The 119,713-nt window shown below is 47.9% G+C and overlaps 10 protein-coding genes and 1 pseudogene across 15 annotated transcripts; 4 read left to right on the forward strand and 7 right to left on the reverse strand.

Moving 5' to 3' along the window:
• Positions 1–18,365: 18,365 nt before the first annotated feature.
• Positions 18,366–34,205, reverse strand: VPS52 (VPS52 subunit of GARP complex). Its single transcript, XM_069487723.1, has 20 exons — positions 33,842–34,205; positions 32,806–32,890; positions 32,606–32,658; positions 32,349–32,424; positions 32,091–32,158; positions 31,480–31,655; positions 30,944–31,094; positions 30,554–30,654; positions 30,307–30,439; positions 30,113–30,170; positions 29,617–29,750; positions 28,986–29,141; positions 28,380–28,498; positions 27,990–28,113; positions 27,662–27,757; positions 27,437–27,544; positions 27,151–27,216; positions 19,789–19,900; positions 19,287–19,405; positions 18,366–19,085 (listed from the first exon to the last, which is right to left on the reverse strand). Exons 1-20 carry the CDS (start codon positions 33,929–33,931, stop codon positions 18,939–18,941), a joined length of 2,172 nt encoding a protein of 723 aa, XP_069343824.1. The 5' UTR covers positions 33,932–34,205; the 3' UTR covers positions 18,366–18,938.
• A 123-nt stretch (positions 34,206–34,328) lies between these two features.
• RPS18 (ribosomal protein S18) lies at positions 34,329–38,341 on the forward strand. The gene is made up of 6 exons (XM_069487884.1): positions 34,329–34,376; positions 34,885–34,983; positions 37,610–37,696; positions 37,778–37,879; positions 37,987–38,078; positions 38,228–38,341. The coding sequence occupies exons 1-6, from the start codon at positions 34,374–34,376 to the stop codon at positions 38,301–38,303; spliced, it is 459 nt and encodes a 152-aa protein (XP_069343985.1). The 5' UTR covers positions 34,329–34,373; the 3' UTR covers positions 38,304–38,341.
• Positions 38,342–38,918: 577 nt separating this feature from the next.
• On the forward strand, positions 38,919–40,585 carry B3GALT4 (beta-1,3-galactosyltransferase 4). Its single transcript, XM_069488051.1, has one exon. It carries the CDS (start codon positions 39,174–39,176, stop codon positions 40,323–40,325), a length of 1,152 nt encoding a protein of 383 aa, XP_069344152.1. The 5' UTR covers positions 38,919–39,173; the 3' UTR covers positions 40,326–40,585.
• A 300-nt stretch (positions 40,586–40,885) lies between these two features.
• Positions 40,886–48,988, reverse strand: WDR46 (WD repeat domain 46). Of its 2 annotated transcripts, none has more exons than XM_069489216.1 (15): positions 48,851–48,988; positions 48,476–48,688; positions 48,286–48,366; positions 48,067–48,179; positions 47,868–47,955; positions 47,679–47,740; positions 47,309–47,413; positions 47,065–47,215; positions 46,789–46,924; positions 46,485–46,584; positions 42,024–42,337; positions 41,781–41,875; positions 41,508–41,603; positions 41,244–41,357; positions 40,886–41,143 (listed from the first exon to the last, which is right to left on the reverse strand). In XM_069489216.1, exons 1-15 carry the CDS (start codon positions 48,917–48,919, stop codon positions 41,045–41,047), a joined length of 1,836 nt encoding a protein of 611 aa, XP_069345317.1. In that variant the 5' UTR covers positions 48,920–48,988; the 3' UTR covers positions 40,886–41,044. The 2 variants fall into 2 exon arrangements, with proteins under 2 accessions (XP_069345317.1, XP_069345318.1); XM_069489217.1 differs by having other exon boundaries at positions 40,890–41,143; positions 48,476–48,523; positions 48,851–48,961.
• Positions 48,989–49,336: 348 nt separating this feature from the next.
• On the forward strand, positions 49,337–50,655 carry PFDN6 (prefoldin subunit 6). The gene is made up of 5 exons (XM_069488178.1): positions 49,337–49,367; positions 49,512–49,662; positions 49,911–49,981; positions 50,063–50,187; positions 50,447–50,655. Exons 2-5 carry the CDS (start codon positions 49,599–49,601, stop codon positions 50,574–50,576), a joined length of 390 nt encoding a protein of 129 aa, XP_069344279.1. The 5' UTR covers positions 49,337–49,367; positions 49,512–49,598; the 3' UTR covers positions 50,577–50,655.
• A 1,234-nt stretch (positions 50,656–51,889) lies between these two features.
• Positions 51,890–58,825, reverse strand: RGL2 (ral guanine nucleotide dissociation stimulator like 2). The gene is made up of 18 exons (XM_069488094.1): positions 58,592–58,825; positions 58,178–58,374; positions 56,780–56,863; positions 56,344–56,522; positions 56,167–56,217; positions 55,782–56,079; positions 55,262–55,513; positions 55,079–55,182; positions 54,886–54,970; positions 54,737–54,805; positions 54,464–54,538; positions 53,845–53,877; positions 53,604–53,725; positions 53,414–53,509; positions 53,221–53,332; positions 52,819–53,112; positions 52,279–52,393; positions 51,890–52,163 (listed from the first exon to the last, which is right to left on the reverse strand). The coding sequence occupies exons 2-18, from the start codon at positions 58,331–58,333 to the stop codon at positions 51,952–51,954; spliced, it is 2,337 nt and encodes a 778-aa protein (XP_069344195.1). The 5' UTR covers positions 58,334–58,374; positions 58,592–58,825; the 3' UTR covers positions 51,890–51,951.
• Positions 58,826–59,443: 618 nt separating this feature from the next.
• On the reverse strand, positions 59,444–69,719 carry TAPBP (TAP binding protein). Of its 3 annotated transcripts, XM_069488044.1 has the most exons (8): positions 69,556–69,716; positions 69,240–69,410; positions 68,752–69,012; positions 62,625–63,023; positions 61,939–62,280; positions 61,769–61,858; positions 61,592–61,629; positions 59,444–60,567 (listed from the first exon to the last, which is right to left on the reverse strand). In XM_069488044.1, exons 1-8 carry the CDS (start codon positions 69,590–69,592, stop codon positions 60,556–60,558), a joined length of 1,350 nt encoding a protein of 449 aa, XP_069344145.1. In that variant the 5' UTR covers positions 69,593–69,716; the 3' UTR covers positions 59,444–60,555. The 3 variants fall into 3 exon arrangements, with proteins under 3 accessions (XP_069344145.1, XP_069344146.1, XP_069344144.1); XM_069488045.1 differs by lacking the exon at positions 61,592–61,629 and having other exon boundaries at positions 59,444–60,563; positions 61,763–61,858; XM_069488043.1 differs by lacking the exon at positions 59,444–60,567 and having other exon boundaries at positions 61,275–61,629; positions 69,556–69,719.
• A 243-nt stretch (positions 69,720–69,962) lies between these two features.
• On the reverse strand, positions 69,963–73,502 carry ZBTB22 (zinc finger and BTB domain containing 22). 2 transcript variants are annotated; one of them, XM_069488092.1, is made up of 2 exons: positions 73,437–73,502; positions 69,963–72,533 (listed from the first exon to the last, which is right to left on the reverse strand). In XM_069488092.1, exon 2 carries the CDS (start codon positions 72,463–72,465, stop codon positions 70,552–70,554), a length of 1,914 nt encoding a protein of 637 aa, XP_069344193.1. In that variant the 5' UTR covers positions 72,466–72,533; positions 73,437–73,502; the 3' UTR covers positions 69,963–70,551. The 2 variants fall into 2 exon arrangements, with proteins under 2 accessions (XP_069344193.1, XP_069344194.1); XM_069488093.1 differs by lacking the exon at positions 73,437–73,502 and adding an exon at positions 73,212–73,254 and having other exon boundaries at positions 70,046–72,533.
• Positions 73,503–73,981: 479 nt separating this feature from the next.
• DAXX (death domain associated protein) lies at positions 73,982–78,581 on the reverse strand. Of its 2 annotated transcripts, none has more exons than XM_069487264.1 (8): positions 78,529–78,581; positions 77,353–77,542; positions 76,384–77,215; positions 76,041–76,255; positions 75,654–75,878; positions 75,046–75,515; positions 74,663–74,885; positions 73,982–74,182 (listed from the first exon to the last, which is right to left on the reverse strand). In XM_069487264.1, exons 1-8 carry the CDS (start codon positions 78,579–78,581, stop codon positions 74,123–74,125), a joined length of 2,268 nt encoding a protein of 755 aa, XP_069343365.1. In that variant the 3' UTR covers positions 73,982–74,122. The 2 variants fall into 2 exon arrangements, with proteins under 2 accessions (XP_069343365.1, XP_069343366.1); XM_069487265.1 differs by having other exon boundaries at positions 75,046–75,520; positions 75,680–75,878; positions 77,353–77,611.
• A 2,498-nt stretch (positions 78,582–81,079) lies between these two features.
• On the reverse strand, positions 81,080–81,322 carry SMIM40 (small integral membrane protein 40). Its single transcript, XM_069488502.1, has one exon. The coding sequence runs from the start codon at positions 81,320–81,322 to the stop codon at positions 81,080–81,082; it is 243 nt and encodes an 80-aa protein (XP_069344603.1).
• A 16,621-nt stretch (positions 81,323–97,943) lies between these two features.
• LOC138396175 (5S ribosomal RNA) lies at positions 97,944–98,063 on the forward strand (annotated as a pseudogene).
• Positions 98,064–119,713: the final 21,650 nt, after the last annotated feature.

Consider the following 119,713-nt stretch of genomic DNA (forward strand, 5'->3'; position numbering starts at 1 on the left):
AATGGGACAAAATATTTGCAAGCCATACATCTGATAAGGGGTTAATAAAGAAAACATATAAGGAACTCCCAATAGCAAGAAAACAAATAGCCCAATCAAAAAATGGGCAAAGGACTTGAAAAGACATTTCTCAAAAGAAGACCTACAAATGGCCAACAAGTGTATGAAAAAAGTACTCAGCATCACTGATCATGAAGGAAATGCAAATTAAAACTACATGAGATGTCACCTCGCACCTGTTAGGGTGGCTATTATAAAAAAGACAAGAGATAACAAACAAGTGTTGGCAAGGATGTGGAGAAAAGGGAATCCTTACACACTGTTGGTAGGAATGTGAATTCGTGCAGCCATTGTGGAAAAGAGAACCACCATATGATCCAGCAATTCCCCTTCTGGGTAGACATCCAAAGGATGTGTTGAAGAGATGTCTGCACCCCTGTGTTCATTGCAGCACGATTCACAACAGCCAAGACGTGGAAGCAAGCTCAGCGGACATCAACACAATGGAATACTGTGCAGCCTTTAAAATGAAGGAAATTCTGTCAGTTTCAGCAACATGGATGAATCTAGACGATATTATGTTAAGTGAAATAAGCCAGGTACAGAAAGATGAATACTGAATGATTTCACTGATACGTGGAATCTAAAAAATCAAACTTACATAGAAGCAGAGAATAGAACGGTGGTTACCAGGGACTGGTGGTGGCAATTAGAGAGACGCTAGTCAAAGGACACAAAATGCCAGTTAGACAGGTGGAATAAACTCAGATCTATTGTACAATGTGGTGACTGGAGTTAATAACAACGTATTGTATACTTGAATACTGCTAAGAGAGTACATTTTAAATGTTGTCACATTTAAAACGATAAGTATGTGAGACAATAGATATATTAATTAGTTTTCTTTAGCCATTATACAATATATGCATATATCAAAACATCATGTTGTACACCATAAATATATACAATGTGTATCTGTTAATTATAAATAAATCAAAGCACAAGCAATAAAGGAAAATAGTAACACACATGACCACATTAAAACATTTTTTAAACTTACAGATTTTTTTTTTTTTTTTTTTTGAGACAGAGTCTCACTCTGTTGCCCGGGCTAGAGTGCCGTGGCGTCAGCCTAGCTCACAGCAACCTCAAACTCCTGGGCTCAAGCGATTCTCCTGCCTCAGCCTCCCGAGTAGCTGGGACTACAGGCATGCGCCACCATGCCCGGCTAATTTTTTCTGTATGTATTTTAGCTGTCCATATAATTTCTTTCTATTTTTAGTAGAGACGGGGTCTCACTCTTGCTCAGGCTGGTCTCGAACTCCTGACCTCGAGCGTTCCTCCCGCCTCGGCCTCCCAGAGTGCTAGGATTACAGGCGTGAGCCACCACGCCCGGCCAAACTTACAGATTTAAAAGACATTATAATAAAGTAAAAAGACAAGCCACAGACTTGGAGAATATTTACAACCTATATAACCAACAAAGGGAGGTATCTGGGATTTATAAAGAACTCCTGCAGATCCACAAGAAAAGAACAAGGCAAGAGAAAATGAGCAAAAGCTATGAACGTGTAAGTCACAAAAAAGGAAACCCAAATGGCCAATAAACATCAGAAAAAATACTCTCCCAAAGGTAGTGTGTGCTGATTTTTTTTTTTTTTTTTTTTTTTTGAGACAGAGTCTCACTCTGTCGCCCAGGTAGAGTGCAGTGGCATCGTCACAGCTCACTGACACCTCAAACTCCTGGGCTCAAGCCATCCTCCTGCTTCAGCCTCTCCAGTAGCTGGGACTACAGGCATACTCCCCGACGCCTGGCTAATTTTTCTATTTTTAGTAGAGAAGGGGTCTTGCTCTTGCTCAGGCTGGTCTCAAACTCCTGAGCTCAAGCAATCCTCCTGCCTCAGCCTCCCAGAATGCTAGGATTACAGGCGTGAGCCACTGTGCCTGGCTTAAAAAAATGTTTTTAATACGAAAAAGAAAAAGAGGCTTGGCATGGTGGCTCACGCCTGTAATCCTAGCACTTTGGGAGGCTGAGGCCGATGGATCATTTGAGCTCAGGAGTCTGAGACCAGCCTGAGCAAGAGTGAGACCCCGTCTCTACTAAAAATAGAAAGAAATGATTTGGACAGCTAAAAATATATATAGAAAAAAATTAACCGGGCATGGTGGCGCATGCCTGTAGTCCCAGCTACTCGGGAGGCTGAGACAGGAGGATCGCTTGAGCCCAGGAGTTTGAGGTTGCTGTGAGCTAGGCTGATGCCATGGCACTCTAGCCCAGGTGACAGAGCGAGACTCTGTCTCAAAAAAAAAAAAAAGAAAGAAAGAAGAAAGAAAGAAAGAAAAAGAGAAAAATCGATGCTCAACTTCACTAGTAATGTATAAACACAAATCAAAACATGAGATACTATTTTATACATAATAAATCAGCAAAATTAAAATCATTTTGGGCCAGGCACGGTGGCTGACACCTGCAATCTCAGCACTCTGGGAGACTGAAGCAGGAGGATCACTTGAGGTCAAGAGTTTGAGACCAGCCTGGGCAACAGTGAGACCCTGTCTCTACAAAAAATTTAAAAAATTAACTGGGTATGATGGAGCATGCCTATAGTTCCAGCTACTTGGGAGGCTGAGGTAGACGGATTGTTTGAGCCCAGGAGTTTGGGGTTGCAGTGAGCTATGACGACGCCACTGCACTCCGGCCTGCGTGACAGAGTGAGACCCTGTCTCAATAAATAAATAAATAAATAACTCTGATAACATTAAGTGTTGACAAAAACGTGGGGCAATAGGAACTCATACATTTTGGGTTGAAGTGGGAACAGATAGAACAAATTTGAAGAGAATTTTGGCAATACTTAGTGCTAAAAATCCATATGCCTTACAACCTGGCCACCTCACTTCTAGATTCATTCCCCAGGAAAACATTTCTACACACACACAAGGAGGCAAAGATAAAAATGGTCATTGCAGTATCATTTGATTGTCAAGAAAAAGTGGAAACAACCTACCTGTCCTTAAAGGAACAGATAAAGTATGTTTTGTTCTTACAGTGGGCTAATATACAGCAGTTAAATGAATTATAGACATATTTGTCAATATAATGAGTAAAAGAAATTTGCAAAAATTGGTGTTGTATGATATTATTTACATTCGTTGAAAATACAAAAAACAGTGGCATTTTTTGTTTACGAAAATAAACATATTTGTTAAAAGTACAAAATATGCATAGGAATATTTCCCAGCAACTTCAGAACAATAATTATTATCACAAAGAAGGACAGAAATGGGATGGGCTTTGGCCAAATCTGTAATGCTTTTTTTTTTTTTCTTTCAATTTTTAAAGAAAAGGATATACAAAGCAAAAGATGTGATGCAAAGGTGGGGATTTGTTTAACTGGGTTGTTGTGATGATGAAATGAGCTAATAAATGGGACAGTGCTAAGTGAAAGTTCGTTGCCAATCTCTTTTTTTTTTTGTACACTTTATTTTTTATTTCAAAAGATTAAAGCAGTACAGATGTTTTTTATATATGGCTTGAGTCAGGGCTATAAATGTGCCCATCACCCAAATAGTGTTCATTGTACCCATTAGGTGGGTTTTTGCTCCTCCCCCCTTGCCAATCTCTTTAGAAGAGTATGACGACGGTGGCTGTGTAGGTGGAGAGATCCGAGTTCCCTGATAATCGTAACCACTATATGCCTCAATTTCCTCATCTATAAAATGTGTACATTAAAAGTGCCTCCTACCTCATGGCATTGTGGTAAGAGTTTAAATAAGTTCATGCAAAGTGCTTTAGGACAGTACCTGCCTTGGGTAACTACTCTAGAAGACTATTGTTGTTTGTTGTTGTTGTTGCTATTGTTACTATTATTGTTGTTTGTTCCTTTAGAAGCAGAGAGGGGAGTGGGGGTGAGGTTCTCACTCTGTCATCCAGGTCATAGCTCACAGCAACCTCGAACTCCTGGGCTCAAGCAATCCTCCCGCCTCAACCTCCCAAGTAGCTGCGACTACAGATGGGAGCCACCAGGCCCAGCTAATTTTCCTATTTTTTGGTAGAGACTTGGGGTTTCACTCTTGCTCAGGCTGGTCTCTAACTCCTGGCCTCAAGCAGTCCTCTCATCTCAGCCTCCCAGAGTGCTAAGATTACAGGTGTGAGCCACCTGCAATATATATTATCTATATGATATAGATATTATAATATCTATAATTAGATATTATCAAACATTGCTATGGCATGAATGTGCCCTTCAAAATCCATAAGCTGATACCCAGTCCTTGATATGGTGGTGTGAAGAGTCTGGGGGCTTTGGGAGGTGATTAGGTCATGAGGGTGGAGCCCTCGTGAATGGGATTAGTGCCCTTATAGAAGAGGCTGTAAGGATGCAGCGAGAAGACACCGTCTATGAAGCAGAAAATGAGCCCTCACTGGGCGCTGAATCTGCTGGCACCTTCATCTTGGACTTTCCAGCCTCCAGAACTGTGAGCATTACATTTCTCTTGCTTATAAATTATCTAGTCTACGGTATTTTGTTATAGCAGCCTGAATGAACTAAGATAATAGTTTTATAAAAATTAAACTGCAGTTGGCCCTCCATATCTGCAGTTCCACATCCATGGATTCAACCAACCACAAATTGAAAATGTTTTTAAAAGATATAACAATAAAAAATAACAATACAATACTTTTTTAAGATACAAATTAAAAATACAGCATAACAACTATTTACATAGCATTTACATTGTATTAGCTATTATAAGAAATCTAGAGAGGATTTAACGAATACAGGAGGATGTGTGTAAATTACATGCAAATACTACAACATTTTATTAATATATAAGGGACTTGAGCATTTGTGGATTTTGGTTTCTGTGGGGTTCCTGGAACCAAGCCCCAGTGGACACCGAGGGAGGACTGCATTCATAATCTAGTATTCAGTGTCCAGTTACTTACCAAGATAGGTAATCAACAGCATACCTCACACAAGTTATGTCTAGACCTACATGTGTGCAAATTTATCAGTAATAAGAATTATTTAATATTGCAAAATGTTCCTCAACTATCATTTGCAACTGCTGTGAATATAGCACACCACAAATTGATACCTCTAGAACACAAAGAGAAGAAAAACAGACACTCAACGCTATTGGGAAATTATACTTTATCATGCTATTTGAGAGGTAATATTTGACAAGTTCATTAGGCTGTATTTTCTCTTACCTAAGTGGTTCCACTGCTTAAATCCTCCATACACTCCAAAGCAGCGTGTGCCTTGGAATCCAGCAGAAACACAACCTCAGACTTACACAGAATTTGGTTGTAGCATCTTTTGTTCTAGGATACAGGGCAAGAGATTGCAGAAGCATTTCCCTGGGGCCTGGACAGAATTAATTACAAAAGCAGACATTTAGGGTTTCAGGTTGTTCTGTGCCAGCACTGGGGGAAGATCCCAAATGACAGCGGTATACAGGTGTCATTTAATAAATGTTGTGTGTGATATGTTGTTTGTGATAGGTAAATCCCCCTAAAGCACGTAGGCCAGGGCAGGGCCCCTGTGGTCCAGATCGGAGGATGATACTACTTGTAGGGGAAGACCATGATTTCTGTTTCGAATATGCTGTTTGCAATGCAGTACCTTTGAGACGTCCAAGTAGGGATGCCAGGTCGGCAGTCAGATATACTGCAAGTCTGGAGATTAGAGGAAAGACATAAATTTGAGAGTAATTAGTGATAGAACCCAAGCCATGGGCCAGGTGTGATCCCCTGGAGAGAGAATATAGCATGAGAAGAGGAGGGTTCAGGACTGGCCACTCTTGGTGGACGCCAACGTGGCCAGTTCAGTTCAGTTAAAGAGCAGAGCGAGCCAACAGAGGCATGAAAGAGCAGCTGCAGGGGTAGGAGGAAACCAGCAGAGGCCCAGTCCTAGAGGCCAAGGGAATACAGTGTGTTAAGAACAACCGGTCAGCCTCTTGTTACGACAGGGGGTCCATTTGTCATCTGTGATGAATGTCTTTAAAAAAAAAAAAAAAGAAAGAAAAGAAAAAAGAAAAAAAAAGAAAGAAAGAACTGGTCAACAATGTTGAACACTAGTGGCAGTTCAAGTAAGAGGAAAACTGAAAAATGGATTTAATGACATGAAGTTCACTGCAAAAATATTTGAGTAGCATGGTAGAGAGAACACCAGCCCGAAAGGGTTGAGCACTGAGTAGTAAAGTGAGGGAACAGAGAGAGAATTTTGCCCAACTTTTTATTATGAAAAATTTCAAACATACAGAAAAATTCAAAACATCATTTATATATCCACCACTTTACTTAGATTTAACAATTGTTACTTATATGCATATACAAATATTTATACACACATATACAACTATATATTTACATATAGTTCTTGAACCACGTGAAAGTGTAGGGAAACATGTGCTTCACACCTAAGTACCTCAGTGTGCATCTCCCCAAAACACGGACTTTCTCCTGCGTAACCACAATACCATGATCACAGCTAAGAAAATAATAATCGGTCCCTAACACTATCCGATATATAGAATATGCCCGAATATTCCCCCAATTAACCCCAAAACGTCTTACAAGTATATAGATTTTTTCAAACCAGGACCCGGTCAAGACACGCGCTGTGGCCCTGTTGCGTGAGAGAGGAGCCTGGCAGTGAAGCTATCGAGAGAACGGAGAGATGTGGGTAGCAGTCAGACAAGGACGTGAGGGAGAGGAGAGATTAGTTTTAGTGTTAGTTTTATTCTGAGAGGCAGGGGTTCAAGATCCAGGAGAAATAAAAGAGGTGATGAAGGAGATGGATGCAGAGAGATCGGCCGCGTGCAAAAGGACAACAGTCCCTCTACTCCAGCGCTTTTCTTTTTTTTTTTTTTTTGAGACAGAGTCTCACTCTGTTGCCCAGGCTAGAGTGCCGTGGCGTCAGCCTAGCTCACAGCAACCTCAAACTCCTGGGCTTAAGCGATCCTACTGCCTCAGCCTCCCGAGTAGCTGGGACTACAGGCATGCGCCACCATGCCCGGCTAATTTTTTGTATATATATATTTTAGTTGTCCATATAATTTCTTTCTATTTTTAGTAGAGACGGGGGTCTCACTCTTGCTCACGCTGGTCTCGAACTCCTGACCTCGAGCGATCCACCCGCCTCGACCTCCCAGAGTGCTAGGATTACAGGCGTGAGCCACCGCGCCCGGCCTCCAGCGCTTTTCAAAGCAGCATTGACCAGAGTGAGTGGTTGGGTCACAAAGCAGTGCTGGGAGCCTCCTTAAGACTGATGACCATGAATGAGGACTAGTAACCATTTCCTGGTTGTGTGAGTTCCCCCAACAATTCTTAGCTCTCAGAGCAAAACCCTGAAGAAAACAAATCATTGGGTTCACCCAGGGTTGGGGTTTCGCCGTTAGGTGCAAAGGATGAAAATACAGAGGGGCACGGGAGCTGGGGATATTGTCCAGAGAGCTGCTGAAATGAAGGGTCGTGGAGTCAGTCTAGATAGGGAGGGCTGACAAGTCGGAAGAAGGGAGGCCTCATTGATCTGGAGGTTCTAGGAGTCTGGAAAATGGTTACGAGGCGGTGGATAGACTGATGGGTGGAAGGTTAGGGGACCGGGCTAAGGGCAGGCTGCGTGGATGACTCCTCACAAGGGTCTGCTCCAGGTGAGAGGGTCTAGGATATGGTGATGACAATGTGCAGCAGAGGTGAAGCAGAGAAGCTTCTTGGGGATAAAGTGGCCAAGTTGTTGAGAGGCCAGATGGGGACTGGGTCCTCCATGCGGACAATGAAGTGGCGCGGTGGGAGGACTCAGTGGAAGATTTAGATGGTCAGCCACGTGCCAGTGTTCCCGAGTGAGGTGGCAGGTGGTGGCAGTGAGAAAGGAAGAGAGCAGTTTACCCCAGTGGCTGAGCCTGGAAGGCAGAGGGTTATTTTAAGCTAGAAACGGGGGTTGGGGGGAGAGTTTCTGGAGGCAGCAATCTGAAGCAGGGAAGGCACTCTCACCTCTAAGAAAATAAACAACTCTCATTTCAAAAGCCTGCAGAGGAGGTGGTGCCCTCAAGGGAGAGTCAAATTTCAGTTAAATCCAGCAAGTGGAGGGAGTGCTCCGGGGAGAAGTTAAGGGTATGAGGGGTTTGCAGTTTATTAGAGGGCGCAAGGCAGGTTAGGGAGGGGGCGGGTGGAGGGCTGGGTCAGAGCCAGGAAGAACAGAGAGAGGGTCGTGGAGACAGCAGTGCAGTAGTGTGGGTGGGCTAGGGAGTTCACACTTTCACTATTAAATGATAAAAACAGGAACAGGAGGCAGGCTGGGCTTCACCCTGTTAGTTTCTTGGAGGCTATAAAACGTGATGGTTAAGGATGTGGCCTCTAAAGTAGGTCTGCCCGGGTCCAAATACCAGCCTTGTCTCGCACTAGCTGTGTCAGCACTTGCTCTGTTGGGCAAAGTCTCTGGGCCTCAGTTTTCTCTTCTCTAAAATGGACATTACAAATATGTGTGTGCGTATATACATGTATATGTATACACATATACATTTATGTGTTTGTGTATATATATATATATATATAATAAATTTAAAAATGAAATAAAATGGGGATAACAATAGTTACCCACCTTGCAGGCTGTCTGTGACAATTCGAAGACTTAGTGTGCTGAATGTTTAAAACAGTACCTGGGCAGTCACCTCAGATACACTTGGTGGGGGCTCCCAGGCCCACAGAGCAGCCTCTCTGATCACCTGGACCCTGCCCCTGCCTAGAAAGGAAACATGAGCAGCAGCAACATGAATGGGAATGACAACTTTGACGAGCAGTTGCAAATGCAAGAATTATATGGAAACACCAAGGACAGCAACATCCAAGAAAATCCCAGTGGAAAATGGATTTTTTTTTTTTGGAGACAGAGTCTCGCTCTGTTGCCCGGGCTAGAGTGCGGTGGCGTCAGCCTAGCTCACAGCAACCTCAAACTCCTGGGCTCAAGCTATCCTCCTGCCTCAGCCTTCCGAGTAGCTGGGACTATATGCATGTGCCACCATGCCCGGCTAATTTTTTCTATATATGTATATATTTTTTTAGCTGTCCAAATCATTTCTTCCTATTTTTAGTAGAGACGGGGTCTCGCTCTTGCTCAGGCTGGTCTCGAACTCCTGAGCTCAAGCCATCCTCCAGCCTCGGCCTCCCAGAGTGCTAGGATTACAGGCGTGAGCCACCACATCTGGCGAGAAAAAATGTGTTCTTTTGGGCAGCAGCTGGATGACTCCCCCATGAGTGAGATCTAGACAAGAATTCTTGGTTCCTCAAAGCCACTGAAGGTTTCATTACTACATATCAGGCCAATTATGGCTTTTCTTTTTTTTTTTTTTTTTTTTTGTTGAGACAGAGTCTCACTTTGTTGCCCAGGCTAGAGTGAGTGCCGTGGCGTCAGCTTAGCTCACAGCAACCTCAGACTCCTCGGCTTAAGCGATCCTATTGCCTCAGCCTCCCGAGTAGCTGGGACTACAGGCATGCGCCACTATGCCCGGCTAATTTTTTCTATATAGATTTTTAGTTGTCCATATAATGTCTTTCTATTTTTAGTAGAGACGGGGTCTCGCTCAGGCTGGTATCGAACTCCTGACCTTGAGCAATCCACCCGCCTCAGCCTCCCAGAGTGCTAGGATTACAGGCGTGAGCCACCGCGCCCGGCCCCAATTATGGCTTTTCTAATGGTAGGACACCTAGTTCTGGCAAATGTACAATATGTAAATGATAAGAATGCAGAGGAACTTCCACAAAGAAAATCTCTCAAACCCACTGATCCAAAAAAGAGGGGAAATAAAAGAAAAATGGAATCAGGATGATTTCATGTTGAAAAAAACAGAAATACAAATTTTTATTTATATATATATATGTTTGGCGTGCCTCCAGACACATCACAGTGGGTGAATTTGTATTGCCTATATTCAAATTTTGCATTATCATAAGAAATCCTCAGAAGACTTTAAGATGAAGCTTTACAAAGATAATTCAAGACATCTTGGAGGAGACGGGTTTTGCTGTTATTTGAAGAGGGAATCTGCAAGTGTTGCAATAAAGCTTTTGGATGAAAGTAAAATTAGAGGCTACAAATTACATGTCAAGGTGACAAGGTTTCAGCCAAAGGGGGACTATGATGTCTAAAAATAGAAGTGCAAAGATACAAGAAGCTGTGTCTGCAACAAAAGCAGTAGGACTGGAGACCCGTGAGGGGAGCTGGGCCATCGGGAAAGCACCACGAGCGAAGTGTCATCATCAAACATATGTTTCATCCTACGGATTTTTAGGGATGACCTATTGGTGCTGAATGAGCTCAGAGAAGACTGAGTAAAGTGCTCAAAGTCACGACAAGTTAGGAAGCTCCTTCTCTTTGCCAGGCTCGCAGATGGTGTGGACTCTGTGTCCTTGAGGAATACAGAGGAAGCTGATTACCATATTCAAATCCTCCATGTCAGGTGCATCATTGGCCCAGGCACGGGGTGGGATTACAGACTATCAGGTTGAGGAGACCTCAGCCAAAAGGGAGTGAAGTCTGAGAGGATGGGGGGCTTTCCTTAGTGCCCCCAAGGCCAACAGAGGCTTTTAGTCTCCAAATTCCATCTGTGCTTCAGAAAGAGCAAGGCATTGGCCATGCTTTCGCCCTCAACCAGCTGCAACCTGGTCTTTCCCTCCCACCCTGCATTCTGACCATTCTTCCCAAGTCACAGACACTCTTCAGATGCCAAATCCAAAAGACATCACTGAATTTATTTGCATTAACTCAAGCAATGAAATTGGGAGGGGGAAACATAACAACCCACATTTTGCAGTTGGGGATGTGGGGCCTAGAGACCCTTGGAATCACTGCCCTGGCCGATCACTAGCTCACCCTCTTTCAGTTATTCAATCACAATTTTAGTCTAGGTGCTGCTGGGAAGGGATTTTGCAAATATAATACTAAAAGTCACAGATTGGTTTGAGTTAATCAAAAAGGAGACTGCACAGGGTAGGCCTGACTCAATCATATCCAAGGCCTTTAATAGTGGTTGGAGAGGAGAAAACACATTCCTACACTTGGAGACCTCCTTACCTCAATTCTATCAGTTCAGACTATGTGACGGCTCTCTGTAGAGCTGGATGAGGCCCTGTGGCTGCAGAGAAAAGAATCACAAAAAACTCAAGAATAGAAATGGAGACAGTGACACTTCTGAGTAATACTGCTAAAGTAAAACTACTGAGTAAAACTACTTTCTCTGAGCTCATTCAGCACCAATGGATCTTCCCTAAAAATCCATAGAAAGTAAGGGAGGAAAAGGAAACTTGGCCAGGCACAGTGGTTCATGCCTCCCTAGCACCTTGGAAGGCTAAGGTGGGAGGATAACTTGAGGCCAGGAGTTCAAGGCCAGCCTGGGCAGCATAGCAAGATCCCATCTCTACAAAAAATTTAAAAGATTAGCTGGGCGTGTTGACCCACACCTGTAGTCCCAGAACTTTGGGAGGCTGAGGCAGGAGGATCGCTTGAGCCCAGGAGTTTGAGGTTGCAGTGAGCTAGGCTGATGCCACGGCACTCTAGCTTGGGTGATAGAGTGAGACTCTGTCTCAAAAAAAAAAGAAAAGAAAAAAGAACTGGGAGGAGGGAATTGAGGAGGAGAAAAGGACGTCTCAAAAGCCTATTTGTGTGTGCGTGCGTATAAACTGGAAATGGTTAAACTCTCCTGTGTGCAGTGGCATACCAAGCAAGGTGGGACGGTAGAAAGAGGCTGTACCATTCTCAGCAAGAGCAAGACCCCATCTCTACTAAAAAACAGAAAAATTAGCCAGGCACAGTGGCACACACCTGTAGTCCCAGCTACTCAGGAGGCTGAGGCAGCAGGATCGCTTGAACCCAGGAGTTTGAGGTTGCAGTGAACTATGATGATGCCACTGCACTCTAGCTGGGGTGACAGAGCAAGACTTTGTCTCAAAAAAAGTGATATTGGAGCAAAGTAAAGCCTTTGCTCTTGTTTCCATATTTTGTTTTGTTTTATTAATTTAGTAAAAAAAAATTTTTTGAAAAGCAAACAATACACCTGTAAGGTTTTTGGATGGTCAGCGCCAGAGAAAGAAAGACGAGCAGAGTAGAAAGGGGTAAGCAACGAGGCTTTATCTGAGCGCTCCCAGGCGAGGATAACGGGTCCCAAGAGAGGGGCCCAGGCGAGGTTCACGGGTCCCAAGAGGGGTCCAAGAAGTCGCACCGCCCAGAAGTCTTGTGTGGGCTTATATATGTTTTAGAGCTGGGGGATGGGGGTCTTTCGGTTCCGTTACAGTTTTAGGGTGAGTATTGAAAACTAGCAGGGACTGGTGGTATGTATGGATTTTAGGAACCGAGACCCTTAGCAGGGTAATCCTTCCAGGTGTGGCTATTCTTTAATTTAGCTGTGCCTTGGAGGCATTGTTCTTGGCAGGTGTCATGGGCTTCTTCTTTTTTTCATTAGGGAGGGGAGGGGTGCCCGCCACCAACCTTACAGCACCTACCTTACAGGAGAACAGTTTATGATAAATAAGAGGTACCAAATATATAGCCCCTGGCACGGAGCAAGTCCTCAGGAAATGTTAGTTCCTCTCTGTTCCTGTGAGATATGAAGGGCATCCCAGGGCCAGCATCACTTCCTGGTGGCTTCCCTGACCTAAGTGCTGTGTATCCCACTAAAGAAGCCTGTCTTCCAGGTTTCTAACACCACATCTCATGTTCTCTGCCTTTGGGGCTCTCTCATCTTAAAAGCATAAAGTGTCATTGTCCATAGGAACTAGAAAAGAACCTTCCGAGCAATTATCTGCCTTGGGAATGACAGCATAGCCCAGCTGAAAGGCCAATTAGTTTTCTTCCCCAGACTGATTCAATCCTGAGGGCTGGGGACTCATTTCATGCTTCCATTCAAATAGTTACAGGGCATTGTCACTAACTACCAGCTCTTTTTCCCATCTTTTCTCCAAATGTCACATCCTTAGGGGCTTTGGTCAGTGGAGGAGCCTTCAGTAGTGGTTCAGATGGAAGCTCAGTGGGAATGAGGACAATCTCCGCTCCCGGAGCCCTGAGACAAGGCTTGGGAGGGAAGAGGCTACTGGGGAGCTTGGCTCTGACTGTAAAGTGGGGAGAGGCACCTCCCACCGCCCCGAGGGCTCGTGGGCAGCGAGTACCATGTTCTCCAGACCTGACTTCCTTCCTGCTCTGAGACATCGCTGGCTCTAACGCAGACCCAGGATCCCAAAGGGCCATGAGTGAGGATGGGGAAAAATTACATTTTATTTTCACTAATCTCTAACTGAAATTTAGCATTTTTCTCCAATGATAAATGTAGGCAATAAATCTACACAGGTATTTGCAGTATATGTAGCTGTTTCCAGTAGAATTTAGACGTTTTAGATCACCTTCCAGTTATTGCAGAAATTTCAAAATGTCATGTATGCTCATGATTAATTGTAGTTAATGGTAGTGGTTAGACTCACCATTAGGTCTTATTATCACACTTTAAAAATTTTTTGATAACCATACTTCAATACAATTGTCTTCCTTTAAAATCCCATGTATTTTATTTTATGCAGTTGAAGACTATTCCAAGGCGCCACAGACTTCACCAGATTGCCAAAGGCATATCCAAGGCATATAAGGGTTAAGAACCCCTAGGTCTCTAACGAGGTGGTACAGCTTCCTACTTTGTATTATTTTACAACCAGAGTCATTAGGAAAGTTTTCTTCATGTTTAAACTAAATGTCTGCTTATGAAATTTCTTCCCTTATTTTTTTGTCTCTTTCATTATCATGCAAGTTCAATTATTCATTCATTTGCCAAATATTTAGGAAACACATTTCATGCAAAATAATTCTCACTCACAGTGCTCCCTGGCCCCGTTCACAATCTGATAGAGCAGCTGAACTGTTTACTCATGTAGGGCACACAGGCTGTCACTTACCAAGCTCAGAGCAGAGGGAAGGTTGCCCTGGGTGCAGGAATAAGAGGGTGCATTGTCTGTGGAGAATTTACAAATAATTCTAAACACAACTTTTTATTGTTACCATGCACCAACAATTATAAAACAATGTTAATGATAAAATTCTTCCCATGGTACAGCCTCTTCCTACCACCCCACCTTGCTTGGTATGCCACTGCACACAGGGGAGTTTAACCATTTCCAGTTTACACCCACATGCACACACAAATAGGCTTTTGAGACGTCCTTTTCTTCTCCTCAATTCCCTCCTCCCAGTTGTTTTTTTTTTTTTTTTTGAGACAGAGTCTCACTCTATTACCCAAGCTAGAGAGCCGTGGCATTAGCCTAGCTCCCTGCAACCTCAAACTCCTGGGCTCAAGCAATCCTCCTGCCTCAGCCTCCCACGTAGCTGAGACTATAAGCGTGTGCCACCATGCCCGGCTAATTTTTTCTATTTTTAGTAGAGATGGGGTCTTGCCCTTGCTGAAGCTGGTCTCAAACACCTGACCTCAAGCGATCCTCCTGCCTCGGCCTCCCAGAGTGCTAGGATTACAGGCGTGAGCCACCTTACCAGGCCCAATATCAGATTTTTTATCTGCATTTTTATAAACTTCTTCCAGAGGAGATGGAGATAAACTTCTGCTGAGAGGGCCGTGGTCATGACGTGGAGTTGGGGTAGGACAAATGTATTTACCTTCACACACGCGCAAGCACACACCCACAGAGTGTTATTTCTTCTAAGTTGCACTTGGTCCTTCTCCAGTGACTCCTCTTTGAGTTGTCCTTAATATTACTAGTTTGCACTTGAATAGACTAAGACAATAAATAATTTTGCTTTTATTTCTTTACAAAAGACTGATTGGTCTTGATAGTCTTATGGGAAAACAAGGAGAGGAGTAAACATAACTACCGCATGTACCATAATGGTGAGAAGAAAAAAGAGACTTGGTATTACTCTAATTGACACTCAGAGAGTTGCATGTCTGTTTGTGATGGAATTGTCATTTGAGCATGTGAGCATCTGTTGGACTCTGTCACTTAGCATCTATTCTCCATTCTTCTGGTAGCAGGATCCCATTTTGCATCAGGACCACTATCTTCCAACATTGGACCGGCTGGTAGTACTATTCGTCAAGGGACCCTCCCCCACCCCTGCCTCAGCTGGATGTGGGCACCTGACCCAACCTAAGCCAATCAGAGTTCTCTCCCTTTCACCCAAGATAGAAGCATGGACCAGTGGTCCTTGCTACCTAGATGCTACAACTGTCCTGGCTTCTGTCCTTTCCAAGGACCATCTGTTCAGTTTTTCCTTCAGTTCTGTAAATATCCTTCCAATAATCTTTTTTTACTTATTAATCTGTTGCTTCTCTACAACCGGCTGCCTCCTCAGCTCCATGACTTCCACCCTGGAGTCATGGAACAAAAGGTGAATGTGGGCACAGAAGGTTAAAGCCACTGAGTGGCTGTATGGTTTTGAGCTCATTATTTGAAATTCAAGCCCATTACTTGAAATAGGAAGAACACCTCCCAGGCTGGTATGTGAATTCAATGAGATGAAACATGTGTTCTCTGAGATCAGGGACTTTGAACCATTGTCTGCCAAATCCACAGTGTCTACCACAGAACGCAGGGAGGGCACCAATAAAGATTTGTTAGTTTAATGAACACTGGATATAAAACACTGTGTCAACACTAGCGTGCAACATGAGTAGCTGCGTCCATTATGCCCAGGGTGAAGAGAGTTGATTTCTATTCTCCTCTCCCCAAAGTTTTGTCTTGGTCTTGCATCTCTCTCTTTCCTTGTATCTTTATGCTAAGTCTGACTACTTTAGTTTGGAATGCAGTCAGTTTGCCTGCTTTCCATAATGCCTGGTATCCTAAAATCAGAAAAGCCACCTTTCTCATGTGGAGGGTAGATGGGTCCATATTTATAGGATGGGAAGAAAGGAGGATGTCCCTTCTTTCTTTTGTCCTCAGGGCACATGTCCATATTCAGTAGGCCTGAAATTGATGCTAAAGTAGGCACCCTTCTATATTATGCACAGACAGTGCTGTTGAACACCAAGTAAACGTTTCCCAGAAAGCCCAGTTAAGAAACAACTTAGAGTAAGGTGAGGGCACAAAGGTGGAGAAAGGGGGAAATTACACTGCTTTAAAGGACACGGATCCATGAATAGCACTGGGGGGGAGGGGGCATTACAGCCCATGAAGACACCTCCAAGTCCTTCCTATATGACTAGGGACCCCTGTACCAGATACAGACACTGGTCTCAGGGATTAGCAGAAGGAAGGAGGATATTGACACAGCTCTGTCCTAGGGAGTGATTCCAGATGCGTCTGAGTCTGTGAGGCCAGTGTGTCCATCCATGATCAGCAAAACAAGTGAGGGAGAAGTTTGAGGGGTGGTGATGTTGCCCAGAAATTATGAGTTTCAGCCTGGGGATCACGAGGCCTCATCTAAGGCACAGAACAGGGAATCTGGGTGCTGAAGGAAAAGCTTCAGCACGAAGAGGGCAAGTGAAAGCCTGAGCGACAGCTGAGGGGGTTGGAGCTGACCGAGAACCGCTCTATCTCCTGGTTCATGCTGCCCCCTGGAGGTCTGTGTGGGTATCGCTGCTCCCTTTCACGCCATTCTGTCTCCTTTTCATCTCAGTTCTGGATCACCCTGTCCCGGGTCAGAGGGCTCCTAAGGACCCCCAGAGGAAGTTAAATGTCCCCGAAAACTGCGTGCTCCAGCATTCACTTGGATGCTCCCCGGGTTCCATTATCGCGAGCCTCCGGAGCTGTCCCTCAGCCCTACCGCTCACATTCCAGCACTGCCCCTCAGTGAAATCTGCAAAAACCCTGTCAAGTCTGAATATTTGGGTTTGGAGATGGACAGGGAAAGGAAAGAAACAAAACTGTGAAGAACCACGGTGCCTCCCTGCACAGCCCTCCTCCATCTGAACTTTAGTTGACTTTAAAGTTGCCTGTCTCTACACAGTCTCCCCCGCGGGGTACCCAGGGACCCTTTCTTTGGGAACTCTCCTTTGTCAAAGCACTGTACGCCTCTCCCGTCCCAAATCCCAAACCTCTGGCCCCTCTCCCGTCCTCCCGCGCGGAGGCTGTAGTCAGATCATATGCCAGAACACCTCGATCCCACAAGATCAACACATGGAAGAGAGTAGGTGGGCGAGGAACTAGAAGGGGAAAGAGAAGAGGATTCCTGTGGCGGGCGTCTGGGGTGAGCTCGCGGCCCCTCGGAGGCCAGCACACCACCGCCTAGCCCCGGGCAGAGCCCAGGGAAAGTGCGGGGCGGAGAGTCAGACGAGGAAAGCCAGCAGCAACGCCAAGACGGGTAAAAGGCGGTGGGCAGGGTGAGGTTAGTCCGGGACACATCCTGGCCCCGCCCCCAAAACGTCTGCACCAATCAGGAGTCGCTCTCGGTCCTCAACCTCTCCCCTCCCCGTCCCACCCCCTCCTCTGAGTTTCGACCTGGGGAGCCCTTTCACAGCCGCAAGGCCTCGGGGCTGAGGAACAGCTTCCAAAGCCAATCAGAGTGCCGCTCTCGGAGATGGGGCGGAACCCTAAAAAGGCGAGAGCGGCTTGCAGCCACCAGTCTGCCTTGCCACGCCCCCTCCCGCAGCAGCCAATTAGGAAAGCCATCAGCCGGCCTGGTCGCAGACCACACCTGCCGCTCCCTCGGCACTCCTCAAGACACCACTCCCCGGCGGGCTAGGCCCGCATCTGGGGCGCCCACGCTGGAAAAGAAACCGCTTTTTTTCACTCACTCTAAATTTGGGGAAGGAATGGTTAGGCCACGAGTGTAGAAAACATCCCAAAATTACCATTTTTCCCTTCACAGCGCCTTTCCCCTTCCTTAGGACTTAAAGGAAGTTCAAATGAGGTATGGGGGTGGTGGTGCGCAGCGGGAAAGCTCCAAGGCAAACATAGAAATGGATGAGATGGATAAATTGCGAACCTGGTCTGCCCCTGCCCCAACGGCGTGGATGTGGGTGAGGGTGTGGGTGCTGTAGCCGTCTGGCCAGTGGCTGAGGCAGCCACAACCAGAGGTGCTAAGGAACTTGAGCTGAGGCCGAAGATGCAATCCCAGAGTCAGCTTGGGCTTTTCTCAAGGTAGCCACCCCCCCCCCCAAAAGGGCCTGAGGCTGCACAGCCTATTCCAAGCCCTTAAGGCATCTGCCATTTTAACCAGAGGCTGCCTCCCTCCAACAGGTTGGTTACTTATGAAATAATCCCTCCCTAAAATGACACAGCCTGAAGTAGCTAGAGCTTGTCCCCCTTTTCTGGGTACCCATCGGAAGGGATGTAAGCCCAGAAAGTAGAGAAGGAAGGTGACTCTGGAGAAGAAGTGGGGCCACTTGAAGCCCTCAGGAGGAAGCAGAAAGGAAATGGGAGAAGAGTGTTATCCTATTAAATATTTATTATTTTCTGCGAACTGACCTTGGAATAATTCTCAAGTCAGAAGTTGATGAGTTAGTGTTCAAGCTGCTGAGATCTTAGGTCAAAAAACTACAGAAAAGAAATCACTTTCAACAACAACAACAAAAAAAAATCAATGACTTGGGGGCAGTCACCCCTTGCCACCATTCTAAGAATTGAGGCTTCATGCCTCAGGACATGGTGATAAGAGTTGAGTGGGCCAGAGATTGAGGCAGTGACGGTTTTTACTGGAGGAAGAAATGAGCCTTGGGTGTGTTGGAGCAGGAAAGGTGACAAAACTGGGAAAATGATAAAGGTCATTTGGAAGCCCAGGGGAAAGTGGTCTTGGGAAACCTGAAGACACTGGGACATTCAGAAGGCCAAGGGGATACAGCTTGTTCTGTTGAGGCAGGGTCCTGGGAATGAAGATAGAGTGAGGCATGTCAAGGGCTTGGGAGGCAGGGGAGAACTGGAAGGGGGACCCCAGGTGAACAAGGGTACAGATGGGGTGCAGAGTCCATGGAGAGGACTGGCAGATCTCAGGGTCGGTCCTGGCACATCAGAAGTTGGGCTTATGCTTCTTGAGCTCCACCATGAGGTGGTGAATGTTGATCAGCTCAGCTCGGGCAGGGAGGGCTCGCAGCTGGGGCTGGGACAGCACCCGGTGGAAGCGATGATAGAGCTGGATCAGCTGTGTCAGTGCTCCCTGGGCAGAGAAAGTCATGGTGGGATCAGATTGAGGTGGTGCTAATGATGATTAGCAATCAGGTGAGGGCTCATCCAGAACTCTGGGCACAGCCAGTAGTTGAAGATCAAGGGTCACTTAAATGATGCTGAGCCCAGGGAAAAGAGGAGGAAAATAGTAAGTGATGGGGGTTGGGAGCTGGGCCTGGGAGTTACAGGTCACCTGGATGATACTGGTTCCATTTCTGAAGTTGGTAAAACTCCGCATTACATCCTGACTTAGCGACTCCACCGATGATTTCCAGGAACTACCAAAGCCACGGATGAGCTGGGTTACCCGGGCTGACAGCAGGAGGAAAGAGAGTGTCAGAGAGGGAGCTGGCTGGGTGATCCGGGATCCCACTAAGTCCTCCCCAAGGCACAGCCATCCTCACCATCAAACCCAGTTTTTCCAGCTCTACCCCCACCCCGTGCAATCTGCATTGTATGTGTATAAAGAGAGAGAGAGAGAGAAAGAGAGAGAGAGAGAGGAGAGAGAGAGAGATACGGGGTCTCACTTTTACTCAGGCTGGTCTCGAACTCCTGAGCTCGAGCGATCCTCCCGCCTCAGCCTCCCAGAGTGCTAGGATTACAGGCGAGAGCCACCGCGCCTGGCCCTGAATTCTATCATTTTCCTTCCCACTCGCCTGACCACTGATCCCACCACTACCATACCATCCTCATACCTTCTTCCCCTCGAAGTCGTTCAGCCTGTCCACGCTCAATCAAAGCCTCAGCCTCCTTTACAAATGCCACCAGACCCCCAAAAGGGGGAGATAACAACTCTTCAATGAATTCCTGGGGAGACACAAGCACATACACATATGGTCAAGTGTTCTGGTGTCAGCAGATTTTTCCCAATTTTGGCATCATGACTGACTAGGTGCTTAGGACACTCCCATAGCAGAACAGCTAACCTCTGGAAAGCTCATAGATTTTAAGATGTTCACTGGTCTCACAAGAGGTAGAGGAAATCTCCAAGGGTCCCCCTCTTCAAAAAACCAAAACTAAACTTGAACTGGGAGCAAAGCAATAAGGAATTGGGGTCAAGGCTGGAGCCCAAGGAGTGGGCAGCTGGGAGAAGAGGCAGAGCTACCAGAAGGCAAATGGCCATGACTACTCTACTATCTGGAAACTGACAGGGTTTCTTGTGAGAGCCTCAAAGAGACATCAATGTAGACTCAAGTGGGTGGCACCTTTCATCTAGTGCAAAAGCAGAGACAAATCCTTTGTGAAGGAGAATATCCTCAATCCTAATTTAGGCCCATACAGCTCCCCCTGATTAAGATGAAGCAATGAGGTAAAAAATCACCAGAGATATAAAAAGGCAAGCTACCGCAAGAGTCAGCAAACACAATAAGCAATGGACTCATACTTCCAAAGACTACTGACATTAGAATTGTGAGACACAGATAGCAGTTGTATGTTCTGTATGAAATGTTTAAACTTTAGGATGCACACATAAAGATGACCAATTAATAAGAACCATTAAGAATGAACAGACTCAGAAAAAAAGTAGAGTTTTTTAGAAATGAAAAGCCAATTTTAGAAAGTCAACAGGTTAAATAACAAATTAGATATAACTGAAGAATGATACAATAAACTGGAATTTATAATTGAGGAAATGACTCAGAATGCTGCCCAGAAAAAGAGATGGAAAATTTTGAGACAGTAAGAGCTATAGAAATCTAATTAATGGATGTAGGCAGTGATTGCTCATGGCTACTGACCTCACAAAGAGAGCCAAGAAGACATGTGCTCCCTGATGGAGCATAGACCACTACCTCTCAAATATCCTCATAAAAAAAATCGAATTGAAATCCGATGAAGCCTTTCCCATCAAATTACACATTTATGGGAAATACACCAGACGAACAGTTTAGCCACACCATGGGATGCAATCGGCAAAACCTACACTGTAGGTCAATCTACATGACAGATGACTCAATGACTCAGTTTCTTCCACAAATAAATTGCAGGGGAGAAGAGCAAAGATGTAAGGAAAAATCTATACATTAAAAAAAGACATATGTATGGCCCGTATATGGATTCTGATTTGAACCATAAAAATCACTTATGAGATAACTGGGGAAATTTGAATACTAGCTATTTTAAAAGATAATTTTTTTAAGTGTGCTAATATATTGTGGTTTTAAAAACACATTCTGATATAGATGAAGTGACAATAATGTATAAGATTTAATTCAAAATAACTGGAGACAGGAGGAGCATAAGCCATAGGTATTGGTAAGATGAGAGACAAAACTGAGTTAGGTTGAATATCAGTGATGGTACCTGGGGGTTCACTTCTCTCTCTCAGCATATATATTTGAAATTTTCCACAATAAAAAGTTAATTTTTTTAATGGAAAAGGGGAATTAAAACAAAAACAAAAAACCCCACAAAGACACAAAAACAAGAAAACTGTACTCAGACAGTAGGATGAAAGTGAAATTATTATTCTATTTAAAAATAAATTACTTGTATCTTTTCTATTTTTACCTCAAAATATCTACTGATATCCACTGAGGGTTATTAAGTATCTTATATGAGACTAGGGAGACATGCTTCAAGAAAGGATCTTTCTTTACTTGTGATGTGATTTTGGACAGAGATTAAATAACCAAATTGAACCTATTACAGTTGCCTAAATGCAATAACACACACACACACACACACACACACACACGCTCTTAACAATACAACAGTGTGGGGTCAGGGAATGGACTGCAAAGAAAAATTGGGCTAACAGAGATGGCTTGTGCTAACATAGTAGCCACGAGTCACATGTAGCCTTTCATCACTTGAAACATGGCTAATCTAAACTGAAATGTGTTGTAAGCATAAAATGCACACAAGACTCCAAATACTTCATACTGGAGACAATTTTAAGTATATCATTACTATTTTTATTAATTATATGTTAAAATGATAATATTTTAATATTATGTGGCTTAAATAAGATGTATTACAAAATTTATTTCACCTGTTTCTTACTTTTTAAATGTAGCAACTACAAAATGTAATATTATTTAAGTGGCTCACATTTGTGACTTACATTATATTTTTATTGGACAGCAGTAGTCTGGGCTTGGTTAACTCTTGTTAAACTCTGTATTTAGCAACAGAGGCCACTTCCATGGCAGAGGAGTGACCAGAGGGAGCAGTATACCGGGCCTGGGCTAACAATCGTTCCCACATAGTATCAAGTAGCAGCCAACGAAAAAGAACAAGAGAGTTGATGGCAGCTGGCTCCCCACCTCTGGCAAATCCCATGGCATCTCAGCTGCCCTCAGCAGAGTCCACTGTTTAAGTGCATCTTTATGGGATCAGGGTGGCTAGAGAACTACACTTCTGAAGGGGAGCTGACATTCCCTCTGGTCATCTACCTGTTCAGGTGAGGACAAGTGTTTCCTTTCTCGTCTGATTACACGCTTATTTTAATAAAAAAAGAGAACAGGCCAAGCGTAGTGGTTCATGCCTGTAATCCTAGCACTTCAGTCTTGAACTCCTGGCCTCAAGTGATCCTCCCGCCTCACCGTCCTAAGTCACTGGGATTACAGGTGTGAACCACCACATCCAGCTAGCACCCATTCTTTATTAAAAATTCAAACCCCATTTGATTACAAAAAAAAACCCTCCTGGCATACTAGAGATTGATAACATTTTTTTAACCTGATAAAGGATATCTAGAAAAACCTACAGTAACATTACTCTTAATGGGAAAATGATGACTTTTCTTTTAATTAGGAAAAAGGTTCTCACTATCACCACTTCTACTCAACTATTCAACATTGTGCTAGAGATACTAGCCAGTACAGTAAGAGATTAAAGACATTAGAAATTAAAGACATAAGGATTAGAAAGGAACAAGTAAAACTGTCCTAGTTCGTAGATGATGACTGTCTACATAGAAATACACACACACACTCCTCCAGAATATCAGAAATGATCATTTAGGAAGGTGGCTGATTATATGATCAATATACAACAATCAATAGCATTTCTATACACCAGTTCAAACAAGAAAACTTCTTTTTAAAAAGATGATATTTAGGCCGGGCGTGGTGGCTCACGCCTGTAATCCTAGCACTCTGGGAGGCCGAGGCGGGTGGATCGCTCGAGGTCAGGAATTCGAGACCAGCCTGAGCAAGAGCGAGACCCCATCTCTACTAAAAAAAATAGAAAGGAATTATCTGGCCAACTAAAATATATATAGAAAAAAAAATTAGCCGGGCATGGTGGCACATGCCTGTAGTCCCAGCTACCCGGGAGGCTGAGGCAGGAGGATCGCTTGAGCTCAGGAGTTTGAGGTTGCTGTGAGCTAGGCTGACGCCATGGCACTCACTCTAGCCCGGGCAACAAAGCGAGACTCTGTCTCAAAAAAAAAAAAAACAAAGATGATATATAAATAACAACAGTTCATTTAAAGGACAAATTCTAAAAGAACAAAGTGGAAAGCCCAAATAATTAAAGAGAAAAAAATGTAATTATTCCTAGTAGTTATTCCTAAGTAAATTATTCCTTAAAAATATAGACTTATTAGTCATGACTAGTAATAAGTAGTCATAACTAATAACTAATAACTCTTAGTACTATAGGGATTGAAAGGAATTTTCTTAATCTGATAAAGGGTATCTTTTATCCACAACATTAAGAGCAACATTACTCTAAACAGAGAAATGATGAAAGCATTCCTTTTAAAATAGGGATGGGAAAAGTGTTCTGACAATCACCTTTTTATTCAACTATTAAACACTATCCTAGAAGTGCCAGCCAATAGAGTAAGAGGTCAAAGACATAAGAAATTAAAGACAAAGGATTTGAAAGGATGTATTTATTCCTAGTAGGACTATGGGTACATATTACACCTACCTAGGAAGAAATCTAACAAAAGACTTGCAGTGTCCTCGTGCTAAGAATTATAAAAGGTTATCAAAAAACATTAAAGACAGTTTTAAAAAATGGAGAGGGAAACCCATGTCCATGGATAGCAAGTTTCATTATCATAAAATATCAATTCTTCCAAATTGATCTATAGACAATGTAATTCTAATCAAAATCCTTAAAGGGTTTTTTTCAAACTCATGAAGTAAAACAGCTCTTAAGGTGTTTTTTTTTTTTTTTTAATGTGAAAACTTACAAGCTGGCCGGGCGTGGTGGCTCACGCCTGTAATCCTAGCCCTCTGGGAGGCCGAGGCGGGAGGATCGCTCGAGGTCAGGAGTTGGAGACCAGCCCGAGCAAGAGTGAGACCCTCATCTCTACTAAAAATAGAAAGAAATTATCTGGCCAACTAAAATATATATAGAAAAAATTAGCCGGGCATGGTGGCACATGCCTGTAGTCCCAGCTACTCGGGAGGCTGAGGTGGTAGGATCGCTTAAGCCCAGGAGTTTGAGGTTGCTGTGAACTAGGCTGGCGCCACGGCACTCACTCTAGCCTGGGCAACAAAGCAAGACTCTGTCTCAAAAACAAACAAACAAACAAAAAAAAAAACTTACAAGCTGACTGTAAAATTTATATGGAAAATCAAAAAGTCAATAATACACTCTGGGAGGCCGAGGTGGGAGGATCGCTTGAGCTCAGGAGTTCGAGACCAGCCTGAGCAAGAGTGAGACCTCGTCTCTAATAAACATAGAAAGAAATTAGCCAAACAACTAAAAATACAAAAAATTAGCCAGGCATGGTGGCACGTGCCTGTAGTCCCAGCTACCTGGGAGGCTGAGGCAGGAGGATCACTTGAGCCTAGGAGTTTGAGGTTGCTATGAGCTAGACTGGCGCCATGGCACTGTAGCCCAGGCAAGAGAGTGAGACTCTGTCTCAAAAGAAAAGTCAATAATAGTCGAGATACTCATAAAAAAAAGGTAGGTGAACTTGCCCTAAAAAGCATAATAACTAAAACTGTACTGCAGGATAGACAAATTGATAAACACAATAGAACAGATGCAAGACACATCTCTGTGGAGTTTTGCTACATGACAGAGACAGTACAGTACATAAAGTGGGGAAAGAAAGGGATCTTCTATCAATGGTTCTAGGCCAATCATTACCCATATAGAAAAATTAAATTATATTCTTACCTCACATCATACAGAAAAGTTAATTCCAGGTAAATTTAGGACTTAAAACTAAAAAGCAAAATTCTACAACATGAAGAAGAAAGTGTAGTATAATGTTTTTCTGACCTTGGGCTAATAAAGAATCTCTTAAACAAGACACAAAAATAAAGACTGGTAAATTCAATCATATTAAAATTAAGAATTTATGTTCATGAAAAACATTAAAAAAAAGTAAAAAGATGCATACTGAAAGACAGCTACAACCTATATAACCAGCAAAAGATTAGTATGTAGACTACATAAAGAGCTCTTATAAATCAACAAGTAAAACACAAGCAACCAATTTTTAAAAGGTCAAATGCTATGACAGACATTTTACAGAAAAAAAAAATTGTATGGCTACTAAACATTTGAAAGGATGCTGAATCTTATTAGTAATCAGGAAAATACAAATAAAGACTCCAGTAAGATATGAAAATACAAAATGCTCCAAAGAGAATTTCCTTTGAGTGTCATGTCAGCACTCAAGTTTTGGATTTTGGAGCATTTCGAATTTCAGATTTTTAGATTAGGGATGTTGAACCAGTAAGTATAATGCAGATATTCCAAATTCTGAAATGCTTCTGGTCCCAAGCATTTCAGATAAGGGATACTCAACCTGTACCTACCAAAATGGCAAAGATAATATCACATGCTGAAGAAAATGTGGCTCAGTAAGAATTCTTACATATTGCTGGTAAGAAGTAAACTGGTACAACCACTTAGGAAAACAATTTGGCATTGTCTCATAAAGTTGAATATTGGCATATCCTATAAGTAGCAAGACTACTGTCCTAGGTTTGTAACCAAGAGACACTTTTAGTAAAGTTTATCGACATCCGGCCAGGCATGGTGGCTCACGCCTGTAATCCTAGCGCTCTGGGAGGTCAAGGTGGGAGGATGGCTCAAGGTCAGGAGTTCGAGATCAACCTGAGCATGAGTGAGACCCCGTCTCTACTAAAAATAGAAAGAAATTAGTTGGACAACTAAAAATATATAGAAAAAATTAGCCAGGCATGATGGTGCATGCCTGCAGTCCCAACTACTTGGCAGGCTGAGGCAGAAGAACTGCTTGAGCCCAGGAGTTTGAGGTTGCTGTGAGTGAGGCTGATGCCATGGCACTCTAGCCCGGGTAACATAGTGAGACTCTGTCTCAAAAAAAAAAAAAAAAAAGTTATTGACATCTATGTACACTAAAAGAATATGATTGTTCATAAACAATGCTCACAGTAGCAGAAAACTGGAAATGATCCACTTGCAGATGAGTATGTATAATTATATAGTGTAACATTATACACCAGTAGGAAAAAAAAAGAAAGTAGAAAGCTACCGGGGAGGCTGAGGCAGGAGGATCACTTGAGCCCAGGAGTTTGAGGTTGCAGTGAGCTATGATGCCACTGCACTGTAACCTGGGTGACGGAAAAATCCTATGATTCTGTTTTTATGACACTCAAAAACAGAATGAATTTCTGTTTTGGCATACTTATTGTTTTATTTTTAAAAGCAAGAGCATAAAAAATACCTAACAAGTCCCTGGTGGTCTGGTGGTTAGGAAAAAGAAAGAAAGAAAAAAATATGAAAGCTCTAAGAAAAAAACCCCAGGGGAAAAAAAACAAGAGCATGTTAAACATAATACTTAGGTCAACATGTGTCTCTGCATAAGAGGTAGGGGGATAGGTGAGGAGAAATTCACAGTTTGATGTTGGTTTTTGCCAAGGTCCTAGTTCCTGGATTGTGTAGTGGGTTCATGGGTGTTTATATTATTCAAAAACAAAACAAAATAGACCAATAATGACAGCATGTTATAAATCAAGAGTTACAAATAATTCCAATTCTACATACCTGAGGTTCATTATGCCACCCTACACACACACACACACACACACACACACACGCACACACACAGCTGGAAACAGCACACAAGACCTCCCTGTTCCCCACACCCATACCTGTGTCCGAGCATTGAGCAGCTGCTGGAAACTCTCAACCTCTTTGCTGTCATCTGCAGCCCGCTCCTAAGGGAAGGCAAAGGGAAATGTCAGGTTTGGGGAAAGCAGTGTTTCACTTCAGGATGTCGCCTTCATTCCACACTTACTGTACTTAGCCAGATACTGTGCCAGACTCCAGGAGAAACACACTGAACAAGACAGACATCATCTCTGCCCTCATGGAGCTAACAGAGCAGGGGGCACCGAATTCTCTGGGTAGGGAGGCGGGGGAAGGAGCGTCCATTACCATCAGCACACCCAGCATCATGTCGTAGTTGTTGATCAGAAATACAAGCTGCTCCTTCCTTGAGGAGAATTCAGCTGCCACTCGAAGGACAAAATTTTCCACCTCCGCCTAAAAAAAAAAGCCGAAAGGAAATGAGAGGAGAAATTAAGGTCACCTCATCCCTCCTCATCCTCCACCCATGGCAGCAGCCCTGATACTGGGAAGTCTTTCCTGCCCTACCCTCACCTGTAGCTGTCCCAGCAGCTGCATCGTCCGTTCATTGGGAATTGTCTGGTTGATGCTGACGAGAGCAGAGGAGAATTCTGCATATCGGCGTGTGATCTAGAAAGACAGTGGAAAGAAAATCACACCAACTCTGTGACCCAACTAACACAACCTCCCAACTCCCTTGGCCATCATTCCTCCAATCCCCCCACCATGAGTTTGGCCACATTCCCAGACCGCCTGCTCACAGAGTGTGGCCCATGACGCAACCATGATGCTGGCCAACCCCCACAGTGAAGCTCAGAGCCCTGGCTTTCAAGAACCCCTTGTTACCCTTGCCCTCCCTCACATAGTGGGGCCGAGTATCCAACCCCCCAAGGCGCTGAGGGTCAGTGCTTCGGACACTCTGGACATTCATCTCCAGGATCAGCTCAAACCGTGGCCACAGCAAGGCAAGCACTTGTTCCCAGTACCTGTGGGCTTAATCAGAACCAGAGGTCAGCTGGCAAGGAATGTTGGAGGTAAGATCAGGAGGGAGTGGGGCATTCTTCAGGTTAAGGGATGATGGTGGGTAGGGGTGGGGGTGTGTGTGAAAGGTGAGTCAAAAAGCAGAGGAATGGGAATGAGGATCAACAGTATCAGGTCAGCAGGAGCTCAAGGTTCAGGGCAGAGTCGTGTAAGACCAAGAGACCATGTAAGACCATGGCCTGCAGGGCTTCAAGGACCAGAATTCAGTGACCTGTCCAGGGCAGGAACATCCCTCTTTGCTGCAATGTTGCGGAACCGAAGAACAATGTGGATACAGAGAAAAACGGCAATGGCATCATAGCAGTCAGCTAGATAGGATTCCAGGTGTTTCTGTGATTTGGGAACAGACAGAGGATTGGAAGAGAATGTTAGTTTGTCATTCCCAGTGGCTATGAACAAATGCGTTTCTTTGGGGATGAGACAGTGGGAGGGAAGGGAGAGACCGCAAGGCGAAGTGCTCCCTGGTTCCCTGTCCGTTGCCACACAGATGGTCCTGGTGCCCTGCTCACCAGGATCCATGATCACAAGCCTTTCACAGCAGAATTCAGGGCTGAGCTTAGGTCAGGGTTTGAGCACCAGGATTTAGGGGGCCCTCAGCTTCCAGGTGCTATTGCCTGATTGTGAATCAGCAGTAGGGGTAGTGTCTGGGACCCCGTGCTCTGAGGATTTCGTGGAGAGTCACACTGTGAGTACAAGGCTTCAGCATTTTAGAGTAAGGGGATCCTGGTTTCAGTACTATCAGAGTTATGACCCTACTAGAGTGCTGACAAGCACTGAGAACAAAGGGGTTTAAGAGCACAGGAAACAGGGACCTCACCAGGGTCATGTTGAGTGTACGGCCCATGACAGCATGGAACAAGTCGTGCGCAGCCGGGCCGGACACAACAAAAAATTCACAGATGAAAAGATATTCACGGCAGGAATTGTCGAGGAGGGCGTAGTGCTGGCTGCGGAAGAGGGCTTCAAATGGATACTAGGAGCAGAGGAGTAAAGAAAAAAGATCAGAGATGGACCCCAACGCTGATTCCCCATGGATATGGCTGGAAAATCAGCAAACCTGGGTAACGAGAGCCCAGCAGAACTTTCCCACCCAACCTACGTCCAGGCTGTGAAAGGGAACCCTGAACAGGCACCAAAACTGTGGGGGAACATCAGGGGCACAGGAGGAAGAGCCCACTTCCACCTGCCACTGCTACTCCTGCATCTACTGTATTACCTGCCTCGGACAGTCATTCCCCTTGGCCAGTCTCTCCCCTCTGCGTGGCCTGGAGTCAATGGTTCCCAACCCTTTTCACATCAAAGCATGCCAGAGTGAGCGGAGGTCCCACTCCTGGGTCCAAGGGGATTGATGCAGGGGCCTGTAGGTTGGGAAGCTTTGCCCTGAGGTCTGGCCTTCCCGCCCCATGCTCAGAGTTCCCTTCATGACTGAAGCTTGTTCCTCCTCATACCCTCTGCTCTCCCCGCTGGGCTGTGTGGGGCACCAGGATGGGGGCCTCAAGTTCAGTGGGAGAGATGACAGAGCCACGGGTCCCCAGGGTGAAGATGGTGTTTCTGCTGCGGAGGGATGGCTTCGAGAAGAATCGTGAGAAGGGTCAGAGTCAGGGAAAACAATGAGACCACAGCTGGGCCAAAGGCTCAGTGCCTCCAGGAACCCCAGGCAGCCAGAAGAGCCCAGATATCCCTTTCTCGGTACTGGGGCTTCCCTTCACCTGACATCTGTGAAAGGCTTGAGGGGGTTTCTACACCCCCTAAAATCATATGCAAAATTGTGTGTCAAAATGATATGTGCATTTTTCTGGGGAGGGAGGGAGGCTATATAGCTTTCATCATATTCTCAAAGGTTTTAGTGCACAGAAAAAGGTAAGAAACAGTGCCTTAGTGGCTGGAGCCAGAAGTCCTCCCACTTTCAAGGCCTGGCAAAAGGGTCCCCTAGCACTAGGATATCTTTCTTTGCTGTATCTTCCACACCCATTAGGTCGTCTTTCTCAGCGACTTCCTCATACTAGAGAAAACAGAAAAGAGAACTGGTAACCATCTCTTCCCTCAACACAATGAAAAATTCCTGTCCCTCCTTGCCCAGGGTTGTCCCCGCCTTCTAGTCCATGTGCCCAGGACTGCCTCTCCCTCCTTGGCCTTACCTGCACCTTCATGAGCCGCCCCAGATAAGAGCGGTAGTAAGACAAGTAGATCTTACTCAGCGTCTCCACGTACTCATCCCTGATCTCCTTTGCTGTTGCTCGTTCGTTGCCCAGCAGGAACTGATAGAAGAACCTAGACAGGCCAGGGAGACAAGTCAGTCTCCCTATCTGCCCAAAAAACCAGATGCCCACATCTCGTTGTTTAAAAGCTCCAAAGCCATCCCGTGTTCTTCCTTCAGGTGGCGACCTGTACTTCAGCAGGGCCGTCTGGGGGATCTGATAGTTGGTCATTGGTTTTCGGAAGGAATAAATCTTCTGGAGAATGAACTCGCGGATTTTCGTCACTGCCTAGACAGGGGAACCAAATACAGGGCATGAAGCTGCAATCCTTTTGCTGTACGAGAGCAATTGGGGGAAGCGACAAATGCTAAACGTAGGAGGAAGTGTGGAGAATACCTCTTTGGTATTTGTCAAGATTTTCAGAAAACCCAGAGAGGCAAGGATCAGCTCTGCCTGGTAAAGGCAGGCTGAAGTTCTTGGGGACAGGGTACAGTGAGCTCTGCCAAGGAAATCCAGAGTGAGGGTCTTAGGGAGGCCGGTTCTAGTAGTCTCCAGGGTGTCCACCCCTACTTCCCACCTTGACCCGGAGCCGGTCGAGCACGCCTCTGACATCTGCGCAGGCTGCTGTGCCCCTAGCCTCCTGCTCTCTGACTGCAGCCGCCTTGGCATCCAGCTCCTGCAGCTGCTCCAGGAACCTGGGCTCTGTCACTGGAGCCTCCAGAATTGCCCTGGGTGGCAGGGAGGGGTGGGATGGGTTAGAAGGCAGACCCAGACATCCCTAAACCAGACCCAAACCATACCCCTTACCTCCAGCCTCTGCCACCTCTACCTTCTTACATTGTACCATATAGTCAAGATGTATGCACAAAGTTTCTATTCCTGGGCATCCCCGCCCCATAAGCCTTGGACCCCTCCACTACATACCCGACCTTGGATCATTCCTAATCTCTGATGCCTAAACATTTATCAAGGTCAGAAATCGTTGTCAACCCACCCACTAATTTCTAAAAGGCACTTGAGGGCCCAGAGCCAGGAGACCTATGTGGTAAATAGGGTAGGTCCCAGGCCATCTACCTGCCATGGACATTAGGACCCTTCAAACCAGTAACTCACGTGACCAGCGCAGAGGGCACCACCAGACCGTCAACAAGCTCTCCAAGTTTCCCCCGAACTGCCTGGCGATTTCGCAGTCGAATGTTCATGGCTCCTGACTGTTCCTGCAGTGTCCGGATCTCAGAGCTGATGGAGCTGAGGTCACTCTGAAAAGCTCCCAACATCTGCTCCATGCGCTGGGGGAAGGGTAGAAGATGTTGCTAGAGTGACACAGGGCTGGTAGGCGACAGATAGGCCACCTAAGTCTCTTAGTGAAATCCCCGGTATCTATTAGTCCATGAGGGTGGCAGATGAGGTACCCCAAAGGTACCAGGAAATAACATTAGTTATGGCAAGCTAACAACAAAAAGGCTCCCGAGATCATCCTGGAAATGAGGCTAACCTGCCCCCTCTAAGGTTGATAACCTAAATAATGGTACCAGAAGCTGGGTATGGCGGCTTATGCCTGTAATCCCAGCACTTTGGAAGGCTGAGAGGAGAGCATCACTTGAGGCCAGGAGTTCAAGATCAGCCTGGGCAACAAGCAAGACCCCGTCTCTACCAAAAAAAATTGGCACCACAGGCCATGATCTGGTTCAGAGTTATTGGAGTTACAGGTTATGGTTACTAACCTCCAGGACAGCATCACAGGCTGTGATCTGGTTGTGCAGAGATGCTATGTTTTCACTCTCTTGGATATCTAACCCACAAAAAGTCAAGGGGCCTCATGGTGAAGATAGAGATCCTCAGAGCTGCAGTACCTCTCCAGTTTCTCCCTGAAGTGACAGAAGCCTCAGAGAGAAGACGCTGGCCTCAGCTGGGCTGTCTGAACCACACTCCACAAAATCCCCATGTCAATAATACCACCCCTCCCTTATGCTGGAGGATACAATCTCGAATGGATTTCTGCTCAATTTGCTGTAACTCCAGCTCAACTTGCTTTGAATAGTGACGGAGATCCACACCCTGGGAGAACATAGAGATGACAGGTCAGGAGGAAGTCCCAGTGAAGGGACACTGGAACAGAACCAGTGAAAGGCTGAAGGGTAAGACACCAGGGAGATGTAACAAAAGAAAGAGACTGTTGTTGTTTTTCCTCTTGGGGGAGGGTAGGTAGAAAGAAGATTAATACAAGGGAAAGCCTCACCGTTTTAAGAGCTTCTTTTACTAACTCATCTTCCAGATTTGCCTGAATGTGAACTGAAAATAGAAGTTTATCATAAGGGTCCAGCTCCACAGCTCCTTCTCCCCACACAGAGCATCTGCACACAATCCCTGCCTTATTCCTTCCAGCCCCCACGCCTCTCAGATACATGTTCTCTGTACCCACCCCATGCCATCACTTACCATCCACTTCATCCAAGATGAATTCATTAGAGGTGATATCCAAATCCCCAAGTTGCAGTGGTTCCTGGAGCCCAGGACCACCCCCCTATAGAGGACAGAGAGAGGGAAGGAGAACAAAATATAATTGGGCACCCCTAATCCTTCCAGTGAGAAGGGAGGTGCTTTTGCTGGGGAGCCACAGATACTGAGTCAAAAAATTCTAAGAGTCTTGCACTGTACCTAATTTACTACTTTGGCTGATGGATAAGGGAATATGACAAGGAATCAGGCAATCCATAAAGACAGTGAAGGTAGCCCAGCACTGTAGCCAGCCCCTGTAGTCAGCTACGCTACTTGGGAGGCTGAGGCGGAAGGATTGTTTGAGCCCAGGGGTTTGAGGCCAGCCTGGGTAAGACCCCCATCTCAAAAAAAAAAAAAAAAAAGTCATTGCATGTGCCCGAATGAGGAAATTTAGGAGTTGCCGAGGACAGAGCAGAACTTGCAGTTAAATTTAGGACCCTCAGACACCTGCTATCCAGCTGTTCTATCACCACACCCTGGGGAACCCCAGACGTTCTAGAAATGTCAGCTAACACACAGCAATTTCCTATGTGCCAGGTGCCATCTTACACATGTTCATCTAATCCTAACGACAACCTATATGGTAGGTCCTATTATCTTCTTCACTTTAGGGCTGTGGAGTGATGGCACAGAGAAGCTGGTTAACTTATCCAAGGACACACAGAGTGTAAGCGGCAGAACTAGAATTATAACCCAGGCAGTCTGGCTCCAGAGGCCATGTACTTAACCTACACTGCTTCTTTATTCTAACCAAAAACGTGGAGGGAAAAGTTGAAATTGTGCCCCAGAACCTGAGTTTCATCCATTCTGGTCCAAGCTCAGGGTAGGGTCCCATCCCAGAGAGGGGTATGGGGAACCAAACAGGTAGCATCACGGGTAGCAGCCAAGCTCCTACGCTTGTGCCTAAACCCAGTCCAGACCTTTCAGACGCGAGGATCACCGGGACTACGGAGGAGAAACAGCCCCGCGCTCTCACCAGCGGGCCCTCTTCCTCGTCCATATCTGAGGTCCCAGCCCGCAACACCAGCTCCCGGGCGGCTGCTGCCATGGTCGCAGCGGCGGCCATTCCCCGCAGCCTCACTTCCGGCAGCTGTGAGTCCGACGAGTCCGTTCCCCAGAGTGGAACTACAAGTCCCAGAGTGTCTTGCACAGCGCGAAGTCGTTCCCAGATATTTGACAAATTGTTTGACTCCAGCCTTCCTCTTTCAGGTCCAACCACTTCAACCAAGTGCAAACGGGAACGTGGAAGTCTCAAGCACAATCTTGTCCCGGAACCTTCGCTGCTCTTTTACCCAGGAACTTTACGAACTGTAAAGAAAAGCCGCACCGGAAGTTGTGGCACCCAAGCCAAACTCTCAGAAGTCCAGTCAGATCGCGCTGAAGCAGTTTCCGGAAGCGCTTCTCCTAGCTAGCTCCGCCTCTTCCGCATGGAAACTATATAAGAATACTGCGTCACTTCCGCTCTCTCTTCCACAGGAGGCTTACACGCCGCCGGTCGTGCTGCCGCCATGGTAAGACTGGAATTTGTGCCGCGATCCAGCGACATCGGAACCAGGGCAGGGAAAGTCTGCTGTCACGGTGCCGAGAACGCCCTGTCCTGGGGGCCTGCAACTTTCCGTGTGGAGTCTTGGATCGCACAGTTGGGAAGGGACACCAAAGACTTCCAGTTGGAGCAGGGCCAGAGGAAGGGTCATTCCCCGGGCTCATGGAAGCTGCTGCTAAAAGCTTGGGCGTCTGTGGAGAACTCCAGCCTCCGCCGTGCAGAGTGTACTTTTGGGAGTGGGCAGACCTACTCCCTCTTACCAAAGATTGTATTTTCCGAAGCTTGAATGCTTCATGTCCCTGCTCTTTGCAGGACTGAGGAGTTTGCTGTGGTGTGAAGAACTAAGGGAGGGGTTTGTCTTTGCACCCTTTATGACAGACTTAACGTTTCTGTTTTGAGGTTGTTCGTTTGCCGTATAGACCTTACAGTTTGTTAGTAGTTCACGATGTCTTTCTCCCCCATACTTTTTCAATCAGTCTCTAGTGATCCCTGAGAAGTTCCAGCACATTTTGCGAGTTCTCAACACCAACATCGATGGGCGGCGGAAAATAGCTTTTGCCATCACTGCCATTAAGGTAAAGTAGGGTAAAGGGTAGAGAATGTAAACGAAAATTGGGATAAGATCTAAGCCATCAGTGAGGCAAGGTTGAGGAGACCTGAGCCCTATCGAGATCTCCTTGGCTACTGGGTTAAGAAAAAAAAAAAATGGTTAAGGGAGCAAGTAATCCCTTAGCACGTTTCTCACAAAACATAAGTAATAAAAGCCCGAGAGTAGTCTAAGGTCAAGTCAAAACATTTCACCTGGGGAGGTGGGGGTAGAAATAGTTGCCTGCGTGAATTCACTAAGATTTTTCTGGACCATCAGCTTGTGAGATCCCTTCTAGGTACCATAATTCTACCTCCTCTTTCCCCACCGCATCTTAACAGTAATCCTTCCTTTGGAATTTTTGTGCCCTTAGAATTGGATAATTGTACATCTTGAGGGGTAAGTAGAAATGCCAGCAGATACCAAGTGTGAAGAAACCCCTAGTTGGGTGTAGGAGAGGTGCCAGCAGGACATGTACTCAGATGCCAGAGTTACTATTGCTTTCCTGTTCGAGTGGGAACCAGTATATGTCTCTTTGGCTTGTTGCAAGAGTCAGTAAATGCAAGCTTGGATATCTCTGTCCATGAACCTAATGAATTCCTGGTCTTCCAGATGGGGACTTTTTTTTTTTCCAGTTAGTATTCGTAATTAGTTTGGAAATGGCTCGATGTCTTTCTTTTCCTACCAGTGTGTGTACACTGCACAGGGGCAGGGCTGGGCCTGTCTTAGTCACAATCTCCAGCTTCTGGTGCATGATGGGTATTCGTGCAGCATCAGGGAATGGATGGTTCCAGGGATACTGACTGTTGCCTGGTTTTGAGGAATTTTAAGGAAGTCGATAAAAATTTTATAGAGGATAAAATTAAAGGAGCCTGTTTATCTTGAGGGAGCATGTATTGGTATTTATCAGAAGGTCAGTTAGTTTAAGCAGTAAGTCTTCTCTTTCATTTATAAAAAGTTTGTCAAATTCCTTTGATTTTTTTTTTTTTATTGTTATTCTGTACTGCAGGGAGCACAGCTTTTATTTCTTCTTAAATGATTTAGAGGGAAATTCCTTCCTTCAGTTAGGCAGTGTAAAATATAGTACCTATTTCGTTTCAGAGACTTGACATGAGGCTTAAGTGAGACAGTGTTTATAAAAGATAAGCAAGGTTAACAGGATGATGTTTCTGCTGGATCTCTCCTGTCTGCCTCTTTGAAATTGACTGGCTTTGTATCTGTTACTTGGGCCAACCTTTGTAGTAAACTTACAACTCAAGGAAAAACAAACTTAACCAATGCATTTTCAGGTACTTAGGAGTCTGTAATAAGAAGTCTAATGGTTTGGAGAGCCAGCAAAAACAGCTAGCTCTTGCCCTGGCGAGAGAAGGAAACTTTGAGGGTGGTCTTTTTTTGAGGATCTGGTATTTGGGGGGGGGGGTTCAAAGATGAAAAAGTGAAACATTCAAAAGTAGAAGAGAATAATTAACCCCATGGATGTATTTAAAAACTAGAAATCTTATTTCCTCTTTATCTCTACCTAGTCTGTAAATTAGAGAGACCCTGATTTCTACTGAATCAACCTGATAATTTGATCCTCCATCACTTTCTTGCATAGAGGCAATGCCATCTGTTTTCATTTCCTAGGGCTAATGTAACAAGTTCCCACAAACTAGGGAGGAAATTATTCTTTCAGCTCTGGAGGCCAAAAGTTCAAAATCAAGGTGTCCACAGGGGCCATACTCCCTCTGAAGGCTCTAAGAATCCTACTTTGCCTCTTCCTGTCATCTGGTGGTTGTCCATAATCCTTGACATTCTTTGGTTTGTAGCATCACTTCAGTCTTTCCTTTGTCCTTTTGTGCCTGTCTCTCCTCTTGTGAGGTTGTCAGTCATTGGATCTGGGGACTACCCTAATCCAGTATAACCTCATTTTACCTGATTATTTCTACAAAGACCTTTCCAAATAGGGTCACATTCTGAGGTTCTAGGTGGACATAAATTGGGGGGCGCTATTCAGCCCAACATGCCATCCTTCACTATCCAGACCGGTTTGTGAGTTCACATGGCAAAGGGGTGCTGGTGTTGATACCATGCCACCAATGTGAGCACTAGTTTCTTTAATACTTAAAATCTATTTTAGTTTTTTTTGTTCTTTAATCAGTTGCCACTATATTAACAAGGATCTTTAGAGATTTTGGGGGGCAGAGTTAGCTCTGGGCACTGACAAAATCAAGTGATCTTGGAAACCTTTGATCATGGGGATACAGTGACTTGCCTGAAGAGTTGTGGTTCCAAGCAACTGAATCCAGTCCCTGATCAGCTTGTTAATTCACAAGACCGGTTTTCTTGCATAAGCTTGGAGAGACAGGCCCCTTGTTTTCCACAATGCAAAAATCTGAAAACACCTGTTGACAGCTACATATGCTGGGCAGTGAGGGAAAAAAACACCCTGCCTTCAAGGGGTTATTATCCATCCCAAGGTTTATATCTAGGAAGGTGGGTGAGGGAAGGGTGATCTGGGGAATTGTAAAACAATTTATTGCAGGTCCTACTTCTGTGGGCTTTTTGAATAATGGTGCTCTAAGGGAATACAAAAAAATCAGATTGAACCCTAATTCCGAAACCTCTCACTTCAGGGTGTGGGTCGAAGATATGCTCATGTGGTGTTGAGGAAAGCAGACATTGACCTCACCAAGAGGGCAGGAGAACTTACGGAGGATGAGGTGAGAGGACAGGGAAGGGGCCGGGGGTTGGGCTTGTCTCGGGAAGGGACCATCTAGATCTGACCATGTCCTGCCTGCCAGGTGGAACGTGTGATCACCATTATGCAGAATCCACGGCAGTACAAGATCCCAGACTGGTTTTTGAACAGACAGAAGGATGTAAAGGATGGAAAATACAGCCAGGTGTGTATTGAGATGGGGGCGGGATTGGCGGAAAGGGGGATCCAAATAGAATTGGGCATAGGAGGTTGGAACAAAACAAACATCTTCACCCTCTCCTCCAAATCCAGGTCCTGGCTAATGGTCTGGACAACAAGCTCCGTGAAGACCTGGAGCGGCTGAAGAAGATTCGGGCCCATAGAGGGCTGCGCCACTTTTGGGGGTGAGTAGGGGTGGAGGTTTCATTTTCTGCCTGCCTCTCTCTAGACTCAGTCCCACCATTATTATTTGTGTTCAGTCTTCCTTTTCCCCCCTAGCCTTTTCTTTGTGCTGTGTATGACCTATGACCCTTCTCTCTTTTTTTACCTGTAGCCTTCGTGTCCGAGGCCAGCACACCAAGACCACTGGCCGCCGAGGCCGTACCGTGGGGGTGTCCAAGAAGAAATAAGTCTGTAGGCCTTGTCTGTTAATAAATAGTTTATATACGTATGGCTTCCTTCTTACTGGTCCTCCATTCTTCTGGTGACACCGATGCTAGTCACCATATGTCTGGCTAGTAGTGATGTCCCACCCTGTGATGTACAGATAACGATAGTGATGGAACAACCAACATATGCAGCCTTGGGGGGTGCCCAGACCCGTATTTACACCAAGGAAGTCTACTGGGGTTGGTGTGCACGGCGGTTGTGGGTAGCTCAGCCTAGCCAGTTCAAGTTGCCGTCAGTTATTTGCAGGTCCTGATGGCCCTGGATTTCTAAAAGATGGGGTCCTATAGTTGGAAAGTTAGGGGCAGGCTGGTACAGAAAAAGTCATTTGGGCTTAACGCAGCAAAGACAAACAGGCACAGATTATTGTGGCCATAAAGGGTGAGGTCCCCCTCCCCGACTTGGAGGCGGAGAGCGCGCGGCGGTTGAGGTGGAAAACGGCAACACGTCAGGCCATGTCCCTGTCCGTCCCGCGCATGCGCCTGCCTGTATTCCGCCCTGTCGCGCTGTTCCGACGCCACTTCCGGCGGGGATGTAAACGCGTAGCTCGTAAGTGGCGGAGAGACCGGCAGCTGGAGGAAGGGGTGCGGCAGCTGGCGGAACAGAGCTTGGGGGCAGCAGGTAACCATCCACACAGGATGCAGCTGCCGTGGTCCCCAGCTGCGCCGCCGCCTCCCCTCTCCCAGGGTGGGCTGGTACTGGCCGCTCGCGCCTCCCGCTGCGTCCGAGGCGTGTCCGGTTAGGCACGAGCCGGTGACCCAGGCCACGGAGAGCTATGCTCTCCAGCCTGTAAGCGTCCTCCTTTCCCTCCAGATCCCCAACTGTGCCACGCCATGCCCCTCAGCCTCTTCCGGCGCTTTCTCCTCGCTGCCCTGCTGGTGGTGATCGTCTGGACCCTCTTCGGGCCCTCGGGGATTGGGGAGGAGCTGCTGAGCCTCTCGCTAGCCTCCCTGCTGCCAGCCCCGGCCTCACCAGGGCCGCCCCTGGCCCTGCCTCGCCTCTTGATCCCCAACCAAGAGGCCTGCGGTGGTCCTGGCGCTCCTCCCTTCCTGCTAATTCTGGTGTGCACGGCCCCGGAGAACCTGAACCAGAGAAACGCCATTCGGGCCTCGTGGGGTGGGCTGCATGAGGCCCGGGGGCTCAGGGTGCAGACGCTCTTCCTGCTGGGAGAGCCCAACAGGCAGCACCCTACCTGGGGCTCCCACGGGAACGACCTGGCGAGGGAATCAGCTGCCCAGGGGGACATCTTGCAGGCGGCCTTCCAGGACTCCTACCGAAACCTCACCCTCAAGACCCTCAGTGGGCTGAACTGGGCTGACAAACATTGCCCCATGGCCCGCTACATTCTCAAGACGGATGATGATGTGTTTGTCAACGTCCCAGAACTGGTGTCAGAGTTGGTCCTGCGAGGAGGCCGTTGGGAGCAATGGGAGAGGGGCACGGAGCCCCAGACAGAGGCTGCGGTCAGAGATGAACAGCCGGAAGGAGGCCAGGCCTCACACAGCAAGGCAGTGCCTCTTCTGTACCTGGGCCGGGTGCACTGGCGGGCAAACCCCTCTCGGACGCTAGGGGGCCGGCACCACGTGTCAGAGGAGCAGTGGCCTCCAACCTGGGGCCCTTTTCCCCCCTATGCCTCGGGCACAGGGTACGTGCTATCAGCTTCTGCTGTGCGGCTCATTTTGAAAGTGGCCAGCGGGGCACCCCCTCTGCCACTGGAAGATGTCTTTGTGGGGGTAAGTGCCCGACGAGGAGGCCTCGCCCCAACCCACTGTGTCAAGCTGGCTGGCGCCACCCATTATCCCCTGGACCGGTGCTGCTATGGGAAGTTCCTGCTGACATCCCACAAGTTGGACCCCTGGAAGATGCAAGAAGCCTGGAAGCTGGTGGGTGGCTCTGCTGGAGAAAGGACTGCACCCTTCTGCTCCTGGCTCCAGGGAGCCCTGGGCATCCTGCGGTGCCGGGTAATGGCCTGGCTTCACAGCTGACAGCACCTGCAGCCAAGGAGAGGTACGAGGAGCTGACAGCCCAGCAGCACCCCTGAGACCTTCTCTTCTCACAGGCCCAAGGCAGGGGCCCTAGCTGGCTGCAGCTGATCGGCTCATGTCGTCTGTCACCAAAGACAGGGATGTAGGAGAACTCTAGGGGCCTGGCCTGCCAGCCCCAAAGATGGTCATAGGAAGGAAAAAAAAAAAGCTGGAGTTGTTCTCTCCAGCCAGGGCAGAAGAGGGGCAAACACCCCTCAATAAACTTGTCTCTCCACCTCTTCGAGTGCAGTGTGGTATTCACTAGGACTCCAGAACACAAACCTGGAGAACCTGCCCAGAGGCTACTAGGCCCTGCCGAACAGAAAGGACATCTCCCGGGACATGGGAGAAAGGACAGCCTCTCTGAGGAAGGCTCTTAAAAGGCAAGGCTAAGGCCATAGCGACCACAAGGTATGGGGCAGGGATAAAGGCAGACACTGTGACCCCTGATCCTAGAATAGCCCCATGCTGGGCAAGGGGGAGGGGAATAGGTCCACAGGATGATTCAGACACATCATCCAAAAAAATCACTTTCCTCTTTATTACCAACCCACCCGAAGAGCGAGGTGTCTACCTCCAACTGAGAAAGGGTGCACATTGCCCCCTCGTTCCAGGGGACAGTCATTTCCCTACTGGTGATCTTGGGGAAAGACTGTTCCCAGGGCACCCTAGAACCTGGCTCAGTGCACGAATCTGTCCAGGGCAGATGGCCGGGCCCTTGAGGGCTTGGCCTTCTTTTGCTTGTGCTGCTGCTGCTCAAGGCTCTGCCGGACCTTGTCCTGGGGACAGGAGAGGGAGAGAGGACATGAGCAAAGTGCTAAGTGGCAGGCTGGCCAGCAGTCCAGGTAGGAGGGTATGGCTGTGGGAGTGCTCATTTACCCTGTGGTCCTCGTCCATGACCTTCCTCTTCCTCTTCACCAGGCTTGCTGTAGAGCTGCGGCCCTTCTGCTTTGGCTTTGGCTGGAAGGGAGTCTTAGCTTCGGGGTCATAGCCCTGAGGAAGGGGACAGGAGCATAATCTGTTACAGCCTCAGAGTCAGGGCACGAGGAGCACCCACCTGCTGTGCCACACCTCTGGGGCAGGCCCGTGGTGGGCAGAGATGTGGGGGTGAGGAAGGGCCTGGGCACTCGGCCTGCTCCATACCAGCCTCTCTATCCGCTCCTTCTTTGCCTGCTCCAAAGAGATGACATCCACCTCCGCCAGGGCCCGTGGGTCCAGACAAATAAGCTCTGCAGGTACCTGGGAGTGTCACACAAGGACAGGAATGGGCAAGGAGCCACAGGAGGCTGGCACCAAAGAGAAGCCAGGGAGGCTGCTGAAGCCCTCTTCCCAAGATCCCCCAGCATAAGAGCTCTGGGGAGCTTTCCCCACCCCAGCCCCACACATAGACACCTTCTCCGGCGGGGAGAACCTCACCTTCTCCAGCAGGGCCTTCACCTCCCACTCCTGGCGCTGTTTCCGGCTCCTGTACGGGTTACTCTCCAGGCCGTCAAAGTTGGGCTCAGCAGCCCCTGGAGGGAGTGAGGAGCATGGAGCCATAAGGAAGAAGCCAGGCCAGCGGCTCCAGCCTGGCCAAGCCCTGCGCTCCTGGCTGTCTCAGGCCACCCTAGCGTGCAGCCAGAGTTGATCCACTTCAAGCCCCATCCCTGGCCCACTCACCAGGGACCAGCATGCTGGTGATGCCCCCACTGTGGCCCACCCCTAGCACATCTTCAAAGGGGCAGAACTGAAGGCCATGCACAGGGCCTGAGAGCCGGTGGGTGAGGTAGGGCTGCTCAAGGGAGGGTGGGCCGGCCTGGCCCTGCCCTGCCCAGATGTTGACGACATCGCCCATTCCCGCAACCAGCAGTCCCCTCTGGGAGAAGGCCAGGTGCCCTGCTCCCTGGGGCAGGGTCCGAGCACTCAGAGGCTGGAATGTCCCTCGCAAGTCAAAGATCTTCAGCTGGTGGTCCAGGCCAGAGGTGGCCATGTACCTGGGGGGGAAGGACGATCAATTAAGCTGTCAGTAAATGGGTTTACTAAGCAGGCCTGTGCCCAAGTCCAGCTGAGGAGAAAAAGACTAACGATAACAACTGCTGCCGTCACGCTAACGCTCCACGGGCATCCTCTCAGTTAAGCCTCACACGGTTCTGTACTATTTTTATTTCCCTTTTACAGGTGAGGAGCAGAAGCTCAGAGAAAGGAAATCTGGGTTAGTGAATGGTCGGACTGGGATTCAAGTCAGGCCTGTTTCTCTAGTGTCTGCATCTTATCTGCTCACACCACACTCCCTACCGAAACACGAGGCCAAGGGAGCAAGCACACCTACGACAGGCTGTACCTAAATGTGACGTCCCCTGCGTAGACGCGCAGCAAAGGAAAAGAGCATCTGCAGTGGTCAGGAAGGGCTTCGTGGGCAAGGCGGGATTTGAGCCATTCTAGGTACTTCTCAAGAAAGCATGATAAACAGACACAGCAGGTACAAATGTATTAACACGTGCTATCATGAGACGGAAGCAGAGGTTTGTTTTCAGTGAGATGAGGTGAGGTTTTTCAGGATTGCTGGGAAAGATGGTCAGGAAAATCAGGAGGGGAGAAATTGTAGGGTCTTTTTAAAGTCAGACTGAGGACCCACAGCTCGTTATCCCAACACTGCTCTCTGGCAGTGACTAATCACAAGCTGAAGACTGCATGGACTCGAGCAAACCTACTTAGGAAGCAGGGGAGTAACGCGCCGGAGGGCTGGGCCCTGCCCCTCTCTGCTTCCCCTGGAAGGAGGAAGGCAAGGGTGGTAACCATATCCTCTCAGGGAACCGTGCGCTGCATAAGCTGTTAACTTTCAGATGCTGGAGTTTCTTTCTATGTTCAAGTTTTTCCTCAGAGAGGGAGGCTGAAGGGGGACCATCCTGGCAGGGGAGATATGTTTGCCAAGCGGCCAAGGACTTCGAGACTTGCCCTGGTGATGGAGCCCATGAGAGGTCCAGCTGGGTACTTCTCCTGACAAGATAATCAGGGCCTCAGCCCCACCACAGGGGGCTATTAATGCAAACCAGGAATTGCAGGTGGCTCCTAGGACATGGGGTCACACCCTTCAGTGAAGCAACAACTCAAGGGCACATGCTGGCTCCTCTCCCCTACACCCACCCACCTATGGGACCCCCTGGGTCAATGCCAGCCTAGCAGCCAGACAGCCATCTAGGCCGCATCACTGTACTACTGAACTTGCAGGAAGCAGTTCAGCTTTGAGAGGCCAATCCAGTCCTAACGCAAGCTTCCAGAAAGCCTCTTGAGGATGGTCAGCTTCATCTCTGGAGCCCCCTTGGCCTGTGTGAAGACCTCCTGAGGAGAACCAGAGAAAAGTGAGGATGGGCCTAAGATCAAGGACCAGAGCTGTTCAGCATCAAGGTGTTGACTAGACCCCAGGCCTCAGTGAACTAGTGACTAAGCCCGAAGCACAGGTGAGCAGTGGCTGACCCGGGTGGCCCGGGAAGGGCAAGCTACACCGTAGGCCTAGTGGCCCACAGAGGGACAAAGCCTCAGGCAGACCTCCCCACTCTCCAAGAGCCAGGCTGGCAGGCTGGAGGCTTTCATAAGTTGGTGACCACCAGGCTTTTCCTTTTCCAGGCATTTGCTTACTGATTTTCCTTAAAACAACTTAAAAATAGATTATGTAGTCTATACTTAATGTAGAAGATTCCTGAGCAGCAGTGTAAAAGGAGGAAAGCAGCCTGTGGGAAAGGTAATTCTGAGAAGAGTGCCAGGACAAGCAAGGAAGAGCCAGAGGCTGGAAATGGCTGTATCACTCAGGCCCACGGGAGACAGCAAGGATGGAGACAGCTCTGGGAGGGACCCCTGGGGAAATGCAGCCAAGACTTCACAGGTAGTCATGATGCCACCAAAGTGTCAGAGCCGGGGGACCCAGAAGGCACTCAGGAAATTTTGGTTCCTGCTATTCCTGTTGGCCAAAGAACATGAGGACTATGTATAGCTACAGGAGTCAAAGAAGTCCAATTCTGGGGGATGAAAATTCTGGGAGAACGGGAGCAGGCAAGGAGGAACTCTGGGAGTAAGGCGACCTATTCAGTTTGGTCACACTGAGTCTGGGATGACAGAAGACAACTGAGTAGAGACTAAATGCATCACCTGGCTTCATTCCCATAAACCACGGCCACCTGTTTTGTACCTGAAGTGTAACTGGAACACCACACCAGGGCAGGCTCAACAATTCATCCCTATGTCCCCAGGACCTCAGCACAGAGCCCCACCCACAGCAGGTGCCCCGATGAAAGGAATTAGAGGAAAGTACAAGTCAGAAAGCACAGCTGTGGAAGACACAGATGCTCCCTCGGGAACAGCAGGAATCCGAGGCAGACACACCACCCCGCCCCTCACATCACCAGCCAGACCTGAAGAGAATGATCATCTTGATGACAACAACGATATGACAGTAGTGCTCCCCATCTGCTGCGCGCTGTGCTAAACTCTGTATATGCCTTAACTAGTTTTCAATCTGCCACAGCTTTATGAGGACTTTAGACCAGGGCTTGGTGAACTATCCCCATGGGCCAAATCTGCCCACCATCTATTTCTGTACAGCCCATAAGCCTAGAATGGTTTCTACATTTTTAGGTGGTTGGGAAAAAAAAAAAACAAAAGAAGAATATTTAGAGACGTGAAAATTAAATGAAATTCAAATTCAGGTGTCCACGAATAAAGTTTTTTGTTGTTTTATTTGTTTGTTTTTTGAGACAGGGTCTTGCTCTCTTGCCCGGGCTAGAGTGCGGTGGCGTCATCATAGCTCACAGCAACCTCAAACTCCTGGGTTCAAGCCATCTTCCTGCCTTGGTCCCAAGTAGCTGGGACTACAGGCACGCGCCACCCCACCCAGCTGACTTTTCTATTGTTTGTGGCGTCAGGGTCTCGCTATGGTATAGCTCAGGCTGGTCTCAAACTCCTGGCCTCAAGTGATGCACCTGCCTTGCCTCCCAAAGTGCCAGGATTACAGGCATGAGCCACCGCATCCAGCCCACAAATGAAGTTTTACTGGAACATACCCACACTCAATGCACTTAAACTGTGGCTGCTTTTGCTCTGTCACACCACAGTCAAAGGACCAAGATGGAGACTATGGCATCTCAATTTGCCCTGCTGCTCAGTGTACGCTACAAGTCACAGTGACACAGTTATAACCTGATAGCATTTCAAGCATCTCACATACCACCTACATCATCACCGGTGTGGAAAGATATTTTCAAAGATGAAATATGTAAAATCTCTCTACAGATCAGCATTAACGTGAATATTTGCAATCAAATTGGATGATTTAGAATACCAAGTTTGAACCTCAAAGCAAAATGTTTTCCTCAAAAAGAGGAATTCAGTTCTTCCCATTAGTAAACCTGTATTACAAGAATATCATATTCAATTCTTATATTTTTAATTTCATTGCTTAAAACTTAATGATAGGCCGGCCCAGTGGCTCACGCCTGTAATCCTAGCACTCTGGGAAGCCGAGGCGGGTGGATCACTTAAGATCAGGAGTTCAAGACCAGCCTGAGCAAGAGCGAGACCCCGTCTCTACTAAAAAATAGAAAGAAATTATCTGGACAACTAAAAATATATAGAAAAAATTAGCCGGGCATGGTGGTGCGTGCCTGTAGTCCCAGCGACTTGGGAGGCTGAGGCAGAAGGATTGCTTAAGCCCAGGAGTTTGAGGTTGCTGTGAGCTAGGCTGATGCCAGGGCACTCTAGCCAGGGCAAAAGACCAAGACTCTGTCTCAAAAAAAAAAAAAAAAACTTAATGATAATTTGTTTTCTCAGTCATTATTTAAGTACCTATATAATACCCTCAGTTTTTGCCTCTTGGCCAGCAAGACCTCAAACATTTACTGTCTGGCTCTTTGCAGAGAAAGTCTGCAGACCTTTGAGCTAGACCCTCATGTCACCACACTAAGAGTGAGGAAACCGTGGCACACAGAGATTATCGATGTGCCCACACTTACATGGCTGGACAGTGGTAACAGTGAGATTTAAACCCAGGTAGCCTGGCTGCAGAGTCTGTGCTCCTAATGGCACACTGCCTTCCATACCTTTCTGCCCAGCTGTGACACCCAACACCTCATCCCTAAACAAGTGACTTACGTGCCTGTAGAATCCACTGCCACAGCGCGTACCCCACCACGGTGACAGAGAATCTTTGCCAGCGGTTCCTTCATAGCTGGACTCCACAAAGACACAGTGCCTGGAAGTAATTAAGAGAAGAACTAAAGTTATCAACACAAACCTAACCCTGAGGTTATTAAACCTGGTAAAGATGGGGACTCAAGACCAAGAGATAACAAAAGAGGGAAACAAAAGGATAACTTTAAGGCATGTATGAAGTACAAATTGTAGAAGAAAAGCAAGTCAGGATGGTCAGGGAGTCCAAGCCAAGCCAGCGACTGACCATTGCTGTGTCCAAGATGGATAACGGCATTGTAAGGGTTCCAAGTCATGACGTCGAGCCGTCCAGCCCGAGCATTCAGAGCGGCCACAATCTTCCCCACCGATACATCCAGGTAAGTCAGAAACCCTGTCTCTGACTGAGAGAGAGAGAGAGAGAGAGAGAGAGAGAGGGAATGACTGGGTCCTGACTGCCCTGTCTTCTCTCTACTGGGGTCCTTCAGGAGAAGTGGTCTTCCCAAGGGCTGCCACCCAGTCCCTGTGCTTCACAGCCACTCACAGCTGTGGCCAGGAGGAAGTGGAAAGGCAGGAACTCAAGCCGTGTTACTCGATCACAGCGGCGGATGCAGTGGAGCTCAATGCCCTGGTTGTCATAGATGTGAAGCCAGCGGTTCTGAGCGACAGCAAGCAGCGCCTCAGAATGGAGAAACCTGCGGGGAGAGGAGTGGTGGTTCAATGGGAGATAGGGTCATGGGCTGTCATTCAACGAAGGATGGGCTATCTCACCCCCACTGACCACTGACCGGATGTCCCGCACTGTCTCCATGACGTTGATCTCACACATAAGCCTCTTTGTCACCCAGTCAAGGGCAGCCACATGACCCCGACGCCCTCCAAAAGCCAGGTGCCTGTTGGGGGTGAGGGACAGGCAAGGTGTTATCACAGGGGAACACCCTGACTCAAACTGAGGTCTGCCCCACACCAGCCCCTCCTCTCCACGTGGGAGGAGAGCTGTGCTGTAGATGCTAACCCTCACATCTAAGCAAATCGCAGGACCCTCCCCGCATCAACCCACCAAAGGTATTCTGGGTATGACTGAGGTGGGTATGGCTGAAGTGGTTGAGAAAACACAACCACATTTTAGTTCAAGAGTCACTGGAATACAAGCTTTACCTCCCAGTTCGAGAGTAGTTCAGTCTATAGGGTCCAAACTGCCGCAGATTCAAGTCAAAGTGCTGGGAAAGAGAAGAGTGAGGAAAAAAAAAAAAAATCAAGAAAGAATGAATTCTCTTCAGTAATTCTCTCTTCTAGTCCCCATTTCTCTCTTGCCCTGCACCATGAATCAACCCTCCTCAGGCTCACCTTGGCTGCGCTTGCAATGTCCACAGCCTCCACGATGTCAGCCTGGAGTATCTTTGCTGTGTCTTCCCCATCCTCTCCTTCCAAAAACCTGCAAGTGAAGGTCAGGATGGCAGTAAAGCTTCCCATATGAAGTGGGAAAACGAGAAAAGACAGTCCTGTAAAGCAAGGACTAGGGAGGCCCAGATTAGGGTACATTTACCCAGGTTCCTCAGCAAGCAGTAGCTGAGAACGAGCAGCTTTGACACTTGTTTCTTCTTCCTCAGCTTCAGCCACCTCAAGTCTATTTCGGGTTTTGGACTTCGAATGTGGTAGCTGTAAAATTGTTGGATCAAAGGAGAGCCACCTGGTCAAGACTCTATCCAGCTCACCCAGACACTCCCTGCCTTCAACCCTGCTCCACTCTCCGACTGGACCTCACCTTTTTGGATTTGTCAATGCGACAGAACTTCTGTACCACCTCCACAGGCACGGGAGCGGGGCCTGGGAATGGGTCCTGGGCCTGGGGCAGGGAAGAGGCAATTAGCAAACAGGCTCGTGTAGACCCCTAACCCTCTCACTCTCAAAGAACAAGGCGACGTGCCCTGCCACCCATCAGGTCCCAAGCTCACCCCAGATAAGCTCCGCTGGGGCTCTGGATTCCTTCGTTTTCTGAGTTTCTTCGGGACCTGCGGCTTCTTAGAGATCCGAGACTTCTTTAGGATGTGAGTGGTCTTTGGCCTCTGGGGGCGGAGCTCCTGATTCCTCTTCTTGTTACGAGGGGGCCCTGGAGAGGCTCGGGCTGTGGTCGGAGCGGTCTCTTCCTCCCAATATCGCCGCGGTTTCTACGGGAAGACCGGGCACTCTGATACTCCTGCCCACGCTCCGCCCCCCGAACCTGCAGGTAAAAACTTCCTTTCCCTAGGACATGGAAATCTTAGGAGGTCAAAAATATAAAAAACAAACAAACAAACAAAACTTCCTTTCCCACCCAGGAAGGCCTCTACCTTCCTCTTGGCCTGAAGTTTGTCCTTCTTGGGTGGGACACCCCTGCCTGGCTTGGGGGCTCTCTCCATCTCGCCCTCCCGAACCCCAATCCACGTGGAAAACTCCTCTCAGCTGTCCCACAGCGGCCTTAGAAACTCCCGGAAGTCCTCTGACCCTCATCCAATGAGCACTGTACCAAGTCTGAAGCCTTCTAGGCGCCATCTTGAGTGAGGGCATGCTCTCCTTTGAAGGGCGGGGCAGGTCTTGTCACCGCCCCCGCGAGCGGCAGTTTATGCCCTAGTATTAGTAAAAAGGCAGGTTTGGGGCCAGAGCCCAAGTAACGGTGCGGTTTATTTTTCCGGATTAGCTTCCCCATCTTGCCTAAACATTTCTGAGTCCCATCTTTTTAGCAGAACGCCACTCATTAAACATGCGAGAACTACATTCCCGGCCTGTGTCAGAAGGCAGCTTCCGGCCATCTTTTCCCAGCATTCCTTGTTTACTTCCGGGTTTGTTAATACCGAGGGGAGAACGTGGGTAGGTTAGGGTTTCGGTTGGGAGGGCTGGGGTCTCGAGTTTCGCCCTCCACCCCCTACGGCCAGAGTACAGTCGATATCCAGAACCCGGAGAGGCTGCGGTGCCCCGAGGGACTGCCTCTCAAGAGTGCTGTCATTTCTGCAGGCCAGGCCAGAAAGGGGAGCTCAGAGACCTTCCAGAGAGTGAGACCCAGCGGCTGTCTCCCGCTCCCCGCAGGCTTTTATCCCGGCCATGGCTGAACTGATCCAGAAGAAGCTGCAGGGAGAAGTGGAGAAATATCAACAGCTACAGAAGGGTAAGGAAGCAGGGTCGGTGTGACCTCGCCCCAATCCACTCACAACCCAGAGTCATACCAAGATAAGGTTTTCGGCCCCATCCGGGCCCCCGCATGCAGCTACTTTCCCTCCTCAAGACTCTTCTCTACCCACTGACCCGCTGCCCCGATCCTTGTCTACTTTCTCAGATCCATTTTCTTCTAACTGGGGTTGTGGGTGTCGGTGGCATATTTGATGTTTCTAATCATGTCTTTCCTCCTACTCCCAGACTTGAGTAAATCCATGTCAGGGAGGCAGAAGCTTGAGGCACAACTAACAGAAAATAATATCGTGAAGGAGGTGAGGGACTGGGATGTGTGGGGCGAGGAGGGACCTGTACCAGCCTTGGTTCTGATCATATACGTCCTGCCCCTCCATCAGGAACTGGCCCTGCTGGATGGGTCCAACGTGGTCTTTAAACTTCTGGGTCCTGTGCTGGTCAAACAGGAGCTGGGGGAGGCTCGGGCCACAGTGGGGAAGAGGCTGGAGTATATCACAGCTGAAATGTGAGTCTCTGTTCTGCCACCCTGTGCTGCAACTGACACCACTGGAGTACAGGTGTTGAGGACCGATTGCAGAGTAGCTCTCCATAGTTAGTCCCCAGTTGTCCAGTTCCTCCAACCCCTTCCTTCCCTTTTAATCCCCCCTCTCCTCCCTCCCCTAGATCTAAAGTTTTCTACCAATCTCATTCTTGCCTTCAGCACCCTCAATAATTCCCATGAATTTCTCCTTTTCTGATTCTTTGTCTCCCTTGTTTCTCCTCAGTAAGAGATACGAATCCCAGCTCCGGGACCTTGAGCGGCAGTCAGAGCAACAGAGGGAAACCCTTGCTCAGCTGCAGCAGGAGTTCCAGCGGGCCCAGGCGGCAAAGGCAGGGGTTCCTGGGAAGGCCTGACCCCATGGAGGGGGGGAGGGGAGGGAATAAGGCAGCTCTAGGATCTATACTGTAGCTAATAAAATGTAAAAATACCTGGCTTGTTTTCTGACCAGCCACTTCTGTCATAATTGTCTCCCCCCATTTCCCCAGTCCCTTCCACCTTATACATATTCCACCTGTGTTACTCCCCTCAGGTCCAGACTCTTGCAGCTGGAATCTCTCCGTGGCAGGGTAATCCTTCTTTCTTGAAACTAAAATCTTAAATGTCTCAAACCTGCTTCTTGCCTATACATAGAACCCTTAACTCTCCCTTGTCTTGGTTGGCATGATCCTTTAGGAAACGTGAGAAGGACATTTACAGCATATTGTTAGGAATGTCAGGTTAATTGAAGAACTCACAATTCTCTAACCTGAGACCCCAGAATAAAATATGGTTACTCTTCTTGCTATGAATACTTGTCATCTTCCACATAGCCCTGAAATCTCTTTTCAGTTCTTTTTAGCCTCTGACTTGTTAGAATTTGTTTGAATGCAGCTTAAACTGATTTAAAATTCTAGCCTGTAACACTCTATGATGTTGGTAAGTCTTCCAACACCACCAAGTATGTGTTGTCCACAAGGTTGTTTTTTCATTTATTTGTCTAAAATTGCTTCTTAAAAATTTGCAGCCAGGGGAGTCCTTCATACTAATCACTTTAATTTGGTGGCTGCTACTTGACATGGGTCTGTGATAACTGAGGAGGACAGTTTAACAGTAAATGAAAAGACCAGGGGTGGAGAGGAATAAACTGTTCTGAGGAAGCCGTTTTCACCAGTACCTCACTTTCAGCTCTTCATGCCCCTTCCTGTTCCATGGCTTCTACCTTCAGCCAATTCCCCACCCCCACTCCCAGCAGCCAGTTCAATGCACTGCAAGGACAAGGGAGTAGAATTCAGGTAGTGTTTTGGTTTATTATCTTAGTGTTGTCACAGTGATAGAAACACCCAGAGTGGGAAAAGGAACTACTAGAACCTACTTCTTGCCATTCTCCTCTGCCCTGGGGCTCAGAGACTTTAGGCCTTCTTCCCCTGTCCTCCCCACCCCACAACTTCTAGGCCTTTCCTTGGCCCTTTGCTAGGATGTGGCCAGGAATCAGAAACTGATGCCTTTTTCCAGCACTAGCTGTGTGCTGCATTCATGGGAGGGGGGAGCTGTTACTTGGTTACAAGATTACCAGTTCCCACAGGGCTGGGTTTCTCAGCTGTCTGGTAAACCAATGGCACTTCACTGCCCCAGGGTGGCAGTCACCTTTCTAAATTTCTGTCCCCATGTGACATAACTGCCACCATTCACGATGGCTACCCACATCTGATACGAACACCATGACTTCTGTAAGCCAGCAGAGGCTCCTCCTCAGAACAATGCCCTTGCAATCTTCCTCCCTGTGGCCTTGATCCTGGGAAAGGAGCCCCCTCCCCCCTCACTCGGAGGAGTTCCTGAGGCAGAGGGGCCACCGGGGAGGCCTGGTGTAGCAGTCGAGGGCCTTCGCCGCTGCCGCAGGAGGAAATCGTGTGAGGCTCCATCCATAGCATAGAAGACATTGGCCGAAGGTGGGATAGTCAGCTCTGTAGGTTCAGAGGGTAGGTGTCAGTCGCAAACAATCATTGCCCCCCACAACCGCCCAGTGTGGAAGCACTCCACTTTTCTTCCCGAGTCTGCCTTTCCCTCATGGCCTCTGACCTCGTTCCCCTGGGAGCAGCTGTACCAGCTCATACTCCGAAGCCACTGCAGAGTCACGATTGTTTTTCTTAAGGACACGACTGATGACACTTGGAGCCTTGTCCTGGCTTGTCACCTGACAGGACAAGAGACCAAAAAAGCAATAAATCGGCCATGATGACCTCTGTTTCCCATCCTTCTAACCTTAGCCACTGACCTAACCTAAAAAGGTTACGTGTGTCCAAGGCTTTAGAATGAACAGGGAAACCTAATATGGTGGGTCCCTGTACCTCATAAGCCAGCCCACATGGTGCCCAGTGAAATGCTGCTGCTTCCTGTGGGGGAAACTGCTGTTGGTTCTGAAAATCTAATATGGCCACCAAAAGTTTAAGGTACAGCAGCTAATGCAAGGTGGCCATCAAAATAAAACATAACTGCCAAAACCAAAGGTCAAAATTAAAACTAGAATCAACTCCACTTGGCTGCCCAAAACTAAGACGACATTTATAATCCAACAAAGTACCATCCTTCACCCTCACCCCCAGCCCAAGGCTCCCTCACCAAGATGCTCTTATAGACACTGCCATCTTCCCCCAGCTCCATCTGGACTCGGATGATTCGGCAATCAGAGGCCCCTGGCCCAGATCCCCCTTCCCCATATCCAGTCCCCCTGGAGGCCCCTTCTCCTGAACCCCCACTCAGTGGGGAGCCACAGGAAGCTGATCTGCGGTGACCTCGAGAAGGCCTAGGGGAGGAGGCTGGGGGAGAGAGGTAGCTGGGGTCAGCCGGACTGTGCAGGGATGGACTGCTTTCCAGGGCACAGTCTAGCGATGAGACAGACGGCCACTTCATGTGCTAGAACAAACAACACAGGGGGACTGGCATGAAGGTGGAGAGATTAAAAAAGAAACAGTCACAGAGTTAGGGTCAGTATCAAGGTCAGAGATCAGGAGCACAGCTCACCTGAGCCAGGCGGGTCAGCAGAGGAGCAGGGGTTCCAGGCATCTCATCTCCCCCTATACTGGGCCTGTCCCAGGACACCAAGGGGGTGGGGCCCCCAACAGAGCCCAGAACCCTGGAGTGGCGGGAGATTGGGAAGGTCAGAAGAAGAGTGGCAAGATCCCTAGAAACCACCCCCAACTGCTGAATCTCTCACTCTGTCCACTGTGAGATGACCAGTGTTGGCCGAAGCACCCTTGGGGCAGGAGGGTCACTGGCACCAGGTGGCTCCACCTCACAGGACACACGGTGGCTGGGGTGGGGGCAACAGGCAGAGGTCAGGACATGACACCAACCCCCCATACCCAGCCAGAGCCCTAGAGTCCCAACTTCACCCAGCCAGTCACCTCTGGGCCTCTGTCAGTGGCTGGAGCCCCTGTAGCCACTGTTGGATATCATGGTCAGGTCGGAGGTCGTAGCCGCGACATTCATTCTGGAGCCGTTGCAACTCAGAAAGGATAGCAAACTCCTGGGAAAGAGCCCTCAAATTGCAGAAGCCAAAAATTCAGGGACCCCCGACTTTCCCTTCCTCCTCCTCCTGGGACATGGATAGGGATGTCTAGCATCCAGCCCACACATTCCTCTCACCTTCCTCCGCTTCTCGAAATTGATGTATCCATTCTGCAAGGAAAATGGGGATGGGGTCAAAGTCCTAGCCCTGCCTTCCAGGCCACAGAGAGAGAATATGTCCTCTCCTAAACACACACACATCCACAACCGACTCCCAAACACTTCCCTCTGGCCTCTCACTCCGCCATCCCTCCCCACCCTTCCCCTCAGTCTATCATGGCCTGAGCACTGCACCGGACCCTTTAAAGCAAGAATCTCAGGTAGAAAACGTGTCTGCTTTTCAGATGAGAAAACTGAGGTGCAGAGGATAGGAGTTTGCCCAAGGTCTCTGTACGTATTTACTTAACAAACTATATTCTGTCCATGCTTACATTTCTGGCATGTTCTAAGTGCCTGACAAATACAAATTCATTTAACCCTCATAATAACAGACTGATACAGATACTATGGTTAGCTTCCCATTTATAGATCACCAAGGCACAACGAGGCTATACACCACTTGCCGCCGTAACAGATCTGGCTCCGGAGTCCCACTCTCAGCTGTTTACGCCTCACAGCCCCTTTTTGGAAGGAAGTCTGTCTAACCCTGCAGCCCGCCTGCCACATCCCCACAGTGGACACACACACGCCCACTGACCTCCAGCTCATCCTTGGAGGCTGCGTCCAGCATCACGAGGTCCTTCAGGAAGGTGCCGAGGTATGGGACCACACCCTGAGGTCAGGGGTCAGGGTGAGACGCCCCTGCCACTGATCTGAGGGCCTCCACCCCTCCACACTTGCCCTCCACCTGCCTCAGAGAACAGACTTCATTCTGCTCACCCTGTGCCTCCCGTTCGCAGCCCTCAGACTGCTCCCCACAAACACACTCCTTACCCCTTCACGACCACCACCACCCCCGCTAGTCACTCACCCCACCCCGGGAGCCAGACCTCGGGGCCTTCTTGGAGTGTGGCTCCACAGGGGGCTGCAGCTTCACCTCCTGGTGGTGACAAAACAAGAAGATCCGGAGGAGGAGCAGGGAGCAGGGATGGTTGGGAAAGCCAGAAAACAGGGCCTCACCTGCAGGAGTAGCTCTCGGCTCTGGGAATAATTATCCTCCTCAGAGAAAATCTGGCAGAGGCTGGAAAAGACTCTGAGGCTGTCCCTGGGTGAGGGAGAAGAGCGGCCCTGAGGACAGGCTTGGCTCGGCCACGCCTTCTTCCCAGCGCTCTGAGGAACCCCCAGCCCCAGCCCAGCACCCCATCCTCCCCACCTGGTGGCATCCCCCCAGGCTGCCCGAAGCCTGTGGATGGGGCTGGACTGCAGGGCCGACACAACAGCATAAACCGAAGAGAAGTTTCGGAGCAGCCGGCACTCCTACGGGGTCAAAGTGGAAAGCTAAGGTTGTGGGAGCCCTCTCCACACCACAGTCCCCAGCAGGGCAACCCTCTCTAACCTCTGCCACTCGGATCCACTTCTCCAGGAGCCGGGCCCTCTGGGGGGGACAGAGTGGCCGTATGGTCACCTCCCCAGGCCCCTCTCCCGTTGGGGTAGCCCCCAGGACGGAGCTAACCACTGCCCCTGCCACCTTGTTGAACTGTGTGACGGTAGCTCGGACAGATGGGCAGAGGTGGGAATGACCCGGCCGATCTCTGTGTCCCCATAGGCCCCCCAGGCACTGAGAGGGGACCAGATTGAGAAACAGCTCCTGCAAGGCAGAGGTCAGAGGTTAAAGTTCATAGTCAAGTGAGGTGAGCCTTCCAATATCAGGGATCAGAGGGTTTCGGGTGGCCAAGGAACCAGGGGCACAGGGTTTGGAAGGGTAACAACCAAGGGAAAAAGGGGAAAGGTCCAAACAGTAGATGGAAGGGGCTGGGAACTGGATCAGGAAGGGCTGGAAGCAAGGGAAGGATCTGGAGTCAAGGAGAGGTTAGTAAGGGGTCAAGGAGCATGGGGGTCAGAGGTCAGGGTCTCACCGCATCTAGCAGGGTCAGCTGTTCGGCCAAGTGGTCAGCGAGGAACACCAGGACATCCGTGGGGTCAGCAGGGGGATCGCCGGGGAGGGCCAGGGGCTTAGGAAGGTCAGGGGCCTGGGGGTCCACCCGGGACCGGAGATTGCGGATGAGGTCAGCGCTGCCCCCCACAACACCCTCCCCTGCTGCATACCCTGTCTGAAGTAAGAAGCTCTCAAGCCGGTCAAGCTGAACCTTGACCTCAGAGCCAAAATCCTCAGGGTGAGAGGCCAGCCAGGTTGACAGTACAGAGATGGCTACCCTGAGAGGGGGCAATCAGCCAAGGGTCAGAGGTAAAGCCACAGCATGGGCAGAGGGGACTGGAAGACTGAGATCAGGGCCCACTCACCCTGTTGTCCTCTCTCGTTCATCAGCAGGATGAGGTTCAAGGGCTTCCAGCCTGGGAAGGAGAAGAGAATCTGTCCATTTTCCCCAAACCCCCAGTGGCTTTGACTGTTTCGGTGGGATGCTGGTGCTTTAGGAAGTCCAAACACCTCCATGACCCTTGGTCCCTTATGACCCTGACCTGTCAGCCATAAGCCCTAGCAGGGCAGGTGTGGAGGTGAAGGCCCGGTGGGTGGCCAGGAAGGCTGACGTGAAGGTCACGTCAGCCCCTGATGTCCGGGCATCCAGAAGGTGTCTAACCAGGGCCTCCAGAGTGCCAGCCCGGAGCCGTCGGGAAGAACGCGGGGGAGGCGTGGGGGCCTGGAGGACACAGAGGGATGGTCACTGACTCTTTCTTCAACTCTGCCCCTAGATTTCTAGGGACAGTCCCAGTCCTAGGAGATGATCCAGGCTCATTTTGCTGAGATTCAGAGAGGGCAAAAGACTTGGCCTACGTCACACAGCAGAGTCCAGGACTCCAGACCTCCAACCTAGCACTCTGGCCAGAAAGTCAGCCAGAGGAAGGGGAACTGGGAAGATGAGGGGTCAGAGGTGAGAAGCCAAAGTCATGATCTCACCAAGGGATCAAGAGGCCGATATTGGCGGCTTGTGACAGTAAAGATGGCACCATCCTCCTCCTCATCCCAGACAGACACAGGGGCCTGGAGGAGGAAGGAAGGGGAAGTCAGATAGTTCCATATTCCATACCACCCCTTCTGCCCTCAGCCCTCACTCACCCCAGGCCCTGCTCCTCCCGCTGTACCCCTCACCTGTGATGGCAGGGGGCAATACCAGCGAGTGCGAGGGGTGGGGGGGGCTGGTGACCCCAGGTCTCCCCCACTGGGGCCCAGACAGCCCCCCACCAGCCGCCTCAGGGCCCGGTGGAGTCCAGGGGGTTGCAGTGAGGGGGTGGATGGAGCGCAGGAACCCTGATCCTGGAGACCCCCGAAGCCCCTTCTCCCCAGAGCTGACCCCAACACAACAGAGATACAGGGTGCAAAGAGTAGGAGAGGGAAGCGAGAGGCAGAGAGCCAGAGGCAGCGACCTCAGAAGCTGAAACCTCAGTCACAGGCACAGCCACATGCCCCACCCTCCCCCGCAAGGACCCGGCAAGACCAAAGAATTAGTCCTTCCCTCAGGCCCCGTTTCATCCTGGTCCCTCAGGTGGGGCCTCTACTATCCCAGCCGAGGGGACCCTGTGAAGGTGGCAGCTCCAATCCCAGTACAGGAAGGGGAAGGGGAAGTGGGGATGGTGTGGGGGGTAGGCTCAGAGTGTCACGTGGCCCCCAGCCCCTCCCCTGACCGATCCCGAAAAACCAGCCCTGCCAGTCAGCCTGCCCTCACCCAGTGTCTGGACCCAGGAGTCCAGGACCTCCAGGCCCCAAATCCAAGTTCTGGCCCCTCCCGAAGCCCCAAATCCTGCTCCTGGCCACCACCATTCGCCCTAAGGAAAGCAGGTGACCACTCTTCCCAGCCTAGAATCATCTCTCCTGGTCCCAGAACCTTGGCTTCCTGGCCTCTACCCAGCACCAGGCTAGGGGAGGGGAGGATGGGGTCACGAAATCTGAGGGCTCCCTCCCCAATCCCTGAGTCAGAGAAGCTGGTTACTGTGGAAACAAACCCCTCCCCGCCAAACAAAAACAAGGAGGGAGACAGGGACCAGGACAAAACTGCTCAGAGAGGCAGGCACATTTAAGCAGGCATAGGGAGAGAGGGCCAGAGACGCCCAGGGACAGCCAGCCAGAATTTCCAGGCAGGAATAGGGCAGGTTCCTGAGAGCCAGTCCGGAGTCACACTGACACAGAGGACCACAGAGAAGCCAGGGCTCCCCGCAGCACGGAGACAGGCAGACACCAGAGAGAGGTGTCTGGGAGGAACTGGGGCAGGAAGGAAGAGATGTAGGGACCCAGAGACAAGAGAAAGATGGAGATCTCCGAAATATATGCACCCCCTACCTCCCACCACCCGCGTCTCACCTCTTCTTCCTCCTCCTCCTCTTTCTCCTGCCCCCCGCCCACGACCCGGCCATCTGGGCCCCCACCCTCTTCGGGGTCTCGGCTTCGGAAGCTGCTCAGCACGACTCCCCCGGGGGGGCTCGTGTCCAAAAGCAGCCGCAGGGGCCGCGGGAGCATGGCCGAGTGAAGCAATCAGCGGGGTCGGGCCATGGGGGCGCCTGGGGAGAGACGGGGTTGGGGTGGAGAGTCAGGCGGGGGAGCGGGGCAGGGAAGGGACACGGGTAGGTGTCCAGATAACTGGATGGGAGTTCTGCGGGAAGGCCGGGGGTAGGGGGGCAACACAGGGGTGTAATATAGAGGACCTTGGTGCATTTGGGGGATAAGGGGGTTACGAATACGGAAACGGGCAGGGTCACAAGGTGCTCAGGCTCTGACCTGCTCGGGAGGGGTGGGGACAGCGTGGGTCCCGGGCCGCTGTTCCCGTCGGTCGCCAGTCCCCGACCAAGTCCCCGGATCGAGTCCCCTCCCGGGCTTTTCCGCACCCCCCTGTATCCCCTCCCGCGGGGCTCCTGGGCCCTCCCGCCCTTTCCGCTCCCCCCCGCGTCCGCCCGCTCCGAAAGCGGGAGCCAAAAGGGGAAGGAAGTGAGGACAGGAGCCAGGGCCGCGAGCTAGGGGAGCGCTGGACGCTCAGGGGCCGGAGCCCAGGAGGCCGGGTCCCCAGCTCCACTGTCCTCCGCCCCCACCCCCGGGATTCTGGAGCCCACGTCGCCCTGCACTGAATTGGGACAGATTCCAGTCACCTGCCCCGGGGAGACGGCAAGAGCAGAATTTGACGTTCCCCTCCCCAACAAGAACAAGGCTAAAACGCCTGCGGGGAGCGTTTTAGGTGGGGCGAAACCCCGCCACTCCAGTTCACGGAGTTACACTCCCGACCCCAAACCACGAGTGCAGCGTGACCGAATTCCACTCCGGGTTTTCCGAGGAGCCCTCGGCTCCCTCCTTCGCGCAAGCGGGCGGGGCCGGAAGCCGCCACATCCGGTTCCAGATTCGGCGCTCTGGGTTTCCGGCGTCGAGGCCGCGACCGGCGCTCCGGTATTATGCTGGTCGGGTCCGTGTATGGCCCGCGGCTTTGGGGCGTCTTGTGCGCCATTAGTGGCGCCCGCCCCCAAACGTTTCACCCGGGCATCAAATATCTCCGAGGCGTTTGGGAGGTCGGGGGCATTGGAAGGACCAGAGGTGATTGCAAGATTCATTGTGCTTGGAAAGCGGGCAGAATGAGAGACGCGGTTGGAAGCACTGGAACACAACTTTATTCCCACTTAGGCCCGTTCCCCCGTTTGTCTGGGCGACCGTCCTGACCCTCGGAAGGTCCCAAAGCTGCGCCACCGCTTCCTTCGTCCGACGTCCAGCAGCTATTTGCTTAGCGCCCTCCAGTGGGCGCCAGGCCCGGCGCCGGCGCGGAGCGGAGCGTACCGCAGTGGGCAGGCTCGCCCTTGTCCTCCGGGCGCCCGCAGTCCGGGAGGGGAGACAGGCATTTAACGACGATTCACACAATCACTTAAATACAACTGTGAAGAACCGCACAAGAGGGACGCGCGGCAGTCTGAGGGGAATGACGAGGTGGACCTGGTCTGGAACCCAGGGAGGGTGAGGATGGACTAGGCAGAGGGAAAAGAGCGCTGGGACCCAGAGGCAGGCGGGAGGCGTTTGCTTCACCGGAGGAAAGGAATAACCATCCGTGTAATAAGCACTGAGAGGGGGGCTGGGGTAGGGGTGGGGGGAACCGTGTAGGGCTGGAGAGGTAGGCAGTGTCAGGCTCGGGGGACACAAAGGCTGAGGCAAGAAGAATGGATTTGGCCCTAGAGCACCGGTTCCCTGAATGTAGCCTCTGTTTCAGAGGTCCCCGAGACTATTAATATTTCAGTGGGTATGCGAAATTAAGAGCATTTTTATACCAAAATTCAGGTGTTGTTTGCCTTTTTCATTATTCTCTAAGAGTGTACAATTAGTTTAGTCTTCCAGAAGCTACATATGTATTGATACCATGGTTCTCACAACGAATGGAACGTGTGCTTGTGTATTCTTGTGTTTCAAATTTTTCTCAGTTTTAATTTCTAGTATGATAAATATTGATAGTTATAAACCACATAAACAAAAGCTCTTTAGAGTTCTTGATAATTTTTAAGAGGTCCTGAGACCAAAAATTTTTGAGAACCACTGCCCTAGAGCTCTAAGAAGAAGAATGCGGTAAGATTTGTTTCTTTTTTAAGAAAAAAGCCGCTCAGTGGAGGGAGATTGGAGGGAGTAGGAGCAGACGATGGGGTTTTAGTTTGGGGAGCTACTACAGTAGCTGGAGCCAGAGATGGTGGCGGCTGCCACAGGATGGTGATGAGTTGCCCTCATTGTGCTTTCTGGAAGAGAAGGAGGAGGTGAGGAATTCAGGGGTTTAGAAGGCAGGTGAGCTTACTTCCAGAGACATATTAACCGTCAGGGGCACAGAGAGTGGAAGAAGGATGGGGCTAACGTTTTCTGTGTTTTCTACCTGCCAGACACTGCTGCATGCTTTATCTCCTACATCTTCTAGAGGAGATGCACTATCTTCTTTAATCCTCCTAACAGTCCTTTGAGGCGCCATTGTCCTACATGGTAGCCACCACCCACATGTGGCTATTGAGCATCTGAAATGTGACTAGTCTGAACTGAGATGTGCTGACAGTTTAAAATAAACATCTGCTTTTGAAGACTTAGAATGGAAAAAGAGCTATAATTCTTATATTGTTTACGTGTTGAAATGATAATATTTTGGATATACAGGTTGAGCATCGCTGATCCAAAAATCCAAAATCTGAATCCTCCAAAATGCAAAACTGTGAGTGCCACATGATGCCACAAGTAGAAAATTCCACACCTGACCTCATGTGATGGGTCACATATGTTATTAAAAATATTGTATACAATTACCTTTAGGCTATGTGTATAAAGTGTATATGAAACATAAATGAATTTTGTGTTTAGACTTGGGTCCTATCCCCAAGCTATCTCATTATACATATGCAAATTCAAAATCCAAAAACACTTCTGGTCCCAAGCATTTCAGATAAGGGATACTCACCCTGTATTTGATTAAAGCATATATTAAATTAACTTTACCTGTTTATTTTTTAATGATTGCTAATTTAAATTTACATAAGTGGCTTGCATTATATTTCTCTTGGACAGCACTGCCTCAGTAATTTTCTTGAATCCCTACATCCAAGGAAACTGAGATGTAAATTAATTAGCATGTTCAAGGGGTCCTACAGTTAGGATGTAGCGGTAGGATTTGACCCAGTCTGTGTCAGCCCCACCACACCAGCAGCCTCCCTCCATGGTGATGAGGTGGGGAGAGGGGGTAAAATGAGAAGGGAAAAATAAAGGGAGGTGGAGTGCTGTTACCTTCTCCTTTGAATCCTTGCAAGTGGACAGGTAGGCAGCTGTGGGGAAAGATTGAGAAGGAATGGGATGCGGGAATGGAAGATGGGGGAGGACAGAGGGATGGGTGTCAGGCTTCTGGGAGTAGGCAGGGAGTGTCCGCAAGTCGGGGGTCATGGTCAGGGTGGGGCTCACACTTACCAACCCAGCCTAGCACTTTGATGAGTCCAAGCAGGAGAAAGGAGGACAGGAAAAGGCCTATACCATCCTCGAGGGAGGGCCTGGAGAGGCCTGGCAGGTGGAAGAGGCAAGAATGAGCTCCATGTCTTCCCCAGCACGAGCTCAGGGTCCAGGGCGCTCCCAGCTCTTACCTGCCACCTCCAGGGTGACCTCAGCTCTGCGGCCCAAGGCAGGCAGGCTGGGATGGTGGACTAGACAGGCGTAGCGTGCCCCATGCTGCTCGACGGTGACTGGGGGTGGCCGCAAGTGCCCCGAGAGGCTGACAGAGCCGTCAGAATGGTGGCTCAGGGCAGAGAGCCAACTCTGCCCCCCAGCCTTCCGAGAGCCACCCTCTGGGCCGCCGCGGAGCTCCCACTCCACCTCCAGGCCCTCAGAAGGGTAGAAGTGGGACACACGGCAGAGCAACTCTGGAGGAGCCTCCCCTGGGGCAGCCCATACAAGGGGTGCTGGCATCAAGGTCACTTTGGGGGGCTCTGGGGAAAAAGTAGGACGTGAGAATGGGGAAATCAATCTGTACCATCTTCCCTCAGAGACCCTCAGTCTATCCTATGGCTCCCCCAAAACTGAGTGGGGTTTGGGTTTCTTCTCCTGGGATGGGGAACCTACTGTCTCTCCATTGGTGCTTCACAATAATCCCCATGCCAAAGCCCCCCAGGTTTCCAGGGACCCTTCACCCTGTCATTGCCCTTCTCACTCCCAGGGATCCCCATCTCCACTCACCCAGGCACCCTCTTCTCCAACATCCCTTCCCCATCATGGTGTCCCCATAATCCAATGCCCACCCTCTGCCCGTGGAAATCTCTGTCCTCCCACTCACTGTACACAGCAAGCTCCAGGGTGACCTGTCCTTGCAAGTATGGCAGGTGTACGGTGGCCAGATAGGTGCCCTCCTGGAAGGGCCGCACTGCAGGCAGCCAGAAGGTCCCATTCCCAGTCCATGGGCCCCATGGCTCATCATCATTCCAAGCAGCAAATGCCACTGCCCCTTCTTGGGCTGCTGGTATCTGCCCATCCAGTCCAGGAGTTGCAGCCAGGAGCAGATGCCCCTTACCCAGGTGCTGGCGTCGCCACTCCAGCCCAAAGGGAGGGGGACCTGGGGCCAGAGATGAGGCAGCCTCGGAGCTGGGGGGCATGTAGGCAAAGCTCAGGTCCAGCATAGCATCTTGTCCCAGTCTTACTCGAGGGGCAGGGGTGTGAGTGAGGACAGTGAGCACCACTGGGGAAGAGAGGGGGATGAGGGAGTGGGAGGGGCATGAGAGAGAGAAAGAAGGAGAAAAAAAGAGGGAGAGAAATTGAGTTATAGGGAAGACTGAACTCCAATTCACCCTCCCCACATAGACACCTCCTTTTCTGATGCTGTCCCCCAGCCCTCCCTGCAAATCCCCTTTGCCTGGGACTGGGTGGGATCCAGTGTGGCTGAATGAGCAAGCAGATCAGTCTAGGGGTAAATAGGGGCAGTGAGGGGGTATGCCCTTAGAAGCCTGCTCTGAACACACAGCCGACTCTAGCTCTGGGGACAGCAGGATCTGAGGGTACTTCTAACACAGCCTGAACCAATCTAGTCTCCAAGCACCACCCTTGAAGAACAAGGCCTTGCTTGGTTACTAGTGAAGACCAGTGATTAAGCCATGACGGTCAATCCTATGATGCTGTACAGAGTGTTTATTGACCCCAGAAGGTTTCAGCTCTAGCCTAGATCTGAGCACAGACCTGTGTGCTCTACTGAAGCCGTGCAGTGCAGTGGCCAAGTGCCTGCAGCCTGGCTGCCCTGGTTCAAATCCCAACTCTGCAGCTTATTTATATGGCCTTGGGCCACTTACTTCACTTTTCCATGGCTCAGCTTCCAAATCTCTAAAATAGGCATGATGATGATGATGGTGATGGTGATGATGATAGTACCTACCTCATGAGGTTGTTGAGAGGGTTAAATCATTTAAAACCTCTTGCTACCCAAATCTATTCAGTTCCTGATTTTAGATAACAAAGACACCTATATATGAAAGGTATTTGGAACAGTGTCTGGAACACAGTAAGTCTACAGAAGTGTTTGCTATGGTTACACCTGACCATCTGCCAGACATACTTAATATAACCCAACTCAACAGCATCTCCACAACATCCCCTCACCCTGCCCTAATGCCTGTCGTCTCTGACTTTGATGAATGGTCACCACCAGCCCCCCCCCCCCGCCCCCAGACACTAAAGGCAAACACTTGGAGTCACTCAGACTCTTTCCTCTCATTCATTTACTCAACAATTATTTATTGAGCACCTAGGATGTTCAAGGTGCAGTGGTAGAGAACAGAGTGGTGAACAAGACAGGCAGTTCCTGCCCTCAGATTGCTTCCAGTCCAGGGAGCGACAAGCAAATCACCAAAAATAATGTGCTGCGTGCTATCCCCACCAGGCCCTAATAATCTCACACCTGTTTCCAACTCAGGTTCTCATCAGTGTACATTTGGACAATTACAACTGCCTCCTCTCTGGTCTCCCTATCCTCAGTCTCTCTTTCCTTTAATTCTTCCTTCATACTGTACTCAAACAACATTGCTACAAGTCTGATCAGGTCATTTACCTGTTTAAAAATCCCAGTTACCTAGGAAGTCAGCAGCTAAAGGCACAGGCCAAAGCTACATGGCCTGAGTTCAATTTCTAGCCCTGCTTCTTACAAGCTGTGTGTCCTTGGGCAAGTTACTTAACTGCTCTGTGTCTCAGATTTCTTCACCTGGGAATAATATTAATACCTATGTTCTATGGTTGTTGAGAGGAATAAATGAGATCATGCATATAAAGTGCTTAGAACAGGGCCTGGCATATAGAAAATATTGATAAATGTTAATTGTTATACTTTCATTACCTTCATCATTGTCAAAGACTTGCTGGGCATCTTGGGAAAATCACTTAGCGTATATTTTTTCTCACTAGTCCAATGATCCTATCCTTGTCTACCTTTTATAAGAATCAAGTAAAATAACAGGCTTTTTAGAATGACCCTCCTCAAAAACAAAAAAACAAAAAAACTTCTGATGGTTCACTATCACCTGTAGAATAAAGCCCAGCTTTCAAGATACTTGAAAATTCAGCCCCTAACCCACCTTTCTAAGAGATTTCTCTTGTACCCTATGAACCAGCCACATAGAATCCCTTTTATGTGCCTAGCAGTAGAAGCTTTAATCATTGGGCATCTCTTCACTTTGGTCATGAGTTTCCTTCAATTTACAACATCTCTCCCATTTTCTCCCAAACATCTAATGCTCCATGTCCTTCAAGGTCAGTTCCACTGTTATTTCTTCCCAGAAACGTCTGCGTCCTCCAGGTAGAAGTAATCTTTTTCTTCTTATAATTATATTTTTGTTATTTTTAATCTTAGCTTCTGAGGCCTATAAAGTTGAACTTTTCTCAACCTCATGGGATTGTTTTAGTTCAGTAGAGTAAAAAAAGTATGCAATTTCACTTAGTTTAGCAAAATCCAGAAACATACTTTTGAATTGTGAGAAAAAAAAATCCACAGCATTAATAAACTAAACCTAAAAGTTTTATAGTTTAACCCTTAAGCTAACAGTGATTTTTACTGGAAGCAATTTTAGACCTGCATCCCATAAACTGTACTCTGTAAGAATACAAATGTATATAAACAGGGCCAGAAAGCCAGAAAGTAAGGAAAAGTTATGTTTTTGTAGCTGTTAATAACAAATTTTTGCTTTTCTGTTGAAAAAAAAAAGTGAATGGTAACAACTAATTATAAAGTATTACTGAAAAAACCCTTAAATCCAAATGTAATCAAGCCTTTAGACCTAACTACCAAATTATAGGAAATATGGAGGAAAAAGGAACAAGATAAATGACACCATGAGGAAACAACTGGCCAAAGATAGTATGTGGGAAATTCTACAGGACAAATGACCAGGTTTTTCCAACAAATCAATAACATTTTTCTTAAAGTGAGGAGAGGTCAATTACAGAATAAAAGAGATGCAAGAGACCAAATGATTGTTATGGGCCGAATGCTTGGGTCCCCCCAAATTCATATGTTGAAGCCTTAACCTCTGAGTATTTAGAGATAAGGACTCTGAAGAGGTGATAAAGGGTGGGGCTCTAATTCAATGCAACTGGTATCCTTACAAAAAGAGGAAGAGGCACCAGCGCTCTTTCTCTCTCTTCCAGGTGAGGACGCAGCAAAAAGTCCCCAGTGTGCATTCCAAGGGGAGAGCCCTCACTGGATATCAAGCCTGTTGGCACCTTAACCTTGGACTTCTAACACCCAGAACTGTGAGAAAATAAATTTCTGTTGTTTAAGCCACCCAGTTTATGATATTTTGTTATGGCAGCCAGAGAATATCAATACAACAACCAAATATAAAATATGAACCTGTTTTGGATTGTGATTTGAGCAAATCAACTGTAATGTGACATCATTGAGACAATCAAGAAAATTTTAATACAAGCTAGGAATTACATGATATTAAGGAATTATTTGTTTTGCTAGGCGTAATAATGGTATTGTGGTTAGGGTTTCATTTATTTATTATTTATTTGTTTTGAGACAGAGTCTCACTCTCTTGCCTGGGCTAGAGTGCCGTGGCATCAGCCTAGCTCACAGCAACCTCAAACTCCTAGGCTGAAGTGATCCTCCTGCCTCAGCCTCCCGGGTAGCTGGGACTATAGGCACACGCCACCATGCCTGGCTAATTTTTTTTCTATTTTTTTCTATTTTTAGTTGTTTGGCTAATTTATTTCTATTTATAGTAGAGATGGGGGTCTTGCTCTTGCTCAGGCTGGTCTCAAACTCCTGAGCTCAGAGGATCCACCCACCTTGGCCTCCCAGAGTGCTAGGATTACAGGCGTGAGCCACCGGGCCAGGCCTTGTGGTTATTGTTGGTTTTAAGTCCTTATATATGCTATTTTACTTCATGAGTTAAAGAAAAAAAATAATAAAGTCCTTTTTTAATAGAAATGCTTACTGAAGTACTTATGAGCAAAATAATATGGTCCTAGGATATGCTTTAAAATACTGCAAAAAATAAAAAAAAAGAGAGTGGGGGGAGGATAGGTGAAACAATTTGGTAAAATGTAATAACTATATAACTGGGTAACAAGTATGGTGGGTTCATTGTACTATTCTCTCTACTATTATGTATCTTTGAAATTTTCCACAGTGTTTTAAAAGAATGGTAAGAATTAAATACTATATATGTAAAACATATTAAGAAAGTATATTTGCAACAAATACTTAAAATATTTGATGAAATGATATATACATATATTAGCAAAATTATCAATGATCTCTGACCCTGGAGAGATTCCATTTCTAATTTTATATCAAAATAACAGCTTTTGTTTTCTTAAATCCCTAAATAAGCAGAAATGCTTGAAAAGGAAGACAGCACAGCCACTTGTTTTTCCCCATCCCCCATCCGTCTGTCTGGGCCCCGGGGGGGGGGGGGGGGGGAGGGGGGCGCGCTCCCTATCCCCACTTCTTTCATAGGCACAAGTCACTTTCTACTTTACAGTAGGATTATCCCTGACAAGTCTGCCCAGAACCTCCCTGAGAGCAGAATCTTAAAATTGCCCATGGCTACCCCAGAGATTCTGACTTATTTGGCCTTGAGAGGGACCCAGGCTTTGGTAAATTTTATTTTATTTTTTTATTTTTTTTTAGCAAGTCGCAGACCTGCGTGAAAGAAGTTTTGATATATTTTAAAAGCTTCCAACAGGATTCATATTCACAACCTGGGCTGAAAACTACTGAGCCCTAACTTATTCTTGGTGCTAAGGAGTATTTATTGAATCAACCAAGAAATTAACACAATGCCTCTCCTGATAGTCACAACAACGGAAAGACAGCTGGGAAATAACATCCACATTTTACAGTTGGAAAAACAGACTCTGAGAGCAAAGGGCATTCTCATCGCCACCTCAGCGAAGACAGCAGCCCTAGGAAATATTCCTCCCTACTGGAGACAGCTCTTCTCCCCACAAAGAGCAGTTTTCCTCAGCCTCTGCCCAGGGTAGAGCACGGAGGTGTAGGCAGAGGTGAGGGTTTGGGGGTGGGTGCCGAGTCTGTTTCCCTGGTCCTGTGGGTGATTCTCAGGTACTGAGGAAGGGAGGGTGCAGGGCTCGGGTGGGGCTGACCTGTCCGTGAGGCTGTATTGTTTACATAAAAGCGTAGGAGACCGAGAAGCCGGGGACTCCACCGGTACCCTACGCTGCCTCCGCTGCGAGGCCGGAGAGCTCCTCCCATTCTTGCATTATCCGCCCGCTCGCTGCCCGCAACCCAGCCCAGCAAAGTGCCCGACCCCTGGGCCTCAAATTGCGCTGCGCCACGCCATAAGCGGTCTTTGCAGTGGGAACCATCGGGCCTCCCACCTCGCGCCTTCCGCTCACTCAAGCCCACTGTTTGGGGACCACCGAGAGCACAGCCCCACGCACCTCAGGGAGGCGGCTGTCAGGAAAGGTAAACGCGCTTGGGTGCAAGAGCCTTTGCTTTGCCGACTGTCACAGCACCGAGTGTGGGCGCGGGTGAGGCTCGGGGCTGGTTTTTGAAACTGGGTGAATCGCAAAGGTGAGGGTGCCTAGCCAGATACAGATCTGGGAGGAGCAGAGAAAACGGTTCCGGCTTCAGAACTCCTCCCAACCCCTTTCCCTAACAAGTTTCTAAAGGTCGGTGTCTGGAAACCCCGCCTCTCCCAAGCCCCGCCCCCAAACCACAGGTGTGTGTGTGTGTGTGTGTGTGTGTGTGTGTGTGTGTGTTTTTTTTTTTTAACTGGGGGAGGGCTAGAAGCTGCGGTGGAGATAAGCTAATTCTGGCCAAAACGCCTCGCTTTACAAAAACAGAAACTGAAAGCTGTTAGGGAAATGTCTCGCTCAAGTCCACGCGGCCCGTCACCGGCTGTTGTGGACCCTTAGAATCCACGTATCCATCTCCACCTCCCCTCCCCAGCTACCTGTTGCCTCGGTAATGGGGACAGGCTCCTGCTGATGCTCTGGCTGTGGTCGCAAGAGGCTGGAGAGGCTGAGAACAGAGCTGGACATGCTGACCATCAGCCACGCCCCGTCCAGGGCCCGCGGGCAGCTCTGCTCCGGGGTCAGGCCGCTGGCCCAATTCGCAGAGGCGGGGAGCGGGACGAAGCGGCTCATCTCACAGTGCGGCGCAGGGGCGTCCCGGGGGTACCGCCTGAGGGCATCCTGGAGGGCGCCAGCCGGGTCTGTGAGTGCGGAGAAGGGAGTTGCAGCGATAGAGTCATGGCCGCGAAAGGGGCTAGAAGGGCAGCGTTCGGGGAACTTCAAACGCACAGATTTTCTCATAGTGGGAGATTTACAGGTAGTCCATTTTACAGAGAGGGAAACTGAGGCTTCAGGTCACTGCCCGATCTAAAGAGGAAGGGGTTTCGGTGGAGGCGACAGAGGTGGGGGCAAGTCCAAGAAGACTCACCGTGCACGCTGAGGTAGAGCTTAGGGTCGAGGTCCAGCCGGGGCGGCGGTCCCCCGGGTCCCTGGCGCAGCAACAGTGCAGCAGGTCTCTTGGCCAGGTTGCTTCCGCTGGCATCCTCCACGAACCAGCACTCGATCACCGCGGGTCCCGCGGAGACGGCAGTGGCCAGGTCTGGGGGAGAGGAGCTCGAGTGAGGAGGGCCGGGATGTCGGGTGACCTGCACCTTTCATCCTGGCATCGGGCGCCCAATGGAGCCACCTCCCTCTGCTTCCCCCACCCTCCCGTTCCTGGGCGAGGAGTCGCGGGGTTCGCTCACCCAAAGCCACAGCGAGGAGCAGAGACAGAGGCTTCATGGCGCTGCGATCTCCTCAGCCCAGAAGCCTCCTCTTCCCGCCTTTCACTTTCACTTTCCTCCGAAGGCCAGCAGGAGGGGCGGAGGAAATCCCCGCTCTGGTTAGGTATGGGTGCCTTGGAGGTGGGTGCGTCCCCCACTGGCCAGAACAGGATCCGGGAACATCCTCTCCAGTTCTCGTCTGGACACCCCAGCCCTACCGTGCCCTTCTGGGCCACCTAGCCGCGCCGAGTTCGAGCCCTCCCCAAACCTAGGCTTCCCCTCCCGTATCCCCCCTCCAGCATCCACTTCCCCTAGAACCATTACTCCGGCTTTCCTCCACCTGTGCCGGGTCCCCAGCAAACACATAGGGGTTGTCAGGAAGCCAAGTGAAATGACCAATAAATATTTTAATCACTGTTAAAAAAAAATAAAATAAAAGCCTCGTACTCCTACGAGTTACTCCCTCCTTATCTCCACCCACTCCCCCATGAAAGCCGAGTTGGGGATCCCCAAGGGAGGTGAGGGGCAGGAGAAATAGGGTAGAAATAAAGAGCGCATCCTTCTGGAGGGGTACGTTCTAAGACAAGGGTAGGGCTCAAAGGCCTGATCCCCACAACAACACAAACACAGACTTCAGGCACAGACTACAACCACCTGACCCTTGACTCTGACTCCAGGATGCTCAACACGCCCCGTCTCCCTCCCCCCTCCATGCGCACCCCACTCTGTGGAGCTGGGGCTTCGGTGTACTCAACAGAGATGGACGGGCTTAGTTCCAGGGATACCTTAAGAGACAAGGACTGAGGAGTGGAATGGGCTGGCGATGGGACAATGTGGTTCCCCCTCCATAATATATACAAGTCCATAGAGATAAAGGAAGACAGTAGTGCGGTGAAAGAGCACCTCGGGGCCACAGCGCCCCTGGATCGTACTCCCTAGTGCCTTTTCCCCGAAAGCTACCCCCAGTAGCCTGACCCTTCAATTTGCTCCTCCGCCCCCACTGAAGCCCATCTCCACCTTGGGGACGCTGGGTGGGGACCAGACATGTCTGGTGGACTGGGGCGTGGCCCCACTGGCCTCGTCGCTGCTGCCTCCGCCCGCTCTGGAGGACTCTCTCTTGGGCAGCAAGACTGGCCCCGTGGGCGTCCCAGGTCCAGGTCCGGCCCCGCCCCCACCCAGGCGGTGGCGGCGCTCACAGTGTCCCCGGTGGCGCATGAAGCTGTCTCGCCACATGAACTTCTTGGCGCAGACGCCGCACTCGTAGGGCTTGAGACCTGTGTGCGTCTTCATGTGCTCAGTCAGATGGTGCTTCATCTTGAACTTTTTGTTGCACACAGGGCAGTCAAACGGCCGCAAATTGAGGTGCATGTTGACGTGCCGGTCCCGCATGCTCTTGTGGGAGAAGGCCTTCCCACAGTGGCACAGAAAGATCTTATTTCCATCCCCACTGCCGGTCCCTCCAGGGACCCCGCCAGCACCCCCCGGCACACCCAGGCCCCCCACTGACGTGCCCCCCAGGGTCACTGCCCCGTGTTCAGCTTGGTTCCCTGGGGGCTGGCCTGGAGCCTGTGAGGAGGAGGAGGAGGAGGAGGAGGAAGACGATGGGAAGACCAGGATCTGGTTGCCCTGCACTTCCAAAGGAAGAAGGGGTCGGGGAGGCTGGGAGGGAACATAGGAGGAGGGAGTGGGCCCCCCTGAATCATCAAGCCCTGCCCCAGGACCCCCACTCTCATAGGGACCAAAGTCATTGGAGGACTCACAGAAGTTGACCTGCTCCTCCCCCTTGCCTGGAGGCTCACTCAGAGTTCTAACATCGCTTATGCTGAGGGTAGCCTCAGGCCCTCCCTCTGCTGGAACCCTGGAGCCACCCCCCAGCTCTTCATCTTCATCATCCTCACAGGTCAACACCAGGTCTTCCTCCTCTTCTTCCTCCTCCAGATCTGGGTCTTGGGGAACCAGGGGTGCTGGTGCTGGGCAGTTCCCACCTCGCTTCCCGTATATCCAATGTTTCTGTGGCATGATGCTGGGGGGCGTGTAGGTGGGCCTCCGGAGCCCAGCCCCAGGAACCACCACCCCTCTCCCATCCCCGCCATCATCACACAGCTCATCTGCCTCCAGCAGGACCTTCCCAGAGGTGGCCCCCCCACTGCCAACGACAGGGGCTGGAAATACAGGGCCACCTCCTCGACGCTCCCCACTGCCCACTGCAGAAGCTGCAAATGCTTCTTGGGAGGAAGATGAGAAATCAGCGGACTCTCGGGGGCTGAAGTAGTTGCTGCTGCTGGGAGACTGATTCTCACTGGCCCGGCTGGAGGCATGGGAACGCACAGAGCCCGTGGCGGCAGGGGCCACAGTGCCCCCACTCCCTGAGGGGACCCCAGCACCAGGGACAGTGACAGAGGTGGCTGCAGCAGTTGTGATGGTGGTGGTGGCCGAGGCCCGGCCTTCTCGGAGGAGTTCAGTGCACTTGTCCACAATGTGCCACATTTGGAGTACAGACCCCACTGTGAGAAAGTTGACAATGTCAGCAGCAGCCATGCTGAGGCGGCCAGTGTAAGCAGAGGCCAAGACAGTCTCGAAGGCGCCTGGGTCCATGACGCTGGGCAGGGAGATGGAGGTCATGCCCTTGAGTAGGACCTGGTCATGAAAGTAAGGGGAGGAGGCAGCCAGGACAGCTCGGTGAGCCCGGAACTCCCGGCCCTGTACTCGGATAGACACATCGCAGAGCTGGCCCTGCAGCCGCTGCTGATTGAGGGATTCCAGAAGAGCACTGGTCACTTCAGGGAAGGACACATGTACCACTGCAGCCGCTGGCAGGGGTAGTGGGGGTGGAGCCAGCGATAGAGGCAGTGGGAGTGCTGCCCCACTGGGAGACAGAGGAGATGGCTCCATGTTGTGGAGGGAGGGGATACCCCCCCAGCCACAGAAACAAAGGAAGGAGGAGGGCAGCCGGGGGGTCTCTGGGAAGAAAAAGAGAGAACAATGATAAAATCTCATGATGGCACAGCCCTTTACAGTTTAATAATGTTCACACCTGTTATCTGAGTAACTCCCCACAACACGGTGAGTTACGTATTCCTTTTAACCCCATTTGACAGATGAGGAAACTGAGGCTCAGAAAGATTAAGAGATTATCCAAGGCCACAGAGCCATTAAGTGGCAGTACCAGGAAGTACAGGTGTCTGACTCCAAATCCTGTGTCCTTTCCTTAGAGGTTAGAGAAATAAGGTGCTCTTAGAGAATGGGTGCCTTCCCTTGGAATTACACCCTATTCTCCATCTGCCTGAGAGCCTGACTTTCCAAAATCGACTTTTTTCGTGTTTTGCACCCTTTTTTGGGGGGGGGGCGCTGGTCTGCTCCTATACTGAAAACCACCCCTCGCTCCATCTCCCTTTTAGACTATGCCCCCCAGCTTTCTCATTGACCACGCCCCTTTCGTCCTGTGTAGTTCTAGCCCCGCCCCCTTCAAGACCCGCCTCGTGCCCCGCCCCCTCGTTCCTTTCGGCCCCGCCCCTTGCCTACCCCAGCCCACACCGGACCCCGCCCCCGCCCCCCCCGCCCCCGCTCTGCCCCAATCGCTACCTCGGCCTCTTTGCCCACCCGGAAGGCGTCCCCCAACCTCGCGCGTCCTCGCTTACCGGGCCGCGCGCCCCCGGGCCCCCCCCGCCCCTCACTCGGCGGCCAAAGCTGCAGCCTGAGCCCCTCCCGCCGCCATCTTGCGCCGACTCCCTCCGCCCTCCGCCTCCGCTCCGCCTCCCGCCCCTCCGACTTTAAAGGCACAGGCAGGCACCCCGCCCGTGCTTCTGGGCAATACTCGGCCGACTCGGCCACTTCTCCTTTAAAGAACCGTCGCCTCATTCCACCTTAAAGGTATCAGGTCCCCTCCTCCGCTGAGGCCTCAGGACCTGGATCGGCCGAAGCATTCATTCCCCTTTAACTCGATAAGCTTGACTTTTCCCATTGGTGAAGGGTGCTGGCCGTCTTTTCCCAGGCTCCGCCCCTGAGCTGTGGCCATTAGCTGGCTTGCGGGATCTAATTGCCCTCTTCCTAGCTTCTGACAGTCCTCCTGATGCCCCGCCCCCTTCCTCCGGGCCTGGATTGGCCAAATAACCTCGAGGGTGCCTCTGATTGGCTTTTTTACTCCTACTGCCCCAAGCGAGAAAGCAAAATGTGTTAAGAAGGCTAAAGCCCATTTTTTAAAAAAGTGCCTGGCAGAGGGCACTGGGAAGACCTGAGGGAGAGGAAACCCCAAGATAGGAGTGCAAAGGCCACGTCAGAAAGGACAGATCAGGGCTACCACCGGGGCTGGGCTAACCCTGAGCCACGGGACAGGGGATGCCAATCTGTGACAGTAGGACAAGACAGGAATACAATAAGAAAACAACTTTATTGTTTATTATTTTTCTGTGTAAAACTTAAGCTTTTGTTTCTTAAAAAGAACACCACCAAAAGGGAATTAGCTCAGGTCATCCCTTTCTCAGTCATCTGCTTCCCACCATCCTCCAAATGCTGTCCCGAACATTTTGGAGGCGAAGAGAGGGGAAAGCAGCTAATCAGAATCTGAGAGCACGATGATCTCCTCTGGATCGCACTGTGTGGCCACACTCATCTGTAGGGAAGTGAAAGACAGAGTCAGAGAGAGGCCGGGCGCAGTGGCTCACGCCTGTAATCCTAGCACTCTGGGAGGCCGAGGCGGGTGGATCTCTCAAGGTCAGGAGTTCGAGACCAGCCTGAGCAAGAGCGAGACCCCGTTTCTACTAAAAATAGAAAGAAATTATCTGGCCAACTAAAATATATATAGAAAAAATTAGCCAGGCATGGTGGCACATGCCTGTAGTCCCAGCTACTCGGGAGGCTGAGGCAGTAGGATCGCTTGAGCCCAGAAGTCTGAGGTTGCTGTGAGCTAGGCTGACGCCACGGCACTCACTCTAGCCTGGGCAACAGAGTGAGACTCTGTCTCAAAAAAAAAAAAAAAAAAATTGGGTGGGGAAAAAAAAAAAAAAGGGTGGCTGGTGTAATATTCAGAGCGACTGAAACAGAAAATGAAAGAAAATGAGTTATCAGAGGAAAAACAGCCTCCTCTTCTTACCTTGTAAGTACTAGGCCCAGGAGGTTGTGATTGAGGGGTTTTAGACAGCCGGGCTGGAGAAGGGCTGCAGAAGGAACTGGTCACTAGGCCATGGCTGGGAGAGTCCACCCTCGTGGAAGAATCAGCAACTGGGGCCATGAAAGCCAAGGGGGATGGTGGGCTGGGTAGGGTACGTATCTTCGTCCCATTCTTCTCATGCACTGCCCTTTGCCTTTCCACATAGCTGGGAACAGAAACATGAATGCATGGAGGAGTATGGGAAGACTGAGGCTGGAGGGAGTGTGTCCAGTTTCTCCCAACAGACTCAATTCTCCAATATTCCTCTCAGAAAGCCCCCTGCAATCCTTCCTTGGCTTCCCTCTTCTTCCTCTTGTTGTTGTTACCTGTTTCCTAATGGCCCTGATCCTGTTTGCTTCTTTTCCTTTCGGGATTTCTTGCAGGGAGGGCTGGAATCTCCCCGGGTGTGAGGAGAGACACCTCCATTGAAAGAAGTGGAGGTGACAATGGCTGCCCCATTCTCTAAGACAGTGGTGAAGGGGTCGTCTGACTGTTTCCTGCAAGAGGAAATATCTGTCTCCTCCGGAGAAGGGGTAGCATCCAGGGGCAAGGCTTCAATCTCTAGCTCAAAGAGCTGAGATGCAGGGCTCTCTTCCTCCAGGGGCAACTCAGGCTGTTCTCCATTGCTTTCAGCATCCACGCTGAAGGGGGCCAGGGGCTCTTCCGACAGTAATGATGGTGATGTTATGAGTCCTTTGTTTTGCTGCTCCCCTGAAGACCTGCTGATCCCTCTGCCAGCTTCCAGGTTCTTCTCAGTGGAAATCTGTGGTGAGGACATGGGGCTTTTATCTCCAACCTTATCTGGAAAAGAAGAAAAGGGGAGGGGGTGGCATGAGAACTAGGGAGAAAAATATTGAGAGGACACTAGGACTAAGAGGAGAAAGGGAAAGGGTCTCAAACTGATGGCTCATACCTGACAAAGTGGAAATGACACATAAAGAAAATGGTCCCTTGACATACCTGCTTCCTCCTCTGCCTCCTCCTCTTCATCATCCCCCTGACCTTCCTGCATCTGTTCCAGATCTTCCTCCTCTTCAGAATCTGTGGCCTCCTCCTCTTCCTCTTCCTCCTCTTCCTCCTCACTTTCCTCATCATCTTCATCATCTGTCTCAGCCCTGGAGGTGGTGGGACACTCCTGGGATACCATTCCACTAGGGCCCTGGGAGATAAAGACATTTCTCTAAGGAATCTCTTCCCCAGAGGGTTCGGTTCTTACATACCTTTTGCACACTCCCCCATCAGTCACCCTGGGTTCCCTGGCAGCCAGCGCAGGGAAAGGATAAGGTCTCTCTAAAGGGTTTACCCCTTCCACCTTCCACACCTCACCAGAATCCAAGGAGGCTTTGGGGGAGTCTGCAGAGGGGGAAGAGGTGCCTTGGTGGAGCTGGACTCTTTTCCTCTTTCTGTCGCTCGCCTCACTTTTTTCTTGCATCATCGAGTATTTGGAAATGACCTCATCCAGCCGGCTCATGGCCAAATCCCGGTTTTCCCGAAGGCGCCGGGCCAGTGCAGCATCTGATAATGCAGGGTCAGTGCCTACATGGGAAGATACAGTCAGAACACTCAGCCCAAACCCTAGAAGAAGGGAGTAGACAGACAGATTCCCCCTCCACCACATGCCTGACATATAAAGGTCACTGATGGGCATCCTGCTAACCCCTTACCTGGCCTATAGTCATCTGTGAGGTGGCAGCCAAAGTTATAGATGAGATCAAGGTGACGTCGCTCCTGTAACCTGATGCCCACATCTCGGAAGGCATCCTGAGCCATAAGCTGGAGCTGCTGTCGGGAGAGGCCAAGGCTGTGACGAGCAGCTGCCTTCTCTACAGCCCTCAGCACATCTCCATAGTCAGGGAAGGTATCAAGCCCTGGCTTGTTAATAAGCCGCTCAATACGCCTGTTAACCTCTGGGTAGCGGGTGCCACGGTAAGGGATGCGCTGCTCTATGACACGGCCTGTCAATGAAGAGCAGTCTTTCAGTTCACATAGACGCCCAAAGAGGCGGATCAGCTTACGCTTCAATCTCGCCTCCTGCAGGTATGTGGAGTCTGGGTCATCCAATTCTGAGAGATCCAATTCCTTTTCCTGCAGCCTCCGGATCTCTGCCACATACAATGCCAGCAGCTGCTCCAAGTGCTGGATCTGCCTCCGGGAACCACGGGTCCTTGAGGCCTCAGAGGCAGTGGTTTCAGCATTTGTGGGGTCCAAGGAAGAGTCTGTGGGAAGGTTATTCTCAGAGGGCTCATTGGAGGTGGTGGCAGCAGGGGCCAGGTTCAGCTTCTTTTTGGCCGAGTGGGCCTTGAGAACAGTGCAGAGCTCATTGATGTAGACATAGAGTTTAGTTGGCCGGCTCCGGGCCAGAGACAGGACCCGAGAGAGGATGTTGCAGAACTCCGCCGAGGCCAAAAAGAGAGGGTGGGCACGCTGCTGCCGGTTATAGAGGAATGGGACCACCTCAGGGTGGTTCACCGTCTGTGTCTTACACAGTTCAAGGAACTGGAGGGTTCAAGGGAAGAAGGGAGGGGTTGAGAGAAAGAAGGGGAGGTGGGGTTAGTGGGGAAGAAAGGACAGGAGAGCCAGTCAGCCACCCCGCTCCCTGGGGTACCTCCCGGGTATTCTCCCCTAAAGCTCACCTCTTCAAATAGCTTCTCATTCTCCAACTTGTAGCATTTCTTGCTGCCCGAACTACTGCTTCCTCCAGCCCCATGGGGCTCAGAGGGGCCAGGGGCTTCAGCCCCAGGTGAGGCAGGATTGGGGGGTGGGTGGGAGGGCCCTGGCTGAGCAGCTGCTTCATCTTCTTCATCATCATCCAGCACAATGATGCTGTTAGCGGTGGCCATGGGGGATCAAATCCCCCAGAGGGAGGAAGTGTTGGGGATTTCGGAATTCCTGCTGGAAGGGGATGGGGCCTCAGAAAGAGCCCCTCCGGCATAGCCCCATCCCTTCATCTCACACTTTCCAATTTCCGTGGGTTTCAGTAACATCCAGCACTGACCAACAGTGTCCTCATTGCCTATCTTCAGTCACCATGAGTTCTATGTGCTTTCTGGGGCCCTTCAAGCGGGGTAGGTGCAAGCTTAGGCCCCCGCCCCCAGCTCCACCCCTCATTGCGATTTCCCGTCTTTCTGTTTCATTTTCCCACTATTTCTCATATTTTGCAAGTTGATTCACTGTTTCGTTTTCCCACTATTTCTCAAGAGAATCTGGCCAGTTGATTCTTCTTCCTAACCCCAGGACCACCTACATCCCAAATTTCCCTGACACCCCCTGGCACAGATAACACACCCCCACAGGGGCTACCTCAGGTGTTTGCCCCCTTTCATCCTCAGACACATCAAACACACACCCCACCCCATCCTGAATGATCAGCCCAACTCCTAGACTCTCTGAGGCCAAAGAGGCTCCCTCCCCACAATCCACTCTCCTTTCCCCTCTCTGAATTCTCCACACATTTCACCTTCTGATGGTCCTCCTCAAACCGGGGACTTAGGTTGTAGATATTTCACCTCAAGTCCCCTCCCTCTCACCCCACCCTAATCTTCTCCATTCCGTGACCTGTAACCAATCGTGAGCCCCCCACTGGGCTCTTCTGATTCCTCTCGGACCCCAACCTTGGATCGGGCCGGTCCCGCAGATGAAACTTCCCGCCAAGTCCCCATCCCCCAGTACAGCCCCCGGCCGCCCCACTCCCCTTCGGGGATGGGAAGGTACCATAGCTTGTCCCTCAGACTCAGCGCCCGGGTGTCCCCAATACCTCTCCCTCGACATCCCCGCCCCTGCCCTCACTCCCCGCTCCGTCCGGCCCCCACCTCAGAAACGGTCTCTCGAGGCGACTCCCGCCGCGGATCTCAGAAACTCGCATGGTTCCCTCCGCCTCCCTTACCCCTCCCACCGTAGGCCCCACTACAGACCGGAAGCCACAGAGTTTCCGCCTACATACACCTAAGCGCGACCATACTGCGTCACCGCACCGTCTTCCTGTGGCCGGAAGTAGCTGTAGGCCCGCCCCCGAGCGCCTCCAGGGCCGCCCACCTAGTCTGCGGCTCCCTCCCCCCTGACCTGTAGGCCGTGGGGTTTGTCACTGCTGCGCGCCCCGAAGTACCTACTGGCCGCCATTTTGCCGTGCGGCGCCGGCTCTGCCGCGACGTGGGCGCTCGGGCCGCGGAGCTCGTTTCACCCGGTGCTTCCGCGACTCCGCCAATCAGAAACTTCCTGCCTCAGGCCCAACCGCCGGCGAGTCGCGTGCAGGGCGGACAGGCCCACTTTGCCAAGGAGGGGGAGGGGTAAAAGGAATTGGGCTCTTCTAGGCTGCGCAGGGCTTCGGGGAAGGGCAGCAGTCGCTTAAAAGGGAAGTAAAACCTTTTCCTTCAGCCGAGCCACCGGCAAGCCTTCCTACCCTACTTTCCTATTTCCCAGATCCCGGTTTCCGCGGCTTAATCGACTGCGCCTGCCCTTCTCCTTCCGAGGGCGGCGCACTCCTTGCAACTCTCCAGCAGCTATTTCTACTACCGGGTGCTACATCTCCCGATCGTTAAATCATAGCACATGCATACAAATGAGCACAACGCGCTATACAAAAGTGTTATTATTATTGCTGTTGTTGTTGATTTGCTTTGCAAGCTACACCACAGAACTAATGACCAACCAAATTGGCGGGACCTGAGTGGTTCTCCTCCTTTGGATCGGGGTCCTCGAAGGGCCAGCGGTGCTGACCAGGAGGCCGTGCTTTATCGTGGAGGTCTAGGGCCGGAGGATGGGCGATGATGGGGCGCAGGCTTTGAGGAGTATCTGCAAACTGCCCCTGTGAGGGCTGTGAGTCAAAATGAGGATCTTAAAATACTGAAGGGCTCATCTCCTCCTCTTCCGGGAGAGCTGAGAAAAGAACGAAGGAGGAAGAAACTGACTGTGACGCCCACCTTGCCCAGTTAGGGAGGCTGGAGGGATTCGTGGAGGCAAGGCTGGGTCCAGAGGTGAGCTTATGAGGACGCCATAAAGGTTAACATGCTCCCAATCACCGAGATTCCCACTTCCTGCATTCCTGAGCATTCTACAAGTGATGGGCATCTTGCCGCTTTCTAGGACCACAGAGACCTTAGAGCCCCAGGACCTCAAACACACCCTTCCATTAGAGAATCCTACGTCACTTCTTCCCAGTCGTCTCATCCTACAGCCTTCCACTTGGGGAACATGAAAACTCTCAAAAGGATACTGAGACTTGGAAGATATAAGGGATTTAATTTCCCAGAACCTCAACTTTTCCAAAAGCCTGCAGTACAGGCTTTTTCTCTTCCCTTTTTAAATAGAGTTTCTCTCTCTTAAAAAAAAAAAAGTTCTGGACCATGAAATCTGGGGTAATCTTACCTGTCTTAAAGAGACATGTAGCCTATGTCTTTCATCAAAGCACTATAAACACCACCTGTTCATCTTATTAAAAATTCCTTTTTATTTTTTATTTATATATTTTGTAGGGTTGTCAAGTGAAGCAGTGGGGTGGAAAAAAATCCTTTTGAGGATTATAAAATTATAAAGTACAGAATAGTACTTTATAAGTACAAAGTACAGTACAGACTGTACAGAATTATAAAAATCTGTAAGTCTCTACGCTGTTTGAACAATTCTGTTCTCACAATAATTGTCACAATAACTCATCCCAGAAGAATTTTTAACTAGAAACTTAAAGATATTTTTCATCTTAATTTAGTATATAGATGTGTGTGCATATATGTGTATGCAGGAAAGTATGACATTGGCTGATAAAAAGACTTTCAAGTATAGAGCTGGATGGTGGTCCAGGCCTGTAGCCCCACCTACTAGGGAGGATGAGGCAGGAGAATCCCTTTAGCCCAGGAGTTTGAGACTGGCATCTCTAAAATTAAAAAAAAGAAAAAGAGAAGACTTTCAAGTATAAAAGCATAGAGTTTTCTGCAGGGAAGTGGAATGATAATAGGAGTTCAAGGAGAAAAGAGATGAGGGAAGGAAAAAAAGGAATGATTCCCAACTGTTAGAAGCTTATTTATATATTATTAAATGGGTGGTGGGTACCAAGTCACTATATTTCAATTCCCCTGGACATTAAAGAGGTGATTTGATTGTTTTATTTTAAAATTCGAATATTTTCAATATGCCAGAATTATATTCTTGAAACAGTTTTATGATGAAAAATTTTTGATGTCTACTTACAAATATGTGAAGGAGTACATATTTTTCCAAATGAATTCCCAGAGTAAAGGTACAGAAAATTTAAGACTGCTGCCCTACGCTACCCAGGTATCTCTTCCACAGCCCCCAACACTCCCATTTCCCTCCTTTCTCCCCTCTCACCTCAGTGGCAGGGGAAGAGGATGTTTATAGGAAAAGTGATCACAGTTCCAGCTCCTCCTCCTTCTGAGGTGTCCACAGGAGCCAGTCCCCAAACTTTGCCCATGGTAGCAACCACAGCAGCTTATAAGCAGCCTCCAGCAGCATCAGTGTCAAGAAGACGGCAAGGAAGATAAAGAAGGCCTTGTCCAAGGCACGTTGCAGGGGACCCCTGGGGGGAGAGGGGCCCTGGGCAAAAGCCAGGAACACATCCCCCTCATCCACATTGCCTTCCTCCTCTGCCATCCTAACCCACAGTCTGACAGCCAGCTGGATGGTGGGGCTAGGATGGAAGCCCTTGCTCAGCACCAACAGGATTAAGGGGTGTGGCTGTGGCAAGTCCTATATCTGCCAGTCTTGACCTTAATTCCCACACCCAAGAGAAAGGAGAGGAGGATTTCTGAGTCTTTGGAACAATTATTTAATCATCCAGTGTGATGTGAAAAGTCTGATCCCTATGAGCCCTAAACTCCGTTCAGCTTTACTGTAGTATAATTCTGTGATTTGGAAACAGAAGACCCAACATAGAGACATAAGCTGGAACCCTGTCATTCTGGGTCCCCAGGCCCAAGGCTCAAAGTCTTGGGCCTCTACAGATACAGTAAACAAGTGGACCTAGTATGCTTCTGAGAGCCACTGCCAGTCAAGGATCTAAAACCCCTTCTAGCTGTATAGTGGGTGGTCGGGGGTGAGGTGGTCTCTCCTAACCAAGGCCAGTGGGAACAAGCAGAAGGGTCTTAAGCTTGCGCAGAAGTAATCCCGAGATTTGTGAGTGACTGGGATTTTGGTGCTAAGTCAGAGTGCTCCCTCCTAACTTCTGGTCTCTGCAGTGCCATGGGTGGGTTGTAATTGGACTGCAGAAGCCCCAGGGGAGGTTTATAAAAAGAGAAACACCGTGGTATGTCAGTAGGATGAGAGTATGTGATTAAGACTTGACTGTTGGGGTAATTGTAAAGATAAGTGAGGTTTTGGCCAGGCATGGTGGCTCACGCCTGTAATTCTAGCACTGTGGGAGGCCAAGGTGGGAGGATCTCTTGAGGTCAGGAGTTCAAGACCAGCCTGAGCAAGAGTGAGACCCCTCTTTCTACCGTGGTGGTGCACATCTGTAGTCCCAGCTACTCCAGAGGCTGAGGCAGGAGGATCTCTTGAGCCCAGGAGTTTGAGGTTGCTGTGAGCTAGGCTGACGCCACGGCACTCTAGCCTGGGCAACAGAGTGAGACTCTGTCTCAAAGAAAAGAAAAAAAGCTGGGTCTGGGCACGGTGTAATCCTTGCACTCTGGGAGGCAGAGGTGGGAGGATCGCTTTGTTTTTTTGTTTTTTAAGACACCGTCTAGCTCTGTTGCTCGGGCTAGAGTGCCGTGGTGTCAGCCTAGCTCGCAGCAACCTCAAACTCCTGAGCTCAAGCGATCTCCTGCCTCAGCCTCCTGAGTAGCTGGGACTACAGGCATGTGCCACCATGCCCGGCTAATTTTTTCTATATATATTTTTAGTTGTCCAGATAATTTCTTTCTATTTTTAGTAGAGACAGGGTCTCACTCTTGCTCAGGCTGGTCTCGAACTCCTGATCTTGAGTGATCCTCCTGCCTCGGCCTCCCAGAGTGCTAGGATTACAGGCGTGAGCCACTGCGCCCGGCCTGGGAGGATCTCTTGAGGTCAGGAGTTCACGACCAGCCTCAGCAAGAGTGAGACCCCCCCATCTCTATTAAAAAAAATAAAAAGAAATTAGCCAGACAATTAAAAATAGAAAAAATTAGCCGGGCACTGTGGCACATGCCTGTAGTCCCAGCTACTCGGCAAGCTGAGGCAGGAGGATTGCTTGAGCCCAGGGGTTTGAGGTTGCTGTGAGCTAGGCTGACGCCACGGCACTCTAGCCTGGGCAACAGAGCGAGACTCTGCCTCAAAAAAAAAAAAAAAAAATGCATTATTTATAAATACACATATTTGTCTTAAATTATTTTTCTTGTCTTCATTTCAGTGAAGTCACTAATTTTGTTATATTCAAGATTTTCAGGCCGAACGCCGTAGCTCACGCCTGTAATCCTAGCACTCTGGGAGGCCAAGGCGGGTGGATCATTTGAGCTCAGGAGTTCGAGACCAGCCTGAGCAACAGCGAGACCCCCGACTCTACTAAAAACAGAAGGAAATTAGCTGAACAACTAAAAAATATATAGAAAAAATTAGCCGGGCATGGTGGCACATGCCTGTAGTCCCAGCTACTCGGAAAGCTGAGGCAGGGGGATCGCTTGAGCCCAGGAGTTTGAGGTTGCTGTGAGCTAGGCTGACGCCACGGGTGAGACTCTGTCTCAAAAAAAAAAAAAAAAAAAAGATTTTCATGTAATTTGTGTTTTATTGGTGGTGATGAGCTATATAATTAAAAAGTTAAATGTAACTATATTCAAACTACATAATTTGAATATGTTTTCATAAAGATGTAAAACATAGTTAATGTAAAATTTAAAATTATTTCAATGCTTTCAAATGTTATTTTTCTAATGTTTACATTATCTATTAAAATTAAAGTATAAAATATAAATTATTAAAATTTAAAATAGTTTATAGAAAGCTGACATTTTAAAAATATTTTTATGAAAATAAAACTGTTCAAGGCCAGCCTGGACAACATAGTGAGACCCCTGTGTCTAAAAAAAAATTCTTTTTAAACAGCTATATGTAATTCAAGAATTTGATGCCTATCTAGCTGCCAGTGTGACTTCACATGTCATGCTTGTGCCTACATATACATATATACAAATTTAAGAGTAATATGGGCCTTTCCTCCTCCTTCCAGCCCTGCCTGTCTCTACCCCTATTTAAAAAAAAAAAAAGAATAATATGAATTGTTTAGTATAGGAAAATGTTCCTCAGCCACCATGTACAACTGTGGCCCTACTGAGAAATGATATATCATTATGTAAGAAAATACTGCAATCATACTGACTGATAGGAAGGATTTGCCAAGTTAATTAATTTGTCTTTACTCTTCCCTGAGCACCTTCACTGCTCATATCCTCCCTATACACTAAACAAGGGTCCCTCCCTAGGACAACACATAAACCTTTCTTTTTTTAGATGGGATCTTGCTATGTTGTCCAGGCTGGCCTTGATCTCCTGACCTCAAGTGATCCTCCTACCTCAGCCTCCCAAGTAGCTGGGACTGCAGGCTTGGACCACCATTCCTGGCCAGAACCCATAAATCTTCACAGCATTTTGGTCACCATGACTTTTGGTTTCAATGACAGGACAAGGGATGTGAAGACACATTTCCCTGGGACCTGAATAGTGTTAGTTGTAATAACAGATGTTTAAACTTGTGCTGCATATAGTAGACAGCCTTTTAGAATGGATCCCAGCAATCCCTAACTCCTGATACTCATGCCCTTGTGGAACCCCTTCCTGCCCAGTGTGAACTAGACCTAGTGACTTGCTTCTAACTAATAGAATATGGCAAAAATGATGGGATGTCACTCCTGAGATTAAGTTATGAAAGACATGACTTTCATTTTGCTGGCAGTCTGTCTATTGCTGGCTTTGCTGATGCAAGCTGCCATGTTGGGGAGACCCACATGGCAAGAAACTGGGTGTGGCCTCTGGACACCAACAAAAAGGAACCGAGACCCTCATTGCAACAACCCTTTAGGAAATGAATCCTGCCCACAACTATGTGAGTAAGCTTAGAAGCAGAGCCTTCCCCATTTGAGCTTTCAGATGAGATCACTGGCAACACCTTGACTACAGCTTTGTAAGAGCCCCTGAAACAGAGGATCCAGCCAAGCTCCTTCCATATTTCTGACCCACAGAAACCATGAGATAATAATGTGTGTTGTTTTGGCCACCAGGTTGATTTGGGGGTAATTTCTTACACAGCAATAGATAACTCATATGCTGTGCCAGAATTGAGCACCAGATCCTCAATAACAGAGATACACATATGTTCCTTCCAAATGTATTCTTTTTATGTTATAATATGTAGGGCCTTCTAAAATGGGGGCTCTAGGCAGAGTCCCCTCTTGCTTGGATATAAGAGCAGTACTATATCTAGTCCATCAGCCTTCAATTTTTTTGCTTGCATACTTCTTAAAAACATTTTGGTTAAAAAATTAGCTGGGCATGGTGGTGTGTGCCTGTAATCCCAGCTGCTCAGGAGGCTGAGGTGGGAGGATTGTTTGAGCTCAGGAGTTTGAAGTTACAGTGAGGTGTGATCATACCACTGCACTCCAGCCTAGGCAACAGAGCCGAGTCCCTGTCTCTAAATAACAGAAAACAAAACAAAACAAAAAACCAGAATGAAAATCATACTATCATCACAATAAATGAACAAAAAAAAAAAACCACATTTTGAAAAACTATCATCTTTTGTGTACTTTTATTTGACATCTAAATTTTTTCTTTGTGAATTTAAATAACTACAGTGTGTAAACATTCTGGCATCTTATAAATACTGACATTTTAGGATAAAACTGTTTATATTTCTCTCTCTCTCTCTCTCTTTTTTCTTTTCTTTTCTTTTTTTTTTTTTTGAGACAGAGTTGCACTATGTCTCCCAGGCTGGAATGCAGTGGCATGATCATAGCTCACTGTAACCTCAAACTTTTAGGCTCAAGCAATCCTCCTGCCTCAGCCTCCCAAAGTGCTGGGATTACAGGCATGTGCCACCATGCCTGGCTAATTTTTTTCTATATATATTTTTAGTTGTCCAGATAATTTCTTTCTATTTTTAGTAGAGACGAGGTCTCACTCTTGCTCAGGCTGGTCTCAAACTCCTGACCTCGAGCGATCCTCCTGCCTTGGCCTCCCAGAGTGCTAGAATTACAGGCGTGAGCCACTGCACCTGGCCCTTTCTCCTTAAATTGATATTTTATTCACTTCCACTACAGAAATTTATCCTAATTTAATTTATTTTTATACTGAAAGTCTTGTATTCATCACCCTATATTTCTCTGCAACAAATATGTTAAAAGTCTACTTAAAATTTTTTTTTTTTTTTTTTGGAGATTTATAGGGTACATGTGCAGATTTGTTACATGGATAGTGAGGGGTGAAGTCTGGGCTTTTTGTGTAAACTTCAGTCAGTTAATGTACATGGTACCCAGTAGGTAATTTCTCATCCCATACACTTTTCCTGCCCTTCCAAGTCTCCAATGTCTATTGCTCCACTCTTTATGAAAATATATTTTTTTAAACTAACTATTTTTTTTCTAGGGCTGGGCCTGATGGCTCACACCTGTAATCCTGGCATTCTTGGAGGCCAAGGTGGGAAGATTCCCTGAGGTCAGGAGTTCGAGACCAGCCTGAGCAAGAGCCAGACCCCATCTCTACCAAAAATAGAAAAAATTAGCCAGGCATGGTGGCATGTGCCTATGGTCCCAGCTACTTGGGGAGGGGTTGGTGCCAAGCACACTATCCGGGGCAACAGAGCAAGACTCTGTCAAAAAAAAAAAAATTAGTTATTTTTAATTTCATTTACACTTAACATTCTAATGTTTAAAACTTTTCTTCTAGGCTGGGCTTGGTGACTCACGCCTGTAATCCCAGCACTCTGGGAAGCTGAGGAGCGTAGATCACTTGAGGTCAGGAGTTCGAGACCAGCCTGGACAAGAGGGAGAGCTCATCTCTATTAAAAACAAAATAGAGGCCGGGTGCGGTGGCTCACGCCTGTAATCCTAGCACTCTGGGAGGCCGAGGTGGGCGGATCGTTTGAGCTCAGGAGTTCGAGACCAGCCTGAGCAAGAGCGAGACCCCACCTCTACCAAAAATAGAAAGAAATTATATGGACAGCTAAAAATATATATAGAAAAAATTAGCCAGGCATGGTGGTGCACGCCTGTAGTCCCAGCTACTTGGGAGGCTGAGGCAGAAGGATTGCTTGAGCCCAGGAGTTTGAGGTTGTTGTGAGCTAGGCTGACGCCATGGCACTCTAGCCCGGGCAACAGAGCGAGACTCTGTCTCAAAAAAAAAAAAAAAAAACACAACTTTTCTTCTAGATTGAACTATTAGTAGCAGTACACATTAATCAAAATCACATAAGTATATTATAAATGTGATAGATAATTGTCTAAATTTAACATGTTATCAGAAATGCATCTTTTAATGCGTTTTTAACTAGTTCATGTATCATTGTATTATGTAGCTGGAATGACAGCATTCAGTATCATTTCTCTTTCTATTGTTTTCTTTTTCATAAATGTAAAAGCTGAGAGTCCTTGTTCACATAAATAAGTAAATGGGAACAGAAAGACTTTCATGATAGCAGTGACACTCATTTGTTTGAATTTGTCTGAATTACATGTCAAAAATCACACAGTGAGCTATCATTACAATTATTTTTAATGATATTTAAGCTGACAACTCAGATTCGCCTACAATTTCATCGAAAGCAAAGAACTGGAAACCACCTGACTTGCTAAAGTACTCGTTTCTCAATCTTTACAGTCATTCACTTTCAAAAACAATATTTCAGATATTTCAAATTGTGCTTCTGTTTGGCAACCCGGAAGTTTTTACATTTCCCCATCTTGGGAGAATGGTAAATGGGCAATGGTAAACGAGGAGAAAAAAACCGAGGATGTTCAGAATAGTTCTCAGGCAAATCAGTTTTAGGAAAAGGACATACAGACACAGGATGTGAAAAGGTGTGCCCTCGTAAGTAGCCATGCCCCTGGTGGGGTCTTCCTGACCCCTGGGACTTGTATACTCTAGGTTGAAGCCCACTGGGTGAGGAAGGTGCAGCATGACTGTCAGGCACACTGAGGTCCACCTGAGGCTTCCCATAAATTTGAAGTGAGATGGGCTAGCACTATTGTGTGGTTTTCTTCCCCTCTGGGTGTGTTCAGCCATGTGAGTGAAGCGGCGAAGTTTTCAGAGAGTTAAGGCTTTGCCAGTAGTTCTGGGAAAGGCTGCAGTAGCAAGCGAGTCTAGGCTGTGTGCAAACATAATGTCAGGATTATTGGTGGAGGCCAGATAATGAGGCGAGCGCTAAAATTTCCAGTTCTTTTTATCTTTTTTTTTTTTTTTTTTGAGACAGAGTCTTACTCTGTTGCCCAGAGTAGAGTGCCGTGGCATCAGCCTAGCTCACAGCAACCTCAAACTCCGGGGCTCAAGCAATCCTCCTGCCTCAGCCTCCCAAGTAGCTGGGACTACAGGCATGCACCACCATGCTCGGCTAATATTTTCTATATATATCTTTAGTTGTCCAGCTAATTCCTTTTCTATTTTTATTTATTTATTTTTTGTTTATTTTTTATTTTTTTTCTTCTTTTTTATTTTTATTTTTATGTTTTTGTTTATTGTTCCATTTTACCTTAGGACCTTCAATCCTGCAGATCCTTTTCTATTTTTAGTAGAGACGGGGGTCTTGCTCTTGCTGAGGCTGGTCTCAAACTCCTGACCTCAAGTGATCTACCTGCCTTGGCCTCCCAGAGTGCTAGGATTACAGGCGTGAGCCACCGCGCCCGGCCTAAAATTTCCAGTTCTTAAGGATGAGATCTCCTAGTGATTACAAAGTGAAAAGAGAAGAGGGTCCAAGACTACGCTTTAGACAGCTGCAGTATTTCATATCAGGCTGAAGAATGCCATGGAGATGAAGATTAATGAGGAGGTGGGAAGGGTATCAAAAAAGTGTTGGGCCCTGGAAGCCAAGGGACAAGTGTCTCAAGAAAGTGGACGTCCACATGTCATGGGCTGGGAAATCAAGCAGGAGGTGGTCTGAAAGTCCCCAGGTTTAGTTACAAGAAGGGTGTGGGGAACGCAGGGGCAGTAGGAGGCAGAAGCCCGTCTGGAATGGGCTGCGAGGAGAGTGGGAGGCCCCGCGGGACGGGCCAGTGGGGACAACGCCTCCAGGCACCGCAACGCCGGGCTGTGAAAAGGAGGATGGCAGGGTTATTCTTTAGCTCTTTTATTTGTTTTCGTTATAACCTTTACGGCAGTTTATAATATTTGTTGTTTTCTCCTCTTCATCTGTGCCTCTCCTTTCTCGCAAGTGGAATCTAAGCTCCATGAGGTGGCGGCTGACACCATCTTGTCCAGCCTTTGCAGTAAACCCGGCACTCAGAAATGTTCTTGAGTGACTTAACGAATAAACTGATGCTAAATAAAAGACAAGCGGAAGTGGTCCTCCTCCAAACAAAGATATACCTTGATCCAAGGACAAATTCTAGCTTAATTTCTTTGAATACAAAGGCAATTTTAAGCTCTTTTGGTTAATTCTTAAGAATTGGGCATTGAAGTGTATCTCTCCTCATGTCCAGACGTCCCTGAAGTGGCAAAGACAGCATCAGACAAGGGAAGTCAACATTTTAGAAACTGGAAAGATGACAGAGCTGAGAGAAGAGTGATAATTGACTTCACCAAACTGAGAAAGCAAAACCTAAGCGTGGGCCGGGCGCGGTGGCTCACGCCTGTAATCCTAGCACTCTGGGAGGCCGAGGCGGGAGGATCGCTTGAGGTCAGGAGTTCGAGACCAGCCTGAGCAAGAGCAAGACCCCATCTCTACTAAAAAAAAAAAAAAAAATAGAAAGAAATTAGCCAAACAACTAAAAATATAAAAAAATTAGCCAGGTTTGGTGGCGCATGCCTGTAGTCCCAGCTACACTCTAGCTCAGGCACCAGAGAGAGACTCTGTCTCAAAAAATAAAAATAATAATAATAATAACAACAACACCTAAGTGTGAGAGCTGTTGCTGGGGCAACAAGAATTGAGCTGGTCCACAGGTAGAACTTAGGGAAGATACAGGAATCGAGGCCCAGTTCCCTTTGAAAGCAGAGGGCAATGGGAGGATGGGAAAGTTTTTGGAGGACCTAAGATGCCTGCAGCTAGTCCCCCCTCCCCTACACTTGGTAACCGGGGAACCCCGTCCCAGGCCCACTCATGCTGCTGGGAGAAGACTGGAGAAAGGCCAAACCGGAGTCTGGCCTTGAGGGCAGCAAGCCCACCTGAGAGCAAGGATAAGGGCCGAGACTGAAAATAGGCGTCTTTAATGGAGGTCTTTATACCTGGCAGTGAGGCCTGCCCTCAGCCCCCTTCCCCCAGCTGCTTCCCAGAAGACTAGCAATCCACTTTTACCCTCTAGAATTCTGAACCTTTGAGGAAACTGGCCCCATCAAGAAAAATATATCTACATTTAGGCGTTATTCAAAGGAAAAAAAAAAGCTGGATTTTCTCTTAATCACACTCTAGTGAGTGCTAGTAGTTCCTGCCAGGGTACCAGAGCGAACATCAACTTTGGTGGCTCTCTCTTAAATGTGAGTGTTCAGTTAAGGACCACCAGATGTTTGAGGAAGACTTTGGACAAGAGCAAAAAACCAAAATGGAAAGTAAAAAAGAACATGGAGGAAATAGAGACGGAGAGAAGAGGAAAACTTCACATAAACTATGATAAACTTCCTCATAGATAGGAGAAGATAAGAGTGTCAGAAGAACAGGATGTTATGAAAAACCACCAAGAGCTGTAAAAAGATCAACAGTATATGAGAAATGAAAACTTAAGCCCAATTTTAGGATCCAGATTTTATTTTTTGTGACAGAAAGAAGCTACTGGCATTTAAAAAACAATAGTTGTCCTTATACTTAGATCAAACAATGAACAAATCCTTTTTTCTCTTGAAAATGATATGAGTTCCTGAAGAAAGAAATACATCTTTCTCTTGAGAAATTACGATTCTACTTGTCCTGGCTTTTTAGGAATTATATTGATTTGACATTGTGATTAATTTACAAAAGAATCCTTCCCATTGCATAGATAACACGAGCACAGTCCAAGGAGATAAAGGTCTGGCCCCTGTTTCCCAAGTCCTGCACCACCCAGTGGACCTCGTGGCAGCCAAGCCTTTTTCCTGGTTTCTCACGCGTCTTTCCAGATGGGGGTCGGAGTCCCTCGCTTGTTCAGGGCCCTTCCAGGCTCTGGACTCAGTTTTGTATTTGTGCTTTCGGTATTCTTTTTCTTTAAAAGGGCCACCCAAAATGTACAAGTTTCGGGGCCCCCCTCTCCAAAACCTGCATCTTGGTTTTGTTTGTTGGTTTTTTAGAGACAAGGTCTTGTTCTGTCACCCAGGCTGGGGCACAGTGGCGATATCATAGCTCACAGCAACCTCAAACTCCTGACCTCAAGTCATCCTCCTGTCTCAGCCTCCCGGGTCTCTGGGATTACAGGCATGAGACACCGCACCCAGCCCATTCTAGTGCTCCCTTGACGCTCAGAAATTGTCAAGTGTAAATGTATGCTCTTTGAAGTAGAGTTGGTAGGTCAAAGGATATGTACATACTTAATTTTGGTAGATATGGTAAAATGGCTGTCTGTAGAGACTATGCCAGTGCGCCTACCGTCCCATCAACAATGGACAACGGTACCAATTTCCTTTCCCCTCCCCTGCCAGCTGAGTGTGTCATCAAACTTTTTTATCTTTGTCGATCTGATGGACAAAAAATAGTATGTCCTTATTATTTTAATTTAACTTATTCCCTTAAGTTATGAGTGAAATTGAGCATGTTTCTATGTAAAAAACCCATTTGAATTTTCTTTCCTAAAAATTGTTTATATCTTTTGCCCATTTTCTATGATAGGTTGTTGGTCTTTTTCTTATTGATTTGAAAGAGTTTTTTATACTAGGAAGAGTTGCCTGTTATTTAAAAATAACTTTGGGAAAGTAAAGGCTGGAGGTAACAGTGTATGCATACCTTATTTTAAACCTATGCTCCTCAGATTGGTTTCTCTATATCCCAGGGACTACTTGTCAGTGTGGCAGGGAGCAGAGTAGATGACATTTAACAACATCAGTTCTGGAGCCAGACTTCCTGGGTTCGCATTCCAGCTCTGCCTCTTGCTAGCTGAGTTACTTTGGACAAAATTTTAAAATTTCTTTGACTCAATTACCTGGATTGTTTTTGTTTTTGTTTTTGAGACAGGGTCTAGGTCTGTCTCCTGAGCTAGAAGTGCAAGTCGTCATCACAGCTCACAACAACCTCAAACTGGGGCTCAAGCGAACCTGTTGCCTGAGTAGCTGGGATTACAGGCATGTGCCACCATGCCCTGCTGATTTTTTATTTTTACTTTTGTAGAGATGGGGCCTCACAATGTTGCCCTGGCTGGTCTCAAACTCCTGGCCTCAAGCAATCCTCCTGCCACAGCCTCCCAAAGTGCTAGGATTACCTAGGATTGCACCTGGCCTAATTATCAGTAAAATAGTATAATAATTTCTACCTCATAAGGTTGGAGTCAAAGTGCCCATGCCAAGAAACAGGTAGCTTGGAAAACTAAAACAAACTTGTCCTTTTATTTATCTTTTCTAAATAATCATAAGGACACAAAATATTTTTAGTAAAGAGATGATAAAAGTTACAGCATGAAAATTATGAACCAGAATCCAGCTGGCAAACAACTTCTCGACAGACTGTATCACTTAGCTATTGATGTTACCAAATGACCACGAAACTTAGTGTCTTACAACAACCATTTAATTAGGTCACTATTGTACAGGTCAGCATTACAGTCTGGGCACATGTGCAATTCGTTTACTCTCAGCAAGGTTCAATCATCTGTTTGTGACCAGCTGCTGGTCAGCTAGACAGCTCTGCTGCTGGGATGACAAGGGTGCCTGGGCCATGTGTCCTATCACCCAGAAGACCAGGCTGAGCTTATTTGGCGGAAGGGCTGAGAGCAGAAGAGCCTCCTGAGGGCCAGGCCCAGAGCTGGCATAATGCCACTCTACCTCATTCAATTGACCAATGCAAGTCACAGGCCAATCCAGATTCAAGGAGTGCAGACACAAACCATTTTTAGCCAGGGCAAGTTGCAAAGGGCTCAGATAACAGGAAGTGGTGGAGAATTGCAGACAATCTAACTAACACCTAGATAAATTCCAGGTTTGTGATTCAATGTACAAGTGAGAGATGGCCAGCAATTGGAGGTTTATAAAAGACACGCAAACATCCCACAAGAGCAAAAGTCAATCTGAACATCCACCACAGCCAGAAGAAACCAAAACCACTTCTGGTCTGTGCAGGTTCGGTACCTTCTGTGCATCTGGCTGTGATGGGGACGGTGGGGAGTCAGACGCTGGGGGAGTCAGGAAAGAACTGCACAGGGAGGCAGCGGCCACTCTGCCCATTTCCTACGCGCATCTTTCCACATCAAGCTGGTCTTGGCTGGCCTAGAGAAGAAACGCAATTCAAAATGAAGTTTGGAGGATTTTTTTGTTCCAGAGGTGGAGCTGTTATGCTCCGAGGCCTGCCTGAGTTATGTTTCAGGGGAGTGGAAAACCCAGCCCCACAGGACAGATTCAAAGGGGTGGAGGGAGGTGAGGGGGAGGAGAGAGCAGCTATCTGATCGCAATCTGCAGGTGCGCAGGCTCAGTGGACTGCTACAGAGGTAAAATAATGACAAAATGGGGTGAGTGGCGTGGAGGAAATAAACAATGCCACACAGAGTCAGAGACAGAGACCGACAGTGGGGGAGATTTAGTGACATGATAGAGCTGGCTCCCTGAGGAGGCAGCCTGCAGTAGGAGAATGCCCCAGCGCTTCAGGCAGAGGAGCAGCGGGTGCAAAAGTCCTGAGGTGAGAAACAGCTTGGCGTGTTCTCCAGCAGTGGCTTTCTTTCCTTCTCCTGTTTTTTGAAAACCACAATTCTTGGGGTAAAAGAACACATTTTACTCTGCAATCCAGAACACACACACGCACCCCTAAAATGAAAATTTCATGAAATACTTCTTCCATATAAAATACTAAAATGAACTCTTGTATTCTTTAACACCAGGTTAATTGAGATATAATTTACATGCAGCAACATTCACCCTTTTTAGGTGTACGGGCCCCGTGCTTTGACAATGTACTCAAAGATGCAGCACCTGTCCCTCCCCTTAACAGTTCACTCTGGCTCCTTTGTAGTCAATCCCCTCCCACAACTAGCAGTTCCTGGCAAGCTCTGTCTTGATTTCCCCCTTTATAGATTTTTTAAATAGTTTTTCTTGATGTGTCTGGCCAGAGGTTGATTGATTTGAATGATCTCTTCAAAGAAGCAGTGTTTGGTTTCATTGATTTTTCTCCATTTTTTCCTCTTCTCAATTTCATTGATTTCTTTTCTAATCTTTCGTATTTCCTTTCTTATTGGCTTTGGATTTAATTTGCTCTTCTTTTTTCGGGTTTCTTAAAGTGGATGATTTAATTACTGATGAGTAACTGTAATAGAGGGAACAGCCTGAAAAGGAGTAAAAATGTTTTCTGTCTTTTTAAAGCCTCCCCCACTCTATTTGGGAATTAAAACCTGCATCCTCGCTTTAGGCCAGTGGTCAGGAGGGGCAGAGGAGTGTCTTGTTCTTCCTACCACAGGAAATGGCTCAATGGAATTGTCTGGGCAGAGGTCCAGGACGTCCGGGCATGACAGATTGTCGTCACTGGAGATGGGACAGATGAAAATCATCAACTATAGTTAAACAGCAGTAGCCTGAAGCTGGAAACCCTCCCTTTAAAAGTTCTGTATTTCTACTTATGAGCAGAATGATGGCATTTTAAGATAGGAGTCTCCATCCTCATTTGCTGGCAAATTAATAAACTCCTCTTTCCTTTTCCTCAACCACTTCACTTGTCCTTGTTCTTCTGATGCAGCTTCAGGGACAAGTGCTGACATTTTGGTAACAACACTTTTCTTGTTTTCTGATGTAATTTTTAAATTTCTGGCCAGGCACAGTGCCTGTAATCCCAGCACTTTTGGAGGCAGAGGCTGGAGGACGCTTGTTCAAGAAGGGCCGGGAGTTCAAGAACAGCCTGAGCAACATAGCCAGACGTCATCTCTACAAAAAATAGAAAGATTAGCTGGGCATAGTGTGGTGTGCACCTGTAGTGCCAGCTACTTGGGAGGCTGAGGCAGGAGGATCACTTGAGCCTGGGAGTTTGAGGTTGCAGTGAGCTGTGATGATGCCCCTTCACTCCAGCTCAGGCAACAGAGTGAGACTCTGTCTCAAAAAATAATAAATAAATAAATAGATTAATTTCCATTTAAACACAACAGTGCATTTTCATTTTTATTCAATTCAAACTATTTCCTAATTTCCCTTATGACTTCCTGTTTGACACATGGGTTATTTATTAAATAGAAGTATGTTGTTTAATTGGCAAATATTTGAGGGATTTTCCAGATATCTTTCTGGGTTTTTTTTTTGTTGTTGTTGTTGTTTTGTTTGTTTGGTTTTTTTGTTGAGACAGAGTCTTGCTTTGTTGCCTGGGCTAGAGTGAGTGCCGTGGCGTCAGCCTAGCTCACAGCAACCTCAGACTCCTGGGCTTAAGTGATCCTACTGCCTCAGCCTCCCGAGTAGCTGGGACTACAGGCATGCGCCACCACGCCCGGCTAATTTTTTTCTATCTATATTTTAGTTGGCCAGATAATTTCTTTCTATTTTTAGTAGAGACGGGGTCTCACTCTTGCTCAGGCTGGTCTCGAACTCCTGACCTCGAGCGATCCACCCGCCTCGGCCTCTCAGAGTGCTAGGATTACAGGCGTGAGCCACCACGTCTGGCTTGTTATTATTTCTAATTTAATCCAGTTGTGGGCAGAAAACATGTTCTATGATTTCAGTTATTTTAAATTTGTTGAAGTTTGTTTTATGGTCAGAATGTGGTCATCTTGATGAATGCTCCATGTACCCTTGAAAGGAATGTGTATTCTGCAGTTGGATGAAGTGATCTATAAATGTCAGTTAGGTTGAATTTATGGATAGCGTGTTCAGGTCCTCTATATACTTAACTGATTTTCTGTCTACTTGTTTTATTGATCACTGAGACAGGAGTGTTGAAGTATCCAACTGTAATTGTGGATTTATCTATTTTTCTTTTGGCTCTATGAGTTTTGCTATATGTATTTTGAAGTTGTGTTTCCTGCATGAACATTTAGGACTCTTCTGTCTTCACGAAGTGCCTCCCTTATCATTAAGTCCCTCTTTATCCCTGGTAATATTACTTATTGTGAAGTCTAATTTGTCTGGTATTAATATACCCCCTCTGCTTTCTTTTGATTAGTGTTGATTAGTATACGAGTATAACTAACAGAAATATGTACATAATTTTTACAAAAACATTTATAAAAATGTTCATAGCAGCCTTACTCATAGTAGCTCCAGACTGGAAACTACCCAATGCCATCAACAGGAGAATGGATAGATTGTGGCATATTTTCACAATGGGATGTTACAAAAACGACAATTGATGAACTACAACTGCACACAGCAACATGGATGAACCTCACTGACGCAATGTTGGGCGAGAGAGGTCGGACACAAAGAGGACATACTGAGCAATTCCATTTATATAAAATACGAGAAAGCCAACATTAATCTATGATGCTAGAGTCAGGAAGGGATTACCATATGGGCTGTGATTAGAACACATCTAGATATGTGGGGCCATCTGGTAAGGTAATATTGTGTCACATTCTATTTCTCAATCTGGGAGGTAGTTACAAGGCTGTGCTTACCTTGTGAAAAAACATCAGGTTGTGTGATTATGATGCATGTACACTTTGGGTATGCATGCTATATGTCAATTAAGAATTTCAGTGAATGGCCGGGCGCGGTGGCTCACGCCTGTAATCCTAGCACTCTGGGAGGCCGAGGCGGGTGGATCACTCGAGGTCAGGAGTTCGAGACCAGCCTCAGCAAGAGTGAGACCCCCGTCTCTACTAAAAATAGAAAGAAATTATATGGACAACTAAAATATATATATACAAAAAATTAGCCGGGCATGGTGGCACGTGCCTGTAGTCCCAGCTACTCGGGAGGCTGAGGCAGTAGGATTGCTTAAGTTCAGGAGTTTGAGGTTGCTGTGAGCTAGGCTGACGCCACGGCACTCACTCTAGCCTGGGCAACAGAGTGAGACTCTGTCTCAAAAAAAAAAAAAAAATTTCAGTGAAGAAACTGAAAAACAGAAGTCCACATAATTTTATGAGATATTTATGGGCTAACAGGCCACTGATCCCTACTTGATCTCCACACTTACTTAGAGGTCCCAGTGTTTTTTTTACTTAATTGTTGGTGTTAATTTCAGATTTTAACATTTTTAATCAAGTGATTCATGAACATAGTTTTTTTTAAACTTTATTTATTTTATTTATTTATTTTTGTAGAGACAGGGTCTCACTGTTTTGCCCAGGCTGTTCTCAAACTCCCGGCCCCAAGCAATCCTCCCACCTCGGCCTCCCAAAGTGCTGGGATTACAGTTGTGAGTCACTGTGCCGAGCCCAATGAACATAGTTTAAAGATTTGAATAAGTTCTATGAGGCTTGTTATGGAAAACAACAGCTCCCTCCATCTGCCCACTTCTCATCCCCCATCAGTCAATATAGCTAATTTTGGTTAAATGGATATTCATTGTTCACTATGTTCTTATTATTTCAACCCCCAAATATCTCCCAGATAAGAGTCTTTTCTCAATTTGCTCAAACACATTAGGTAGTTTATCGCATCTTCTGAATGAAATTTTCTCTTGGAGCCTCTGACCACCTCCAGTGGAGACTGGCTGCCCTCCAGCGTGCTGAAGAGCTATGGTCTTTGGGGTCTCCCTTTACCGTCTCCTGAAAATTCTCTTTTCCCTCTCTTGTGTTGGATTTCCTGTTTCATATATATCAAGTCTTCTTTTTTGTTTACCCCCATGTTGTGGTGAAGCATATCCTTTACAAGTTTGTTAAGAGGTGCATGGGAACTAAATGCTTTGCGATCTTGCATGACGAAAAATGTATTTATATTATTCTTACACTTAATATTTGGTTTGGTATAGAATCCTAGATCGCAACAAAATTCCCCTCAGAAATTTGAAGGCATTGCTTTATTGTATTCCTGTTTCCAGTGGATGGCATTCTGACTCTTGATCCTTTGTATAAAAACTATTTTATCCTACAGCTATACCACCCTGAATGTGTCTGATCCCATCCGATCTTGGAAGCTAAGCAGGGTTGAGCCTGGTTAGTGCTTGAAATGGGAGACCACCTTGGCAAACCAGGTGCTGTAGACTTTAAAAACCAATGAAACAGGCCCGGCGAGGTGGCTCACGCCTGTAATCCTAGCACTCTGGGAGGCCAAGGTGGGAGGATCGCTTGAGCCCAGGAGTTAGAGATCAGCCCAAGCAAGAGCAAGACCCCATCTCTACTAAAAATAGAAAAATTAGCCAGTCATGGTGGGGCTCCTGTAGTCCCAGCTACTTGGAGGCTGAGGCAGGAGGCTCACTTGAGCTCAGGAGTTTGAGGTTGCAGCGAGCTATGATGATGCTACTATACTCTAGCCTGGGTGACAGAGCAGAACTGTCTCAAACAAACAAACAAACAAACAAAAATAAACAAACTGTTTTGGCCGGGCGCGGTGGCTCACGCCCGTAATCCTAGCACTCTGGGAGGCCGAGGCGGGTGGATTGCTCAAGGTCAGGAGTTCAAGACCAGCCTGAGCGAGACCCCGTCTCTACTAAAAATGGAAAGACATTATATGGACAACTAAAAATCTATATAGAAAAAATTAGCCGGGCATAGTGGCGCATGCCTGTAGTCCCAGCTACTCGGGAGGCTGAGGCAGTAGGATTGCTTAAGCCGAGGAGCCTGAGGTTGCTATGAGCTAAGCTGACGCCACGGCACTCACTCTAGCCTGGGCAACAAAGTGAGACTCTGTCTCAACAACAACAACAACAAAAAAAACTGTTTTATCCTCTCTAGAAGCCTTTAGGATCTTGTTTTTGTCCACTGGTGAAATTCCAAAACTGATACAGCCCTGGAACTGGCTAATTTTCCTTCAATGTCCTCGGTCCTTTCACTATAGAAACTTACGTCCATCAATTCTGGGAAATCTTCTTAAATCATTTCTTTTTTTCTTTCAAATTGAAAGTATAGTTTATTATATCTCAAATAAGAAGCAGTACAATTAATCAAAGTATGCGCCTAAACTATTGACACAGTTTTGCCATCTTAATAGGTTTTTTATGCCAGCAGCGAAGAAGCCTGGAGAACAAGTGGTGATGAAATCGCTAAAGCCGTTTGCCACAGCTTGTTGAGAATTGAACATTTTTCCTTGTAAGAGGTGTTCCAAAGCCTGGAAGAAGGTGGAGCAAGAATCTGGTGAATACAGTGGATGACAGAGAGTTTCCATGTCCAGCTTCTGTAGTTTGAGCAGCATTGTTTGTGTGACATGTGGTCAAGTGCTGTCTTGCACGACGATGGGCCTGTCTCTATTGACCAATCTCAGCTGCTTAATTGCCAGCAGACTCATGATTTCATCCAGTTGGTTGAAGTACACATCCACTGTAATGGATTGACTAGGTTTCATGAAGCTGTAGTGGATAATACCAGCGCTGGACCACCAAACAGACACCATTAGCTTTTTTTTGATGAATGTTTGGTTTTGAATTGTGTTTTGGCACTTCATCTTTATTCCACCATTGTGCCGAATGCTTATGATTGTCAGAAAAAATCCAGTTTTCATCACCTGTCACAATACCGTGTAGAAATGGTTCACCTTTATGTTGTGGCAACAAAGAAAGGCAAGTTTTGAGATGATTTCTCTTCTAACACTCATTTAATTCACGCGGAACCCATCTGTCCAGGTCCTTTACCTTGTCGATTTGTTTCAAATGGTCCAATATTGTTGGAATAGTAACGTCAAACCTTGTTGCTAATTCAGGCATAGGTTGAGATAGATTCGCTTCCACCACAGCTTTTAGCTCATCATTACCCACCTTGGTCTCAGGTCACCACGTGGCTCATTTTCAAGATTAAAATCACCAGAACAGAACTTCTCAAACCATTGATGTACTGTGCATTCATTAGCCACATCTTTCCTAAACATTTTGTTGGTATTTTGAGCTGCCTGTGCTGCGTTGGTTCCATGACAGAACTCATAGTCAAAAATAACACCGATTTTTTACTTATACACGGTTTCATAAAAATTGATCTAAAAAAAATTTGAAAGATAATCACAAGCTACATTGTGTGTTTGAAAGACTGAGGATGTACCTTCACAATAAAAATAAAAAAAGAAGTCTCAAAGTGAAATGTCAGAGATACCCACTGTCAAACTTAGAAATTAAGGAAATCAGACATTTCATGCAAAAGTTCCTGTGCTTACCAATAGATATTAAATCATTTCTTTGAGAGTAATTCTCTAACTTACGTTGTGGCCAAGCTGTATTACAGTAAAAGATAAGTCGTTTGGCCAGATTTCATCAGTGAGACCTAGTGTTTTGAGGCTTTGGAGAAGGCACCCACAGGGGTAGTTTTAGGAAGAGTAGGCTGAGAGCTTACCATGTTTCTGGAAAGAGTAGGGGTCACATGGGGCCGATTCTACTCAATTTTAGGCATCCCTAGAATGAGGGAATGGCACGAGAGTGACCAGCAAGCCATGAGTCGGAACAGGCGTCCCTGTGTCCAACGGGGGCCCCAGGGGCTGAGGGTCCTCTGGCTTACCGGCCGGACTTTCTAGTCAAGATGAGTCAAGAAACAAGAGCGAGAGTGAGAGCGAGATCGAGAGAGGTCGGGGGACATCCTCTGGCTGAAGGAGAACGAGAGGGATCGGGAAACGAGAAGGAGCTTGTGAGCTCCCACTCACCAGGAACAGGATGTCTCAGGGTGTAGATCGTAGAGGTCAGCAAGGAAGATCCGAGTCCCATTCAGGTGTCTCTCTCTCAGCTTGGGTCAGGAGGGTCGCAGTGGACAATTACCTAACCTCGGCCGAGCTAGAGTGCTCTGCCTACACTCCAGGATCAGAGACAAGTTAGAGAGAGACCCCTGCATGGCTCGGCTCGGGACTTCTCCCAGCCACCTCGTCAGAGACAAGGGAGGTTCGTGGCTCCGAGGGACTCTTGATCTACCAGGGAGACTGGCCTCTCTCGGTTTAGTCAAAGATCGTGGAAACCTTATCGGTGACCCAGGGACTCAGAGGAAGGCAGGATTTGGGAATTCCTGAGTTGCAAGCCTTGCCTGCTAGAGTCCAGAGGTCATGTCCACCTGGTGTGCCCTCCTGGGTTTTGGCACCAAATGTTAGGTCCGGAGCGGAGAGGGACACACACGAAGCCTCAGGTGTAGCAAAATGCTGTTTATTTGAGCATCTGAGTGCAGATGAGTGGAGGCCAAAAAAGCATCTACCCCGAGGGGGAGGGGAAAGGCTTGGGCTTTATGGAGGGTTTCTTTGAGGGGGAGTGAGTACCTGGGCCAGAATAGCTGCTGCAATAAAATTTTTTAAACAACAACAACAACAACAACAACAAAAATCATTTCTTTGATAATTTCCTTCCAACTGCTTTTTTTTTTTTTTTTGACAGAGTCTGGGTCTGTCACACAAGCTAGAGTGCAGTGGTATCATCACAGCTCACTGCAACCTCAAACTCCTGGGCTCAAGCGATCCTCCTGCCTCAGCCTCCAAGTAGCTGGGACTACAGGCATGTGCCACCATGCCTGGCTCATTTTTTCCATTTTTTTGTAGAGATGGGGTCTCACTCTTGCCTAGGCTGGTCTGCAACTCCTGACCTCAAGGGATCTTCCCGCCTCTGCCTCCCAGAGTTCTGGGATTATAGATGTGAGCCAACACGCCCAGCCCCAACTGCTTTCTTTATTCTTTCTATCTACAACTCCCCAAAGGAGATATTGGACCTCTTGGGCTGGTTCCCTAATTTTTAAATTCTTTTTTTCTCTCAGTTTTCATCTTGTTTTCTTTCTGCTCTACTTTTGGGAGATTTCATCCACTTAATCTTTTAAATTTTCTAGAATGTTTTTCATTTCTGCTATCATATTTTTCTTTTTTCTTTCTTTTTTTTTTTTTTGAGACAGAGTCTCACTCTGTTGCCCGGGCTAGAGTGCCGTGGCATCAACCTAGCTCACAGCAACCTCAAACTCCTGGGCTTAAGCAATCCTTCTGCCTCAGCCTCCTGAGTAGCTGGAACTACAGGCATGCGCCACCATGCCCGGCTAATTTTTCTATGTATATTTTTAGTTGTCCAGATAATTTCTTTCTATTTTTAGTAGAGACGGGGTCTCATGCTTGCTCAGGCTGGTCTCGAACTCCTGACCTCGAGCGATCCTCCCGCCTTGGCCTCCTGGAGTGCTAGAATTACAAGCGTGAGCCACGGCGCCCGGCCCATTTCTGCTATCATATTTTTCTAATTTTCAACAGCTCTATTGTGTTCTCTGAATGTTATTTTTTAAATAGCATTTTGTTCTTATTTCATAGATATGATTTCTTTTAACTCTCTTGAAGACATTGATAATAGGTTTTAGGTAAGTTTGCTTCCCCCTTTTTAGTCTGTATTTCCTCCGAGTTATTCTTTTTTTTTTTTTTTTGGTTTTGTTTTGATTGATCTCTATATTTCAAGTCAGAGATTTTTCGTATATTACTGGTGATCTTTATCTACTTACATTTAAGAATGAGGCACTGAAAAGCTAATAAGAAACTCTGTTCACTTTGCACGCGGCTTCGTAACTTCAATGTGATTGTCTTAGTTTGGATTCTCCCCAAGAGGCCCCGAGACGGGTATTGGAGTGGAAGTACTCAGTGGAACACAGGGGAGTGGGGACATGAGACCGGGAAGGGAAGGCAGTCGTAATGCTAACTGTGACTGGGAGGGACTGAGGCTTAATCCTACAGAGGACCTTTGCGAAATGATGTAAAACACAAACCTCAGACTTACTGATGCAAGGGCAAGGAAGCTGGGGTATTTATACCTCAAATTCCCACAGTCATTGGTTGAAAGCTGTTCCTGGGGGTGTTCATTCCCTAGCCTGGCACTTCTGCCTGCTTTGCACCTGGGCAGAGTAACCCTCCCTGGCTTTGGAGAGGGAATTCAGGCAAAGAGCCACAGACACCAGTAGCTGTAAGTGAGCAGGTGACCCAGCTGTGCAGTTCCAGCCATCTCCTGGCCATTTGAGCCCTCCAAGCTGTGGCTCTAGATGTGTGAGCAAGAAGCTGTTATGGGCTTTCCACGCCCAGCAGACAACATATGTATCAGAGGTGAGCTGTGCCCTGATGGAATTCCTGATCCACTGAATTATGTGAAACAATACAATTTTTGCTGCTTTAAGATACACAGTTTTGGGGTACTTTGTTGCACAGCAATAGATAACTAAAACTGAACCAGAAAAGGAAATGTGAGTTACAATTTTTCTTTTTTTTTTAAGACAGAGTCTTGCTCTGTTGCCCTGGCTAGAGTGCAGTGGCATCATCATAGCTCACAACAACCTCAAACTCCTGGGCTCAAGGGATCCTCCTGCCTCGGCCTCCCAGAGTGCTAGGATTACGGCATGAGCCACCACGCCTGACCTATGATTTTTTTTTTCTCTTGAGACAGGGGTCTCGTTATATTGCACAGGCTGGTTTGCACCTCCTGGGCTCAAGCAATCCTCTGGCTTCAGCCTCCCAGGTAGCTGAGATTACAGGCGTGCACCACCGTGCCTGGCGGTTATCAATGTTTGAGAGACTTCCTACACACACCACGCACCTCGTCTATACAATTTCTCTACATGACATTTAGAATTAACAAAAGCAGGCTGGGTGCGGTGGTTCATGCCTGTAATCCTAGCACTCTGGGAGGCCGAGGTGGGCGGATCGTTTGAGCTCAGGAGTTCGAGACCAGCCTGAGCAAGCATGAGACCCCGTGTCTACTAAAAATAGAAAGAAATTATCTGGACAACTAAAAATATATATAGAAAAAAATTAGCCGGGCATGGTGGCGCATGCCTGTAGTCCCAGCTACTCGGGAGGCTGAGGCAGGAAGATCGCTTGAGCCCAGGAGTTTGAGGTTGCTGTGAGCTATGACGCCATAGCACTCTAGCCCGGGCAACAGAGTGAGACTCTGTCTCAAAAAAAAAAAAAAAAAAGAATCCACAAAGCTAAATAGAGAGAGCAGCTAAAATGATATGCTGGCCTAGAAGAAAATATGCATTATGGAATTGTTAAAATCTTTAGAAAGTATGAACTATAAGCATTTTTCTTTACCCATAGTTCTATCCTTTAAAAGCCTAAGTTTAAAAACAAGAATGGGAAATGCCCCAAACAGTATCTCCAGATCAGGTGGCTTTTGGACACATCTCAGCATAAGCACTCTCTAACCCATGGCAAGAGAGCAGGGGCCACCCTCTCCACTTGTGCTATCTCTTTGGCAGGGGCTTAAATCTGGTCCTTTTAGTTTAGAGCCAGATTAGGTAAACAAATTTTTATTCTTGCTTTAAAAATAACCTCCAGCTGGCTGGGCCCGTTGGCTCACGCCTGTAATCCTAGCACTCTGGGAGGCCGAGTCAAGAGGATTGCTTGAGCTCAGGAGTTCGAGACCAGCCTGAGCAAGAGTGAGACCCTGTCTCTACTAAAAATAGAAAGAAATTAGCCAAACAACTAAAAATAGAAAAAATTAGGCTGGCATGGTGGCGCGTGCCTGTAGTCTCAGCTACCCGGGAGGCTGAGGCAGGAGGATTGGTTGAGCCAAGTAGTTTGAGGTTGCTGTGAGCTAGGCTGACACCAAGCCACTCTAGCCCAGGCAAGAGAGTAAGACTCTGTCTCAAAAAAAAAAAAAAAAAAAAAAAAAAAAAAAAGATATCACCTCTAACTGGACACAGTGGCTCAGGCCTGTAATCCTAATACTTTGGGAGGCCAACGCTGGAGGATTGCTTGAGGCCAGGAGTTCACAACTAGCCTGAGCAATGTAGCGAGACCCTGCCTCTATAAAAAATAAAAAATTTAGCCATTTAGCCAGGCATGGTGGTGTGCACCCATAGTGCCAGATACTCAGGAGGCTGAGGCAGGAGGATCACTTCAGCCCGGAAGTATGAGGTTGTTGTGAGCTATGATGACACCACTGCACTCTAGCCCAAGCAACAGAGTGAGACCCTGTCTCAAAAAAAAAAAATAAATAAATAACCCTATAAAGATATACAACTAATCATGTACCCACAGTCATTAAAAATAGAAATTTTAAAAAATAAATACTTCATAAATATATTTATTAAAAATAATAGATACATAATAAAAATAAAACTCCTACAAGGAGGAAGATACTCATCTTTATTATTATTTTTTATTATTATTATTATTTTTTTTTTTTTTTTTGAGACAGAGTCTCGCTTTATTGCCCGGACTACAGTCAGTGCCGTGGCGTCAGCCTAGCTCACAGCAACCTCAAACTCCTGGGCTTAAGCAATCCTACCACCTCAGCCTCCCGAGTAGCTGGGACTACAGGCATGCGCCACCATGCCTGGCTAATTTTTTCTATATATATTTTAGTTGGCCAGATAATTTCTTTCTATTTTTAGTAGAGACGGGGTCTCGCTCTTGCTCAGGCTGGTCTCGAACTCCTGACCTTGAGCGATCCACCCGCCTTGGCCTCCCAGAGTGCTAGGATTACAGGCATGAGCCACCGCGCCCGGCCTAGATACTCATCTTTATAGAGTCCTCTCCACACAGTCCTAGCACATTCTCCCAGGAAGCACCCTGATATAGGGAAAGGATGTTGAGATTAGCAGTCACGGAGAACGGGCTTTGAATCCCAGCTTTTTCAAGTTTTAGCTGTGTGGCCTTGAGGAAGTTATTCAACCTCTTTCAGCCTGTGCTCCCTCATCATTAAAAAGTGAGCCTAGGCCGGGCGCGGTGGCTCACCCTGTAATCCTAGCACTCTGGGAGGCCGAGGTGGGCGGGTCCTTTGAGCTCAGGAGTTCGAGACCAGCCTGAGCAAGAGCGAGACCCCACCTCTACTAAAAATAGAAAGAAATTATATGGACAGCTAAAAATATATATAGAAAAAATTAGCCGGGCATGGTGGCGCATGCCTGTAGTCCCAGCTACTCGGGAGGCTGAGACAGGAGGATCGCTTGAGCTCAGGAGTTTGAGGTTGCTGTGAGCTAGGCTGACGCCACGGCACTCACTCTAGCCTGGGCAACAGAGTGAGACTCTGTCTCAAAAAAAAAAAAAAAAAAGTGAGCCTAGTACTACCTACTCTGAAGGATTGCTTTGAGGATAAATGAGGTAATCTGTATAAACGTACATGGCCTATCGCCCAGCATGTGGCTGAGACAGAAAAATTTTAGCTTTATTTTCCTGCATTGGGAGGTTGTTGGAGCCAGAGTGGTGATTCAAAGAAGTCAAGGGAGGAAGAGTCAAGGGGCTGGACAGCTCTGTGACAGTGTGGTTGGGCCACCATTGTCCTTTCTTCCCTCCCTATTGCCATTGACTTAGATCCCGGAGAGATGAGACTTTTAAAATATTAACCTATTACTCTCTATTTCTTGTAACCTCTGTCTAACTGCATCACGAAAACTGATTCGGCCTGCGTTATCTAAAGAAAAGCATGACAATTATAAATGAACACAATTATAAATGAGTCAAACTTTTGACTTTGGAGTTTCAAAGACTCATGGCATTAAAAAAAACAGCTTTGGAAGAATAAATGGAGAGTTTGCTTTTCTCAATACTCTAATACACACACAATTGCACACACACACACAAGCATGCACACACTCACAGCCGTGTGCATGCATGCATTCAAAAGAGTAGATAAGAATTTTCCAGACTTTGGAGGATGGAAGTCAGGTGGAAGCAGGGAGCTGGAATGGACAATGTATGAAAAAACTATTAATGTGTTTTTCTCTTTTATTCTTTTCTCTTTTGCCTTCAGCAAATGACCTCTTTCTTATTTGGTTGTGGCATCAATCTGCTTGTGAGGAGATTAAGATTGTTTCAGGAGGAATATAAAGAGAAGGAAAGAGCTAATATGCATCTATTGAAATTCAAAATAGGATTTTGCAGTAATACAATGGGCTTGAAAACTGGACTCTGAGAAAGAGATAATTTTCTACATTCACTTAGCTCCCATTTAACGTAATCAAGATCCAGATCTTGATTTAAGTTTCTACCAAAGGAGGAGGTAATTTAATCTCCCATCTTGGATTCCTTATCTGTCCATAATGAGGATAATACCACCGACCTCAACATATTGTTTCCATTCTTGTCTTCTGAAGTGGCAACTAGAGCCAGAAAGCCAAAGATACGATATGAAAGGAATAAAAGAGAAACCTACCTATTCTTGTCTTGGAGATTGAAAAAGAGGAAAGCCGGGAGGTGAGAGTAAGATACGGATCAAAAGGGCATAACTTGGAATTGGGGAAATGGCTTCAGAAACATTCAGAAAATAGAAGAGATGATTGAAGCTGGTATAAAATTTGGCCTGGCATAGATAAGTGGGCACATCAGGGTGTCCAGGCAGGGAGATAGGGTCCATTTTGCATTTCCAGTCCTCCCCCAGTGATGGGTATTGAGAGTTGTGGATCTGCCATGGGACATGGTGTGACAGGAAGATGGTGACCTGGCAGCAGAGGCATGCTGTTTGTACAGCTGGGGTTAGGGGCTGAATGGGGGACATTTATTTTCCTGCTCCTGGGTCTGCAAGTTGGCTGTGTTTTGGCTGATCCAGGCTGGGCCTGCCAGGTCTTGGTAGGACACCCGGCTATGGATTGTATTGAGTTCTGGTCTGGGGTCTTTATAGTGGGGCCCAAGCTGAAGGGCAGTGAATACATGGAGTTTGCTTTTCTCTTGGTAGATCACAGGAGTGCAAGAGGCCAAGCCACACTGCAAAAGCACATTTAAAGCATCTGCTTGCATGGTGTCCTCTAACATTCTGTTGGCTCAAGCGAGTCGAACAGCAAAGGGCATGGATGTATACTCAAATAATGAGGGAGCAAAGAATTGGGAGTAATAGTCCAAGCCACCACAGGGCCGCTGTTCCCTGTCCACCTCCCAAGCAGTAATACCCCAGATTGATATGGGAAATCCAAGAGCAGACCATGTTTCCCATGTGCCAGGAGTATCAGTGGAGTGTCTGTCACAGAGGGTCCCAAAAACCAGCACACCAAGAATGATGCAGCAGGATGAAGAGAGCCTGAGTCTTAGAAGATATAGTTAAGGGGCTTTACCAGGCACCTACCTCCAGGCATTTCTATTATATGAAACAACTAAATGTCTCTATTGTTAGCTGAGTTTTTGTTGCTTGCATCTGAGTGCATCCTAACTGTTGCAGGACTCTTATGAGCCCTATTTTTCCATGAGGCCCAGAGAAATAAAGGCTGGAGGATGGATTTGAACCCAGACTTTGTCTCCAGAGCACATGCTTTTACCTACTATGATATCCTACCTTCCAAATCTTATGTGAGGCTGAAGTCTCCTATGTACTTGCCAGTTGATTCAAAGGATAAAGCAGTTAAATGCCTTTGTAGTGAAAAAGTGGAAGATCTTGGCATGACAGTAAAAAAGCGCCAATGTGACCTTGGTCTGACCATAGTCAGTCAATTCAGGGAAGGGTCCAGTGAAGGCTCCCCCTGCAGCCCCCTACTTAGATGTAGGGCTAGTCCTGGGATTGCCCTGAGCTCTATGTAGGGAGACATGTCATGGTGATGGTGACCCTACTCAACAATTTAGTCAAACCTGCATGCTTCAGTCAGGCCCTCCTAAATACCTCCTCCCTTCAACACACTATTTTCCTTTGAAACATTGGGAAGGAAGTTTAGCAGATAGCTGGCTTAAGCCACCAGCTTTCAGATCTATTCTATAGATAAGATTGTTGGGTCACATGGAAATAGCTCTCTAGGTCCATACTGGGGATAGACCCAACCATGGTCTCCTACCCAGAAGGTGCTCAGTCAGGGTTTATTGAATAAATGCACTAGCCACCTTCGAGGATCAGGGCCTGATGATTGTCATTGCAAGTCTGAAGTTCTGTTTGCCAATATATTCAGAGTTATTGAAGCTCGAGGGGGCTGAGTGATGCTAGCCAAAGTCACATAAGACTGACAGGCCGGGCATGGTGGCTCATGCCTGTAATCCTAGCACTCTGGGAGGCCTAGGTGGGAGGATCGCTTGAGCTCAGGAGTTTGAGACCAGCCTAAGCAAGAGTGAGACCCCTGTCTCTACTAAAAATAGAAAAATTAGCCGGGCATGGTGGCGCATGTCTGTAGTCCCAACTACTTGGAAGGCTGAGGCAGGGGGATTGCTTGAGCCTGGGAGGTGGAAGTTACAGTGAGCTAGGCTGATGCCACTGCACTCCAGCTGGGGTGACAAAGTGAGACTGTTTCAAAATGAACAAACAAACAAATGAAAAGACTGACAGATAAGCTAGAATACCCGGATATCATGTCTTTTCAGTGAGTGAATTTCTTGTCCCTCTGTCAGAGGCACTGCCTAGTCGAAGGTGCAGACGCAGACTACACGAGACGGTTACTGAGCATGGGTCGGGGGGCCAGGACACGGTGAGGGGGTTTCTCTAAGGCCTGTACAAGCCGTTGAGACATCTGCTTTGGGTGGATTTGGGAGATTTGGAAGTGTAACAATTTCTCAGGCTCACATAAAATTTGGTCATACAGTACAAAAGAAAAATAACCACTTAAAGTGATATTTTGGGGGGCTCTACCTACAGTATTAAGAGAAATCCATTTCTGACCATACTTTTGTCAATGAATTAAAATGGTAAAAAAAAAAAAGAAAGAAAGAAAGAAAGAAAGAAAGAGAGAAATCCAGCCCTGTTCAAGCCCCTCTGTCTGTCCGAGAGGGGAGTCAGTCTCCAGAAATTTCTGCTGTCTTTTCCACGGCCTTGCATGGGCTTCCAGAAAGTCTGATGACCAGAATCTCCAAGTGCCCAGGGTCATCTCTGCTGCATCCGCTGGAACCTGCAGTCTTCACTAACCTCCGTGATGACGGGGTCCCTGGTGCTGACACACCTCTGCCTTCTTTATACGAGGCCCCTGCACGTGGGGACTGGGACTGCTCAGTCACCTCCTTGCACAAGCCTCTGCTTCCACAGCTGGGGCTGCGGCCTTTCTTGCTTCTTGTCCTTTCGCTTGTTCTGAAGCAGAAGGCCTTCTCAGGGAGCTCAAATTTGCCCATATCCAGGGATAGCTTGATTTATCTCTCTCTTTTTTTTTTTAATACTTAGTCTCTCTCTGTTGTCCTGGCTAGAGTGCACTGGTGGTGTCACAGTGTTGTCTTCCAACAAGTTGCATTGCCTGAGGCACAGAGAAGAGCCAGTACACTGAGGCAGTCAGGGTTGCAATAGAAAAAGGGTTTAATTCTGCAGAGGACTAAACGGGGAGGGGGGGCGGGGGCGGGCGAAATTTCTCAAATCTGTCTCCCTGAGAATTTGGGAGAAGGGTTTTGTTTTTTTTTTTTCTTTTTGAGATAGAGTCTCACTCTGTTGCCCAGGCTAGAGTGCTGTGGCGTCAGCCTAGCTCACAGCAACCTCAGACTCCTGGGCTCAAGCGATCCTCCTGCCTCAGCCTCCCGAGTAGCTGGGACTACAGGCATGCGCCACCATGCCCAGCTAATTTTTTCTATATATTTTAGGTTGTTCGGCTAATTTCTTTCTATTTTTTTAGTAGAGATGGGGTCCCGCTCTTGCTCAGGCTAGTCTGGAACTCCTGAGCTCAAATGATCTGCCCGCCTCTGTCTCCCAGAGTGCTAGGATTACAGATGGGAGAAATGTTTTTAAAGATAGTTTGGCAGGCAAAGGATTAGGCAATCGGGTTTGTTAATTGGTTAGGTTCAGGGCATAATCATAGGAGTGTAGAAATCATCTTCTTGTGTTGAGTCAGTTCCTGGGTTGGGGGTCACAATTCCAGTGGAGTCAGTTTCTCAGCCAATCCACTGGAATGAGGGCCTCGAGGGTATCTCAGAAACTACCTTTAGGTTTGAAAAAGGTGACCTTATCTACACCACCAGCTAGGTGACTCCAGAGCAGCAATTACAGAGAAGCAAACAAGGGGAGGGTGGCCGATGATTATCAATATTTTCATCTAGGCCGGTGCCTTCACAGAGTTTTAGGCCCTTACCGCAGTTCTCACCTTGCACCCCTTTATTGATTTGTACAGGGCGCTTTCAATCACTCACTGCAGCCTCAAACTCTTCAGCTCAGGGGATCCTCCTGCCTCAGCCTCCTGAGTAGCTGGGACTACAGATGTGAGCCACCAGGACCTGCTATTTTTTTTTTTGTTTTGTTTTGTTTTTGGTAGAGATGGGGTCTTGCGATGTTGCTCAGGCTGATCTCAAACTCCTGGCCTTAAGTGATCCTCCTGCTTCGGCCTCCCAAAGTGCTGGGATCACAGGCATGAGCCATCAGGCCTGGCCAATGTCCCATTTTAAGGTTGTTTCTTTTGCTCATTCACTTAGTCACTCAATAAATAAATATTTATTTATTTATTTTTTTCCCTTTCTCCATTTCCATTTGAAAATAGGCAGCATTTGGGAGTTAACAAGAATGTGCGGCGTGCTTGAGCCTCACTGAGGGCATGGAAATCTAGAGATCGGTATGGAGAACCAGGGTGAGTAACAGCAAAATAATGTAGTAAGGAATAAAGAATTTAAGGACTATCTGATCTGGGAGAGGCTTACAGAAATCAGCGTTTCGGTTCCCTATTTATTGCTATTTCTGCATTTCATTAACTGGCAGGGATCCCTGCCTTAAAAGTATGTTGGGTGTAGTTGGGGAACATTATTGACATTGAACCCATCTTGTGAGAGTGTTTTGGAGAAAATGACAGTGTGCTGTGAGACGTGCTCTGTTTGCAAATTATCCATCCCCCGACTCAACCCCACTTGTTATTGATTTTGAGGAGCTGATGAGCAAGACAGGAATATGTATGTCTGCACATAAGATCTTCAGATCAGGCCACTCAGTGTTCGACGTGGACCTTGAATCACACAGAAGGTATTCCAAAGGTAGAGAAAAATATAAAACCTCCCGACACCCTGAAAAAGAATCCTGACCATCTCCCACCTCCCCCAATATGTAAGAAAAACCTGTATTATTTTGATAAGGAAAACCTCCATCTATTACCTGGCGCATTAGTCACCTGAGACCCTACCCCTGGGACCACCCCAACTTAATAAAAGTGGGAAAAATCGAGTAGACCAGGCTCAGAATTTGGTGGCGAGACCCCTCTGAGCCTGCTGGCGAATAAACCTTGATTCTCCTACTCTCCATGTGCCGCTTGGTTTGTCCTCGGGGCCGCTTGCTGTAACAATTGCAGAAAAACAAATCAACAACAAACAAACAAAAAACCCCTCTATCCTCACTGTATTTTATTCTAGTCTGTTTTATTGAGCTTTGGATGTTGAAAAAGTGAGGAACAAGGCTTAGTGAGGTAACAGGCGCAGGTTCAGACTTGAGTCTCAGACTCGATTCCAGATTTGCACATCGACTCCCACCCCTGCCCTACCCGGGCGCGTCACCGCTCTTGTCTTCCGTTGTTTTAAAAGCAAGTGGTTTTTAAAACCCCCAGTCCTGCTCTTCGTGTTGGCCTTCGCCGAATTGCCGCTTTGCAAGCTACCGATCTAGGACAGCAAACTCCGCGGTGGCGGCCCACGGCAGCCCGCCCGCGTGGGCGAGGGCCACTTTCGAGTCGAGGTTCCGGCTCCCCGCCCGCTCCGGGCTCCCGCGCCTACCCCGGGGCTCGGCCTCCGCCCCCGCCGCCCAGCCCGGCCCCTCTGCGGCGCCCCTTCCCCGGCGGCCCGCCGGACGCTGCAGCGGGGCCGGCGACCAGCCACTGGATTAAAAATAGCAGCGTCGCCCGCCCCCGCAGCCCCGTGTGCCCGCCCCCGCCGCCCCGGCACTCCAGCTCGCTGGCGCCGCCGCCGCCCGCAGACCCCGCGCTCCGGCGCCCGCTGGGCTCCTGTATGTATTGACCGCCAACTTTGTGATGTCAGTTTGCTAAGCAGTGGGGCAGTGGTGAACAAAAATTAGGTCCCTGCCTTCGTGCAGCTTACGGTCCAGCTGAGAACGTCAAGCTTTAATGAGACATCACAATGAAATGCGAAGTGAGTTACGATTTCATATTAAAATGTGCTATGAGGCCGGGCGCGGTGGCTGACGCCTGTAATCCTAGCACTCTGGGAGGCCGAGGTGGGAGGATTGCTCCAGGTCAGGAGTTTGAGACCAGCCTGAGCAAGAGGGAGACCCCCGTCTCTACTAAAAATAGAAAGAAATGATTTGAACAGCTAAAAAATATATATAGAGAGAAAAAATTAGCCAGGCATGGTTGCACATGCCTGTAGTCCCAGCTACTCGGGAGGCTGAGGCAGGAGGATCGCTTGAGCCCAGGAGTTTGAGGTTGCTGTGAGCTAGGCTGATGCCACGTCACTCTAGGCAGGTAACAGAGTGAGACTCTGTCTCAAAAAAACAAAACAAAAAACAAAAAGAGAGCACCTTCTGTCCAGCCCGAGACTATCTCTTCCTAGTTCGCAAACTGATATCACCAGTAAAGCTCTCCTTTCTTTTATTTGGCCATCCTGGTGGTCTTTTGGGTGACAGTGTTCTCACCACAAAAATGATAATTATGTAAGGTTGTGCATATATTAATTAGCTAGATTTAGTCATTCTACAGTGCATATACATTTCAAAACATCATGTCAGTGGGCATGCTGGCACATGCCTGTAGTCTCAGCTACTCAGAGGCAGAGGCGAGAGGATCTCTTGAGCCCAGGAGTTCGAGTCCAGTCTGGGCAACATGGCGATACTTTGCTTCTAAACAAAACAAAGCAAAAACATCATGTTGTACACAATAAATACATACAGTTTTACCTGTCAATTTAAAAAATGAAATAATCCAAAAATAATAAACAAAGTCTGGAAGGAATTGATAACATTACTTGTCTTCAGGGGAGGGAAGTGTGTTAATGAGGGATGAAGTGGCAGGGACGTTTTCCCATATATCCCTTTGCTTCTTTCACATTTCGAACTATGCAATTGTATCATTTATTCAAAAGTGATAAAATAAATTCTCCCAGCCCCAATCAAGTCCAAGGAAAAGGCTCAATGCTTGTACAGCCTATCTGGATTTTGGCAAAACCATATTTACTGGTCACTTTTTGAAACCCACCCACCAGGTTATTTTTCAAAAATAATCTTGTGTTTCTTCTCTGTGATGATTTTAGGTTTCTGAAGAATGTGAAATTTGAGTTTTGATACTGAAACTTCTACAATAAGCTCTTGCTCAGTTCTCTACATTTTGTTTCATGTGGAAATGAAAATCTTCAGGTGTGGCTAAAAAAGTCTTGAAAGTACTTATAAAGGCAAGAGTGAACAGACAAAGATAAAGTAAACATGAAACTAATCTGTAATGTGTGAGCTAATAAAGGAATCCAGTTTGGGCTGGGCACCGTGGCTCATGCCTGTAATCCTAGTACTCTGGGAGGCCAAGGCGGGAGGATCACTCGAGGTCAGGAGTTCAAGACCACTCTGAGCAAGAGCCAGACCCTGCCTCTACTAAAAATAGAAATAAATTAATCTGAACTAAAAATATACAGAAAAAATTAGCCGGGCATGGTGGCACATGCCTGTAGTCCCAGCTACTTGGGAGGCTGAGGCAGAAGGATCATTTGAGCCCAGGAGTTTGAGGTTGCTGTGAGCCAAGCTGATGCCATGGCACTCTAGCCCAGGCAATAGAGCGAGACTCTGTCTCAAAAAAAAAAAAAAAAAAAAAAAGCAGTTTGAAACATGTTAAAGATGCTATATCTTCATGGATTCATAAAAATGTAGTAATATTGTTAGGCCCAGAGCCAAGAGAGAAACACGCAAAGCTTCATGTGTAGCAAAATGCTGTTTATTTTGAGCATCTGGGTGCAGACAGGTGGAGGCCGAAAAAAGCGTTCATGAGAGAAAAGGGGAGAGCCTTCGGTTTTATAGGGGCTTTCTTCTGGGAGGAGTAAGTAAATGGTTTTCAAAAAACCAGGGAGGGGCCGGGCGCGGTGGCCCCTGCCAGTAATCCTAGTACTCTGGGAGGCCGAGAGACTGAGCAAGAGCGAGATCCCATCTCTACTAAAAAAAATAGAAAGCAATTAGCTGGACAACTAAAAATATATAGAAAAAAATTAGCCGGGCATGGTGGCACATGCCTGTAATCCCAGCTACTCGGGAGGCTGAGGCAGAAGGATCGCTTGAGCCTAGGAGTCTGAGGTTGCTGTGAGCTAGGCTGACGCCACGGCACTCTAGCCCTGGCAACAGAGTGAGACTCTGTCTCAAAAAAAAAAAACAAAAACAAAACTGGGGAGGGATACGGAAAGTAAGTTCCCCTTTTGCATTTCATTTTTTTTCACATTTAATCTTCTTTCTCATACAATTCTAATATTGTGTGTCATTTCAGAACATCAAGTTTTATAAAATGAAAAATGACTGGAGAGGGGGGAGAGCAGGGAAACTGGCAATCAAATCCAAACAAGCAAGCAAAGAGTACACCTTTGTGGTAAACCTAGAGTCAAGAATAGCTGTTTAGGTTGGAGTTCTTCTACCTAACATACTGTGTTGACTGTACCTAGTCAATTCCTACCTTTGGGCCTTAGTCTTCTCAGCCACAAGATAAGGATATTAATATTTACTGAACAGGAATAGTGTTAAGGCATGAAATAACACCAGTGACAAACACTTTATAAACTGTAAAAAGCAATATGAATTGTGGTGGTGACAGAGTAATAACATGTTAAATAACTTAATTATCTCATTTAATCTTCACAATCCTGAACCAACAACTACTGTCTGCATTATACAGATGGGAACCTGAAAAAGAATTTAAACAACGTGCCCAAGTCCACACAATTAAAAACTGGCAAAGGCAGAAATCTGAAAGTTTAACAGCAACAGTAGCACTTTGGGAATTGATGGGAGGGGGTTAACTTTTCTACAATCCCAGCAAAAGGGAACCGGGAAGTCCTAAGAACTCCTGGCCAGGACAACACGTCGGCAGCAACTGCAAGGTGGTGCAGAGGCGGAGCCGTGCGAAGTGACGTGTGCGAGGCATCAGAAGGCAGGTAAAAACTCCAGAACCAAGAGGGCTGAGGTGCTTTCAACGGGGAGGATGAGGGAAAAAGATGGACAAGTCCGAAAAGAGGGAGGAATGAAGTTTGGGGACGCAAAACCCAACGGGGCACAGGACGGCCTCGAAGTAGGTTAGAGGGCAGGGGTCCCCGCGACTAGCGCGCCGGGGCCAGGGCCCTGGGCGTGGGACGAGGACGGCCGCAGGGCACTGCACGCGCGAGCAGCAAAGCCGCAGTTCCCCAGCCCCAAGGGCGTCTCCACGGGCAGCACGCCGGGGTGCCCGCGTCCCTCACCTGGAGCGCTGAGTAACCAGCGGCAGTGGACGTAGAAGCCCCCTTTTTGCATTTCATTCCCTTATCTCCCTAGGGTCTGGCAAAGACTGCTGCCTAATACACCCCTAGGAAGTGGAGACGGGTGAGTTTTATAAGAGGTTTGGATAGAAGTTTGGGGACAGTGAATTCCTTAAACCTAACAAATAGTACAGAAACATTCATGGGAATGATCATCATATTCAGGCAAGAGGCTATGAGCAGGGACCCCTAGAGGCCCGCTGGGCCCCCCAAGCATAGAAATAAAGGAAAAATCTTGAGTCCCTTCAAGGGAAATTCCAAGCCCCCAGCCAGCCTGGAAAATTAAATGAGCAACCTCATAGGAAGGTAGTAACAACAGTATCCCCAGCAAGCCAGAGTGGCAAGGTGTTTTGGTTCCCTATAGAAACGAAAAGATAACATCATAATATATGTTCTTGATTTGTTTTTTCAGAAACCCCTACCAGATGGGAAACGCAGGTAAGGGGGAACGGAGGACTGAACTCTAACCACCAGTTCTTTTTTCTAAATTTCTCCCCGAGGAGCCTGGAGAACATCCACCTTAACAAAATCAATGTATAACCTCCATGTATTGATTTACTATTTATTTACTTATTTATTCATTAGCAATCCTTTTCCAAGCACTGGATTGATTTACAATTTTGTCTGCAACTTCTGCTTTCCTGAAATGTGACCCTGCCTTTAAAAACCCTGGCTTGTAAGCCATCAAGGAGTTTGGGTCTTAAGCACAAGCCGCCTGTTCTGCTTGCATGGTACCATGAAATGAAAATGCTTTTTAATCCCGTTGCAACTCTCAGTGTCAGTGCCTGGCTTTGCTGCTGCAGGAGAATGGATCCCAGTTGGGTTAGGTAGGGGTTACTTCAGGGGAGGGAGGGAGGGTGTCAGGAAGGGGCATCAACTGAGCCTGGAGTATTTTACTTATTTAAAAAATAAGGCAAACTGGTAGTGTACATTTAGTTTGTTTCAATACAAGATGTGGTATAATATGACATATATTTGGTCTTTGTTCCCTGTTCCTGTCACAGAACTAAAGCCCTTGGGATTTCTAGAGTGATAGGAGTGTCTTTTGTTATTGATTATGAGATCCTTTTGATCACACCTGAGTTTATGCTAATGAGGTGATTTAGGGTGGGGCCCGTAGGCCAGCCTCAGGATTGGGTGGTCACCTGAGAGACCAAGTGATTAGAGGATTATAGATTTGTTTTTGTTTTTTTTAACACTTAATTCAGAATGCAGTAGAGGATTATAGATTTGGAACTTTCAGCCACATCCACCAACCTCCAGGAAAGGGAGGTAGGGCTGGAGACCCAGCTCTAGAAAAACTCCTGAACAGGAGTTGATGAGCTTCCAGGTTGCTGAACACACGGTGGTGCTGGGAGGGTGTTGTGCCCTGAGAGGCCCTGGAAGATCCAGGTCTCTCCCCTTGCCCCACACCTTGCCCTGTGTATCTCTTCCATCTGGTCGTCCATCTGTGTCCTTTATAATAAACAGATAAAAGTAACTCAGGTCCCTGAGTTCTGTGACCTGTCCTAGCAAATTAACCCAAGGAGGGGTTGTGGGAACCCTGACTTATAGCCAGTAGGTCAGAGCACAGATCACAACCTTGGACTTGGCGATCAGCATCTGAAGTGGGGAGCAGTCCTATGGGACTGAGCCCTCAACCTAGGGGAAGCTCATGCTATCTCCAGGGTTATAGTGTAACAGGGGGAATGGCCTGGAAAAGGGTAAAAATGTTTTCTGCCTCTTTAAAACCTCCTCCACTCTTTTTGGGAATTACAACCTGCGTCCCTGCCTCAAGCCAGTGGTCTGGAGGGGCAGGGGAGTGTCCCTTGTCCTCTGGACCACAGGAAATGGCTCAGCGGAACTGTCCAGCAGTCGGGATGAGGAGGTCACAGGATTGTGTTTGCAGGAGATGGGATGGATTAGAATCATCAACTCAATAGCCTGAGGCTGGAAACCCTTCCTTTAAAAGTTCTTTGTTTCTGCTTATGATGGGATGATGGCATTTTAAGACAGGAGTCTCCATCCTTCTCATTTGCTGGCAAATTAATAAACTCCTCTTTCCTTTTCCTCAACCACTTGTCCTCATTCTTCTGATGTGGCCTCACGAGACAAGTCCCAAGCTTTCCGTACCAATAGTGTCAGAATTGAATGAAATTAGACAATACCCAGATGGTGTCTGCAGGAGAACTGGTTGGTGTGTGGGGAAAACCTTCCACACATCCGATCACAAAAGTGTTCTGTGTTGTGTCAGAGTATAATAGGAGAAAATTGTTTGTTTTCCTTTTACAGTTGAATAAGGACGTGGTGAACTAGTGAAGTTCATTATGGCTGTTTTATGTAGTTTTCTACCTAAATATTTTATAATTTTAAAAGAGAGAAAAGAGAAGGGAGAAAATTATTTTAAGCTTTAAGTGTGAAGGCCTGGATATGAGAGAGAACTAACAGAAGGCTTCTGTGGCCGGATTTTAGTGTGAGGGTGGATTTGCCCTGGACAAGTCTGGCCAAATGTGCAGACTGGGCAAATGCTTATGTTAATTAGCTAGATTTAGCTAGTGGGCTGAGTCATCACACTGGACTCGTTAAACTATGGTGAAATAAAAAAATATGTAAAGCCTTCTTTTAAAAGAAAATATAAGATCAGATATATGAATTATTTTTTGAATAATGGGAGTCTTTTTTTTTTTTTGAGACATGGTCTAGCTCTGTCACCAAACCTGGGTAGAGTGCAGTGGCCCAATCATAGCTTACTGTAACTTCGAACTCCTGGGCTCAGGTGATCCTCCTGCCTCAGCCTCCCCAGTAGCTGGGACTACAGGAGTGCACCATCATGCCCAGCTAATTTTTAAATTTTTTGTAGAGACAGGGTCTGTCTGTGTTGCCCAGGTTAGTCTTGAACTCCTAGCCTCAAGCAATCCTTCTGCCAGGGTATCCCAAAGCACTGGGATTACAGGCATGAGCCAGCACACCTGGCCAGAAGTCTGTTTTTAATTAGCAAAGAGCTCACTAGCTGGATTTGGAAAATTTCAAAAAACTTAGTACAGTTCTCAAAGTGAATGTATTTTTACTTTGCTCATCAGTACTTCTCACTGGGCGGGAACTTCAGAAAAGGGAGGTCTACATCTGTCATGTCCACTGCTGTATTCCTGCTGTCCAGCACGGCGTGGCATTTCCCAGGGCCCTTGGGGACAGTCTAAACACAGTAGTGTTTCTAACATTGAATTTGCATCTTGCATAAAAATGAAGTGAGATGTTATTAAGTGTAGCAATTTTTTTTCCTTTATGACTAATATTTTCCTGAGGAGCAGTGACCAGGGAAAGGAAGATTGTTCCCTAGACTTCCTTTAAAGGGCATATCTTCCCTGGATCCCTGGCATTGCTTTCTGGAGTGGTTACGGACTGCACACGAGGAGTGGCTATCTCCTGGAAGGCTGTCCGTGCAGATGGAAGGTGTGGTGGTGCAGAGCGATGTCTCCCTGGCAGCTGGGACTAGGGACCAGAGAGGGAGGTTTTCATGTCCAAAGGCAGGGA

Source organism: Eulemur rufifrons, chromosome 15, assembly GCF_041146395.1.
Source record: "Eulemur rufifrons isolate Redbay chromosome 15, OSU_ERuf_1, whole genome shotgun sequence".
In the NCBI taxonomy this organism is placed as follows: Eukaryota; Metazoa; Chordata; class Mammalia; order Primates; family Lemuridae; genus Eulemur; species Eulemur rufifrons.

Excerpts from the sequence above, each read along its gene's own strand:
- VPS52 (XM_069487723.1), bottom strand. The coding sequence starts at position 33,931 with ATGGCCGCCGCTGCGACCATGGCAGCAGCCGCCCGGGAGCTGGTGTTG. Across the intron at positions 32,425-32,605 it reads TAAAAGAAGCTCTTAAAACG|GGTGTGGATCTCCGTCACTA; the intron begins GTGAGGCTTTCC and ends ATGTTCTCCCAG. Across the intron at positions 30,171-30,306 it reads GGCGGCTCATGAAGGTGCAG|TATGAGGAAGTCGCTGAGAA; the intron begins GTAAGGCCAAGG and ends TGTTTTCTCTAG.
- RPS18 (XM_069487884.1), top strand. Across the intron at positions 37,697-37,777 it reads GAGAACTTACGGAGGATGAG|GTGGAACGTGTGATCACCAT; the intron begins GTGAGAGGACAG and ends CCTGCCTGCCAG. Across the intron at positions 38,079-38,227 it reads GGGCTGCGCCACTTTTGGGG|CCTTCGTGTCCGAGGCCAGC; the intron begins GTGAGTAGGGGT and ends TTTTACCTGTAG.
- B3GALT4 (XM_069488051.1), top strand. The coding sequence starts at position 39,174 with ATGCCCCTCAGCCTCTTCCGGCGCTTTCTCCTCGCTGCCCTGCTGGTG.
- WDR46 (XM_069489216.1), bottom strand. The coding sequence starts at position 48,919 with ATGGAGAGAGCCCCCAAGCCAGGCAGGGGTGTCCCACCCAAGAAGGAC. Across the intron at positions 48,689-48,850 it reads AACTTCAGGCCAAGAGGAAG|AAACCGCGGCGATATTGGGA; the intron begins GTAGAGGCCTTC and ends GTCTTCCCGTAG. Across the intron at positions 48,180-48,285 it reads GCATTGACAAATCCAAAAAG|CTACCACATTCGAAGTCCAA; the intron begins GTGAGGTCCAGT and ends ACAATTTTACAG.
- PFDN6 (XM_069488178.1), top strand. The coding sequence starts at position 49,599 with ATGGCTGAACTGATCCAGAAGAAGCTGCAGGGAGAAGTGGAGAAATAT. Across the intron at positions 49,663-49,910 it reads ATATCAACAGCTACAGAAGG|ACTTGAGTAAATCCATGTCA; the intron begins GTAAGGAAGCAG and ends TCCTACTCCCAG. Across the intron at positions 49,982-50,062 it reads AAAATAATATCGTGAAGGAG|GAACTGGCCCTGCTGGATGG; the intron begins GTGAGGGACTGG and ends CCCCTCCATCAG.
- RGL2 (XM_069488094.1), bottom strand. The coding sequence starts at position 58,333 with ATGCTCCCGCGGCCCCTGCGGCTGCTTTTGGACACGAGCCCCCCCGGG. Across the intron at positions 53,333-53,413 it reads GTCATCTCACAGTGGACAGA|GGTTCTGGGCTCTGTTGGGG; the intron begins GTGAGAGATTCA and ends CCGCCACTCCAG. Across the intron at positions 52,164-52,278 it reads GCTGCTCCCAGGGGAACGAG|AGCTGACTATCCCACCTTCG; the intron begins GTCAGAGGCCAT and ends CTGAACCTACAG.
- TAPBP (XM_069488043.1), bottom strand. The coding sequence starts at position 69,592 with ATGAAGCCTCTGTCTCTGCTCCTCGCTGTGGCTTTGG. Across the intron at positions 69,013-69,239 it reads GCTCTACCTCAGCGTGCACG|ACCCGGCTGGCGCCCTCCAG; the intron begins GTGAGTCTTCTT and ends CCGCACTCACAG. Across the intron at positions 63,024-68,751 it reads CCCCATTACCGAGGCAACAG|TGGTGCTCACTGTCCTCACT; the intron begins GTAGCTGGGGAG and ends TCTCTTCCCCAG.
- ZBTB22 (XM_069488092.1), bottom strand. The coding sequence starts at position 72,465 with ATGGAGCCATCTCCTCTGTCTCCCAGTGGGGCAGCACTCCCACTGCCT.
- DAXX (XM_069487264.1), bottom strand. The coding sequence starts at position 78,581 with ATGCGAGTTTCTGAGATCCGCGGCGGGAGTCGCCTCGAGAGACCGTTT. Across the intron at positions 75,516-75,653 it reads CAAGGGACCATTTTCTTTAT|GTTGGAGATAAAAGCCCCAT; the intron begins GTGTCATTTCCA and ends TTTCCAGATAAG. Across the intron at positions 74,183-74,662 it reads CTGGGCCTAGTACTTACAAG|ATGAGTGTGGCCACACAGTG; the intron begins GTAAGAAGAGGA and ends ACTTCCCTACAG.
- SMIM40 (XM_069488502.1), bottom strand. The coding sequence starts at position 81,322 with ATGGCAGAGGAGGAAGGCAATGTGGATGAGGGGGATGTGTTCCTGGCT.